Source organism: Vulpes vulpes, chromosome 9 (assembly GCF_048418805.1).
Source record: "Vulpes vulpes isolate BD-2025 chromosome 9, VulVul3, whole genome shotgun sequence".
NCBI lineage: Eukaryota > Metazoa > Chordata > Mammalia > Carnivora > Canidae > Vulpes > Vulpes vulpes.
The window spans coordinates 8,055,362-8,197,221 of NC_132788.1; the positions used below are offsets into that span (position 1 = coordinate 8,055,362).

The following is a 141,860-nucleotide window of genomic DNA, read 5'->3' on the forward strand; positions in this document are numbered from 1 at the left end:
GCTGCGCTGATGGCAGAAGCAGCTGCTGCCACACAGCAGGGAAGCACAGAGAGGCTGAAATTTATATTCTCCCAAAATATGTGTTGAAGCCTTAACCCTAATGTGACCAACCATACTTGGGGATAGGATTTAAAGAGGCAATTAAGGTTAAATGAAGTCATGAAAGTGGGGTCCTAATCCAGTATGACTGGAATCCTTATGAGACAGACACCAGGCATGCATAGGCACAGAGGAAAGGCCATGTGAGGCCCCAGGGAGAAGGTGGCCATATGCCAGCACAGAAGAGAGGCCTCGGAGACACCAAGTTTGCCAACGTCTTGATCTTGGACTTCCAGCCTCCAAACCGTGAGGAAAGAAATTTAAGTCCCTAGTCTCTGGTATTTTGTTACGCCAGCCCTACAAAAAAGTATACTTGGCAATTGGTGGACGCCATTTACTGACTATCTGCATAGAGCTGGAAAGCAGCACGTAGAGTTGCCACTCAGCTGCTGACTACACATGATGGCAGAATGAGTAGAGACAGAGATTTGGGTGTTATGAATAGAAGTGGATCCATAGCGGGACACCTGGGTGGCTTGGCAGTTGAGCGGCTGCCTTTGGCTTGGGTCGTGATCACGAGATCCTGGAGTTGAGTCCCACGTCAGGCTTTCTGCGGGGGGCCTGCTTCTCCCTCTGCCTGTGTCTCTGCCTCTCTCTGTGTCTCTCATGGATAGATAAAATCTTTAAAAAAAAAAAAAAAAAGGTGGAACCATAGGAATGAATCACAGAACCTATGAAGAATGTTTTAGAAATAAAAGAGGTCACCATGGAACCCTAGCAAATGCCTACAACTAAGACTCTAAAGGAAGAGATGCCCCTGAAGAAATTTTAGAAGCAGGGGAACACAAGGCAAATCTAGAGATTGGTGCCATGAAAACTTAAAGAACATTTAAGTGGGAGCAATAGTGCCAACTGTAACATAGAGATGAAAGCAGACAGGGGAGCCTGGGTGACACAGGTTAAGCATCGGACTCTTGATCTCTGCTCAGGTCACGATCTCAGGGTCATGAGATTGAGCCCCACATTGAACTCTATGCTCAATGCAAAGTCGGCTTGAGATTCTCTCTCCCTCCCTAAAATAAATAAATCTTTAAAAAAAGAAAAAGATAGACACGATTAGGGAGTTGGTGCCTTCTCCTTGACAGGAAAATCAGCAGGTGGTTATCAGGAGTCATGTAGCAAACAATTTAGGTGTGAGGAAGTAGAAACAGAAAGGGTAGACAACTCTAGAGACTGCTAAAAAAAAAAAAAAGTGGTGGCTCAGAACATCAGGTTCAGGGAAAGTCTCTTAAAGTATACAATTTCTAGTCACATGCAGCTTCAGAGGAGAGGCGACAGAGGCAGAACTCTGGGGACAGAAGAGGCAGATCGACATGGCACAGGTGACAAATTACTCACCTGGAAGGAGGGATGTCTTTTCCACTGTAACAGGAACAAAGCCGTTAAGGCTGGAAGCGGATTCCATAGGTGGAGAGAACCTAATGCTCTTTTCACTATGAAGCAGGAAAATTAAGTCATGCACTGAGTGAAGGATGATGGAGTAAACTACTTTGAAAGAATGGTGAAACTAGACTGGCTACAGGCAGTGAGCGGGCACTGCCTCATGACAGACGATGGGATGGCCCAACAGCTCTGAAGACCCAGTTATGTATAGAGACAACAGACATGTTGTAGTGGCACCACCCTGCAGTCATGGGACTTCTCCAGCAGCAATATGAAGTGCTATAGGAGTTCCTTTTCTCTTTAGATTTTCCTTGTGTTTCTCTGCCCATTCTAAAATGTCTTTAGGGGCAAGGGTCACCAGACTGGCTCAGTCAGTAGAGCACAGAACTCTTGATCTCAGAGTGAGGGGTTCAAGATCCACATTGGGCACAGAGCCTACTTGATAATTTTTTTTAAAAAGTAGAATCGGGATCCCTGGGTGGCGCCGCGGTTTGGCGCCTGCCTTTGGCCCAGGGCGCGATCCTGGAGACTCGGGGTCGAATCCCACATCGGGCTCCCGGTGCATGGAGCCTGCTTCTCCCTCTGCCTGTGTCTCTGCCTCTCTCTCTCTCTCTATCATACATAAATAAATTTAAAAAAAAAATTTTAAAAAAAATAATAATAAAAAATAAAAAGTAGAATCATGGAGTGCCTGACTGGCTCAGTCAGTTGAGTGTCTAACTCTTGATGTCATGATCTCATTGTAGTGGGATCGAGCCCCATATTGATTCCAAGCTCAGCGGGGAGTCTGCTTAGGATCCTCTCCTCTCCCACCCCCCGCCCATCCTGCTGTTGTTCACACACACTCTCTCTAAATAAACAGATCATTAAATATAAATATAAATAAAATTTCTTCAGGAGCATCTCTCTTCTTAGCATCCAGCTGGGAGGTGTTTGCCAGGGTTCTACTGTGACCTTCCTATTTTACTTATACATGTTCTCCATACATTCTATGATTCCACTCCCATGGTTCCACCCACTTCCTGCAACTTGAAAATGTAGAAAGGTAAGTAACTAGATGAATCCATACTGGGGTCTGGCTCAGGAAAAGCAATGTAAGAACAGGCATAAATGACCCCAAGAAGAGCTAAGACTGTACCCTTATCTTTCCTTTCTCCATCACTTACTTCCTTGTGGGTTTTAACTTTAAGAACAACAGTTCTCATCCCAAAAAGACCAAACATTCCCTCTTTATAATGAACACTTAGTTACCACGCACCTTTACTGTCCTGAGGTCAAGTCACAGATAACCTGCCTAACAGACATAAGTTTTAAAAGGTCCATTTAATGTCCTCAAGGTAATGTTATGGAGACACAAAGTGAAATTTATAATAAAAATTAGATTTCAATTTGTAAATCTTAAGCCTAACTACAAGAAAAGACAATGAAGCAATCAGATGCTCATGGCTATATACAAATCCTCAAGAAGACACAGGTATAATCACAGAATGGTCAAATTATGCTATACTTGAAACTCAAATATGTATATGAAAGCCTTCGGGTCCAGTAAAAATCAATTGCTGCATTTCAAAAAGTGTTTGAAGTCTCAGGCTGTTAGAATAATGACTCTAATTATAAAAACTAGAACGTGATTTGGTTTCCAGCAACCCATCAGACAGAGAAAATGCAAATATGTAGTATGTCACAAGCTATTAATCATTTTAGGAGTCTTTGGTCACCACTCCATTTTCTATAACTCAAAAGTATGGGGTAAGGGGGAAATCCTACCATTAGCAATGGTCATCTCAGATTTGGAACACAAGAACAGCCTATACTGGAGGTTTTGACTACCTCCCTAATACTACCCATGTAGGAACCAGAATGCCTCTCATTTGGACAGACATAAAGACCAGAGGACTTCAGAAAGCAAACGGCTTAAAGAAGGTGGCTAGAGGCACTGCTACCGAGCTAATTCTGTTTAATGCTGCTGTGTGTCCATACTAAGATGTTGCCCTATTAATGACACCTCTTCTGAACACTAAATAAAACACCTATGCATATTTCAGACCTAAGCCCAGCCATCAGAGCATGGCAGATGGGAAACCCAACAGAGCAATGAATATCCCAGCTATTCCCACAATTCCTGGAGCCCCATCCCCATCCTCCCTGCTTCATCACAAAGTGGTTAAGTGGATTTGAGAAGCAGAGGCTGTGGTGTGTTGGGTGTCAGCTAAAAGCAAGATGAGTCCTCAGAGGAAGGAGCAGGTAAAAGGATGCCAAAGGTCTATCTGGGGAGCAGACTAATTGTAGTATGTACTGCTTAAGCAAGCACTTAGGGAGCCGACTCTGTAACACAAGGAAGATGACAGGATATATGAGCTGGGAGATCTAGGAGTCTGTGTGCCACTTACCATCAGGGTACTCTGAGTCTCTAAGTCCCCTTTCCTCACATGTAAAGTGAGGAGGACTGTAGTAATACTTACCCTTACCAGCCTGAGGAGATTGTTTGAGTGGATGGGATTCAATGGCTTATTATACATGAAGACACTTTACACAGCACTTCACAAAGGTGTTCTTAGCACTCCCATTACTATTCTAAGGAAGCAAGCAACAGAGCTGTAAAGAAAATGAACCTAGAGGCCCTTAGGGCCCTGGGACAGTCAGACAAGTGGTCACACACTTCACACAAGTCAAGCTACACTCCCTAGTCTGCTCCCCAGTGAGAAAGATAAGGATAAAAGACCACTTGTCAAGAATGAGAGTGCCTGTTTGGGGTCTAAAAAAGAATAGCTGTAAAAACTGACAAAGCTGGGAGGTGTTCTTGAGAAATAGTGTTTCCAAAAATTTCCTCAAAGTGTGTTCCACTAGATAGCATCAAGAAGAATTTGGTGGTGAAATCAGTGTGGGAATAGGCTTCCTTAGGCCTTTCCTGAGATCTTAAAAATAAATTTTCAATGAGGATGTGGGATGTAGGATGTGTGAAATTTATTTAACAACAGAACCCCTTTCCCACAGAGCATCTATCAAGGGGTTTCATGAAACATACTTTGGGAATTAAACTCTCCAGTTGGACAAAAGGTTATACAGGCACACGGATCAGGTAAAAAGGGAAACAATACTTTGTTGACATTCAATCAACAGTCAACACCTGCTGGACAGTTTGGAAAAAGGAGAAACCCATTTTTTAACCATGGTACTGAAACACCTGAACCACCCTGAACCACCCTAATCCCCGACCCTCAAGATCCACCAGTTGTGCAACCCCGCACTCCACAGTCACATACATTAAATCTACACTTTTATTTTTTGTTCTAAAATGTGCTTTTGTCTCTCATCGAACTTTAATATCAGTCCAGGACCTCCACCTCCCCTTTAAAAAAAAAAACAACACACGCACACAAGCACACACGCCACCCTCCAACCAGGTGAAAATTCCCCGGCGATTAGTCTATAACAAATATTGACACAAAGGGGAAAAAAAGCATGTTGAAATGTATTAGAATCAGAACCTGTACAAAAAAAAAAAAAATTAAAATATAACCTGAAACTGTTCAAGTTCAGAAAGGCTAGTCAAGTCCTTTTCTCTTGCCAGGAGAATGCCATCATTGGTGGGCTCTGGGTCATCAGCCAAGGAGGGGTGGAAAGAGAGACAGAAGCAGCAGCAGGTCCTTCACCAGACAGAGTGCCCTCGGCACTACCATCCCCAGCTCAGCCATCGCCGGGAGGGATAAAAGATCTTGGGAGAGCAGGTGTCAGCAGACAGTCCTGGGCAGCAGCTGGGGCCTTCACAATGAAAACCAGTCTGCATAGTCAGGGGGCAGCAGGAAGCATGGCCAGCAAAGAACACCAAACAGGAAGAAACTTCTGCCACCTAGCAGACCCACAGCAACCTCCACTGGTGCTCAGGTACCAGAGGTTAGTCAACCCAGTGCTCCCAACTAATGAGAGATTAGAGCTGGGCTTAAGAGGCTGAAAACCCGCAGGTTTAGTAAACATAACCCAGCATCACATCCCTCCATGGCCTGATCGGAGCTTCCAACAAGGGATAAGGTAGGAGAGGGGAAAAAAAGCATTTGATACCTGGCTAGAGATCACCTGCACCAGTGTGGGTACTGTGGTACACGGGGCTGGAGAAGACATACCCTCCTCCTCACTCAGAGAGGAGCCTCCTCTGTAGTCATCCCTGTGGGCTGGCTAAAGCTGCCTCCGGCTTATGACCAGCCTGACAAAATGACACGGAGCAAAAGAAAAACTGGGAGGGAGACAAGCCCTTAAACAAAGACAAGAACCTCCTGGAAGGAAGCTGGGCAGTGTCTGACCCTGTTGGGATGGCATCAGTGGAGCCCCTGAGTCTGAAGGAACAACTGGGGGGAAGAGGGAGCAGGTGAGGAAAAGATGAACGGTTCTTCTGGAACAGTACCAACAGGGTGGGAGGCGCTGGTGAGGGGATGGGCAGGTCTGGAACTCACTGAAGGTAGAGAAGGGAGGAAATAGGCCCTCGGTGTCCCCTCCCCACCTGACCCAGGCCTGGTGAGTGCCAGCTGCCCCAGCCGGCCCTAGTGGCGGCTGGAGACCAGACCTTTCACTTTGGACATCTTCTTGGTGGGCTGCCTCTGCTCGGCATGAGGGGGACACTCCCGTTCAGCCAACTGTTGCTCCATCTCCTGAGCCGAGGAGGAGGCGGTGGCTTTGAGTGTCTTCTTAATGTTGGTAACCTGAAGGGAGACACAGAATTAGTGTGCTCAGCCTGTAAGTGCCAGAAACTCATTGACTCTTGTTCTCACTGTATTGGGGGCCACCCAGGGAAGAAACCAGAATCCTCTACAAGAAAATCTGAGATTATCTTCAGAAACCCAGATGAAGAGAAGCAAGAAGGGGGTACTCGTAGAAGACACATGGAAATGAGTCAAGCAAAAAATGGAACACTTGCTTGGTTGAAAAGAGGGAATAAGGCAATGGAAGTGGGACCACCTGGCAGAGAGGTACAACACAGCAGGTGAAAGAAAGCACTGGTTCAAATGGCCTTAGAAACAAAAAGGGAGGGATCCCTGGGTGGCGCAGCGGTTTAGCGCCTGCCTTTGGCCCAGGGCGCGATCCTGGAGACCCGGGATCGAATCCCACATCGGGCTCCCGGTGCCTGGAGCCTGCTTCTCCCTCTGCCTGTGTCTCTGCCTCTCTCTCTCTCTCTCTCTCTGTGTGTGACTATCATAAATTAAAAAAAAAAAAAAAAAAAAGAAAGAAACAAAAAGGGAGCCCTAAGAATGCTATAGTCAGTTAACTACATTCATGTATTGAAACTAAAAATATTTTCACAGGAACTCTGGCAATACAGCTCCATGAGCCTTCTTGAATAAACAGCTAGCGGATGAATTTCAGCCAACCAAGTAACAAGTGACGAAAACATAGTAAAAGGACTGGCAAAACACAATTACACCAATTTTCAACATATGCTTCTTTACTTAACAAAGGAGGGCTCAAAACGACTGAAGCAACTTCTGAACATTTTCCACATCAGAACATGTATCCTTGGTATCCTCTGTGTACCGTTATCATGAATACTCTACAATTTTTAAATTAGTCCATTTGCTTTTCACTTATGTACAGTGCTGCTATGAACAGTCTTCTATGTTCACCTGTTCGTACTTTTATGAACAGCTCTGGAAGACATATTACTAGAAGTGAGCTTTCCAGATCAAAGGGTTGGCACATTTTACATTTTAACAACTATTGCTATCTTGCTTTTGAAAAGAGATGACACCACCTTCTACTTCTACCAACCGTGCCCTCCTGTGCTTGTTTACATACACATTCCCCAGCACCAGTTCTAAAAGATCTTTTATGCTTTTGCCCCTCAGCCAGCTGAAAGGAAGTAAAAGGGGAGGAAAAGCATTCAAAGGAATAGGAGGTAAAGATGCTTCCCCAGTTCGATGATCCCTGTGTTCTCTGGGAAGCACGCTTGGTTTTCTATAAAGAAAGGAGGGAGTTGTCAGGGTCAAAAGTTCTTAGCAGTCAGAAAACCAGGAGCCTGAGTAAGAGGCAGTCCCAACACAAAGAAGAAATAATGCTATGACTGAGGCCAATGCCAGGCTCCTGAAAGAGATTTATAATCTGCAGAATGAGCCTTGACTAGATTAAAACTCATCTTTTATTTTGTTTTTTGTTGTTGTTTTGCAACATAGGAACAACCATGCCCTAAACTGCTGTCACCTCAATTAACACCACAACCTTTCTGAAAGGAGTGTCAATAGAGGATTGTGAACTGGACAGTAAATACAGAGGGCATCCTAAGTCAAGTGTGGCTTCATCCAGTGTCTTGCCTGTTCAAGACATGCCATCTCCAGACACCAGGATGGCTCAGTCGGTTGAACATCTGCCTCCTGGAATCCAGCCCTGAGTCACTGGGCTCCCTGCTCAGCGGGTAATCTGCTTCTCCCTCTCTCTGCCCCTCTCCCTGCTCATGCTTATGCTCATGTCCACTTTCTCTCTCCCAAATAATTTTTTTAAAAGATCTTAAAAAAAAAAAAAAAGATATGCCATCTCAAATCCCAGGCACCCCATCTCTAGGGACTCACTGCTGCTTTCGTATCTCTTATTCAAGAGTTACTTGGGGATACAGTGAGAGAAGAATCTGAAGCAAATGGATGGCTTGCTGCCTTCTCATAAAAAAGAGGTATATTTGGGGACGCTTGGGTGGCTCAGTGGTTGAGTGTCTGCCTTTGGCTTGGGGCATAATCCTGGAGTCCCGAGATCAAGTCCCACATCAGGCTCCCTGCATGGAGCCTGCTTCTCCCTCTGCCTGTGTCTCTGCCTCTCTCTCTCTCTCTCTCTCTCTCTCACTCTGTGTCTCTCTTAAATTAAATTAAATTAAATATAAAATAAAAAATAAAATAAAATAAGGTATTTGGTTTATTTCAAGGCGTATTTTGGCCACCCAGGCAGGTCCACCAAATACACCTGTTTTGGCCACATAGAACAATTGTGACAAGTCTACTTCTTTCACAGAGCCACTCTTCAAATGGTGACATATATCCCCACAGACTTGTCTTCCTTGGCCTAAATGTCCCTGGCCTCCTCTAATTTTCTTGAGTTGCTAGCTTGCAGGTCATCCATATCTCATTACCCCAGATGACCCAGAGTTTGTCAAGTCCTTCAAACCATTGGCCTCAGTAACTTTCAAATGGGACTGTACCTGCTAACAAGACTGCAGCCTAACTCCATTAGAGACCTTAAATATTCAGACAAAAGGAGTGTGAAGAGCCTCCAGGGGAAGACCATTTTTGGATATGCAGCAAAGGTGGACAAGAGGAAGGAGAGTCACAGCTAGAAAGGTCAAAGATGAATGAGGAGAGGTGAGAGGTGGGGAGAATGACCCTTTAGGATGAAGCAGATGCCAGACCACAAGATCTGTCACTAACTTAACTCCTGGAATTCTCTACAGAATGGAAAAAAACTTCTTTTGCCCAATTATGGTTTGTTATCTACATGCCTGGAACATGGCCTATTTTGTGAATATATATATGGCAAGAGCCATATACCGACATTCTGCAGAACCTGACATAAGCACATTCAAATATAAAGAAAATACACTCCAAAATCAAATATAAGTGAGAAGGTATTTTGTGATGCTTCGACTAATCATGACCTCCTCTCCAGAGTGCTTGCTCAGAAACAATGAAATAACTCATAATGTTATTGTTCCTATACTGGAATTGTAACTAATATGCGTTATTTCTGTGAGAAGCTAAAAGGAGAGAGAATATTCTCAAGCAGTTTATGATAGGACTGACTTTATTAAGGGGAAGGCCCTGGAAGCTAATATTCACCAAAAGAATGCTGTTATAAGATTTTGGGGTTAAAAAAAAAACAAAACCAAACAAACAAAAACATCTTTTCCCTCCTAGGACAAGCAATCTAATTTCAGGACAAATAAAAGATCAACTTAGTTGAGAAAATGGCTAAAAAAGTTGGGTTAAGAGTAACAGAAGCATAAATACAAGCAGAACAGGACAGAATTACACCTTTGTTCTTGGTAGATTTGTTTTCTTTTTAAGTCAACCAACAGCCTTCCATGCGCCAGATGCTGGGGAACAATCAGCATCCTACACTTAGTATCCAGATTACAGGTTTACTGAATGGGAAAGGGATAAGGCTCTGGATTTTGACCATGCTGTCTCTTATTATTACCCCAAATGTCTCAAATTATTACCGCCACCTGGTGGCAGCATCAGACTCTGCCAGCAGAGTAACCACAGCTGTAGTTTTCCAACAGTTGGCCTCTGATAACAAATCCATGTGCACTGGCTCTCTCTTTTTCAATAACCATAATTTAAAGAGCCCATACTGTTCTCTAAGTATTGGTCATTCCTCAACATCAGTCAGCATCTTCTTTTATCAGATGCAAGTAAACTTGAGCCGTTCAAAATTCTGAAATTAGTATCATTCATTTTTTGCTAGTGAGCAATTCAAACCCACCACCTACCACACAATTAGCAACAGTCTGGGCACAGTGGTGCCACCAGCAGTGATCAGGCTCCTCTTGGGCTACCAACCATGTTAAACTGTTACACTGGCTACCCCAGGTCAGTGGGCGCATTTCACCTCCAAACTTCAACTGTATCCAGGGTTTAATTTATAAGTAAGAATCAATGATAGGAGAGAGTGGTTAGACACTTCCTACTTTGCTTAGACATCAATCCCAGACAAAGAGGCCACCATACTCAACAGGGAGGATTACAGAGCTTATTAGAGAAAGCAGCAGGCTTACCATCCTAATTGAACTTGTTGGCTAATGCTAATGTAGTTCAGACTTCTTTGGCTAGAAGTAGGGTTAAAAATTAAACAATGCACGGAACATTCACAGACTCCATATATACATATACTATGTAGGGGCGTGTGTGTGTATCCAAAATAAATATGTTCTAGTTCATGAAAAGTAGAGTTCAGCAATCCACAGACACACAGAGCATACCAGAAATATTCAGGACAACAAATAATTTGAGCACCTACTGTGGGTTAGGCATGTGACAAGGAGCTAGTCTTATAAAGAAAGATAAAGAAGACAGATTTTATTATCAAGGAGTACATATAACAGAGTAAGGGAAACTTTCAAATTCTACAAATTCCCCTTTATTTTTTTAAATTTATTTTTTATTGGTGTTCAATTTGCCAACATATAGAATAAGACCCAGTGCTCATCAAGTGCCCCCCTCAGTGCCCGTCACCCAGTCACCCCCAACCCCCACCCACCTCCCTTTCTACCACCCCTTGTTCGTTTCCAGAGTGAGGAGTCCCTCATGTTGTCTCCCTTTCTGATATTTCCCACTCATTTTTTCTCCTTTCCCCTTTATTCCCTTTCACTATTTTTTATATTCCCCAAATGAATGAGACAATATAATGTTTGTCCTTCTCCGAATGACTTATTCAAATTCTCCTTTAAAAGGCACATCTACTTATTTCTTATGTTTCTGGGTCCCCTTCTGCCATACTCTTGGACACATGACTTACAAAACTCATCAAATACCATGTACACTTCAAGTTCCATCACACTAGAAAAGGACTTTCGATGCTAAACTTTTTATCTTATGGGCTCCAAATTCTGAAGTCGCTTCACAAGTGTCCAGGTCACAGGCACACAAGCTCCCATTAACTGAAGGCTAGAGCCTGTGTTCCGGAGAGGCTAAAAGTGTCCAAACAACCAGGTGTCACTACAACCACAATCACACACATCTTCACTTGCATTTCATCTGCCAAATGTTTCCCCTTCCTTTTTCAACACGAAATCTATCATGCATGTTCAAAGGTTGCAACATACATATATAGCTTAGAGAATAAAATGCAGACTGTGCACCCACCACACAGCTTCAGATACAGAGCAGAACTAGGGCTTTGAAGCCCCAAGTGCCCTCGCTCTGCTCCTGCCCCCCCCTCACCCCCTCCACCCCAATGCTAACCACCACCCTTTCATTTTCTTTAAGACCCACTCCCTTCTGCTCTACAGCTGCAAAGTACACAAGTACTATAGAATGACAACATTTTCCACTCTCAAGCCTGCTCACCCTCCAGTGACCAGGAACCAGAAAGAAGACAGCATCAAAAGCAGGGACCATCCTCATCTGTAGCTCATTAGCCCACTGCCTATTTGCTGGTGACTGTTGCACCTACACCAAGAACCACAAGAGGAAGGAGCAAACATGGATACCCTGGAGCAGGTAACAGACATTCTCTTCCTTACCTCTGCCTCTACCTGCTGCTGAGTTCGGCTGTGGTTCTCCTTGTACTGGTTGGCTCGCAGAACTTGCTGCTCGATGCCTAGCAGAACCGCTTCGCAGCCATCGCACCTACAAAGGAGGTAACCAGCCCTGAGCCACAGAAAGGCCTGAGGCTCTCCTCCAGCCTCCCAAACCTCCATCCCCAACTCCTGATAGGGACTTCCTTTAACACCGTGTCTGCCAAGGAAGGCTCTTGCCCTATACTCCTTCCAAGACCAGTGTTTCTGGATATATAACACAGAGCACCTGGAGATAAACATGAGGATGTGGGATGGTTTCCTAGAACACAGCTTGAACGTCAACCTTTGTATCCCATGGGAAAGGTTTACAGAATGTGCCACTAAGGAATTTGGACAGTCCTTACAGGTAGCACAGATTCACCACTTTTCTCAACAGAAAAAAATGATTTTCTAAAGACTGCCCCTTTTCTCAGAACCCTGTTACTTTTGGGGCACTTGGGTGGCTCAGTCGGTCAGTTAATTGATTTTGATGGCTCTTGATTTAGGCTCAGGTCATTATCTGAGGTCATGGGATTGAGCCCCACATCAAGCTCCACATTCAGTGTAGAGTCTGTCCCTATCTCTCTTCTCCTCCCCCTGCTCCTCTCATTGCTCATACTCTCTAAAATAAATGAATAAAATGTTAAAAAAAAAAAAAGTTTGTTACTCCCTAATTTCCATCCCCCTCATTATTTCATTTCTCCACTTAATTTCAAAACGTTAAAACCTAAAAAAAAGTTGAAATAGTACTACGAATACACATTTACCCTCTATCTTAAAGTCAGTAACTGCAAACATTCTGCTGTATTTGGAGTACTGCTCTACCTAACAATTCTATTTCAAATCTAACTCCAGTGACTCCACAAAAGCTTTAAGAATCTGTACTAGTAAACATTCTGGGATGGGGTTAGGATGGCACCTCTGGGTGGAAACACGGCGAAGCCACACTCTGGGCATGAAAACAGCATCAGTCATCTCAAAGATGGAGTAAGGCGGCTGATGAAGTAGGACTCGAAACCTAGATTTGTGTGCCAGGGAACTTTCACGGGAGGGGGTGTTTTCTAAGTTTATTTCCTATTTATTCTGACTGAACACTTTTACAATCTTTTGAAAGTTCCTGCCTGTGTCAGATGTTATAAAGGGAAGGTGTCTTGGGCCAAACTTTGAGACAGAACCTGGGGTAAGGAGTGGACAGCACATGCCCTGGGAATAGTAGCTGAAGTGAAGGAAGCTCCGAGGGGTTTGGACAGGGGGTCAGGGAATCAAAGCTGGGCCATTCATTCCTGGAATGTTTCAGTCTGTTTTAAAGAAGACAATTTCTCTACTCCTCTGGACAAAGCTTGCTCACCCTGCTTCAATGATTTCCAACACCACCACGTGCCTGCCTGGGGACATGCTCTCTTCACCTCCAACTATACCTGCTCTAACCTTGCCCTCCTTCAAAACTCAGCAAAACCCTCTTCAACTAGGCCTATCTGGCTTTATAAGCTCCCAATCATTTTCATAACTCCATAACAAATCCTTGTAGAATGTCCAAAGCTCTTGCAATCATCAAATCACCATTAAAACAGAGAACATGCAAATATCCCACTTCTTTTTATATTCCAGAATATGGTTATCAAATAGTCTGTGACTGTGCTTCAAATTAGAATAACCCATTCCTTGTCTTTACTATCCCTCACAATGTTTCACCAACACTAGCCCAATGTTACTGACTCAACTGTATGTGGGTTCTCAAATCCACAGAATCTGATCAACACTAACTTCCTGAGCTTAGTCAAACTTGGAAGCTGACTTTGCAAAGCACTGGATCCGTGTCACACTGCTAGGCTTCAGCTTTAGAGGCTGTAGCTGCTGCTATTAAATAGTCCCCTCCCCACCACCAGGAAGAGAATAATTTTACAACCAAGGCCCTGGGAGACCTGCAGGGATTCCTGCTGCCATACAGCTCTGGTCACAAATGCAGCCCCACTCCCTAGCATACTGTCCTAAGGCTCCAGCTCCCAAGCAGCCCCAGCTGATACCAGGAAACAACATTTCCCCAAGCGGAGGCACAAAGGGCATATGTCCCCCTACCTAACAAGAGGGGACCCCTCCTTTTTTCAGCCTCACCATTCATGCAAGGTCTTGACAATATTATTGATATCCTTCTTTCGGATGTCACGGCCAATGCAGAAATCCACTTCCAGCAGCTGGTTTCGCTGGTCTAGCTTCCCCTGGATGATATCAGTATAGACAGCCTCAATGATGAGGTCTTCCAGTTCCCGGAGATTCCGCATCTCCAGGTCCTTCAGCAGCACAGAGTAGGGTATACACTGCAGATAAAACCATGTGATATTTACAAAAAACACTGATGAGCACTAAAGAAAATGCAGGTGTACACCTGTCTCAGGGGTTTGGGAAATGCAATCTGGTGAGCTGTGAGACCTATGGGATCCAAACAAGACCCACAGCACCCAGGAATGCATTCTCCTAGATTCTCTACCTCCTGGACTTCATCCAGCCTTTAGCTTTCATGTCATGAAGCACTCTTAGGAAGCGTCCCAGAGGAGAAAGGGAAATATTCGGGGTCTGCCACTCTGCCACCTTCTGGAAGCTTGCAGACTCGACATAAAATGCCAGATCATCACAAAACTCCAATTTCACACACTGGAGAGAACTGGCTGCCGCCCAGAAGAGTACAAGCAAAAAAGTTTGCAGGTTAACATATCTACCCATAGGTGGCCAGTGGGTACTGCCAGCTTAGAGGTCATCCTGAAGTTTTTATCTGTTTTCTCAGACTCTTGCAATCAATATCAATTCCCCAACAATAGTCCCTTGTTGAGCTATATACCAACACTTTGCATTTATTCAAGAAAACTGTATATCTAAATATCCAGTTTTCTAGACATATCACTACTAGTTTGGAAGCTAACAAAGCAATCTAATCTCAAAAACAGACAAGAGGAAGAGGTATACAAATAAAAGAGTAACAGCAAACATACCTAGAGGGGTTTTCTATGACTGAAGGTCTGAAACCCAGGGATGTAGATGGGCTTATAATGACAGGTTGCAAAAATTTTTTAAAAGTTACTCCTACTTTTTGCTACACTTGGGGAAGTCCATGATCAGGCCAAAATAAGGGGTGGGAGGCCATTTCCTAAGAAAATAGGCCTCCCACCCAAATTGCCAGGCTGAGAATCACAAATTTGTTATTAGACCAAGGAAAATGATCTGAGCAACTGAAATGGCAATGCAATAACAAATCTACATCTCTCAAGCTCAATTACAAAGGGGAAATGCAAAGAGCAAACCCCTTCCAGTGACAAAGCCCCACAAAAACTTAGACAGTTATGCCAGGATTAGGTGGAGAGCCAAAATCAACTGTAAATTAACCAAATCTGGATCTTCTTTGTTAATGGCTATGAGAAGCTGGCTGCAAGGCCTCTTGTAAACTGAGTAGGGCAGAGAACTCAGAGATATGATGGAGTGGTTATCTTACAGAAAGTTAGGATCTAAAGATAGCATATAAGGCAAAAATTCTGATTAGGATAATTAAGCTTGATAATTTCCAGAAAAAACCAGCATATTAAAAATCTAGCTCAGTAAGTCCAACATAGCAAAAGTCTTTCCCCCAGCACTGGTACAGTTCACTGTGCAATGAGCAACAGATGAAGTGGTTAACTTGCCTTAAGATGTCCCCCTGTTTGAAAAACTATGAATCTTCAAACAGCAGCCTCCCTTTGGTATGGCAAAATGCTCAAACCAAGTGAGTCACTGTAGCACGCCAGAGCTGAGACCTGCTGATTCACGAGGCATACTTTTCCTGAATGAAATACAAATACTTGTCTACACTATTTTAATTGTTACCTTCATCTCTTTTGTCCTTTGCCAAGAAAATTTTATGCATTCATGATATGACTACCGTGCATAAATGGGAGCTCCTGCACTGATGCCAGTGTGACACCTGCCTAAGGGTGAGGAGCAAGACAGGAAAAAGTTCGGCACTGTACCTTCATTCTTGACGCCAAGCTCACAATGGTAAGGTGTTTCAGCTTGTTCTGCTGAGCTGTGCTCAGTTCTGGCAGGCTCTCCTTGTTGGCTGCTCAGTCCCACCCACCAAAAAAAATCAAGACACAAATAAAATTAGAATTTCTTTATGGAATAAGCTCACCATCTCCCCACACCAAATCTACCATTGATTCACTGTCATGACTCTGCACTTATATTCATGAAATGAATGTTCTATGAGCACCCCCTGTCTTCTCTGGAAGACTATGTACTCCTGAAAAGACAGGCATGAACGCACAAAATGATAGGACAATCATCTTAATGGAATACTATGTGTGCCCTATGTGACATTCAAACTTAGTCAGCATGTCTTCACTAGGAATCTGTTATGTGCAATGCCCCGTCTTAAGTGATTCAGAAGAGGCAAGGAGGGATAAGATGGCCTTGCTGGGGCTGCTACGCTATACAACCCCAGGGATAACAGCCACCAGGACTTGTGCAACCCCAGGGCCTTGGACTGGTTCTCGGTCTTACAATCAGTTATTTCAACAGCTATAGGTATAAGACAAGAACCACCAGAAAAAAAGGCACAAACTACCAGAAGAGAGTAAGAGGCTGAGGAGGAGGGGGGAGGTAGGAGGGAAAAGGAAAGAAACAGAGAAAGAGAGAGAGCAAGTGAGCACAATCACCTTGCGAGGGACAGGAAAGAAAAAGAAAGGTGGAGTTTGAGATGAGCCTTGAAGAACAGGCAAATTCTAATAACAGTAATGATAACAACAGCAATGGCTGAAGCTGCAGGGCCCATGTACACACACATCCAGTCAGTCCTCACAACATTCACAAGATAGATTCCAAATGTCTTCAATTCCTTATCCATAATCCTGGATTCCAAAAAGGTGAATCTAAACTGATTTTCTTGAGCATGCTGCCGAAATTCATCTGGTGGCAATTCCTGACCTCAGCTGAAGCAGGCTTTTAATCCCACTTGTTGTAAATCTTCATTTGTTTAGCTGCAAGACTATGGATGTGTTTTTACTACAGGTGCTGCCCACATCTTGGAGGTGTTACATAAAAAGGTATATGCATCATATCACCTCTTTAGAGTCCCCAAAATTCTAATTTCTGAAACATCTAGCCCAAGGAGTGCAGGTAAAGGACTGTAGACCTCTATTATTACTCCCATTTTACAGATTAGGAAACTGAGGTACAGAAGATTATTTAATTTGCCAGAGGACACATAATTAGTGAAGTGGAACTAGAATATAATTCAGGCAGTCTGGTTCCAGGGTCTGTACAATGTTGTCCCTTTAGTGAGGATGGAAACAGAAGACACACTGGAACAAAGTGAAAGTCAGAAAAAACTGGCACATGGCAAATCATCCAGAATGACACAGCACAGGGTAAGTAGAAGTGACCAGGAGTAAAGAAAGGGAAAAAGAAGTCTGGGATATAGTAGGGAAGGCCCTGAGTCATACCATTAAAATAAACTACCAGGCTCTGTCATACAAAAACTAGGGAAGCCAAACAAAAATGGCTTGAGTGGAAGGTAAGTTAGTGTTTAGTAACCTCATCCCAGACACTTAGGATCCTAATATAAAATGACTCAAATGATCGGAGTCCCTGGCTGGCTTAGTCAGTGGAGCATGCAATGCTTGATCTCGGGGTTATGAGTTTGAGCTCCATGCTTGGTGTGGAGAAGGAAGGAAGGTGGGAAGGAAGGAGGGAGGGAAAGAAGGAAGGTAGGTTCAAATGACTTACAAAAGAGAATGGGCTAAATATGTCGTATTAGAGTACAGAAAGTTAAAAATGACTACAAAGATGTAAAATATGAGGACGCCTGGGTGGCTCAATGGTTGAGCGTCTGCCTTCAACTCAGCGCATATTCCTGGAGTCCCAGGATCGAGTCCCGCATCGGGCTCCCCACAGTAAGCCTGCTTCTCCCTCTGCCTATGCCTTAGCCTCTCTGTTCTCTCATAAAAAAATAAAATCTTTAGGGATCCCTGGGTGGCGCAGTGGTTTGGCGCCTGCCTTTGGCCCAGGGCGCGATCCTGGAGACCCAGGATCAAGTCCCACATCGGGCTCCCGGTGCATGGAGCCTGCTTCTCCCTCTGCCTGTGTCTCTGCCTCTCTCTCTCTCTCTCTATCATAAATAAATAAAAAAAATAAAATAAAATAAAGAATAAAATCTTTAAAAATAAAAACATGTAGAGCATGGATGTCTATGAAATAAGTGAAAACAGATACAATATTGTGTACATAACTGAATGACACCTACATAATAGAAAGTACAAGGGAGAAAAGTCCAGCACCATAATGCTAACTGCAGTTTAAGGCTGATATAAAACTATGAATGACTTTGTGTCCGATTTTCCAAATTGTCTTCAATATAATGATATTATTCTAATAATATTTAGGACACTTAAGTACTTTACAAGTGGGTATTCTGACACTTCACAACATTTCAAGTGTTCTACAAACACTAGTCCTCAAGAATCTCATCTGGAAAATAAATAAGGAGTATATTTACACATGAGCATAAACACAGTCCTCCTTTTACCATGCGAGGTCACCTACAGTACACAGTAAAGTGCAAAACAGCCAGGTCAGAAAGCTCCCATCCCATGCTTTATATGCCAGACCTCAGTGATCCTCATGGAGGCAACATGTCCAAATAGAATGACATAATTAAGAAAAGTCTTTGGAATATCTTAACCGACTCACCTATGTAATCTGGATATGTCCCATAGGCGAACAGGTTCAGCAACTGCAAATATGCAGCATTAGCTCCTTCTGCAAGCTGAAGGGAGGGAAAAAACAGTTCACAGATCAAGCTGTCTACTAATCACTGCAGTGTTTAAGCAAAGGGTGATAATCATGTGCTACAGTTGACTGTTTTTACTAGATGGTCCCCGAGGTCCCCTCCAATTCTGATTCTCTGGGAAAAAAATAAATAAGATTTATTTAATTTTAAATTTAATTTATCTCTCTCAGGAATACCTGTTTTACACTCCACATAGTGTAAAATAGCATGCCTAAGCAACTGCTTTTGTCACACACACCCACAAAGCAGTAAGTATTGGGAGCAGTTCAGGTTTTCTTAGGAGTTCCTTGCCACTAAGACAAAGACTAGAGGGGCACCTGGGTGGCTAGGCCAGTTAAGCATCTGACTCTTGATTTTTGCTCAGGTCATGATCTCAGAGCATCTTGAGATTAAGCCCCATATTGGACTCCATGGTCAGTGAGGAGTCTGCTTAAGGATTCTCTCTCCCTCTGTCCGCCCCCACACACAAAATAAATAAATCTTTAAAAAAAAAACAAACCAAACCAAAACAAAGACTAGAACAGCCTTTAAAAAAATTTTTTTTTCATTTGTTTGAGACAGAGAGAGAACACAAGCGGGGAGGAGAGTCAGAAGGAAAGGGAGAAGCAAACTCTCCACTGAGCAGGGAACCGATGTGCTCCATTCTAGGACCCTGAGATCATGACCTGAGCCAAAGGCAGACGCTTAACCAACTGAGCCACCCAGGCGCCCCAAAAGATTTATTTATTTCTTTGAGAGAGATAGTGAGCAAATTAGAGAGAGAGAGAGAGAATGAGAGAGAGGTAGTCAGTCCTCGAGCAGGGGGAGAGAGAGAGGCAGACTCCCCACTGAGCAGGAAGCCAGATGCAGGGCTCAATCCATGACCCTGGAATCATGACTTCAGGCAAACGCAGACGTTTAACCAACTGAGGCACCCCTAGAGCAACCCTGTCAACACATCAGGTTGGAGTGTACAACATGAGCGACTATCAATCCAAACTGAATAAAGTGTAGGGTAGATTCCAGGTTTCAGGACTACATGAATAGTATGAATGCTGAGAGAGATTAGAATAGCATAAAGTGTAACAGAAGAGCCCAGGTGGGAGAGGAAAGCACAATATCAGGCAGTTCCAAATAAAAATGTTCATTAAAATTACTTATTCTTTTAAAAAAATGTACTTGGGATGCCTGGGTGGCTCAATGATTGGTCATCTCCCTTTGGCTCAGGGCGTGATCTCACGGTCCCGGGACTGAGTCCCACATCGAGGTCCCCACATGGTTCCCGCTTCTCCTTCTGCCTACATCTCTGCCTGTCTCTCTGTATCTCTCATGAATAAATAGATAAGATCTTTAAAAAATGTATTTATTCCCCACTAATGTGGATGGCAAAGAGACATCTGTAGAAGCAAAACAAAAAGAGATATTGCTCTGCCTGGAATTGCTCTGCTCTACTGTCAATTAACTGGGTGTTTCTTTTACTCACAAATATATATTGGACACAAACAGTAATACTACTTAATTTAAACTGTCTTTTTAAAAAAGTTTCCAAGGAGCACCTGGGTGGCTTAGTCGGTTATGCATCTGACTCCTGATTTCAGCTCAGATTGTGAGATCGAGCCCCACACCAAGTTCCACATTGGACATGGAGCCTGCTTAAGATTCTTTCCCTCTCCCTCTGCCCACCCCCCACTTGCTCTCTAAAATAAATAAATGAATCTTAAAAAAAAAAATTTTTTTCCAAAAACTACATCTATCATTTCAGACCACTGAAAAGCAACTAAGATTCCCAGCTCACATGTGAAAAAAAAACAAACCTGGGGAGATAGAGATAATCTGCTCAGCACCCTCACAAGAACTCTGGCTTCCTAATAACCCAGTCTACCTTCTCAGGTTATCAACAACCTCTTGAGATCTAAAACAGACAAGGAAGAGACCATCAAATCTAGCCCCTACTTTCAGACAATTATAAAACTAATCCTAAAAGACTATTTTCTCTAGAGCAGATGCTCCAAAACTTCTCCCACTAGCCTAAATCAGTGTCTTTCTCATTTTAATTTTCATTCATCTCCTCTCAGCCAATCTTCCATAGTTATGAGACAACCACTTGGCATATTCATTCAGGCTTTTCATGAACCTGAAGGAACATATTACCCCTTTGTCATCTCTTCTGTTGAAAAAAATGATGAGCTATCAAGCCATAAAAAAGACATGGAGGGAATTTAATGCATATCACTAAAAGAAGCCAATCTGAAATGGCTATATACTGTATGATTCCAACTATACTGACATTCTAAAAAAAGTCAAAACAAGGAAGAGGGTAGAAAGATCAAAGGTTGCCAGGGACTGAGAAGCGAGGGAGGGACAAATAGGTGGAACACAGAGGATTTTTAGGGCAGTGAAATTACTCTGTATGATACTGTAATGGTAGACACATGTCATTGTACATTTATCCACATCCACAGAATGTACAACACCAAGAATGAAACCTAATGTAAATTATAGTCTGGATGATAATGATGTCAGTGTAGGTTCCAAACTGGTAGGGGTTATGGGTAAAGGAAGAGGCATGCATGAGGGCAGGGATATACTGGAAATCTCTATACTTTCCTCTCAATTTTGTCGTGAACCTAAAACAGCTCTAAAAAAATAAAGTCTAGCACCTGGGTGACTCAGCGGTTGAGCGTCTGCCTCCTGCATAGGGGGTGATCCCGAGGTTCATGGATAGAGTCCTGAGTCCCACATCAGGCTCCTTATGGGGAGCCTGCTTCTCCCTCTGTCTATGTCTCTGCCTCTCTCTCTCATGAATAAATAAATACAATCTTTTTAAAAAATAAATAAATAAAGCCTAGGGGTGCCTGGGTGGCTCAGGTCATGATCCCAGAGTCCTGAGACTGAGCCCCATGTTGGGCTCCCTGCTCAGCAAGGAGCCTGCTTCTCTCTCTCTCTCTCTCTCTCTCTCTCTCTCTCTGCCTGCTATTCTCCCTGCTTGTGTTCTCTTGCTCTCTCACTCTCTGTCAAATAAAATCTCAAAAAAAAAATTTTTTTTAATAATGTCTATTAAAAAAATAAACCTACTTTAAAAAAATTTTCCTTATAGGATTTCTTTTAGATCTCTGATAAATTATATTTTTACTAAAAGCCTACTGTGTATCAGACTACATATTAAGCGCTGAGGAAACAATGGGGAGCACAACAGACCTACCCTTCGGAGCTTACAGTCCAACAAGCTAGGCTGACATTAAATAAAAATTCATGGAGTGCCTGGATGGCTCAGTTGGTTAAGAGTCAGACTCTTAATTTCAGCTCAAGTCATGATCTCAGGGTTGTGAGACTGAGCCCCACATCAGGCTCCATACTGCGTGTGAAGCCTGCTTAAGATTCTCTCTCTCTCCCCAACCTCTTAAAAAAAAACTTCACAATTAAAACATAAAAGTGGCTTTTTCTGTCTCCATCTATAACAGGAAGACAAGATGATGCCAGGTTCATACATCAGCAATGGAGGGTCATGGAGAACTGCTCCAGGTTCCTCATCAAGAGAAATAAGATGTGCAGGAGCGAAGTCCCATAATCCAGAGGTTCACATCTCTGCCATGAGGGGTTAATTCACCACAAGACTGTGGACATAGAGCCAGTAACTGATGGCAAAGGTGTCCTAACAGTCATGAAGTACAGAACCAGGCAGCAAAAGCCAGCCACTTCCTATATGTGGACCACCATCGACATGAATGCCCAGGCCACCTTCTGCCACATGGCATACACAATCCACGAGAACAAGCACCACAGTGATCTGTGCATGGAGTCCACCCCCAGAGCTAGTGCCATCCTGGGCAGCCAAAGAGAAGTTGTGATGGTAAAGAGGAAGCTGACCCACCCTCCAAGAGCTTCTGAGCACAACCCCCAATGTAATAAAGCTGTTCCTAGATTTTTCAATCAATCAATATAAAAGTATCAATAGATAAATGTAAAAGTATCCAAAGTGAGAAGCAGAAATTGAGAAGTAGAGGTTGCTTTACAACTCTGTTTTACCTAATCATTCTTCACCAATCTTCTCACGTTTAAGGCACAACAATCACAACTAAATACCCAGTTTCAATAACAATAAAAAACAGAAGCAAAGTAAAAAAGGACTACTTCCCAGCTTTTCCTCGTATTTTTTTACACATCCACTTAGCATAACATTGCCATTTTCAACAAGACAATATATTCCTTCTTCATGCCCACCTCATGTTCAATAGCAACCATTTTCTGCTTCATATATACCTGACCAATCTTTTTGTCTCTATGTGCATTGGAGGTTTTTTGGTCCTTGCAAATGCCTGAAACTACTCCTGTTAAGTATCAGCAATGCTTATACTCTACTTCTTATTTATCAAGTTCAAGTGGATTTGTCCCCTACCTTTCAAATTATTGGCAACCCAATCCAATTTACCCCAAGTTGAGATGAAAATATTGACAAGAAAGAGCCCAAAACATCATCCTTACTCTCTTTCCCTCTTCTCCCACATTCCCATCCCTCCCTCAACAGTGCCCCCCACAGGTCCACAATGCTTCAGTACTGAAATTCCCTAGGAACCTGGATAATCACAGGAAAGTTTAGAACAAAGACAGAGAAATTGGAAACTGCTCTTACCTCCTGCACATTGGCCAGCTCCAGCAGTTCTCCAAAGACATATACTCCAGGAGCTTCCAAGACTTGGCTTATGAGAGCAGTGAGGGCTGAGCCACTGGTACCTTTGGCTAGTAAAATAAACTGTTCCAGGAGGTTACTTGAGGGTTTCTGTTCACCTGCCATTCTCTGGCCTTGAGATCTGTCCAAAAAAATAAGTGTTTCAGCCATTCTTCCTTCTCCTTTGCAAACTCTATGCTTAGTTAATGCCATATCAGACATCAGAATACTTTAATCTTAATAGTATTCAAAAAAGCAAAACAGTCCAGATGCTACAGCCTCTTTGTGAGATGGGTAGGGTTCCACCTGGTGTTAAAGGGATTGTGTCCTTGCTCAGAGGTTTGAAACACACTTAGGAAAAACCATTTCATTCATCCTCATGTGGCTGTCTCCCAACCACAGCACCCTCTAAGCCCTTAAATCTGACAAGACCCAAAGAAACACAGAGGAGTTTCTCAGTAACTGTTTTAGATCTACTTCACTTATAGATTCTATTTAAGAAGAAAAGAATTTTGCCCATACACAGAGGCGGCAGATGTAAGCAAAAGCGATCAGTCACAGCTTATGGTGTGTTATTAAAACCCCACCTATAGCCAGATATAGAGAAGGAAAACCACAAAAAGCATACAGGAAAGATGTCTCATTGGATCAAAGATGTCATATGAGCCTAGGAAAAGGGGGAAAACCATACTGAATGATAAGCAACATAATCAAACTAAGAAAATACATGCTGTGTAAGTCCATGAGGAAAATCCCTCTATTTGACCTCCTGCTGCTTATGTGATTTTTACCAAACATGACTTTAGAATTTGTACAAAATCTCAAAAAAATAACAAAAAGATTTGAGAAAATGAAGATGTTGTATTGCCATCCTGAAGACATTAGGGGAGGGTGGTCCCTCAATTTTATAATCCAATTACATGCTGAGTGTACCCCAACACACACACTGCATACCTACTCTGCAGGACTCCCGTATGAGAAAAGACTACTCTACCAAGAACGACACATTTTGGGACAGTGCGACAAAAAGAAGAGGTAAAATAAAGTGAGGAAGAGAACAATTCAAAGTATAGTTTGGTGTAAGAGAATCCGAGTTTTCCTGTGGAGGCAGACAGAGCAGCAGTCCTTTCACAGTGGGAGAAAAACAAGCACGGAGCCTCACTTAGGGTTACATAAGAATGTCTTGTCGTAAACAGAAAAGTGAAGCGCTAGGGAATAAAGTTGCTGAGGAGGGAAAGGGAAAGAGGAGAGAGACGGGGGTAGGGTGGGAAAAGGCGGGAGAGAGGTGATGGAACGAAAAGTTCCCTTCCCAGCGGACACGTGTGGAGACTGAATGGAAGGGCGTGGGGTGGAGAGGGAGCAGAGAAATGGACAGAAACTTCGGTCCCTCAAAAAAAATCTCGGCCTGAGGCGCAAAGCCTGCAGGGGCAAAAGGGTAAGGAGGCGTTGAAATTCGCTTTTTTCTGAAGTGGGAGGGCCGGAGGAGGCGGCTAGGGACACAGGGGAGGTGAATTCGCGTCGTGCGGGGGCGCTATTCTGAGGCACAGCAGAGGGGCAGAGAGGCAGCTTGTGGGGGTGGGGAAGCGAGAACCGCCTCGGTAGAGGGACCGAGGGTTGCAGGCTTGGGTGGACTTCAGGGCGGGCGGCGTGCTCCAGGGAGGGCCGCGGGTGCGGAGTGAGGGGCCGCGGGGCGCGCTCCCCGGGGCGGGGCCGGAGCCGTGTGGCCGCGGGTTTTCCAGGGGGCCTGGCGCCAAGCCAGACGGCTGGGACGAGCCTGGCGCGCCGGGCCCCGCCCTTTCACCGACCCCTACCTGGCCTCACCTCCTCTCCGTCCTCTCGGTCGCTGGCTCGGCCTCCCGGCGCCTGTCCGCAGGTTGTCAAGCGTCCATGATCGGCCCGGCGTCCGACGCTTTTCTGCCTCCGCCGACCCGTTGCCCTTGCGGCTCCCCCGGAAGCCTCCCGCCGCTGCACTCGAGTTCCGCCCACACTAGGTTCCCCCCACGGCGTTGGCAGCCTCAGACCTCCGGTGGGGCCTGGGCCTGGGAGAGACCTCCGAGGTGGGTCGAAGCCCGGGAACCGGGTGGAGAGGAGCCTGAGGAGGCGAATGCAATCCAGGCAGTGCTGGGGCCTGGCCAACAACATCACCCTGCGGCGCCCGAAATTCACCCCTTCGGCCAAGCTTTACCCCTCAGGAGCTGCCTACGGCGGCTGCGGCTCCCCCGGATGCAAAGACATAATAAGTGTAATAACGACCGCTTATTGAGCGTTTTCCCATGTGCCAGATGTGTACATTGTCTCGCTGAATAAACTCTAAGCTTGAAAATCCAAAAACCAGTAAGTGGCAAAGTCGGCTTGGGACCCCGGGCTCTGGGAAGCCAAAGACCATATTCGTGATCTCTGTTCAGAAAAACGTTTTAAAATAAGATGGAAAAAAATAAAAATAATTAAAATAATAAAATAAAATAAGCAAGATGAGCAGCCCGGGTGGCTCAGCGGTTTACGGCCTGATCCTGGAGACCCAGGATCGAGTCTCATGTCAGGCTCCCTGCATGGAACCTGCTTCTCCCTCTGCCTGTGTCTCTGCCTGTGTGTGTGTGTGTGTGTGTGTGTGTGTGTGTGTGTGTGTGTGTCTCATGAATAAATAAATAAAATCTTTTTTAAAAATAAAAAATAAAATAAGCAAGAGATGGGCTGAGCCAACAATGGCTCTGTGAGCAAAATGACATATGTGAGGTTGCATCTAGTACTTAGCAACTCTCCTGGAAGATGGCTAAGAAATGCTACACAGCTGAACCCTTAAGCTGGTTTCTTTAAAGTATACATCACAGACTTCCTGGTCTTAAAGACAAGGAAAAAAGCCCTATTTGCCTTTGGTGAATTAGAGTGCAGAAATCAGACAGATGCAAAGGAGCCTAGCACCAACCCACTGATTTATGCAAAAATGTCTTGTTCTAATTTCTATGTTCTGGCAGATTATATAAAGAGAAGACAAGATTCTTGCCCTCAAAAAGCTTCAGTGTGGGGGCGCCTGGCTGGGTCAGTTGGTAGAGCATGCAACTCTCAATCACCAGTCCTGAGTTCAAACCCCATGTTGCGCAAGAAGCTTACTTTAAAAAAAAGAAGAAAAGAAGAAGAAAAGAAAAGCTTCAATATGTTAAGTGCTATGAGAAAGATATGACAATACTTTAGAAGCATAGAAGAGAGTATGTTGGGGAAGAGAAAACAGGCATCTTCCAGACAAAAAGGGAAGAAGAAGAAAAGGTGGCCGACCATAGTCACAGAGGCTTGCCCTGTGCAAAAAAGAAACCCAGAGTGTCTGGAATACAAGGCTCAGGTTTGAGAAATGAGGGCTACAGACCTGGAGTCAGGTCATCAACGGTGTTATAAACCACACGCACAGCACTATACCCAGTAAATATCGTAATACTGCAAAGTCCCTACCTGGGATAGCCCACAGCCCTGGAGAGAGACAAACCTGTCTGGCTATAACAGCCAGTTGCCATAGGCACCCTAGAACTACAGATTAAGGCTCTTCTCCTGCCTGTGCTCTGGAAAAAGGTGATTTAAAGCAGGGTTCTGGAGATGAGGCTTGAGTTGAACATGGAAGAATGAGCAAGCAAATCACAAAAAGTATAAGCCATGTAAAGGAGTTATTATTTTATCTTGAGGGTGCTGGGGGGGGGGGCAGAACTTAGGGCTTTTAACCTGTGGAGAAGTGTGAATAATTGCCACTTTAGAATGCTCACACTAGCTGCTATAAGAATGGATTGGGGGATCCCTGGGTGGCACAGCGGTTTAGCGCCTGCCTTTGGCCCAGGGCACGATCCTGGAGACCCGGGATCGAATCCCACGTCGGGCTCCCGGTGCATGGAGCCTGCTTTTCCCTCAGCCTATGTCACTGCCTCTCTCTCTCTCTCTCTCTCTCTCTCTCTGTGACTATCATAAATAAATTTTAAAAAAATTTTAAAAAAAAAGAATGGATCGGATATGGAGAGAGCGGGAAGCAGGGAAACTCTTGAGGTGATTGATATAGTACAGAAAAGAGTTTGTGAGATCCTGAACAAAGACAGTGGCAGTTGGGCATGAAACAGAAGGAACGTGGCAGGAGGCATTTAGACTATGGAATGTGTCCGATGTGCTGACCAGCTGAATGCAGGGATAGGGAAGAAGGGTATCACCCAAGACTCTGGCTATTCACTCAGAGGTGATGTTAAGTAAATGGGGCTGCAGAGGAAAAAAAGCAAATTTGCGGTAGTAGGAAGATAATTAAGTTCTGTTTGAGTTCATAAATATTCTAGCAGTACTTCCACTTCTTCCAGAATAATGTTCAGACTCCAGGGCTGCAGAGAAATCCCTTCTCAGTATGCTTCCCTCCAACCTTTCCAGCTTTGGCTCGTCCCACCCTCTTACAGCCAAAACCCCAGGCCTTCCTATGCCCAACACAACTTCCACCTTCCCTCTCTGACACCAGGGCCTATGCTCAAGCTTGCTCTCCATCCTTTTTTGCAATGCTCTTCCCATTTTTGCCTGTTAAAATCCTACCAACCCTGTAGGCAGAGATTTCCTAAACTCAATGCAAAAAAGCACTAATCATAAAAGAAAACACTGAACTACTATACTACATTATAATTTAGAATTTCTGATTATCAAATGACACCAATGCAAGACTGAAGAGGCAAGCCACAGAGCTAGAAAAGATATTCATGAAGCCTGTATCAAAGAACTCCATATCCAAACTTCATAAAGAACTACAAATCAGTAAGAATAAGTAGACAAAAAGCCCAATTTAAAAAGTAGGGAAAAGACTTGAACAAGCACTTCACAAAAGAAAACATTGAAATAATTAAAAAGCATATGAAAAGGTGCTCAACATCAGAGACAATGTAAGAAAAGACTGTAAGAAGGTACCACATTTATAGCCAAAAGAGCTAAAGTTAGAAAGACCTCTAAGACCCTGGTTGTTTTTGGTTTTTTTTTAAGATTTTATTTATTTATTCATGAGAGACAGAGAGAAAGAGAGGCAGAGACAGGCAGAGGGAGAAGCAGGCTTTACGCAGGGAGCCTGACTGGGACTCAATCCTAGGTCTCCAGGATCATGCCCTGGGCTGAAGGCGGTGCTAAACCGCTGAGCCACCCGGGCTGCCCAAAGAACCTGTTTTGACAAGGATAAGAGTCAACTAGAATTTTCTTACATTGCAGGTGAAAGGGAAAATGATACAAACACTTTGGAAAACTGACATACTGTTGCTGATCATATGCATACTGTACAAGCCAGCCATTCCTCTCCTAGAAATAAGTGCAGTCTACAAAAAGAAACCTATAAGAATGCGCATTGCAGCTTTAACAAAAGCCAAAAACTGTTAACTGATTTACGAATTAAAAGAAAAAAAAGCTACTGCTACATACAACATGGATGAATCTCACACACACACACAAAAAACACACAACTGATGAAGAAAAAAAGCCAGGCTCCTACTGTACATACTGTATGATTACATTTAAGTGAAATTCACAACAAAACTGATTTATGGTAATAGAAGTCAGAATAGTTCTCGGGATGGGAGGATGCAGTGCTGATTGGGAAGGGGCACAAGGCTGCCAGAAATGTTCTATATTTTGATTTGGGGGGTGGTGACATAGATGTATACATATGTAAAAACTGTGCCCTTCCTGCATGTCATACCTCATGAACAAAAAAATTTTAAGATAAAGTTTAACAGGAAAAAAAAAAATCCACCCATCGTTCAAATTCAAATGCCACCTCCTCCATCAAGTTTTGCCAGCTGGATCTGATCTTTCCATCAGAACATCTGTAGCATTCTGATGACCTTTCCTTTATGACATTTATTGCAGTTCATCTTGAATCTCAGCAGAGTCTCCTTTTTTTCCTAACTAGATGGTTATCTTCCTGGAGGCAGTGACAATGCCTTTTCACCCTTTACCGGAAACCTGAAAAGGCTCTTTGTTGAATTACATGGAAGGAAAAATTGGGTGGGTGCCCAGATGGGTGAAAGGGGGACGGGAAGAGGAAGGAAGGCCTCGGAAAAGAGACAGGAGATGTCCAAGGAAACCTTAGCTTACGCTACAATTTTACCTAGTTCCTGAAATCACATTAAATGTCACCTTGAGCAACAAATAACAAATCAAAACACTAAGTCCTTCCTAGACTGAAGATAAACAAACATCACACTCCTTCACTTACAGGAAATCCACCAAAATGAATGCTTACCTAACCTCTGGGTGTTTCAACCTGGATGGGGATACTTCACTAAGGAAAATAATAATCACACAGCCATGTTGCTAAAAATATCGCCACCTCAGTGCGGTGTAAACAGCCCAAACTGAGGGTCAGGGGACTTAGAGCCGAATTCTATAACTCTGTCCCAAGTTGCTGTAACCAGTGGACGATCGCTTCGCCTCTCTGGGGCCTCAGTTTCCTCGTATGTAAAACAACAGAGGGTGGTTTGGCAAATTCTCTTAATATCCCTTCCGGTAGGGAGAGTCTGAGTATACGATCCATATCTCTCCCAGCCCAACGCAGGAGCACACCAGAAACCCCTGCAAAACAAGTAAAAGGCGCCCCAGACCAACAAACAAGCACGATTTAAAGGAGTCATTTTATCTTCCGTGGTTTAAACAAGTGTTTTTGTTTGTTGTTTGCAGCCTTACCATGATTTGCAGGAGATTTCTGAGTTCCATGTAAACAGATGTTACCTCTCTGTGGGCTGTCATCCTCTTCTGAGCGTTAAGGGGGTCTTCCCGCCCAGGTTCAAGTCTCCGAATTCAGAAACCCCCAAAGCTGAGGGAAGGTTTACGAATTTGCGCACACTGCGCGGCACACTGGAGTCTAAGTTACAGAGGAACAGGGTGCAGGGAATGCTGGGATTTGTAGTCCCCGGCCCCCTTTGTTGCGTGATGGGATCTGTGGTCTCCCGGGCACTCCTCTGGAATGCTGGGAAATGTAGTCTCTCTCACATCGCACAGTGCAACCCGCCGTCATTTCAGCGCCCTAGTGTGCCCCGCGGAGGGAGCGGGCCCCTCGAGCCTCTGCAGATCTGAAGCCAACCCTCCGCTGGGGCAAACTCTAGGCAACAAGACCTAAAGAAAAATTTGTCCTACGGGACTTCCCGGGGAGGGCCCTTCCCACTGACGCTCGTCGTCCCCCGGCGAAGCCGCTGAATGTTTCTATTGGCTGCTCGGGATGCCAATCGGCGAGGAGGGCTTTCCATTGGCTTTGGGGCGGGCGCTCCGAGGCTAGGGGGAAGGAGAAGGGATCAGGAGCGGGAGCTGAGGGGAGGGAGAGGCCGGTCCGGGTCTGGCCGCTGCCGCTGCTCGCCCGAGGTCTCCAGGCCGCGCTGCGGCTCCGTCCTCGGTTCCTGGGCACCGTCTGCGAGGCTCCGCCGGGCCAGCGTGGAAGAGCCGCGGGCGGCAGCCGCCGCATCATGTCAGCCAAGGACGAGAGGGCCAGGGAGATCCTGAAGGGCTTCAAACTGTATCCGCCCGGGAGTGGGGCGGGGCGGGGCCGGGAGGACTCGGGGGGCGGCCGCTCGCGGAGGAGACGGGCCGGGGGCGGGGGCCGCGCCTGCTGGGCTCGGGACGGGAGCGCGGCGGGAGGGGACGGAGGGGACCGAGGGGACGGCGTCCCGGTCCCCCCGGCGGGACCGGGTGCTGGAGGCGGGGCAGGGGGCGTCCTGAGGGAGGAAGGAGACGTTGCCGGGAGCCGGGGGCTGGAGTGGAGGAGCCCCTCACCGAGTTGGGCTGGGAGACGCGGCGGGCGTCGGGAACGCGTGGCGGTGAGGCCGGCGTGGGTCCGAGCCTCGGCCCGCGCCCAGAGGCCGGAAGGGGGGCTGCGGCCCGCAGGGAGGGCCGAGGGGCGCGGGGGGCTGGCCTCGCAGCCCTGCAGCCCGTTTGGCGGGAAGGCCCCGGGGGAGCAGGGAAAAGTGACTCGGAGCGAGTGACCTTGGGTGGGACAAATGCAAATGCTTGTGCTGAACTCTCCCGGGTTCCCCCGTCCCCCCCCTCCACGCCACCCCCTCCTTGTTTCCACAACTTCTCTGCCTCACTTGTGGCTCCTTCCAGGGCTGGAGCAGAGAGGAAGGTGGGCCAAGAGAAGCCCGGGATCCACCTCATCTTAACACTCTCTTGGCCTTGTGAGGCACTGGATGGTGGCAGCTTCTCTCTCAGCCTTTCACTTTTCTGTCCAGCGAAGTGAGGACCCTGCACTCGAGCGTGAGATGCCTTGAGGTGTTTTGGTTTTGCACCGGGACTCCTGGCAAAGGTATCTGCGCGCTCGCGTTTGTGAGGTTCACGCGGAGACCAGGTGGAGCTGTCCAGCAATTATTTGATTACTTTGGGGACACGGTAGGATTTAGCAGGATCTAGAAATCATTGCCCCAGGCCTGGCCTGTTGTGGTGCCGCTTGTGCAGCCTTCTTTCTCTCTCTAACGTATTAGGAAGCCTCGTGTTTAAATGGAGTGACGGTCTGTGACCATAGGATGCGGATGAAAAATAGGCAAACCTGGACATTCCAATTTCACATTTTTCCTGCTGAGCTTAAATCTCTTTTTACATCCCGTGCGTACAAAATGGAACGTTCTCAAATTCTTCTCTCGGTGAAGTTGTGGTCATCACTTTAGGTCTCCCCAACCCAAAGGAGATTTAGTGAAGCACTGTTCTCTGAGCTGCCTGTGTGTTTTCACGATGCCCATTTCACCGCTGGAAATTTTAATTGCTTTTCACAGTCAGAAAGCAAGTTGGTAGTAAATTTTAGAACCCAAAATGCAACAACAACAACAACAACAACAACAAAGTTACAGGACATTTTAGATATACAAATGAAAAGTTTCAAATGGAAGCTGATCTGCTATGCTTCTTTTGATAAAAACGGAAGGCATTATACACTAGGCATAAGGTCATTCGTGGTAAAGTTTAGTAACAGCCTCTTTTTATAGCTTCGTGTACCTTTCGGTGTCTGTTTTCATAATGGCACCTATAAGTAAATAGGGATGGCTGAAGTCTTAGAAAAGCTGTGACATGGATTTTATTTTTCCCCTAAGTAATTTGTATTGTTAGTTACATGTATACTGTAGATAGTAAAATCGGAGACTGGGGAATTGAGAGATTTCAGAAGCAACGTTTTTGGTCCAATTGGAATTAACATACTGCTGAAAACAAGAAAGAATCTTTTTAATGGTTTTCAGACAAAGAAACTTCTTACCTCAGTCTGGGCTCTTGAAGCTGTTGAGAAAGAGGCTAAGGGACACATGTGGAAAAGAGTAGAAATCATCATCAGGTGAATTAACCAGTTCAATGATGACGTTAGTGTATTAAGAAACAGGCTTTCAGAGAAGGTTTGACCTGAGCTGATTAAATCTCAAGGGAAGCAGCCGCATAAAAAAGTTAGCATGGAGCAAGAGGATGCTCATCCTCTGGTAGCTTTTATTGACATCTGAGGATTAAGAGAGAAAGGAAAGGAGTTCTAGAATTTGCTACTACCTTCAGGAAAACACAATCTTTTAGTAAAACAAACTGCTTATTGTCCACCTTTTTTATTGGGTAAATTGTTTTTCTGAACTTTCATTGAATCTGTTTCTGTAAGAGTTTTTTTCTACCAAAAGAAAGCACCATTATAGTCTCCTACCAGCGATGTTGACAGTGCTCAGTTACACATTGACTCTGTCTTTTATATTTTTGCCAATTTAGACAAGTGATACCTTATTTTAATTTGTATTTCCCTGGATATCTAGATCACTGGACAGGTAATAGAGCATAGTGGTTAAGAAGAATTCTGGACTGTAGAGCTGTTCTGTGTTGGAATCCCAGCCCTACACTCTTGGTTGTCCCTGAGCAACTCATTTAACCTCAGCCTCAATTTCCTCATCTGTAAATGGGGTTAAAAATAGTACTTATCTCATAGGGTTGTTATGAAGATTGAATGAGTTGATAACTGAAGCATTCAGAAAAGCACCTGATGCCTAGTAAACATTATGTATTAGCTCTTATTATTGTTAGAGAAGTTGCAAAATCTTCTGTTTGGCAGTTCCTTTTCTGTGAATCGCTTGTTGATTTTGTTTTTTGCCCATTTTACTATTGAATTTTTCACTTACTGGTTTGTGTGTGTGTTTTAATATCATTTGCCTGTTCTGTATGTTGCACAGATTTTCCATCAATATATTGTTCATCTCCTTTTTAGTTGAACAAATTTTATTTATTTATTTATCAATTTGTGTGTTTGTTTATTTATTTATTTATTTATTTTTAAGGATGTTATTTTGAGAGAGAGCATGAGCATGAGGGAAGGCCAGAGGGAGAGGGGCTTCATCCCAGGACTCTGAAGACAGATGCTTAACTGACTGAGTCACCCAGGCCCCCCTGTTGAACAAATTTTAAATTATCATTTCAAATTCATCAGCATTTTCCATATGGCTTCTGCATTTTGTGTCTTAAAGATTTCTTTTTTTGAGAGAGAGAGAATGAGAGAGAGCACATGGGCATGCACATTCTCCACACACACGGAATCAGGTGGAGAGGCAGAGAGAGAGAGAGGGAGAGGGAGAGAATCTCAAGCAGACTGGCTGATGCGAAGCACAAGATGGAGCTCAGTACCACCTTGAGATCATGACCTTAGCCAAAATCAAGAGTCCCCGATGCTAAAGCAACTGAGCCACCCAGGTACTCCTATATTTTGTGTCTTAAGAAGACCTTCCTGACCTTGGGCAAGTCCCTCAACTCTCTTTCCATCCATTTCTTTAATATTCAAATGGATAAAAATCATAGTATCTACTACATAGGTTTGCAATACAGATTAAATGAATTGTTATAACTAAATAAAACTAGACCTTCCTTATCCTAAAATTAAATATTCTATGTTTTCATTTCCACCTGAAATGTTTTTACACAAATGATATGTGGTAGAATCTAACTTCTTGTGCTGTTTTAAAATGGTATTTGGGGCAGCCCTGGTGGCTTAGCGGTTTAGCGCTGCCTTCAGCCCAGGGCGTGATCCTGGAGACTGGAGATCGAGTCCCACATCAGGCTCCTTGCATGGGCCCTGCTTCTCTCTCTCTCTCTCTCTCCCCCCATCTCTAATAAATAAATAAAATCTTTTTAAAAATAAAATAAAATGGTATTTATTTTTTTCTGTTACATACGCTAGCCACCCAGAAATGACCTTTAAAAATCTTATTTATTCATGAGAGACACAGAGAGAGAGGCAGAGACACAGACAGAGGGAGAAGCAGGCTCCATGCAGGGAGCCCAATATGGGACTCGATCCCGAAACTCCGGGATCACGCACTGAGCCGAAGGCAGATGCTTAACCACCGAGCCACCCAGGCGTCCCACCTTTTTGATATTTTTTAATGTAATCTTCCAGTGTAGCTAATGTAATGTATTTGCTTTTATAAAAATTGAATCATAAGCATTATTTCTTATTTTTTCCCTTAATAAGTTTACCATATTCATAATTTCCAAAGATAATTACTTTTCATTGCTTTCCATGACATAGATTTGTCACAGTCCTCTTACACAGTATTCTAGCGTAGTCTGTATAATGCACTGTTTTGCCTATTCTAGTGTAGTCTGTATAATGCACTGTTTTGCCTATTTGCTCTTCCTCACCACAAATACAGTTGACGCTTGAACAAAACTGGTTTACATACCGGTCCACTGACAAGAATTTTTTCAGTAACTACAGTATAGAGTATTGTTTTACAGTATTGTAAATATGTTTTCTCTCATGATTTTCTTAATAACATTTTTCCTCCAACTTATTTTATTGTAAAAATATGGTACATAGGGCAGCCCGGTGGCTCAGCAGTTTAGCGCAGCCTTCAGCCCAGGGCGTGATCTTGGAGACCCCGGATGGAGTCCCACGTCGGGCTCCTTACTTGGGGCCTGCTTCTCCCTTTGCCTGTGTCTCTGTCTCTGTCTCTCTCTCTCTCTCTCTCTCTCTCTGTCTCTCATGAATAAATAGATAAAAATCTTTAAAAAAAAAAAAAGAATATGGTACATATATAAAATACAGGTTAATTGACTTTATATTAGTAAGTCTAGTCATCAGTGGGTTATTAGTAAATAAGTTTTGGAGAAGTAAAAAATTAGACACTGATTTTCAACTATGAGAATAGTTTTATTAATATATACATATTTACAGCTATATACAGCTTTATTAATATCAAGAAACTGCAGGCTACCATAAGAAAAACTATGCTTTTATAATTTTATTATTTTTACTCCATCTGGGATTCTTGAGTCTAAGGTATGAAGTAGTGATTTAACTTTTTCTCTGATGATTAGCTAATTGCCCCTATTTACTTATACTGCAGAAGTTAATATAATATCTAGAAAATAAAGGACTGCCTACAGGGGCCCCTGTAGAACTCAGTTGGTAGAACATGTGGCTCTTAATCTCAGGGTTGTGAGTTCGAGCCCCATGTTGAATGTAGAGATTTCTTTAAATCTTTAAGGAGTGCCTGGGTGACTTAGTTAAGCATCAACTCTTGATTTTGGCTCAGGTCTTGATCTCAGAGTCATGAGATGAAGCTCCATGTCTGACTTAAGATTCTGCCTCTCTCTCTCTCTCTCTCTCAAATAAGTAAAATCTTTTAAAAATAAAAATAAATGACTGCCTACAAATCCATAAAATAAACATTTGACTCAAAATGGACAAAGGATGTGAACAAAGAGTTCAGAGAAGAAAACTACAAATAGCCAATGAATAAACTTAAGAGATATTCAACCTTAATAAATAGACTCTTTTTTTTCCCAATTAATTGACAAAAATTTTAAAGGTTGATAATAGGTGTCCCTGGTTGGCTAAGTCAGTAGAACATGTGACTCTTGATTTGAGGTTGTGAATTCCAGCCCCAAATGGGGCTTGAGCCTACTATAAATAAATCAATCAATAAAAATCGATTGATAATATTCAGTATTGGCAGCTGTTTGGGGGAAAAGGACACTTCACTTGCTGTGTGTGAATAGGTTTTATGGAGAAAGTTTATGTATAACTGCAGCAGAGCATAGAGCAGTAGTTAAGAGTGCAGTGGTTAAGAGTATGGACTCTGGGTTCGAACTTAGCGCCTCTACCATTGTTATCCTAGACAGAACATTCAAACTCTAAACCTCAGTGGCCATATAATTTCCTCAGAGTAATTATGAGAATTACATGAGACTGCATGTAAAACCTGGCCCATAGTAAATAATAAATGTTAGCTATGTTATTATTTGTTTTATTAGTAATTTATAACATTATAACAATAACAGTGGTGGTAATATTGCTGCAAAGCCAGTTTTTTTCTGAGGTAAACCAGGGCCTTCGTACTGTTGTATTGTCTTACTGAGAAACTATAATACTTCTGTTTTGCCTCTTTGAGGAAATGATTTAATTAATAAGCACTGATGTATGCCTAGTGTTTATCTTGTTTCTTAGGAACTAATTACATTTCAACTTATGACAACTTATCAGAAAAGAAACTAGTTTGGCTCAGAATGTTTCTAAAAGTACCTTTTATGTGTTCTTGCATTCCCTTTCCATAGTTTGGTCCTGGATCCCCCATATGCTCTTTCTCATAGCACCTTGATCTTTAACTTTACTTCCAGTCCAAAATAGTTGGCTTTAAATCTTCTGTTCACTTAGATTTCCTTATTAAAAATAGTAGACTGTTGAACTTTTCTTGAATGTCAGTATTCTTTAATAGATGCTTTGGCCAAGTATTAAAAATGAGTTTGAGGTTTATGATTTTCTAAAATACAGTTTTTGTTTATCAACTCAAACTCTAGCAAAGCAGTCAAAACACAACACTCATAAAGCCAATGAACACTGTTGATCACAGATTGTACAGTAATAAACTTCGTGTAGATTGTGTTTGGTAGTGTGTTTTCCAGGATGAGAAGTTATTATTGTTATCCTGAATGTATTAAATGAAGGGATGTCCTATTTATCATGTTATTTAGGATTTTTTTTAAATTTAAGATCTTTATTTTTATTTTTCCTTATTTTTTTAAAGATTTTATTTATTTATTCATGAGAGACACACAGAGCGAGAGACAGGCAGAGACACAGGCAGAGGGAGAAGCAGGCTCCATGCAGGGAGCCCAACGTGGGACTCGATCCAGGGTCTCCAGTATCACACCCTAGGCCAAAGGTGGCGCTAAACCACTGAGCCACCCAGGCTGCCCGTTAATTTAAGATCTTTAAATGGGCATTCCTGCTTTCACGTTTTGGGGACGAGTTTGGAATATAATTAGATACAGTCTTCTTCAGATCTTCTAAATTTCTTTCAGGATTCTGTATATGGTTTATAGTGAAACATTATAGTAACTTCTGGAGAAATGGAACAGAACATGGTAAGACTCCCATGAAAAATTCTGCCTATATCGTCACCGTATTTGATAAAGGACTAGCAGTGGTGCTGAGGTTTGGCAGTTCTAGATTCTTTTTTTTTTTTTTTTTAAGATTTTATTTATTCATGAGAGACACACAGAGAGAGGCAGAGACACAGGCAGATGGGAGAAGCAGGCTCCATGCAGGGAGCCTGACTTGGGACTCGATCCTGGGTTTCCAGGATCACACCCTGGGCTGAAGGTGGTGCAGAACTGCTGAGCCACCCGGCTGCCCCAGTTCTAGGTTCTTACTAAGCTTGACCTCCCTTTAGATTCACAGGCCTCCCTTGTCAGAACTCTGCATCCTCAAATCCCTATGACAGAGGACTTGACTTCTAAATGTATAGACCTATCTCTATTCCTGAGCTTTAACATCGTTGAAAGGTAGTTTTGTGGGGTTTTTAAAATTTTGTTTATTTGTGAGAGAAACAGAGAGAGAGGCAGAGACACAGGAAGGAGGAGAAGCAGGCTTCGTGCAGAGAGCTTGATGTGGGACTCGATCCCAGACCTCTGGGATCACACCCTGAGCCAAAGGCAGACACTCAACTGCTGAGCCACCCAGGCTTCCCTGAAAGGTAGTATAAAGGCCATCTAGAATAATCTCGTGGTTCCAACCATTACTTGAATACTAAAAACTCAAATTTTCAAGATTTTAAGAGTACCATTCTTTTTTTTCTTTTTTTTTTCTTTTTTTTTTTCTTTTTTTTTTTTTGCTTTTAACTTGATAATTTTGAGACCGAGAGGAAAAGCAAGTGTATTTTCTTACAGTCTAATATCCATAAAGATCTCAGTGATTGGCAAAGAAGTTAACAGTCCCACACATAAGGAACTTGTTTGATCTTCAATGAGGAGGTCATGGCTAAGTGCAGCTAGTCCAAAGGAGAGGCACTGGAAACTCAGGCATACAATAGTCCGAAAATGGTTAATGTTTGACCTGAAGAGGAAGAATTAAGCAAGGGTTGTCATGTGAGTGTTCTCTGCTAAAGTTTAAAAAACTGTTCTAAAGAGAAAGAATTAAATACATTCTATGTGGCTCTCAGAGAAGTACGAAACTCAAGGGTAGACGTTCTAGGGGACAAAGTTTATTTAGCCCATTTTCTAAGAATTAGAGTTACCTGAAGAAAAAAAAAATCTTCCAGAAAGTATTTTAAGCAGCAAGTGGATGCACCTGTCCATCAAGAGTATTTCAGAGGGAAATTAGGTGTGCAGCAGATAAGGTGTTAGAGTAGATAATCTCCAGAAGGACTCAAATCCTTTTCCAACACAATTCTTTGATTCAGTGACAATCATTCTTAATTGACAAGAATTCTTTTAGCAAGTGTTTTATTCAGATATGTACTACACCTAAAATAGGCAAAACATTTTTTGTAATTTGATGTAATTAAAAGCAAGACATCAATTCCATTTTTTTAGACAACTGTTTAAGATTCTTAGATACTCACTATTGATGAAGCATTCTGTTTCATGCATTGTAGATCCACTGCTTCAGAGTCATGAGAGCAATTATTGTCTCTGAATTTAGATAAAGCCTAAAAAACTAAACTGATAACTCTAATAACACTTTAAATATAGCCACAAGAAGAAAAGAGATGGCCTAATAATATGACATCCCTATAGTCTTTTTCAGTTTTTCTCCTTTTTTTTAATTTTTATTTATTTATGATAGTCACAGAGAGAGAGGCAGAGACTCAGGCAGAGGGAGAAGCAGACTCCACGCAGGGAGCCCATTGTGGGACTTGATCCCGGGTCTCCAGGATCACCCCCTGGGCCGAAGGCGGGGCTAAACCGCTGAGCCACCCAGGCTGCCCAGAGAGCAAGGTTTAGCTTAGAATTAGAGTTACTTGAAAAAGCCATTTCCCAAAATTTTTAGCAGCATGTATTAGTATGTTGGAGCTCCTATACCAAAATACCACAGACTAGGTAACTTAGTAGACATTTATTTTTCAATAGTTCAAAGGCTGGAAAGTCCAATAACAAGATGCTGGTCTGATTTGGTTCCTGGAGGTGACTCTGTTCCTGTCTTGCAGATGGCCACCTCCCCATGTCCTCACATGACAATTAGAAAATAGATGGGCAAATTGTAGGAGAGTCATAACTGTGCCATGTGTGGCACTGCTACTCCAGTGACAGTTCTGCTTGGAAAGGATGGTTTGTGGACAGGTTGTGGCTAAATTTAAGATTTTTTTTTTAAAGAAACAATCTGAGAATCTAACCTGGTCACTTTCATCAAATAGAGGTGAGAAATTTAACTGTAAGCCTTTGCTTTTGAGGCATCTGTACAGAGTAAAGGCAAAGGAGCTCTGGCCTTTTGCTGCCACTTACTAGCTATTCATTCAGATACTTGTTAGCAGGATGTGCAAGTGCCAGGTAAACTGAAAACCCAATACAGGGATGCCTGGGTGGCTCAGTGGTTGAGCATCTGCCTTTGGCTGAGGGCGTGATCCCAGGATCCGGGATCGGGTTCCTTGCTTGGAGCCGGCTTCTCCCTCTACCTATGTCTCTGCCTAACTCTCTCTCTTTCTCTCCCTGTCTCTCTTTCTCTCTCATGAATAAATAAATAAGATCTTTAAAAAAAATACAAAATGATAAACCAGTTTTCATATCGAAAAGACTGTTATTGTATAAGGGAGAGAGAAAGAGACCATAACAATCAGAACACACTGTGATAAGTGCCTAAGTAGCATAACGTGCTTTGGAACCTCAGAGGAAGAATGACTACTGCTGGAGGTGTTATGGAAGATTTCAGAATTGTCATTGGAAAAGGATCTTGAGAGGTGATGAGTAGGTGTTGAGTAGTTTAATTTTCAAGACACTGGAGAGTCAAAGAGGAAGGAAAATGACATGAAACATGTAGGAAGAAAGTATTTTGAGGGGATTTGGGATCAAGAATGAGGAGGATGGAGGGTCAAAAGCAAGTCCGTGGAGTTGTTGGAAATTCTGTTCATTCACTGAATTTTTGTATTGAGAGTCCCTACCTTATAGATCGTTGATCTTTTTGAGAGTAGCCAACACTTGAGGAAACAAGTATAATATGCCAGGATTAGAAAATGAGTAATAGATGAGGAAATAAAGTCACCAAGAATCGCTTACTTTTTCAAGAAATCTGGTGATCTAGGAAAGCAGGGATCAGTGAAATAGCTTGAGTAGGTAGAGAGATCTTTATTAAAGAATGAAAATCACTGGGGTGTCTGGCTGGCTCACTCAGTGGGTTGTATGACTCTTAATGTTGGGATCATGAGTTTGAGCCCCATGTTGGGCATAGAGATTGCTTAATTTAAAAGAAAGAATGAAAATCACATATTTAAGCTATTGACTTTGTGCAAGTTGCTTAACATCTGTAAAACAAGGAAAATGCTTGCATTGTCTCCTTTACAGAGAGATTCTGAAATTTGAGTGAAATAGTATATGCCAACTCACTTTAAAAACCATAACTCTGGGATCCCTGGGTGGCGCAGCTGTTTGGCGCCTGCCTTTGGCCCAGGGCGTGATCCTGGAGACCCGGGATCGAATCCCATGTCGGGCTCCCGGTGCATGGAGCCTGCTTCTCTCTCAGCCTGTGTCTCTGCCTCTCACTCTCTCTCTCTGTGTGACTATCATAAATAAATAAAAATTTAAAAAAAAAAAAAGATTTAAAAAAAAAAACATAACTCTACAAATGTATTGTGCTTACTAGCATTATTTCAATTATTTATCTTTATTTTAAAGTTCAGGGTTGCTTTCTATTTTGCAAATTTATAGGCTTCATGTTCCAGGGTATTGATAAAGCCAGAGTTTTAGTGGTTTTTTACTCCAGCTTACACATCTGAAGCCTTTTTTCACAATGCTGGGAAGTAGTAGCTGTTGGAGTGATAGCAAAGGAAGCCTTCTACATGAAAACACATGTCCCATTTGAAAACCAAAATCATCTCCAGGTTTGCTTTTTTTTTTTAAGAGGATTCTAACTTGAAGAAGTTGATTTCCATCTCAGTGCTGTAGCATTTTTTAAAACTAGGTAAAATGCACAGATATCTGAATGTGGCATTTGATAGGATTCCAAACAATATCCCGATGCCTCCAAATAACATAAGAAATAGTGACTGAAAAAAAAAAAAAAGAAATAGTGACTGATGCATTTAGGAACACATCCTTGGGGAAGGGCCTTGTATTATCTCTATGGCTATGATTGTTCTGGCTTGTTTCTGACCAGTTTCAGGCACATAATTATACACGTCAGTAGAGTAACAGACCTATGAGAAGAAAAAAGATTTCATTTGACTTTGCTGGTGAGAAGACCGTGTAAAGTTTCAAACAGTGATCTTTTTCTCATTACTAAATTACTTGCCTTCACTGTTTCCCAGGCCAGTTTGAATTTTGATTGTATGCTTTCCAGGCACAGTGCCTTTGCCAGGGCCAGAGTATTATTTCACAGGGGTATCACCACTGATTACAGTGCTGCATCTAATGTTTCAAAGATACTAAACCCTGGTTTCTCAGGGATCCATTTGTATTTTCTCACCTCATCCCCCATAAATAGGAAAAATACCACAGAGAAAATCACTAGGCGATTATTGGGCAGAGAAAGATGTGTTAGCTTCCATGAATTAGAATTGGTTCTCAAGAATGAGGATTCACACAGGATGCTCTGTATAACCAGTGCTAGTACAGGAAAAGCCTAGAAGGAGGGCTTTGAAAGAAATGATATTTCAGAATTAAAGAAGGTTTTGAGGTGCCTTGGTTGGCTCAGCCAGTAGAGCACACGACTCTGAACCTCAGTGTTGCGAGTTCAAGCCCCATGTTGGGTGTAGAGAGTACTTAAAAATTAGGGACAGCTGGGTGGCTCAGCGGTTGGGCGCTTGCCTTTGGCTCAGGTTGTGATCCCCGGATCTGGGATCGAGTCCCGCATCGGGCTCCCTGCATGGAGCCTGCTTCTCCCTCTGCCTATGTCTCTGCCTCTCCTCTCAATCTGTGTCTCTCATGAATAAATAAATAAATCTTTATTTTAAAAAGTTAAAAAAATTTTTTTAAATGAAGGCAGGAGTAAGAAAAGGAAATGAGTTCAGAAAGTGAGAAAGGAGGAGAGAGTTTGAGAGGGGAGAGATCATAAAAGCAGTGTGTTAAAAGAGAGCCAGAAGAAGAAAAAGAAAAGGCCACAACCCAAAACTAGGAAAGCAGAGCAAAGAAAGGCATTCCTTAAAAAAAAAAAAAAGAAAAGAAAAGGCATTCCTGTGATGAAAATGCGTAGGATACCACCAAATAGAGACTCCCTTTGTTTATTGCTAGTCATTACAGCTGCTTCCAGGGGAGGAATGAGAAGAGAGGTTTTTCTTCATGCCTGTGACCTTGACGTTAATGCTTTGCCTCCTATTGCTCTGGTCTGCCTCGATAGACATTAGCATATATCAGTATGTGCTGAGTCAGCCACTTTGCCTGGAAATTCTACTTACCTTGAAATTCCTCAAACTATAGGTAATGAACCACATGCCCATATATAATTTACAGATACTCTGCCAAGTCATGAATTCAACTTAATGTAGAATGGGCTTTTAAATTCTAATGTGTTTTTACCGGCAATTTGGCTGACTGACTTAGCTGTTCTCCTTAGGGAGAATGGGGGTGGGTGGGTTGGTTGGTTGGTTGGTTGGTTGGTTGGTTGAGTTTGCCAAGCTCCAGTTCTAAGTTGCCCTTTCCACAGCCGTCTGAATCCTGAATGAGCAGTTCTCCATGTTTGGCTCCTGGACACTCTTCAATGAGCTTTCCTTTCTGGTTGCTCAGCCTGAGATGGAGAATTCTAGTCAAACCCCCTGACTTCTCTCTGATACTCATTGTGGTTCAACACACATTTGAGTGTCAGTTATGTGCAGAGCACTGAGAAGGGATAAAAATAATGTGCCAATGGTATTTGACTTGCAAATTTGTCTTCTGTTCTTATAAGTACTTCGAATGCAGGGGTACACAAATCTATAAGTACACTGAGGAGGGATCAGATAGCTTTGCCTCACGGTGTATCAGGGACCACAATTAGATAGGAGGTTGAGGGCAGCCCCAGTGGCCCAGCAGTTTAGTGCCACCTTCAGCCCGGGGTGTGATCCTGGAGACCCGGGATCGAGTCCACATCAGGCTCCCTACATGGAGCCTGCTTCTCCCTCTGCCTGTGTCTCTGCCTCTGTGTGTGTGTGTGTGTGTGTGTGTGTGTGTGTGTGTCTGTCTGTCTGTCTGTCATGAATAAATAAATAAAATCTTTAAAAAAGAAAAAAGAAAAGAAAAGAAAGGAGGTTGACATGGCTTTTAGGGAGCATCCTGGGAGTGGGATACATGTTCTAGGCAGAGTAGAGCAGTGTGTTCTAACCACTGAAGCACAAGAATATACCATCTTTGGGAAATGCAGTAACTAGGCATGGTTGGAGGATAGGTACCTCTAGGGACTGGAGTAGAACGTGATTTTTAAGAATGCAATGGATGGCAGAGACTAGACTCAGTGTCTTTCTTCCTCCCACAAGCCTTAATTTACCCTCTTGACTTCATTACCCCAGGCATATAGCACACATAGCACTCCTGGTTGCCTGTTGAGTTGCTGTTCTTTATCAAACTGTCCTTTCTACTTGCTTGATACTACCTTCATATCTCACCCTTTTCTGTTCTTTTTTTCACCTATTATTAACTCAGAACCACCCCCCTTTTTAAAAAAAAAAAAAAATCAACATTCCTCAAACCTGTTTACAAAGCCTGAACTTTAATATGTCCCTCAGAAATATGTAGGTCTGAAAATGGAAGGACTTTTTTTTTTTTGGACATTCATATAGGATTATACTGAGACCTATCAAGATTATACTGAGACCGTATCAAGACCAGAGGTCTTATCTTTCAATCTAGAACAATGCACTTGAACTATCACTGGTAAAGATCCAGGTTTTTACTTCTAGTCCTTCACAGACCAATATTTTCATAAAATAAAATGACATACAAAATAAAAACCAAAAAGTTTTATGAAAATCCACAAATTACTCTGCTTAATTGCTATTAAGGTTTTTAAATACCTGTCACAAACTGGTAACACAATTCACAAACCAGCACAACTCGTCTGTGGATCACATTTTTGGCAACACTACTATAAAATCCTCAATACAGCTTGTGCCTGATACACAGTAGAACTTCAATGAATGAGATGGTTAACGTGACTATACCAGAAAACGGGGGAAATGAATGACAGTAGTACCTCTCTTTGGAGGCTTGGGGGGGGGGGGGTGGTGGCGGGGAATGATAAAGGGAAAAGGAGTACTATAATAACATTACTCCCCCATGACACAGACTTTTCCTCATCACTGTCTCTAAACATCACTCCTTTGGCTCTTTAGTGAGCCAGATATATATTAGTAAATCATTCATGTAGATTTCTGAGAAATGATAGTTTTGATCTTGCTGATTATGCAAAACTTAATGTCTGCAGAAAGATCAACTCGTGTCTCAGAACTAGGTTTCATGAGCAAATCTAGTTTGGCTAGGATTGATTTCAAATACTAACCCCTGTGATGCCTGGGTGGCTTAGCAATTGAGTGCCTGCCTTTGGCCCAGGGCATGATCCTGGAGTCCTGGAATCAAGTCCCATGTCGTGCTCCCTCATGGAGCCTGCTTCTCTCTCTGCCTGTGTCTCTCCCTCTGTGTGTGTGTGTGTGTGTGTCTCTCTCATGAATAAATAAATGAAAATCTTTATTAAAAAAAATAACTAACCCCCCCCTTCAAATCAAAGCATTTCTTCATCTCATAATATGAACCCTACTGCCAAATGCATCCCCTGCCTGAGACTTTCTCATTTCCTTCCGTATCTTCTGAATAGGGTAAGAAGCTTTATCAAAACTTTGTGACAAATTAGCCTTCTGTATCAATTAACATAATCTTAGATTGCTTGCAACACTGCAGATTTTCAGTTCTTCAAAGCAAATTGTAAGGTCTTGAATCCCCTTCAAATAAGGATTCATGGTATCATTTGGAAACTAGAAAAGCAGTTCTTTTTTTTTTTTTTTTTAAGATTTTATCTATTCATGAGAGACACACAGAGAGAGGCAGAGACACAGGCAGAGGGAGAAGCAGGCTCCATGCAGGGAGCCCGACATGGGTCGGGATCCCAGGACTCCAGGATCACGACCTGAGCCAAAGGCAGGCAGGCGTTCAACTGCTGAGCCACCCTGGCATCCCAGGTCTACCTTTAAATATGCAGATACATAGGATATCATGTGAAGGATATCATTATTTTGAAATATTTAAACTCAAATAATATTTGAATGTAATTTATAGGGAAGTTTTATTACCATAAATGAAATGTTTCCATTGTGGATCAGTACGGCATCAGTAACTCAGTACATCATCCTCATTCTCTGCTGACCATACCCTAGGAGAACATTGTTAGAAAGCCAGAAAGACCACTTCCATGGCATATTTGGGGATCTGGCTGCCTTTCTCGCTGTATTAATCAGTTCCCTTAGCTCTTCTAGCTCTGGAGATCTGTCCTCATATATCCTGGACCTTCTTCTAGCTCTGGAGATCTGTCCTCATATATCCTGGACCTTGCAGCTGCCTAAAGCCACTGCCTAAGAGTATGTAGTGTGGACAGATCTCTATCTGAATGCTAGCTATGTTACTTACTAGTTGTGGATTGCTGAGAAAGGTATTTAACTTTTGAGAGCACCACTGTTTTATGTGGGTGTCAGTATTGAATAAGATTGAAAAATTAAAAAGAACTCTTATGGCAGTGTTTGGTATAAATTTTAACCTATGTCTTTCTTTGAGGACTAGCTTTAAGCAATGAATGTGGCCAGCTGCCAGATAAGGCTGGATATACTGTTTACCTTTTTCCTAGCCTTTTGCTGTCAGCAATTACTAAATTAAACAAGACTGTTAGGAAGCTAGCTCAAAGAAATGCAAAAGAGTTACGACTTTGCATTAGTAATGAACCACTAAGAATTATTGACCTTAGGGCACCTGGCTGGCTCAGTCAGAAGAGCATGTGACTCTTAATCTCTGGGTGGTGAATTCGATCCTTCTATTGGGTGCAGAAATTACTTAAATAAAACTTAACCCCCCCCAAAAAAAAAAAATTATTGACCTTTTCAGATATCGTTAGACTGACACAGTGAGGTTTCCCTTAGCCTTTGGAGACTTTAGAGAAACTCAGAAGAGAGATCAGAACCTCAGTCTTAGACTGATCTGTTTTGCCAATCTTGACTAGACTGGATTGTCTGGCCACACCCCTTATCATTTGAATGTGGAAGAGGCCAACCCTCAGCTGGTACTAGATCTGTTACCTGGACATTGTTGTGGCTATAATCAATTTTATACAGTTTGATATGGTTCAATCATTTCTGGAAAGTTTAGCTAAGCTAGAAAATAGTGTCTCTAGTCATACGGTGTGTCCTTTTTGTAAATATATCTTTTGCCCATCAAAGATATATAAAAGATCAAGAATCCAGGACCCCAAAAGTAAATGAATTCTGACTATGGAATACACTAACAGCATAATCTGAGCTGGCATTCTATGACACCAAAGACATCCGTATACTACAGTGTTTGGAAGTATCTTTCTAGCCTCATGTCCTAAAAGGACTACCTGTCCTATGCCATGAGCTTACAGATCATGACTTATTCATCTTCTGTCCCCCTGTCTTGAGTAAGTCTATCCCTGGTACAAACGAGGCATACAGGATAGCTGACTGTGTCATATAAATTTTAAGAGCATGGACATTAAATCAGGCAGTCAAAAACCAACTTCACTGCTTACTGGCTCCATGATCTTTGAGCAAGGTACTTGTCATCCCAAAACCACAGATTTCCTCATTCACATAAAAGCTCTAATAACTGCCTATTTCATAGCATTATGAGGATTAATTTAGATATGGATAAAGCACCTAGCCCAATATCTAGCATTCAGTACCTGTTAGCCATCATCCTCGTACAGTAAGTGCTGAATGTAAAGATCAGTGGTACTGTGATGATTGCCTGTGTTTCTGCCAAAGATTTTAACACTCAAAATGTGTAACATGAATTATCTGACAAAGCATCCTTTCCATTTCTTGGTAAAATCTTCCCCTTTAGTTATGTCTGTTCATTTAAACAGCAGTTTACTTAGAATTGGCCCATTTGATAAGGAATGCATGATAAAGTATACCAGCTCATTCATATAATTGCTCCAGATAATTTTGTGTGAATGTTTTCATATTTTATTGTTTTTAGAAATTTTGGAAGAATGAGAATATGGTAGTGACTTATGAATATTTTTATTATATTTATATCAACTTTGTCATTCTAAAAAATATACTAAACATCTCCAATTTCCATGGGAAAATCCTCAGGGGGAAAATTTTTTTTAATAGCTCTAGTGAAGTTTAGAGATTTAAAGAAGGGAATTGCCAAGAAGCTGCAAGAGACCCCATGTTTGAGTTTCTCAATTCGATGTTCGTTCTACAGACAAAGAGAAACATTTGGGCACATAGTCCACTGTTTGTTTTTGGTTCCCAAAGCACTGCCAAGGGAGACCTAATACTCTTGGGGTCTTTTCTTAGCTCCCTGGGAGGGAGTTGATGGAAGATGGTTATTAATCTACACCAACCTTAGTTTATTAGCTGTAATAGTTCCCAAACATGTTTTCAGCAGAGAAATAAACTCTGCAGGTCTCCTTATAGTGTTTCTGTGTCCCTTTCCAGTACTGCTACCAAGGGTTTTATTTTTTCTATAAGAATTTTATAGACATTTATTCCTTTTTTCTCACTGCCCACCTCACTCCTTCCCCTTGTTTCCTTGCACTCCCTTGTGCACACAAAATAGAGAAGCTTCGATGAATGTTTTTCCTCTGAAAAATGTGTTTTCTAACTTTCAGTTCTCTAAAATCTTATTTTCTAAAAACATCTTTTAACAACCAGTGTCGATTCTTTGTTCATCCACTGTAGATCACCACTCCCTGTCTTGTATAGAATTTGGGCTTCAGTGGCTGTAAGTTGCTCTTTCCATTCTTTAAAAGATTTTTCTTTCTTAGAACCCTAAAGCTCAAAGTATGGTCTGGTCCCTGGGCCAGTAGTCTTGGCATCACCTGGGAGTCGGTTAAAAATGCAGAATGTCAGGTCCTACCCCAGATCTACTGAACTGGAATGTATATTTTAACAAGATCCCCAGGGGATTTATGTGCACATGAAAGTTTAAGAAAACACTACCAGCAATCATGATTTAAAGCAGGGAAAACTGTCATGTTTGATGCCAATACCTAGACTCCCCATCTCCAAAAATTTTGACTTAATTGGTCTGGGGGTAGCCCCAGCATTGGGAATTTTAAATGTTCCCCAAGTGAATTCTAACATGCATCCCAGGTTGAGAACTCCTGTTGTTCATGAATCTTACAATTTTACCTAGGTTTTAAAATAGCATGTATACGTAAATATGTGCAAGATAAATGACTAAAACCTATAGTTTTTGTAATACATTTATTGGGAGGAAGCATACATGCCTAGAAAAAAATTGGAAATACCTATACCAAAATATTAAACAGTAATCTCTGGGTTATGGAATATATAACTTTCTTAATTTTTTGTCTTCTGTTTTTCTTTTTTTTTTTTTTAATTTTTATTTATTTATTTATTTATTTATTTATGATAGTCACACACAGAGAGAGAGAGAGAGAGGCAGAGACACAGGCAGAGGGAGAAGCAGGCTCCATGCACCGGGAGCCTGACATGGGATTCGATCCCGGGTCTCTAGGATCGCGCCCTGGGCCAAAGGCAGGCGCCCAACCGCTGCGCCACCCAGGGATCCCCTGTCTTCTGTTTTTCAAACTTGCTGTAATGGCCGTGAATTCTTTTAGTAAAGAATACTCATGTGTATACATACCATTTAATAAATATCGCATTGTATATGTTTTATAAACTGCTTTTTAATTTTTAAAAAATTTTTTTTTAATTTTTAAAAAATTTTATCCTGCTTTTCACATAGCATTATATCAGTATATTACAAGTATTTTCTCATACCTTTAAATATCATTTACATAGGCTTTTATATTGTTTAAGTGAATCCTGACCTAAGATAAATGAATTTTTGCCTTAAAAATGTTTACATACTGACTGTTGTCTTGAGAGACTGTTTAGCTCTTGCAAACCTTTAGTATTTGGAAGCTTTCCTTATCCACAGAAGGGGAGGTATCTAAATGGAGGTGTCAAAACTGCAGTGAAGTCAGGTCAGATGTTCCCAGGAGCTTTTGCAACTATTGTCAGTTGAGGACCAGCATTTTTTTTTTAGTTCTTTTCTTTTTTTTTAAGATTTAATTTCTTTATTCATGAGAAAGAGAGGCAGAGACATAGGCAGAGGGAGAAGCAGGCTCCCCATGTGGGGAGCCTGATGCAGGACTCAGTCCTAGGACCCTGGGATCACAACCTGAGCCAAAGGCAGACACTGAACCACTGAGCCACCCAGACATCTGTTTTTTGAGCTCTTAAACTTAATACATAGAATTTGACTTCGCTCTTCCAGAGTATGCTGCACCCCAGGGAATTCTTTTTATTTTTTAGATAGAGTATATGAGTGGGGAGGAGCAGAGGGAGAGAGAGAATCTTAAGTAGGCTCCCCGCCAGGGGTGGAGCCAGACATGGGACTTGATCTCAGGACCCTGAGATTATGACCTGAGCTGAAATCAAGAAGGATGCTTAACCTACTGAGCCACCCAGGCATCCCCTTCCCCAGGAATTCTTAATAATGTTTGCCTCATAACTTATGTGTCCTGTGGGAGGGAACTATATTTCTAAACTACCTCCTCAAATCCTTTTTAGTTGGAATTGTGCTTCAAGACAATATCTCTTATAGTTTGAGTATTCTCTTCATTAATATATACATTGTGATAGGGAAAGCTAGAAAATTCCTAAAGTGAGTTGGGTTGAGGAGGCACCTGGGTGGCAGTGGTTGAGCCTCTGCCTTTGGCTCAGATCATGATCCCAGGGTCCTGGGATCAAGTTCCACATCAGACTTCCCACTGGGAGCCTGCTTTTCACTCTGCCTATGTCTCTGCCTCTCTCTGTGTGTCTCTCATTAATAAATGAATAAAATCTTTAAAAAAAGAAAGAAAGAAAGAAAGAAAGAAAGAAAGAAAGAAAGAAAGAAAGAAAGAGAGAGAGAGAGAGAGAGAGAGAGAGAAAGAAAGAAAGAAAGAAAGAAAGAAAGAAAGAAAGAAAGAAAGAAAGAAAGAAAATTCTTAGAGCAACATCTTGAAACCTCAGTGGTATGGAGTTGGCCAAGCTATACTGTAATCAAAGAAAGTCAAGTATATTCTCTTACCCAAACCTTGGGAATAAAAACCAGTTTTATGACTTCAGAACAGTGACCTGCCTCCAAAACTGTTCTGTCCTTACCCCAGTCAAGTTGCATCATATAAGAAGAGAATAATCTTACTAATGGTCTCTTTGCAAGAAAGAAGACACAGTCTGCAGTTGGGGAAACTTTCTTAGATGCGTAATAGCTTGCTCTGTGGAAGAAAAGCCCTTGTTGCCATCTTCTCTGCCAGAATTTCTATATAAAAGGTTCAGAAATATGCAGTTTTTAGTTTCAGAGGAACAGGCTTGATATTTTATTCACAGAATTGAAATTCTGACTAACAGAGCTTTTGAACTTAGCATTTCTTCTGAAGAGAAAGGTGCTTAAGCACTTCACAACATAAAGACTTCAGAAGCTGTACCTGTTGCCTAAGGTTATGACACAATGTGTGTTCTTTAGGTAATGTTTGGTCTGAGTTTTCCCCTTAACCTGAGATGGTAGCACACTATCAACCTTGGCTATCTTGTCTGAATATGCAAATCAGGAAGAGACAAGACACCTGGGTATAGCACAGTATTGAAAAGTGATACATGTTAGTGAGTGGGTATTCAGCTTTGGAAGCATGTTTTAGACACTGATAATTATCTTATCTCACAAGACCTGATCACAAGTAAGCTGAAGATGGTACTTTGTACAAGCCTCCATTATAGATAGTCCTTCTCACATTGCATTGTGATTATTCTTCCACCTGGTGGTTTTCCCTACCTGGAGGAGAGCTCTAGGGAACATATACAGGGATTATGTTTTATTAATCATAGTATATGCTAACCCTGAGCCTAACACTCCTAAATCTTCATTGAATATTAGACAAATGAGATGTACAATTCAGCCTTGTTATATAATCCAAAACTATTTGGTCATCTTCAACTCTGGGTTAACTTTTCTTTTTTTAAAACCAGTTATAACTTTTTTATTACTAAATGCCAGTAAGTGATTAACAACTATAAAGTAGATGACTATTCTGGATATTGTGGAGGGAAAGTAGAGGAAAAATAATTATGAAAACTTTTATCTAAAATGATACCAATATTGGGAATTTGGGGGCCGCTTGGCTGGCTCAGTCAATGGAGTGTGAGACTCCTGTCTCGGGGTTATGGGTTTAAGCCCCACATTGGGTATAGAGATTAGTTAAAAATTAAATCTTGAAGCACCTGTGTGGCTCAGTCAGTTAAGTGTTGCCTTTGGCTCAGGTCATGATCTTGGGGTCCTGTGATTGAACCTTGCCTCAGGCTCCCTGCTAAATGGGGAATCTCGTACTTCTTCTTCCCCTCTCCCCAGTTCATACTATCCTCTCAAATAAATAAATAAAATCTTTAAAAAGTTTTTTTGAGATAAATCTTTTTAAAAGACTTTTAGACTACATTTGTGTTCAGAATGATCATGGTTTGAAGGATGTATATATATTTCAGTTTCTTCAAGGTGCTTTAACTCTTTTTTTAAGAGAGGAAGAGAGTTGGGGAAGGGGCAGAGAGAGAGAGAAAATCTCACGCAGGCTCACACCCAGTGTAGAGTCCTATGTGTGCCTCTATCTCCATACCCTGAGTTCATGACCTAGGCCAAAATCAAGAGTTGGACACTTAACCAACTGAGCCACCAAGGTGCCCCATGGTCCATTAACTCTTATGTAAGATAGGGAAACACAAAGAAAATATTTCTCTGGCCCCTGATATTAATATATTAAGTAAATTGAATGGATGAGACACATTTGATTTTTGGATGCTTAGCAAAGTTATGCCTGAAACCATTATTTTGACTCATTAAGCATTAGTATCTGTGGTAGTCAGCTTGGAATTTGTTCATTCTAATTTTTTTATTTTTAAGAAATGAAATATATGATTGATATTAGTGTAGAATACGTATTATACTGTATGTTAAACTGTGTCTCGGTATATAACAAATTACCATTTAAAATTAGTTCTAGGTGACACCTGGGTGGCTCAGCAGTTGAGCGGCTGCCTTTGGCTCAGGGCGTGATCCTGGATCGAGTCCCACATTGGGCTCCCTGCATGGAGCCTGCTTCTCCCTCTGCCTGTGTCTCTGACTCTCTCTCTCTCTCTCTCTCTCTCTCTCTCTTTGTGTGTGTCTCATGAATAAATAAATAAATAAAATCTTTAAAAAACAATTAGTTCAAAATGCTATATGTAAGAGAAATTCACCAAGAAAAAAAAACCATAGTAAAATAAAGGAATATTCTGTGCAAAAGAGCAATTTACAAGTTTAGAAGGTAGCTTATTGGTAGAGCTAAGACTTGGGTTTTAATATATTTCCATCTCTTACTAGATATGAGGCTTTAAGTCTGTTAATGTCTCTGAGGCTGTTTTTTAATCTTTAAAATAGGAATGATACCTGCTTTGAGAGGGTCAGCTAGATAATATTGTAAAAATGATTTATAAACTTTAAGGTGCTATGCAAATGAATGATGAATTTCACTGATGGCCTTAGGTTTGATAGCCTAATTCTGTATCTTTTTATTATTGCATAATAAATCATAGTAAGCCTATTAAAGCAACGGCTTGGGAAACATTAGAGTGGAAGGTTTACTTGGGCATGAAAAATAACTACCATTAAGCTTTTCATATATCTATAGAGTCTATATGCAGACTAGACTCTTTTTTTAAAATTTATACAATAATCCTGCAAAAAAAACGTGGAATGGGTTATGTTGGACTCTCCGTAGTTTCTTTTAATATTTTTCCAGTTTTATCATAATATAATCAACATATAATATGCTTTTTCTTTCTTTCTTTTTTTTTCTTCAGAAGAGCTCCAGACCAAGACTATATTTCCTCTTTGTGCTAGATCCTTTCCATTCCTACAGATCTTTTTTTCACTTGCTTATCAGGTGTCTCTCTGAATCTTTTTTTTTTTTTAATTTTATTTATTTATTGTGAGGGATGCCTGGGGTCTCAGTGGTTTAACACCTGCCTTCAGCCCAGGGCGTGATCCTGGAGACCCGGGATTTGAGTCCCACATCAGGCTCCCTGCATGGAGCCTGCTTCTCCCTCTGCCTGTGTCTCTGCCTCTCTCTCTCTCTCTGCCTTTCATGAATAAATAAATAAAATATTCCAAAAAAAAAAAGAGAAGATCCCTCTAGAGCGTATAGAAGATCCCTCTAGAGTGTATAAAGTATCTCATTGTGGTTCTAATTTGAATTTCCCTGATAACTAATGATGTTGAGCATCTTTTTATGTGTTTATTGGCAACCTTTGGGAAAATGTCCAGATTCTTGCCCTTTTTTTTTTTTTTTTTTTTAAGATTTTGTTTATTTGTGAGAGAGACAGGAGGAATGGAGGGAGAGGGAGATATTCTCTAGGAGACTATCCTGATGTGGGGCTCCATTCCAGGACCCTGAGATCAAGGCCTGAGCTGAAACCAAAAGTCCAACACTCAATCAACTGAGCCACCCAAGTGCCCTTTGCCCATTTTTTAATTGAGTTATTTATCTTATGATTAAGTTGTAAGAAGTCTTTATATATTCTGGATACAGTTCCCTTATCAGATCTATGATTCACAAATATTTTCTCCCATTCTGTAGGTTGTCTATTTTCTTGATAGTATCTTTTGAAGCATAGTGTTTTTAATTTTGAGTAACTCCAATTTTTTGTTTTTGTTGTCACTTGTGCTTTTGTTATCATACCTAAGAAGACTGTGCCTAACTCCAGGTCACAGTTACGCCTATATTTTTTTCTGACTGTTTCATAATTTTATCTGGATCTGTAACCCATTTTGAGTTAATTTTTATTTATGTGAGAGCTTAGGATCCAGTTTGTTTTTGCACATAGGTGTCCGTGGTCTCAGCACCATTTGTTGAAAAGATTTTTTTTCTCCCATTGTCTTGGCACTCTTATCAAGTATCAATTGACCATACATGTGAGGTTTATGGATTATCAATTCTATTCCTTTCATCTGTATGTCTATCCTTATGCAAGTACCACAATATAGCTTTCTGAAATCAGGAAGCATGAGTTACCCAATTTTATTCTCATTCTTAGACTTGTTTGGCTACTCAAAGACTCTTGATTTCTTTATGAATTTTAGGATCAGTTTGTCAATTTCCACAAAAAAGAAGATGCAGCTGGGATTTGGTAAGGATTGAGTTTGAATCTGTAGATCAATTTGGGGAGTATTGCCATCTTTTTAATTTTTTTTTTAAGATTTTATTTATTTATTTGAGAGAGAACACAAGTAGAGGAGGGGCAGAAGGAGAGGAAGAAGCAGACTCCTCACTGGGCAGGGACCCCAACGTGGGGCTCAGTCTCAGGACCCTGAGATCATGACCTGAGCCAAAGTCAGATGCTTAACTGACCGAGCCACCCAGCCACCTTTTTTTTTTTTTTTTTTTTTTTTTAAATAGGCTCCACACCCAGCATGGAGCCCAACTTTGAGGTCAAGACCTGAGCAGAGATCAAGAATCAGACGCTATCTAAGCCACCCAAGCACCCCAGTATTGCCATCTTAACAGTATTAATTTATGCCATCAATGGAATTTTATTTTGTTTTTTTTTTTGTTTTTTTTTTGTTTTTGTTTTTTTTTTTTTTGGAATTTTATTTTGATCTGTAGGAGAGAAAAAAAAGCATTGTAATGAAAGAAGTTTTTGCTTTCCCTCCACAAGTGAAAAGCCTCTGGGGGAAAATCCCACAAGTGAGTAGACAAAAAACCTCAGAACCATGGATCCCAGTCTCCCAACTCAGGAAGTTACATACACTGAGCCTTGGAGAATCCATACTGAGTTTCCATAGACTGACATTGGCCTGTCCCCTATTGATGGGGATATAGATTTTGTTCCTTCTGACCTCTAAAGTATCCTAAGTGGTCAGAGACAGCAGGGGAGGCATGTTTGTTTCCTAAATAGATGAACCTGTTGTTTTTGTATCCTTTAAGTCTTTAACTTTCCTGGGCATAAGAAAATTGCTTTTCGTTGTTGCCATTTTGTTTTATGCTGGTTAGTTTCTTTCGCTTGTCTGTTTTGGGGGAGTTCTTTAAACTTTATCAGCTAGAACAGTTTGAAAGTTAGCAAGATAAAATTTGCAGGTTAGCTTTGAGGCTTCTTCAGAGTCTGGAGACCATGGGCTTCTAAAGAGACCTAATATGTAATAATTCCATTGGAAATCAGTTTATAAACGGAATTACAGCATCAGTTAATTAATGGCTCATTTTTTATGTTCCTTCAGTGTTTACCCCCCAGAGTCTACTCCTATATAGTTGCACCAGCATGTAATAGATCAGAGTAAAGAATATATACTGGTAGGGTCTGTCCTTCCCATGCCCTTGACTGTTTTGCCTTTCTCATTCTTAAGATCACTGTCTTAAATGTTACCTTTGGGAGAAGATGGCCTCTTCTGTACTCAGGAGGCTTGATCTTTCTATTAAGAGCCTCTCTTTTTTTACTCTAAGAAAACTAAAGGAGGATGGGCAGTCTGGTGGCTCAGTGGTTTAGCGCCACCTTCAGCCCAGGGCCTGATCCTGGAGATCCGGGATCGAGTCCTACATCGGGGTCCGTGCAAGGAGCCTGCTTCTCCCTCTGCCTGTGTCTCTGCCTCTCTTTCTCTCTGTGTCTCTCATGAATGAATAAATAAATAAAATCTTTAGGGGATTCCTGGGTGGCTCAGGGGTTAAGCGCCTGCCTTTGGCCCAGGGCGCGATCCTGGAGTCCCGGGATCGAGTGCCGCAGCGGGCTCCCGGCATGGAGCCTGCTTCTCCCTCTGCCTGTGTCTCTGCCTCATTCTCTCTCTCTCTGTGTCTATCATAAATAGATAGATAGATAGATAGATAGATAGATAGATAGATCGATCTTTAAAAACAAATAAATAAATAAAATCTTTAAAAAAAAAAAAACTAAAGGAGGATAAATGATGCTGTTTGCTGATGAAAACCTGGTTTTTGTTCTTGATCCCTGATGGCCTGATTTCTGTCTCTGGAAATGATCTTCCTCTCATAGCAAAACATGGAGCTTCTAGTATGCTCTCTCTCTCTGAAAGTCAAAGGGTAACGGCAGTCCCAGGAGGAAAGCAAAGGCTCTGACTGGGGACTGATGTTGAAGCCAGATCTAGTGACAGTGCTCACTCAGTTATCCCTGGGGAAATCTCTAGGTAAGGGAAAAACGACAGATCTGGCTCATCAGTACTGCCCAGTGATCATTTGTAGAAATGCTAGGGCAATTTTCAATCTTAAAAATGAGTCAGTCAAAAAATAATTACTTGCATCTTTATCCCACTATTAGCTATTTAATATTAGGTAAGGTTTTTAATATCTCCAAAGCTTCATTTTCCTGTCCAGAAAGTGAAGTAATAGAGGTAACGATATCTGAACCATGGGGTTTTGTGTCTGTAAAGCCCTTATTGCCAGCTTGACACACTATTAATGAGATAAAAATCTATAAAGTATGAGGAAATAAGACCACTATAGAAAGTTTAAACATAAGACAGAAAATAACAGTGCACACAAACTATTACCAGCTAGCGAAACAGACTTTACACTCAGAGAAAAAAGTGTATTTTGCCAATCATATTAATACTAATCTGGTGAATACTTACTGTGTTCCAGGCACTGTCCTACATTAATTCTCATTGAATCTTCACAAAAAATCATGTAAGTAAATACATTTTAGAGTTGAGGCAAACGAAACCTTAAGAATGGCAGAGCCAGGGTAGCCCTGGTGGCGCAGCGGTTTAGTGCCACCTGCAGCCCAGGGCGTGATCCTGGAGACCCTCGATCGAGTCCCACATCAGGCTTTCTGCATGGAGCCTGCTTCTCCCTCTGCCTGTGTCTCTGCCTCTCTCTCTCTCTCTGTCTCTATGAATAAATAAATAAAATCTTTAAAAAAAAAAGGGCAGAGCCAGGGATCCCTGGGTGGCTCAGCAGTTTAGCGCCTGCCTTTGGCCCAGGGCACAATCCTGGAGTCCCGGGATCAAGTCCCACGTCGGGCTCTCGGCATGCAGCCTGCTTCTCCCTCCTCCTGTGTCTCTGCCTCTCTCTCTCTCTCTCTCTCTCTCTCTCTCTATATATATATATATATATATATATATATATATATATATATATCATAAATAAATAAATCTTCACTGGGTGTTATTCTGTATGTTGGCAAATTGAACACCAATAAAAAATAAATTTATTATTAAAAAAATAAATAAATAAATCTTTTAAAAATTAAAAAAAAAAAAAAAAGAATGGCAGAGCCATGGTTTTAACCTGGGCTGTGAGACTCCACACCTGTGCCTTAACCACATGTACACTGATGGGAAGAGAAGGAATGCCAGAGAAGTAAAAGGGAAAGAAAAGGGAGTTTCAGATGGGCTTCTATGCCTTAGGAAAGCATAGAAGGTTTCAGGGGATCGTGTCACATATAGGGATAGGTCAGTGATGGAACCAGTGGCTGAAGCAGATTCTTTTTAAGTAAACTGAAGACATCTTAGAATTCAGGGTGTTGGATAAGGGTGTGTGTCTACACTTGATCCAGTGACAGTAGAAAGCACTGAAAAGTTTGGAGCAGGGAGGGGACAAGATCCAAGTGATATTTTAGAAACAATAGTCTGGCAGTAGTGTGCAGATTAGGTTGGAAAAACATGCAAATGCATTTCAGTGGAAAAAATAGCAGGGTTTGGTGACTGGAAAGGAAGAAGAGGGGGTCATGAAGGTCAATGCCCAAAGAGACAGCCTTCAGGCAATTTTGATACCAAAATAGTTTTCTCAAATTTGGAAACCTTAAGAATAGGCTGTAAATGACTCCCTGCCCCTCATTCCTGTAAACTTCCTGTATTCCCAAAATGCAGGCTTTTCCAGGATTCAGTCCCTTCTGGTTGTCTCATCCCTTTGCTTATACTCCACCGGTTTCTCCCCAACAGCGCCCTGCCCTGTCAGAAAGTCCTTTTACTTTCTAAACAAAATTCTTGGGCAGTCCGGGGTGGCTCAGTGGTTTTAGTGCCGCCTTCAGCCCAGAGCCTGATCCTGGAGACCCAGGATCGAGTCCCACATCGGGCTCCCTGCATGGAGCCTGCTTCTCCCTCTGCCTGTGTCTCTGCGTCTCTCGTGAATGAATGAATAGATAGATAGATAGATAGATAGATAGATAGATAGATAGATAGATAGATAGATAGATAAAAAGAAAGAAAGAACCAAATTCTCCCATCCTGGAGCTTTTCATGGAGTCCTCCCTCCCATTTGCCTGCCTCCCAAAACCTGCCTGACCCTTTCCCACAGAGGTGGCGGCTTCCTTGGGAGCCCTGGGGAGGATAGCTCTTCCCCACCCACACCAAGGGCCAGGCTCAGTGGGCCAATTTGACAGGTGAAGATGTGCCTTCCCCCATGTTTTGCCTAGTGTTCCTTTGAAACATTTTATCTTTTTCTTTTTTTAAAAAACATTTTATTTATTCATGAAAGAGAAAAAAAGGCAGAGACATAGGCAGAGGGAGAAGTAGGCTCCATGCAGGGAGCCCAATGTGGGACTCTATCCCAGGACCCCGGGATCACACCCTGAGCCAAAGGCATACACACTCAACCACTGAGCCACCCAGGCATCCCCATTTTATCTTCTTCTTATATAAATGCTCCTTGTATAGTAAAGACCCTGTCCCTTTGCTTGTCATATTATAAATATTTTTCTAGGTTCTCATTTGACCTTATTTATGATGGTTTTGAGGTATGGAAAGTGTTCTGGTTTTACTTTCAGAAATACTTTAAGAATTAAATTTAACTCGGAAAATACAAATACATTTTTCTTGTAAAAATTTTTTTTTTCCTTGTAAAAACTTAAAATAATTTGAATAAACCAGTCCCTTTTTCTCTCTGTACCTAATCCTAGTCCTATTTCCCTCCTACTGAAACACTTGGGTTCTAAATTTTTTCTATGGAATTATATATACTTAGTTTTTTGTATGATTTCTTCTTTTGTTTTTCTACTCAGGCCTTCCTTATCCTTAGGTCATATAAATATTCACCTATATTTTCTTTATATCTAACTCTTGAGGCCAGTTGGGTACAGGTATCCTCTGCTTTTCCAAAGTTTGTGTTAGGCCACTTCACATTTACTAAAGACCTGCATTAGTACTTGTTTTCACTAACAAAAATCCAAAGAGGATTTTCACTTCTACAGAAAAAGGGGAAAACAACAATAGCGTTGAACATTTATCTTGGAGTGAGCCATTATGGAGGCTGTGTGCACCCCCAGCAGTGAGCGTGGCACTGCCCAGCTCCCATCCTGGAAACTACACTGAGTGTCTCAACATCAAGCCACCATAGCTTTGAATTGTGCCTATGAGCATCTGTGCTCTTTCTTGATTTATTATCTGTTAGCAAGATGTGTCTGGAGGTACCAGAAAAAACTGAGAGATGATTTTATAGGTGTAGAAACACTCAAAACTTTTTCCACATACATTAATAGTAATTACTTCTTGGCTTCATGCCATTTCGGCTTACAAAAGTTTTCACAGGAACGCTGTACTTTTAGATAGTGGGTAAAACCTATATATTGTAATAAACAATGTGAGATAATTTTTTTTAAGATTTTACTTATTTATTCATTAGAGACACAGAGAGACAGAGACACAGGCAGAGGGAGAAGCAAACAACATGCAGGAAGCCCGATGTGGGACTCCATCCGGGTCCCCAGGATAATGAGCTGGGCCAAAGGCAGGCGCTAAACTGCTGAGCCACCCAGGCATCCCAGTGTGAGATAATTAACCGTTTTTTTTCCCCACTGGTTTGGAATTTAGTGTATATAAAGTCAGTATATGCTGGGGTCATAGCTAAGTTTTTTGGTATATCAGTCTACCTATTTTTATGCTAGTACCACAGTAATTGTAGCTTGTCATATACTTTAGTGTACTTCCCACCACAACCACCCACATGTTCTACATCACTTAGATTAAAACCATGGCCCTTAAAAACGCCGTTCTAATAGCATCCTCCTTTACCAACCCTTTTCCCCTTCTCTCTAAAGTAAAAAATCAGTTTTCTCTCTTGAATTCCTTGATTTTTACAAAGTTCCATTATTTTTTTTAAGCTACCTGGTTCAAAACCATTAGCAGGGATCCCTGGGTGGCGCAGCGGTTTGGCGCCTGCCTTTGGCCCAGGGTGCGATCCTGGAGACCCAGGATCGAATCCCACATCAGGCTCCCTGTGCATGGAGCCTGCTTCTCCCTCTGCCTATGTCTCTGCCTCTCTCTCTCTCTCTCTCTCTCTCTCTCTGTGACTATCATAAAAAAAAAAAAAAATTAAAAAAAAAGACCATTAGCAGCTGTTTATAAGGCAGCAGCTCTCTCCACAATGATTAACTTTTCTGTATCTTTCTCCTATCCCGAAACTTAAAATTCTCAGGCTGAGAAATATACCCCCAGTCAAAGGAGGACAAGAAACCTCCTGGAATGCCTGGGTGGCTTGACGGTTGAGCATCTGCCTTTGGCTTAGGGTGTGATCCTGGAGTCCTGAGATCAAGTCCCACATCGGTCTCCCCATGGGGAGCCTGCTTCTCCCTCTGCCTATGTCTCTGCCTCTCTCTGTGTGTCTCTCATGAGTAAATAAATCCTTAAAAAAAAAAAAAACTCCTCCTCCTGGCCTTTACTGTAATTTCTCTCTAATTTCACTTGAACTATACTCCTGGCCTCTCTGCCTTTTTTCCCCTATTAAAATTTTTGTTCTATTACTGGAGTATCATTTACTCTGATATTACTAAGGGGAAAAAAAACCAAATGATATGTTTAAACATAAGTAAAATACAACAGTGGGATATTGAAGTCCATAAAGAAGAGCCATAAAGTCTTAAATGTTGTCTTAGAAACAAGTAATATGGATGTACATGTGGGTGTCTTCATCTTTTTTTATTTTTAAACTCATTTTGAAATAATTTTAGCTTACAAGAACTTATAAAAATAGTGTAGTGAGTTCCCATGTACCCTTCAAGTACAGTGAGTTCCCATATACTCAATGATAACATCTTAATAGCATCTTACATAGCCTTGGTACATTATCAAAACCAGGAAACAGACACTGGTACAATACCATTAACTGCTGTTTTACCTTGGATAACATACATTCTAGAATTACCATGAGAGTTCTCTTGGCAAATAACCATGCATGGAGTAGTCATGGAACCAGCAGCTTTTCAGCTATCTTATTTCCATCCGGGCTCAGTGACATATATTAATAGAAATGAGAGGTTGAGCAGAGAAACAAAGGGTAACAAGAATCCTAGTGGACTTTGTCAAAGCTAATTCTAGAATGTCCTTTTGTTCTTCCTCTGACATTTCCATGTTCCCCAAGTAGCCAACCAGAAGTTTCATGGAATAGCAAATTACTCATCCTGTTTGGTATGTTCTTGTCTCCTGTTTTATCCTGTTTCCAGGGGAGGAGCCAGAAGTCAAGTTAGGCAGGGGAGGGAATCCATAGCCTCTGCTGTTGTTACAAGTCAAAAGCAAACGGTAGCCCTCCCCTGTGGCTTCGGACTGAGACAAAGGAAAGTAATGAATAATGTGACAGGAACAAATTGACAGTGGCCACATCTGCCAGCAGTTACTAATATAGCCTAGAATGTCAGGTTCTGATGGTCAAAGTTGGTGCTGCCCTGAAAGTTGTTTCCCATAAAGTTGTTTGGTCTTGACCCTTGTTTAAGGCATTATTGGAAGTGTATGCTTATCATAGAGTGTCACTGATGTAGAGGACAGTGCTGTTTTCAGGTTCTCTAGCCAAAAAAAGGAACAAATGTAAGTTTATGAATGCATCAAGGGAATTTTTTTAAAATGTTTTTAGCAGTCTTGTGTGGCAGGGAAAGGTATATTACAGTGGTGTGACAAAGTAAGGTCTAGCTTTTTTTTAGGAGACTCAGTATCTGAAATACGATTATATCAAAGTGGAGTATAATCTTTAGAGGTTGTTACCATCTGATGATGACTGAAATCCTTCCCTGTCACAGCAAAGACTTCCCACAGATGGACCTCCCTTAAGAAATCACTGTAAACAAATCAAACTCTCAAACTGGGGCAGGCACCTGGGTGGCTCAGTCACTTAAAATTTCAACTCTTGTTTTAGGTTCAGGTCATGATCTCGGCTTGTGGGATCCAGCACCCCCTCCCCTTGCAGGCTCTACACTCAGGAAGTTTGCTTGAGATTCCCTCTGCCCGGGATCCCTGGGTGGCGCAGTGGTTTGGCGCCTGCCTTTGGCCCAGGGCGAGATCCTGGAGACCCGGGATCGAGTCCCACGTCGGGCTCCCGGTGCATGGAGCCTGCTTCTCCCTCTGCCTGTGTCTCTGCCTCTCTCTCTCTCTCACTGTGTGCCTATCATAAATAAATAAATAAATAAATAAATAAATAAATAAATAAATAAATAAATAAATAAATAAATAAATTTCCCTCTGCCGCCCACATGTGCATGCACGTGCACTCTCTCAAATAATCTTAAGAAAAACAAATTGGGGCTTTAAACATTAATATTATAGAGAATTTATTTCATTTATAAGATAACTCATTTGGCACTATTGAAACAGTAAGTTCCTACAGAGGTTTTTTAAATTGTTTGATTTACAAAAACCAAAAAACCTTCATTTTCACCATTTTTTTCTTTGTTTTTTTACCAACTTTTTTTTTTTTAAGATTTTATTTATTTATTCATGAGAGACACAGAGAAGGGGAGGAGGGGGCAGAGACACAGGCAGAGGGAGAAGCAGGCCCCATGCAGGGAGTCCAATGTGGGACTCGGTCTCAGGTCTCCAGGGTCACGCCCTGGGCCAAAGGCGGCGCTAAACCGCTGAGCCACCCAGGTTGCCCTCACCAACTATTTTAAATTGCTAAAATTCACCGTATAAAAAAGTATTCGCCATGTTTTTATTAAAGCATCTCACTGGCTCTTAGATATGGTACATGGTTCCTTTTTCTGGTTAAAAGTATATATTCACATGACCAGCAAACAGATATGCTCATGTATTTTTAAAAGCTAACAAATCTCCAAAATACTATGAAAACATACTGTTATTTATTTAGGATAATACCCATTTTAAAAAGATTCCTGGGATGCCTGGGCGGCCCAGCGGTTGAGCGTCTGCCTTCAACCCAGAGCATGATCCTGGAGTACTGGGATCTAGTCCCACATTGGGCTCCCTACATGGAGCCTGCTTCTCTCTCTGCCTGTGTGTCTCTGCTTCTCTCTGTGTGTGTTTCTCATGAATAAATAAAAATATTTTTAAAAAATAAAATAAATAGATTCTTTCATATGTCAACTGTACTTCAATAATATTTTTTTTTATTTGAGAGAAAGTGCATGCCAGTGGACACAGGGACAGGGAGAGGGGGAGAGAGAGAGAGAGAGAGAAAGATCTCAAGTAGACTCTGCACTGAGCAGGGAGCCCAGTCTGAGGCAATCTCACAACCCCAGGATCATGACTAGAGCCGAAACTTAGAGTCAGACGCTCAATTAACTGAGCCACCCAGACACCCCTCAATAATAAAAACTTTTAAGTAAATAAAAATACAAAACATATTTAAGCTTAAAATCCTTTAGAATACTATGTCAGGGGATCCCTGGATGGCTCAGCGGTTTGGCACCTGCCTTTGGCCCAGGGCCTGATCCTGGAGACCTAGGATCGAGTCCCGCGTCAAGCTCCCTGCATGAAGCCTGCTTCTCTCTCTGCCTGTGTCTCTGCCTCTCTCTCTCTTTCTCTCTCATGAATAAATAAAATCTTAAAAAAAAAAAAGAATACTTATGTCAGCAAAGTTTAAGGACTTCCAAATGGATGTCCTTAATATTTGAAGGTGAATTGAAGACATTTATAAGTTAAAGATTGTGTATATATGATTTCTACACTTAATGGGAAAAATCATTCCAAATGAGATTCATTCATTTTAAGAAATTAAGACCAAAAAAATTTATTTGTGCTGGGCAGATTTCATGCTAATAGAGCTAATAATGATCTTTGTTTTTCTGGCATAGCTTTAGGAATGTACCTCTGATCACTTCTCAGACTTTTGGCTAAGTTAAGTGTAAGAATATACCTCTGTTTTGACTTTGGTAGCATCTTTAAGAAATTTCATTCTGCGGGACACCTAGGTAGGTCAGATGGTTAAGCCTCTGCTTCAGCTCAAGTCATGATCCCGGGGTCCTGGGATTCGAGCCCCACATTGGGTTCCCTGCTCAGAGGGGAGTCTCCCTTTCCCTCTCCTTCTCCCTCTGCCTTTCCTCCCCCCGCCCCACTAGTGTGTTCTCTTTCTCAAATGAATTTTTTAAATCTTAAAAAAAAAAATTTCATTCTGCAAAGTTTGTAATTCTCAACTGTCCTTAAAATGCAGGAAAGGGTGGCTCAGCGGTTTAGCGCCTGCCTTTGGCCCGGGGCGCGATCCTGGAGTCCCGGGATCGAGTCCCACGGTAGGCTCCTGGCATAGAGACTGCCTCTCCCTCCTCCTGTGTTTCTGCCCCCCTTTCTCTGTGTCTATGATAAATAAATAAATAAATAAATAAATAAATAAATAAATAAATAAATAAATAAATCTTTTTTTAAAAATGCAGGAAAGGATTATTCCCAGAATCTGAATTTTTTTAAAGATTTTATGTATGTATGTATGTATTTATTTAAGAGAGAGAGAGAATGCACACAAGCCGGCAGGGAGGGGTAGAGGGAGAAGTGGGCTCCCCACTGAGTGGGAGCCCCATGTGGGACTTGATATCAGGACCCTGAGATCATGACCTGAGCCGAAGGCACATGAAGACAGATAATCAACAGACTGAGCCACAGGCACCTGTGATTTTTTTTTTTTTAATTTTATTTATCCATGAGATAATGGATAAATAAAGGCTCCCTCCAGGGAGCCTGATGTGGACTTGATCCCAGGATCCTAGGATCATGACCTGAGCAGAAGGCAGATGGACGGTCAACCACTGAGCCACCCAGGTGCCCCCCATGATTATTTTTTAAGTAGACTGAAAATAAGAACCAAGTCCTAGACAAATAAGAACTTCTCAACTACAGTACCTGTTAATAAGTGCTATGAGGAGATAACTTGAGCTCTACAAAGTAGAATAAAAATAAAATACTGATTGAGAAATTAGTCCTGTTTTTGCCTTAATTCAAAATTCTAAAATGAAAAACTTGTGCAGCCCTGATGGCCCAGCAGTTTGGCGCCGCCTTCGGCCCCGGGGTGTGATCCTGGAGACCCGTATTGAGTCCCACGTCAGGCTCCCTGCATGGAGCCTCCTTCTCCCTCTGCCTGTGTCTCTGCCTTTCTCTCTCTCTCTCTCTCTCTCTGTGTGTGTCTGTCATGAATAAATAAGTAAAATCTTATAAATAAACAAACAAACAAATAAATAAAATGAAAAACTTCTCTATAAGGGCACCTGGGTGGCTCAGCAGTTGGGTGCCTGCCTTCAGCTCGGGGAGTGATCCTGGAGTCCTGGGATCGAGTCCCACGTCGGGCTCCCTGCATGGAGCCTGCTTGTCTCTCTGCCTTTGTCTCTGCCTCTCTCTCTCTCTCTCTCTCTCTCTCTGTCTCTTGTAAATGGATAGATAAAATCTTTAAAAAAAAAAAAGTACCCTATAAAAAACTGATATTGACTATATCCTAGAGTGCCCCAAACCCAGTAACCCATAAACAGTTTCTTTTTTTTTCCTTTTTTTTTTTAAGATTTTATTTATTTATTCATGAGAGGCAGAGAGAGAGAGAGAGAGAGAGGCAGAGACACAGGCAGAGGGAGAAGCAGGCTCCATGCAGGGAGCCGGACATGGGACTTGATCCCGGGACTCCAGGATCACAGGATCACGCCCTGGGCCAAACCAAGGCAGGCACTAAACCATTGAGCCACCCAGGGATCCCTGTAAACAGTTTCTCTGTCATTTGTCCTTCCTAGTTGTATTACCTAAAGGAAAAATAAAATCTTTTCTAAGTACTTTTCATATGCTAGAAAGTTACTGAATGATGTGGCTAACATCCAGGAACTCCTAGCCAAAGATTTCTATGCTTTTGCTGTCAGCTGAATGAGAAGAAACACCTCTGCCCTCAAGAAGTTCATAATCAGGGTGCCTGCTGACTCAGTTGGTTTATATTTGATCCTTTAAGGTTTTCTAGATATACAATCATATATCACTTACAAATAATGATACTTTTGCTTCCTGTTGTCCAATTTTTTAAGATTTTTATTTACTCATGAGAGACAAAAAGGGAGAGGCAGAGACATAGGCAGAGAGAGAGAGAAGCAGGGTCCATGGAGGGAGCCCGATATGGGACTGGATCCCCGGACTCTGGGATCAGGCCCTAGGCTGAAGGCAGGCGCTCAACTGCTGAGCCACCCAGGCATCCCACCTCTAGAATAATGTTAAATAATTCTGAAAGGTTCTGACACGAAAGAGAATGCTTGTAGTGCATCCCCGGTAAGCATAAATCATGGCTTACTTTATATGTAACATCTTTAGTTCTCCTTATTCAGTATTTCTTGACTCATTCTTCCCTGAATTCAAAATATGTCTTTTAATCCATTGTTAAAAATGTATATTCCTCTCCCATCACCTAACATTTACTTTTACCTCAAGATCATCCAAAGACTGCTAAACCCAGGATATACAAGAATGAGCAAACTAACAGAGACCCAAACAGGTAATGTTTAAGAAAGGATTAAAAGCTGTATTTTACTTGTGAATTACTTTCACAAGCAGTCAGCTTCACCTAGAGTGGGGAGCCTGTGACTGAAATCAGAATTGCCATTGGTTTGAGCAGTTTGGTATTGAGAGAAGTGGTGAAGACTTAGCTTTTTTCTGGATCTTTTTACAAACAAGTTGTTTTTATTTCATTAAGAGAAAAAAAGACATTGTAATTTAAAGGATAAGAAAGATGATTGCAGAGCACGAGGAATAAGATGGTGATTTTATGGTTGCTTTATTCCTTATTGTGGGGAGGCAGCAGGCGACAGTGGAAGAAGCTTGATCTTTAGTCTGACCATCATCCCAAGTTCTGAGCTTCTACTTTTCAGCTGTGTAACTTTGGTTAATGGGGCTGCAACGTATTTTCTAGGAATTATGGCAGCTCTGCTTTTTTGCCTTTCTCTTCATCTCATCATACACAGAGAAATTCTGCTAATCTTTGTAAAAAAGTTTGCTGCATGATATTTGTGGCATTATATAAAATGATCAAGAGTGTTTTCTTCTCTGAGCAATGGAAGTGAAGACTAGTCAGACTTGATGTATTTTATTTTAGAGATTTGCTTAGATGGCTTTGCTGTGCAGTTGGTACATCTGGGGCAATTGTAGCCAGCCTCTGCCAATGATCTCTGTCTTTGTTACTCCCATTTCCTTCTATCATGGTTGACTCCTTAAGGGTCCTTTAAGCTAAAGAAAGGTTTCTTCCCACCTCCTTTTATTAGCATGTCTGGTGTGCTATGTGGTGATCATAACACCTGATTGGGTCCCCAAAAAGTGATTCAGCTCTTTTGATTTTGCTGGCTGTTCTTGGGAAAGACTTCAAATGAGTGTCCAGTGTCCATGCTGATCAGAGAGCCTAGGGATGCACGAGGGCAGAGTATCCCCCCTGTGCCTAGATGAGAATAGGGAATAGGGAGGAGTGCGCAGCAGAAAGGGTGGCAAGAGAGATATTGGGGGGGCCACAAGGTAAAGAATTTAAAATGCAAAGCTAAAAAGTTAAGACTTTTCTCAGTGAAAATCTTTTGAAAGTTTTTAAAGGGGAAGTAATGATATGATCCAGTTTGTGTTTTAGGAGTATTACTCTAGTCACTGTGTATTAGATTATAAAGGCTAATTGAGTGGTATCTTAACTGTATTGTACATGAGAATTGCTTTTTATTTTTTTATTTTTTTAAATTAAGATTTACTTATTTATTCATGAGAGACACAGAGAGGCAGAGACACAGGCAGAGGGAGAAGCAGGCTCCATGCAGGGACGTGCATGTGGGATGTGGGACTCGATCCCGGGTCTCCAGGATCAGGCCCTGAGCTGAAGGCAGCGCTAAACCGCTGAGCCACCCTGGCTGCCCGAGAATTGCTTTTTAAAATGAGCATTCAGGGCAGCCCGGGTGGCTCAGCGGTTTAGCACCACCTTCAGCCCAGCGCGTGACCCTGGGGACCCGGGATCAAGTCCCACATCAGGCTCCCTGCATGGGGCCTGCTTCTCCCTCTGCCTGTGTCTCTGTCTCTCTCTCTTTCTGTGTCTCTCATGAATAAATAAATAAAATATTTAAAATAAATGAATGAATGAATAAATAAATAAATAAATAAATAAATAAAATGAGCATTCAAAAAAATTAAAATAAAATAAAATGAGCATTCCCAGAGTACCTGCCTGTCTTATTCAGAAGAGCATGTGGCTCTTTTTTTTTTTTTTTTTTTTTTTTTTGGTGTTCAATTTGCCAGCATAGAGCATGTGGCTGTTAATCCCATAACCCAAATTAATCCCTGAGACTTGCAGGTGAGCATCTTAACTAAATTTTTTTTTTTTTAAGATTTTATTTACACATGAGAGACACAGAGAGAGGCAGAGACATAGGCAGAGGGAAAAGCAGACTCCCTGCAGGGAGCCTGATGCAGGACTTGATCCCAGGACCCCAGGATCATGCTCTGAACTAAAGGCAGACGCTCAACCACTGAACCACCCAGGAGCCTCTTAACTAAATATTTTTAAGCAGGTTGTTTACTGTTAAAATATTTTCTTTTTTATTTTCTTTTTTTTATCAGGTTTTTTTTTTTAAGATTTTATTTATTTGTTCATGAAAGACACACAGAGAGAGAGGCAAAGACACAGGCAGAGGGAGAAGCAGGCTCCATGCAGGGAGCCCGATGCGGGACTCGATCCCAGGACTCCAGGATCACGCCCTGGGCCAAAGGCAGGCACCAAACCGCTGAGCCCCCCAGGGATTCCCTGTTAAAATATTTTCATGTTCATGTTAGAGATAAAAAGTTAGGTATCAGAGCACAGTCATTTGATAATAAAAGCAACTGACCTGATATAAATAAATAGTTGAATTTTAAAAATCAGTGGGAGAGGGATGCCTGGGGGGCTCAGCGTTTGGGCCCCTGCCTTCAGCTCGGGGCGTGATCCTGGAGTCCCAGGATCGAGTCCCACCTCGGGCTCCCTGCATGGAGCCTGCTTCTCCCTCTGCCTGTGTCTCTGCCTCTCTCTGTGTCTCTCATGAATAAATAAAATCTTAAAAAAAAAAAATCAGTGGGAAAAGAGACAAATCTCCACTGCAGAATTCCAAATAATTCGCATAGGAGATAGAGCATAACTCCCCACCCCTTTATTTTGGGCTGCATACAGTGAATTCCTTCCAAGAGTACAATATGGAAAGGAGGGAAAAAGCATATTTACAGTGGAGAAACCTGACAAGCACCACCTCAGATCAAGATCAACATCACCACTGATAAATCATGTTGATAGTACATAATAACCTTGACATGATGGGATGAAAATGGCACTTCATCTCAATGGTCTTCCTCCTAAAAACTCACAACCGCAGCCTAATTATGAGAAAAACATCAGACAAACCCTGACTGGCAGGCACCCAGAAAATACTTGACCCAGTACTACTCAACACTGTCAAGGTCATTAAAAAAAAAAAAAAAGGAAAATCTGAGAAATTCTCAGAAGCCCAGAGGAGCTTCAGGAGACATGATAACTATATGTAATGTGGGATCCTGGGACAGAAAAAGGGGATATTAAATTAAAACTAAGGAAATCTGAACAAACTGTAGGCTTTAGTTAGTGCCAATGTATCAGTAATGGCTCATTAGTTGTGGCAAATGTAAGATGTCTATCATAGGGGGAAACTAGTCTGGGGTGTATGAGAACTCTACTATTTTATAACTTTTCTATAAATCTAAAGTTTACTTTTCAGGAAGGGCTAGAACAGAATAACACTTGATAAACCAATTCTCTTCCTGGTAAATTGTTAGGAATTGAAATAATACAATATAGATCTTCTATCCCTAGATTAGTAATCAGGAACTGAGTTAATATCATTAGATAATTATCTCAGTATCACTGAGAATTATCTAGCTTGAGTATGAATTGTTTTGAAGGATGTAAATGAAGAAGTTATTTGGTTTTGTAGAGGAAATCCACAAAATTATCAGAATACCCAAATACGAGGAAACCCTGAATATAAGACAATCTCTTAATATTCCAATGAAAATATTTTTTAAAAGGGATATATGTAGAATAGACAAATGTATATTTTACCTACATAGTTAAGACCATAAGTTTATAAAATAATATATAAATTTAGAAATATTGTCCCCCTCCACGTTTGTCACTTCCTATGAAATAATATTGCCCAGATTTTTTACATGCATTTTGATGTTAATACCTGACACATAGTAGGTTTTCAATAACCAGTTACTGAATGAATGATAGTTTGAGATCAGGTATATGGAGAGACCTGAATCAATCTGGGAGGATCCTTTGACATCTTTGACGATAGCAAAGGTGAAGCAGTGTTTAGCCTCTTCTCAGGGTAGTTGGAGATGGTACAAACTGTCTGCTTTGGGGAGGCCAGGATGTAGCCAGGGTTGGCATGGGTGCACAGAAAGAGCCCCAATTTAGGAGTCAGGCAGATCTGGATTCAGAGACCATACGGTAGACTGGCCCCAAGAGTTTCCAGGAGGTGCCACTAAAGCCAGGATCTGGGGATGTGAAAAATAAGGGTAAGAGCAGTCAGGCGGCTTCATGGATAGAAGAAACACTAGTGTGCTGAAGAAAGAGAAAGGAGCCCATTATGGTGGGAGCATAGAGACTGGGGACCTTGCAAACCATACAAAGGACTTGAGTTTTGTTTTTAAGTGCAAAGGAAAACTGGGGCTTAACATCTAATTCACAGATTTTATAAAACTATCTTCTTCTGTGAGAATGGATTCAAAGAGGAAGCTAGGAGGGGCACCTGGGTGGCTCAGTTGGTTAAGCATCTGACTTGATTTCAGCTCAGGTCGTGATCTCAGTGTCGTGAGATCAAGCCCTGCATCGGCTCCTTGCTGAGTGTGGAGCCTGCTTGGGATTCTCTCCCTCTCCCTCTGCGCCTACTGCCCTGGCTCGCTGGCTCGGTCTCTCTCTCTCTCACCAAAAAAAAAAAAAAAAAAAAAAGACTGGAAGCGAGGAAAGCCATCAGGATCCTAGATAGGAGAGGATGATGGATTCATAACAACACTCTGCTCACTAGATGCCCAGGCACTGTTCTAAGCACCTTATATGAACCAATTCATTTAAGTGTGCTGTCCAGTTAGCACCTTTTCATTCTCAAAAGTACTAGTTTGATAAATTACAAGAAACTATGAATCAGCCAATTAACATTTTCAGGGGGGACAGTCTTCCTACCCATCAATTTCAAACCATTCTATGAAAGCCACTAACCAGGACAGCTCTATAATACAAGATTCAAGCAGGTAAAACTAGAATCTCGTCTCTGAATTTCCTGAGCCTCTTCCTTTTTGTTCTCTTTTATCCTGGCCTCTCGGTTACATGTGGGCATTTTTATTTGTCTCTTTCTCAGTATCTTTTTTTCTTTCTTTCCCTCCTTCCCTTGTGTATGTCTCTCTCTCCGTTTGTGTGTTCCATGTTTCTTTCCTCTTTCCCTCTTTAGCTTCCCCATTCCTCCTCTCTACGCTCTCTCTTCCTCTCCCCTAATCTCCCTCCTGTCTCTCCTCTCAACTGGCCAGTGACGTACTGCCATGTATAGTGGATCTGTTCTGTTTAATATATAAAAATCAAGGTTGTATGCATGCCAAAATGCTTCTAGATGACTGTTACTAAGTATTTTAAATTCTTCTATCCCAGTGCCTGCATTCACATCTCAAGGAAATTTACCTCATCCCTTGTTCATCTGACTGGTTTCTTCCAGTCCCCAAGCCTTCACTTCCCACTCCACAACCACCCCCCTGACGGCCTTCTTTACCTCAGGTCTGCCCCCAACCCCCGCACTGGACCAAAATCATACCAGGTCGCAGCTATTTAAAACATAAGAAGACTTATGTAACCTTCTGTGTAGAACCAAGTGACTCTCATTCTTCCATGTGTATCTTAGTTTACTCCTTTTTTCACCTTTCCTAAGGCTCCACACTCTACAAACTATTGATTTTTTTTTTTCTGGAACTTATTGTTTCCAAACTGAAGCTTATTTTTAACATGCTCTTACTTTTACATATGAGAGTGTGCTGCTTTTGTCTGCCTGGTTCCAATAAGAAGCTACTGAGAACAGCTCTCTGAACAGAGGCTTCCCATAGTAAAGGAATGTTCCTTTGTGCTCACCCTGGGTATAAATCACCTGGGAGCTTCTAAATGAGAAAAGACCTGGCTGACCCAGAAGGTGGTATTTATAAATAGTCCTCCAGCCCCCCTCCTTAAAGCTTGTCCACCTAATCCTCTCCTCTCTCAAGATTGAAGTGACTTGACCTTTGAGTCTTAAAACTCAGGCTCTTTTTCTCTGAAAAATCTAGTTAACAAAAAGCTGCTAAAACAAAAATGTTTTCAGCCAGATGATGATCAGCCATTAAAGCTTACTTTTCATTTCCAACATTTTTAGCAAAATATGCTTCCTCTTTTGAGGACCATCTTTCCTTGTGGTTATTATTTTAAGATATCTACCTTAATAATTTTTATTTATTTTTGCTACTGGGCTGTCATGGATTTGTATTTTTATGACTTATAAAGCTGTTCCCAAATGGCTGCATCTCTGCCATGAATTAAGAGTGTTCCTTTTCACCCCTAACTCACAGAAATTAGAGAGCCTCTAAGCCTCCATTCCAACATCATTGGATGGAACTCTGTTTATATTTCTTCAATCTTGTATTTATTGAGAGTAAAATCTTATAGGTTTTGTTAGGATTATACAATGAAGCACACAATACAGACACTGGTAGGTTTCCAGATTAAGGTACTTGCAGGAAATACCTAATTGTTGAACTAGCCAAAATATTTTTTTAAGTGTATATATCCAAGAAAGATAATTAAATCCTGAAACTGATTATTTATAAAAAGAAGAGGTGCTTATGTTAAGGAGATGAGCTATGTATTTTTAGCATCCTCTCCCTTGCTATAAAATGGAGGAATCTTAAATTCACTATCCACTAATTATCAGAGAGAACACTCTCATTTGAGACTTTTTCTTTCTATCCTTTGATAGGCTGAAGAGTAAATTCTGGTGCCAGGCTTTTCTTTGCTGACCTGGGCCAGCAGCAGTAATGCTTTTTTTGGAAACTGCTAGATCCGATCTAGCTGTTGCTTTATGAAGGGAGCCCCTTTTCCGAGCTTTTCTTGCAGTAGTTTTGCTAGAATGCCCCACTTGTATGAGAGCCTGAAACTTTAAGACTAATTTTAGTTTCGTTGTTTAAGAAAATCTGCTGTCCGGTGTGGCTATATTGGTACCTGGGAGACTATCTGTAGAAAAGAATGAAAAGCATGTACAGAACAGGTTAAATGAGTGCTGTATCTTCTGAAAAATCTAAGAGTTCTGTTTAGATCTGAGCTCAGAGTGGACTTGCTAGAGTAGTGGTATATACTGTTTCATTTCTCCAGTTGGGGAAGCTTTCTCTTCATAAATGAAGACCCCTGAATAGATAAGTATATTTGTAGTCATTAGAATTTTAATATGTGATCTGGGGATGCCTGGCTGTCTCAGCTGGTAGAGCATGCGACTCTTGATCTTGGGGTGGTGAGTTCAAGTCCCACAGTGGGCATAGAGCTTACTTTTTTTTTCTTTTTTGTAGAGCTTACTTTAAAAAGAAGATAGGGGGCACCTGGGTAGCTCAGTGGTTGAGCATCTGCCTTTGGCTCAGGTCATGATGGCAGGGTCCTGGGGTGGAGTCCCACATCAGGCTCCCCACGGGGAGCCTGCTTCTCCCTCTGCCTATGTCTCTGCCTCTATCTGTGTCTCTCATGAAAAAATAAATAAAATCTTTAAAAATAAAAATAATTAAATTTTTTAAAAAGTGATTTTAGGGATCCCTGGGTGGCGCAACAGTTTGGCGCCTGCCTTTGGCCCAGGGCGCGATCCCAGAGACCCGGGATCGAATCCCACGTCGGGCTCCCAGTGCATGGAGCCTGCTTCTCCCTCTGCCTGTGTCTCTGCCTCTCTCTCTCTCTGTGACTATCGTAAATAAATAAAAAATTAAAAAAAAATTGAAAAAAAAAAGTGATTTTAAAAAATGTGATCTAAATAAGTATGTATACCTGGAACTTGCTTTTGAATTTAGATGTTTAAAAAAAAAAGTGGAATTTCAAAATATGAAACAGAGAAAAAACCACATAGGTGTATAAGAGCAGCAGTATCTGGTGATATAATGAGCATGCAAGGAGACTTTGTTAGGATTGCACACACCAAGAGGAGAATAGCACAACCAACACAACCTCAAAGCAAAAATAGGTCCATGCCAGGAGGGAGCAGTGTACAAACAGGTTGAGGGCACAGGAAACTAGGGTACCTCTCATTCAAGGCATTCTACTGGATAACCTTTGGCTATTTTTCATGACTTTTCTCTAGTAGCAGCAAAACCTACTAGAATCTCTCCAGAGGGTTAACTGTACCATGACACGCATAGTGATACTAATCAACCACGTTGCTCTGGGTTCAGCACTGCTGGCTACCCAAACAATGGGAAAGATGGAAGGCTCCCTGGGGTTTCAGAACCACTGACAGTCAGAAGACAAGAGCCTGCAGCAGTGGCCACACAGCAGGAAAGTTTGGGTTAGCATGACCTGCTGGGCTATCCTGAAGAACTACTATGGACTTTTCTTCAAGTCCTGTGTGACCAGGCCCCAGAGCTGGTACCCAGGCATCCACGCTTAGGTCATGTGCTTGCCCCTCGCTGCACCAGGCTATGGAGGGAAGGATTTAGATCTTCTAGTTACAGTAATGCATAGCAGTCGCTGTCTCCCATGGCGGCATGGAGGCTGCAGGGTACTGTTGGGAAGAGGGTTTGGTTGCTAGACAGCAAAAAGAAAAGGGAAAAAGAAAGACTTGGAAACTCTATCAACTGGATTTATCTGAAGCTCAGTCTCTACAAATATTAACCATTTTTCTCAGACAGCCTCCATGTATAGATAATATTGATTTTTCTTTTTATCTGTCCATTGTTTTATTTTTTTTTTAATTTTTATTTATTTATTTATGATAGTCAGAGAGAGAGAGAGAGAGAGAGGCAGAGACACAGGCAGAGGGAGAAGCAGGCTCCATGCACCGGGAGCCCGATGTGGGATTCGATCCCGGATCTCCAGGATGGCGCCCTGGGCCAAAGGCAGGTGCTAAACCACTGCTCCACCCAGGGATCCCTGTCCATTGTTTTAAAAAAAAACTCAGGAGTATCTTTTTAAATTTAGTGTTTTTATCTATCAGAGTTGTGTGTGTATTATTCAGAGTCAAATCTACCTGGTTTTGAATGATGAGCTGAGTTCTGTATCCTCACATTCCTATTTTCTACTCCCCAGAAAAAGCTATTTTCAATTTCTAGCTGATTTATTTGGTATTTATCTTCATATTTCTGAATTGCACACTGTGGCTATGTCTTAATGTCTCCGTTTTAGGCATTGTTTATTGACTTCCCACTATGGAAGATGAGTTTTGTTCTTTCCCAGCACTTTCTGCCTGACCACACATATATGCTCTTCTCCTTCCCCCATCCTCCCAGGATGATGATATTGGATCCATAGTCCATGTTTTTATTATTATGACTTATGGCAATACTGTTTGCAATGATGCCATTAGTATACTATAACTACTTTTTCTTCCAATACTGCCTTTGATTTTTTCCTGATGTTAATTATTGTCTTGGTTTTTTCATTCATTTGCTTAGATTTTCTGTGCTTCTCACTAATTAACCCTGAAATGTTCCTAACTGTATAAACCTTTCCATATAAATACATTAAATACTCAATGAATTTCATTCTGATTTCCTTTTGTCTGGGCCCTTGACCAGTCACCTTCCAGGCTTGCTGTAAAGCTATTATTCTGAAGTCTCCATCACAGTCATTCAGAGGACCTCTTTCACCTGTCTCTTGTTTAGATCCCTTACTTCCTGGATCCAGTATCATCTCTTCCTTTGTCTTCCTTGTCATTTTGAAGTAGCATATTTTTATTAGTTTCTTTTTTTTTTAAGATTTTATTTACTTATTCATGAGAGACACAGAGTAAGAGAGGCAGAGACACAGGCAGAGGGAGAAGCAGGTTCCATGCGTGGGACTCGATCCTGAGTCTCCAGGATCACACCCTGGGCTAAAGGTGGCACTAAACCGCTGAGCCACCCAGGCTGCCCATTATCATTAGTTTCTTGAGAAAGTAAATCTTTTTTTAGTTTCAGGAATTTCCCTGAGAATTTTATTTTATTTTTTAAGATTTTATTTATTAATTCATGAGAGGCAGAGAGAGAGGCAGAGACACAGGCAGAGGGAGAAGCAGGCTCCATGCAGGGAGTCTGACCTGGGACTCAGTCCCGGGTTTCCAGGATCAGGCCCTGGGCTGAAGGCGGCACTAAACCGCTGAGCCACCCAGGCTGCCCTCCCTGAGAATTTTAAGGGGAAAATCCTTTTTCTATCCTCCAGAGTCCCTGTTGAAAAGTGTGATTCACTCTGATTTTTTCCCCCACTCTGATTCTGACCCTTTATGTGACAACTTGTTTTCCCTCTGGAAGCTTCACTTTAACCTTGATGTTCTGCAAGTTCCCATGATGTGACTTGGGCACTTGCTAGAACCTTTCAATCTGGGACATTTTCTTGGTTTAATTAATTGATAACTTCCTCTCCTTGCTTTCTTGTTCTGTCTTGAACTCCTGTTAGATTTTGGACTTCTTAGACTTATATCCAGTTTTTGTATCCTTATTCTCTTGTTTTCTCTCTTTGTGGCTTTTTATTTTTCTTTCTGAAAGAGTTCAGAAAAACTTTGTCCTCAAACCCTTGCATTGAGTTGTTTGGTTCTGCTTACCAAAATGTGTATTTTTCTAGCATTCTTTTTTGTTCTCTGCTCTTTTTTTTTCATTGTTATTAGTCCCTTATTTATTGTATGATGAACAGTACAGAAACCAGAAAATAGAACTACTTAAGTTAGAAGGCATTTTATAACAAAAAGAGATTATCAATGGACTAGCCTCAAAATTTGTGACCTCGAGCCAGAGAAAATCATCTAAAATATGCAAAATTCAATTGTATATAATTTTTAGTGTCTATAAGGGTTATGTTAGCTCTGGCTGTTTTGTTTTGTTTTTTTGTTTTTTTTTTTAAGATTTTATTTATTTAATCATGAAAGGCACAATGAGAGAGAGAGGCAAAGGCAGAGGAAGAAGCAGGCCCCATGCAGGGAGCCCGACATGGGACCTCCAGGATCATGCCCTGGGCCAAAGGCAGCACTAAAACCGCTGAGCAACCGGGGCTGCCCCTGGCTCTTTTGTTTTGTTTTTTTTTTTTTTGTTTTTTTTGTTTTTTTTTTTTTTTTTGCTCTTTTGTTTTTAATGCTTCTTTTTAAAAGTTTGTGTCTTCCTCTGTAGTCTCTTTCCTCTGAGTTCCTTTTTTCTCTTTGTTTTTGTCTGTCTTTCATAGTAAATGCTTTCCTCAGTTTCTCGTGATCCTTGGCTAGTCTCTGATATTTAAGAGCAGGGCATTAAACAGGTACTTCAGAACTCTGGACTTGTGAGTAAAACTTGGGGCTATGATCCTCACTGTGGGGGTGGTCTGCATGAGTCATTTTTTGGGATACTTCTCTTACCTGTTTCTTTAGGTCTTTTATCTTCACTAGTCTGATTCTGTTGGAAAGTTTTTAATTTTGCACTATTCATTTTCTCTCTTTTGCAATTTCTAGATGTATAGAGTTGTTGATTTTCCTGTTGTACATAAAAATATCTCTACTGGGTCTCTGCTTAAGATCTTCCTTTAGATGTCCTTTGGACCCTCCTACACATTCTTATTTGCTTTCATGGCACTTAGCAGATAGGCCGACTTTGCTAAAAAGTAAACAGGAGTTGGTAGGAGCAAATCTGAGAGCTAGAATACACCTAAAATACAAAGTAAAAGTCACTTCCAGTGCATTATTCTTCCTTAATATATTTGATCAGAAATTGGATGAACCTCCGGGATGCTGAGACAGGAAAGATACTGTGGCAAGGAACAGAAGACTTGTCTGTCCCTGGAGTGGAGCATGAAGGTATTCTCCAACCCTTTGTTTGCACAGGGCTCTAATTCGTTAGCACGGTCTAAGCATCAGGGAGCTAAATTAATGTGGACCCTAATGGGGGGCAAACCCCTGTGGGCACAGCATGTGTTGTTGAAATTCCTAGTTCTTTTCCTGCCTTTTCTTCTCTCACTTCCCAAAACCCACTTTGTGCTGAAATTTTAGCATTATAATATACCCAGAAATATAAACCAAGCTCTCAACTATTTTTTCCTAAAGAAAATTTGCATTTTTATCTCTCTGAAATAAAAGAAAATCTAAGAGGTTAAAACCAACAGAACATAGTAAAGAAGGTGCCCATTCAGCCCTTCCCTTGATGAGAGCAGCTAGGGAAAGCCCATGAATGCACTACATCTGGTGTTTCTTAAAGATCTTTCAGGCAGATGCACTTGACCAACTGGGGACCTCTGCCTTTAATTAAAAAGTATAATTCTGGGGCACCTGAGTGCCTCAGTTGATTGTGTTCCAGGCTCCTGGGATCAAGCCTGGCATGGGGTTGCCTTCTTCTTCCTCTACTCCCTGCTGGTGTCTCTCTCTCTCTCACTATCTCTGTAGCTATCTCTGTGACTTTCATTTAGAATGGCTTCAATATTTCTTTTTCTTTACCAGCCCGTGTTCCCAAGAAAATCCTCAAGTGCAAGGCAGTGTCTCGAGAATTGAACTTCTCTTCAGCAGAGCAAATGGAAAAATTCCGCCTGGAACAAAAAGTTTACTTCAAAGGGCAATGCCTAGAAGGTATTCTGTGGCCTAGTGCCTGGAAGCCACACTTAGGGTGACAGGGGAAAAAGGCAAGACCCAGTAAACTAAAAGCACTGCTTTGGTAACACTCATTTTGCAACTCGGTTTGTGATGTGATTCCTACACCCTGCAAGACTGGGGGCCCCAGCAAAAATAAAACAAAACTGGCAATGACAAGGGGCTTTGAGCCCAACAAAAGGGTTTCTGACACTGGTGGGCCTGGGGTTGGTGCCTGCTTTATACCTGGCGAATTATAACATGGTCACGAGGAAGCTGCTGCTGAGGGCCTGGCACAGTGCTCTCCATACAGCCTCCTATGGCTCTGACTGGCAAGTCCACTGCAGTGAGTTTCCACTGTGAACTATAAGAGTGCACATATGTGTCTTAGAGCTGAAACTCCAAGTAAGAGGCCTATTCTGTTCTTCTGTTTATCACATACATATAGCCTGCTTCTAAGAAAGCGTTGCTTATACTATATCCACCCAGTGGCCTAGTTCTTTAGACCCTAGAGCATAGGGAACAAGTCTCTGGTGTGGTCCAGAGGACATCCTGAGGGGCCTTTCATGATCTTTCTTATGCCTCTGACCAGGGAGGTTTATGATGGCTTCATTTGTGGGGGGTGGACAAGGAGCCCTGAGACTGTCTCACCAGCTTTACCTTCTTCCTTCAGAATGGTTCTTCGAGTTTGGCTTTGTGATCCCTAACTCCACAAACACCTGGCAATCCCTGATAGAGGCAGCGCCTGAGTCCCAGATGATGCCCGCCAGTGTGCTAACGTGAGTGAGCAGACCACAGGGATTGTGGAGTATGTCTAGAAGCAGGAGTCCCTGGCAGGGCTGTTCAGCAGGCAATCCAGGTTGAAAATAAGAGTAAAGAGTATCCAAGGGTATTCGAGCTTACAGGTTACTGACTTCTGTCATGTGAAAAGGATAGTGTGATCAAGTGGAAAAAATAAACTTTAGGTTAGACCTTTAGACTAAATTCCTGATTAACCCTGACTAGATGTGCAATCTTGAACAATGTTTACCTCTCTGGCCTCATTTTTCTCCTCTCTAAACATAGAATTAATAATTCTATCTCACAGAGGTATAGTGAGGATAAACCGAGATGATGTGGAAGGAAATGGGCATGTACTCTCTATGAAATCTAGGCTTATTTGCAGACTTTCCTAATTACCAAACTTCTAATACTCTGTACTTTTCTTGAATGCCTTTAATGGCATCTGGCAAAGTTCTAATTTTGTTTTAGAGGATAATGTTTGGTTATAGTTTTTCAGAAACTACCTTACTGTTTTAATATTTATGCTTCCTGCTCAAAAAATAGTTTGTCCTTTATACAAAAACACTATCAGTAATGGCCCACCTTCCATTTTCTCTAGGGAAAAGGTATTAGACTTTCAAAGGTTTTAGTACTAGTGTGTAATAATGAGTTATTCACACAGGTAATTGTGTAAAATTGGGTTGTCCCTTTAAACAGATCCTTGGTGAAAGCCATGCTGAACATAAAAAGAATTTATTTACTTTATAAGTCTTTAATATATTTTTAATTACAACAGTAAGTATTTTTATATTCTGTTAGCCAATTAAATCTTGAGTTTCTTATGTACCTATTTTATAATTAATTACCAGCAAAATTGTCTCTGCTGGCTATTAATTACCTTGGGAAAGTACAGGGGAGTATATAGAAGGCATTTTTTATATTTTATTAGCCATCATTTGACTCTCCCTTGGCCAGGTCCAATTTCTTTCAGGTACTAAAACCAGTAAGTCTATGATAACATAGTTAGGCTATTTAAGTCATATATCATATTTTACTTTTTGGAACCCAGAAATAGTATCTCTGTTGCCTTTAACTTGGTTCAAGAGTTGTGGTTTGAAAACACTGAGATACCCACCAAGAAAAGTGAAATTCCATTCTATGCAATACAAGTGAGTCATTTGGGGTTCTTTGGCTGTAAGTCATAGATATGACTCCAGCGGATACAACAGAGCTAAAGCAGGGAGAGGGGGGCAGGAGGGATGGTGCTGAGACCCGGGCAGCTCCAGAGATACAGATGGCAGGGGTCCATGGATGATTTCCTTCAGGAGCAGCCATAGGAAGGATCCTGCTCTGAGGAGAGGGTCTGATTGGCCCAAATTATATCCTGTGCCCACCCTTTTGCCAGATGAAGGAGAGGTTACTTGACTGAGACATGGACTGGAGATGGGGTGGGTCCCCAAAAGAAGAGCAGAGTGCTATTACCCAAAGTGATGAGAATAAATGCGGAAAGGCCAACCCACAGCTGACTACCAGAATAGGTATTGTAGGGAAAGATACCACCCCTGAGGACTGCAGGTTTCCGTGTATATCAAAAGTCAGTCATATTAAAAATAATTTTTTAAGTCCTATCTATAAGCACCCCTGTGTGCAGAGCATTCTGCTGAGGGTTTTACATATATCAAGGATTAAGACATACTCTTGCTTCTGTTTTCTGAACTTGAGGAGAAAACAATCACAAAGTTAAATGTCACATTAGACTTCTAACCCCATTTAGACATAGATTTAGTGTCCGTCCCCAAGCCAGGGTTCTAAGTGGGTGCATGTCCCTGGGCCCAGCAAAGCCAAATTGAAACCACTTTGTGCAAATGAAATCTGTTGCCTAACACACTCACTCTTTTGCCCTTTCTTCTTACTTATAGTGGGAATGTTATCATAGAGACAAAATTTTTTGACGACGATCTTCTCGTAAGCACATCCAGAGTGAGACTTTTCTACGTTTGAGAGAAGAATGTGTGTGCATTTCAAGAATTTGGGTTTTTTGGGGGAAAGGAGGAAACTGTTTACTTTTTTCCTCCACACATTTGATTATTGACACTTCCACCCCTAATTCCCTGTACAAAACCCACTTGCGGCCACCAGGGGACCAGTTCTGTATAGATAACCAGATGGCTGTTTCCTCCCAAGCCGCCATCTTCCACTGACCAGACTAAACTCCCAACCCCAGACCAGGCCAGAGGGTGAGCTTTGACTCCTTCCCAGGGTGACACAGGGACAAACGCTTACCACAAGAGCCAATGCTGTTCCTGCCCCCTCCATGCCTCCTCCTTGGGCCCTACAGGCAACACATCTTCCTTTGGCCCCTGGTTTTGGAAAAAATCATATTCCTGACTTCTGTTTAGTTTTTTTCCTGCAATTTCTATTTCATACATTCTCATACATTTACCTTGTAAAATAGACTGTGATATTATTATTACATAATGAATTAAAACATATGAATTAAAATATTCCTACAGTCTTTAGCATGGCACTGCTTTCATCTCTACTTTTTCTGGAATATGAACCCGGTCCCGTGATGTGAAGAAAGACATTTATCAGACCGTAGGATCACAACTATATTTTACTCCAGAGATCAACTGATAGATCTTGTGGTTCCTGATGCTTCAGTTGCTGCTTTTCAAGAATGTACAACGTACCCAAACAAGACCCATGATGCTGAGATGTAATATGTAGTGGTTTTCGTCCACAACGTAGATGCACCCTTTGTTTTTTTGTTTGTTGCTTTTAGCTTTTTTCATACCTTTATGATGTACCTTTGTCCAAGAGGTTTCCAGAGAGGGTAGAAGTTCTAAACTAGCAGAGTAGAAACTCTTCTATTCTACATGAGAGAATAGAAGTCAGAATGGAGAAAAGATCTCCCCAAAGTCATGTGGAGAAGGATGGGGACGCATCTGGGATGGGGTAGGGTCCTGGGAGGGCTTAAAACCTAGGCAGAGGAAGCCAGTGTGGGAGAGAGGATGGTAACTGGATGCCTGCAAGTCTGACCTAAGAGAGAAGGGTTCTTTTGGGGGAACTTACCCACTTTTGGGGGAAAACCAGCAGCCTTCACTGTCTTTATAAAATACCAGCGATTAAAGGTTTTCCAATTCACACTGTAGTAAGGTCTGAAGCCAGAGGGGAAAATATACCCAGAGATGCGCCCTCTTTGGCACAAGAGTCTGTCTGTTACCAAATGTCTGCTTGAATCTGTGGGTGGGGAGAAGTACATTTTTAGTGGATTATCGCCATCTTTCCTTGATAATTCCATTCCTCACCTGAGGGCTGTCATCTTCAGAAGCTAATTTTTAAATACCAAGATTGGATGACAAAACAGTTAAAATGAATCCAGATTTCCTTTTGCTTTCTGGAAATGCCATCTCTTTTCTATGTCTGCTCCCCACAATTCCAGCAGGGAAGGCTCTCCAGGAACTGGACACCTCCCAACGGAGAAAGGCTGCCCCCAGCGCAGCCTTTCCACCGGCTCGTGCCTCCTTCACTGCCCTCCCCCACTCACTCACCCAACTACAACTGTCAGGGACACACTTCTTTGCCAGCTGGTCTGAGAAAAAAAAAAATTATAGCCCAGTCATTCTTAGACACTTACCATCTCTTCAGGCAACAATGCATCTGCTCAGGCAGTGTTGATCATTTGGCTAAAGCTATGGTGGGAGGAGGAGGAGGGGAGAGGTACCAACTGGGGTGAACACAGCAAAAGGAGAGGACACAAGAACTGTGAGGACGAAGGCCCTTGTAGGGCAGCATCCTCTCTGGTAGAATGGGTGCAGGTCTAAATGCCTGAAGAGCTGGGGGGTTTGTAGCTACATCAAAGGCCACAGAATGTTCCAAAAGATAGGGAGACAGCCCAGGCCTGCCACGGTGTACAGCCACTGGTTCACAAACATTTACAGGTACCTGCCCCACCCCCAGAGATTCGGATTCAGTAGGTGGGGGGCCCAGAACTCTAGCAGGTGATCCTGACACAGGCATTCTGTGGACCATACTTTGAGAAATACTGATAGAGGCTGTAAGTAAATGTTAGAGACGTATACATGTACACAGGTGGCTGTATGATAAACTGAAGTCGTCATGTACCAGTATTTTGGACTTTTGTGATGGGTATGTGTTGAGCATTGAATCTGACCCTAGTTAGGCAGGAGGAGGTTGGGGGAAGACACGTCTGCCAAAGGGGATCAATCTATCTAGCCACATTCAGGCCACACTTAAACATTCTTCCTAGGGGACACCTGGGTGGCTCAGTGTTTGAACGTCTGCCTTTGGCTCAGATCATGATCCCGGAGTCCTGGCATCGAGTCCCGCATTGAACTCCCCACGGGGAACCTGCTTCTCCCTCTGCCTATGTCCCTGCCTCTCTCTCTCTCTGTGTGTGTCTCTCATGAATAGATAAATGAAATCTTTAAAAAAAAAAATTCTTCCTATATGCATACGTGTGAAGAAACCGCCTGCCTGAGATTTGTCTCTAATAGAGGGAATTATAAATGCCCTGGCATAAGGGAAGCACACAGTGAATTTACAAGAAGGAAGAAATAAAATGAAAATGGAGAAAAATTACACTTCAGAAAAACCAGGAAAGCCCTCTCTTCTCTGAATCCTTTGACTTTTAGCCTACAAAATATGTTCAAGTTACTCTAAGAAATATATATATTTTTTAAGATTTTATTCATGAGAGACACAGGAGAGAGAGAGAGAGGCAGAGACACAGGCAGAGGGAGAAGCAGGCTCCATGCAGGGAGCCCAACGCGGTACTCAATCCCAGGTCTCCAGGATCAGGCCCTGGACCAAAGGCAGCGCTAAACCGGTGAGCCACCAGGGCTGCCCAAGAAATAAATTTTTAAATATAAGGTTTGTGGGGCACTTGGGTGACTCAGTCGATTAAACATTGGACTTCAGCTCAGGTCATGATCTCAGGGCTGTCGAACTCCTCACACAGGGAGTCTGCTGCTCTCTGTCCCTCTCCCTCCACCCCTTCCCTGGCTCACACACACTCTCAAATAAATAAAGCTCTTAAAAAGTAAAAAAGAAAAAGGCTTTCCCTCAAACCTGCAGCATCTATGGCTCCTGTTCCATCCTCCTCTGCAGAACCAAACTCCTTGGGGGACACCTGGGTAGCTCAGTGTTTGATATCTGCCTTTGGCTCAGGTCCTGATTCCGGGATCGAGTCCCACATCGGGCTCCCTAAGGGGAGCCTGCTTCTCCCTCTGCCTGTGTCTTTCTGCCTCTCTCTGTGTCTCTCATGAATAAATAAAATATTAAAAAAAAAAAAGAACCAAACTCCTGGGGATTTTCTCCACTCTTTCCACTCCCTGCCTCTCATTTACTCCTCAGCCACTGATGTCTGGCTCTGGCCAGTGGCCTTTTTTCCTCCAAAGCATCCATGAACTCCGCTGATCCACCGCCCCCTTCTGGTCCTTTCTGCTTTGTTAGCTGCATTTGATCCTTCTGACTTCTGGAAATTCTGCACTTAGGGAGCCCCTTTCCTAATCCTGGGAGTTCTGCTCCTTGTAGGCTCTTCATTCGCTTCTAACCACCTTGTCCCTAAAATGTTTGTTAGCGGATTTTCTTTTTTTTCTTTTTTCTTTTTTCTTTTTTCTTTTTTTTTTTTTAGCTATTGTATATTGAGAACATTCTATGTGCAAAAATTATTTAAGATTTTATTTCTTTATTCATGAGAGACACAGAGGCAGAGACACAGGCAGAGAGGAAAGCAGGCTCCTCCCAGGGAGCCCGATGCAGGACTCAATCCCAGGACCCCGGGATCATGCCCTGAGCGGAAGGCAAACTCCCAACCACTGAGCCACCCCAGGTGTCCCTATGTGCAAATTCTTTAAGCATTATGCACATCATGCATTCACTCCACGTGTATTTCTTGAGCACTTTTTATGTACCAGACACTGTTTTAAATGCATTACTTACTGGACAAGACCAAGGAAGTCCCTATCCTTACATTCTAATGAGAAGAGACAGGAAGCAAATAATTTCAGATGGCAATCAATGCTCTGAAGAAATAGGATTGTGCAATGGCAGCATCTGCCCGGTGCGAGAAGGAATGGAAGGAAGTCAGCATCCAGCTTTTGACCACCAAAACAGGATGGACGAGCCCCCAGCAAGCCAACACCCATGGAAAGCCAGACTTGAAAAGATTTTTTAAGTCCTCTGACCTATCAACAAAGCAAGAACCAGGTGTGGCACACACGATGGTCTACTCACAACAAAGAACTCCTTGTGCCAGGAGTCAACCTGCCTCTTTGAAACCTGGCGTAGGATGGAAGAGAAGAAATAAGAAAGTAGACCACAGAGGTCAGATGCAGACGTCCCCGCTTGCCTTCACCACACTTCCTCCCAGGCCAGGGTGAGACGGGCGGGTACAGACACCAGGTTCAGGGGCAGGAAGAGAATGTCAAGGCTGACGACCACTTCCTGGAGGTTAGCGGGGAGAGTGGGCTGCCCTGCAATCCAGACCATGGCCCGGTGACGAGCTTTATAGGAACTCATGCTGCAGTTCCTATAGCCACCTGGGGCCTGTTTGACCAACAGCATTGCCTTCCCTTCCAATGTATCCTTCGCATCTGAGCCAAAAAAAGCTTGGAAATGCGAAATGTACATCTGGCCGCCAATCCCTCTGTATCGAACAGTTCACTTTTAGAACTTGCTAGTGATTTGGTCATTGTTTTGCAGCTCTCAAAATACACTGTTAAAATAGTCCTCAAAGTGAAGACCTAACTGGCTTAACAGTTTTTTTGGTGCTTTTACTTGCTTTGAAACTGGCAGCTTTAGGGATCCCTGAGTGGTGCAGCAGTTTAGCCCCTGCCTTTGGCCCAGGGCGTGATCCTGGAGACCCGGGATCGAATCCCACGTCAGGCTCCCAGTGCATGGAGCCTGCATCTCCCTCTGCCTGTGTCTCTGCCTCTCTCTCTCTCTCTCTCTCTCTCTCTCTCTCAATGTGTGACTATCATAAATAAATAAAAATTAAAAAAAAAAAGAAACTAGCAGCTTTGACCATAGTTTTGAATAAACCGAGGGGTGAAGTGGAATGAGGTGAGAAACAGAGATTTGATGAAGACATTTGGTTCCCAAACTGTGCACCAAGGTACCCCCAGGCACTGCAGCAAATCCACAAGGGTGACAAAGCATATTTTAATTTTCAGAGGAAATGCAGCAATTCGGGAAGTCTTTTGTACACTGCTCACTATTAGCTCAAGAAAGTTTAGTTTCGACATTACATTGTACTGCACTACATTCTTTTTTATGAGATATATTTGGGAAACTGAATTCTTGGATGTTTTGGTGGTAAGTACCCCTGAAAAATCCACATGAACGGGGGTGCTCGGATGATTAGTCAGTTAACTATACAACGCTTGTTTTCAGCTCAGGTCGTGATCTCAGTCATGGGATCAAGTTCCGCATCTGGTTCCAACTGAGCATGGAGTCTGCTTGGGATTCTCTCCCTCTCCCTCGGCCTCTCCCAGCTGTACTTGCTCGCTCACACTCTCTCTAAAATAAGTAAATAAATCTTAAAAAAAAAAAAAAGTCAATGTGAACAGGAAATGAGGGTGGTTGTGTCCAATCTGATTCTAAGGTTTGAGAAGCTGTGCAGTGCTCAGCAGGCACACAATGACAGAAAGTCATTGTGATTATAAATAAAATGAAAATATTTTTCCTCTCAATTTATGTGGCTTTTCTTTTTCCAAAATAATAAGACAGCCACTAGGTAAGGATATAAATACTTAACAAGTTGTTTGGACCTAACTACATAATTTTTTAATTGGTTTTTATTTTGGTTTAGTTGCACTGTGAAAAAATTACCGAGACCCCAAGTGTGCTGTGAACAGAGAACGTTCAGGAACCTCTAGTAGGTAGGCACTTAGTTTTTTGGGCTTTTTTAAAATTTTATTTTTAAGGAATCTCTACCCCCAGCATGGGGCTCAAACTCACAACCCTGAGGCTCTGAAGTGCAATAGCCCTCAGTTTAAAACTATGCCTTCCAGGAGCACCTGGCTGGCTCAGTCAGTAGAATATGCAGCTCTCAATCTTGGGGTCATGAGTTTGAGCACCATGTTGGGCATAGAATTTACTTAAAGTACACCTTTCAGAGGGTTAGAAACACATGCACATACTACCATCTCTGACAGCAACAAGTGGGTATTGACTGCCCCCTCTCTGAGCCCTGAGACAGTTCTTGGTTCCATGGAATGCTTTTGAATTCTTGTATGTATTAAAGAAAATATTTTCAAAGGAAAAGAAGGCATTTATTCAAATTTCTTAGAGTGGCTTTTTTAAGTGACTTGATTTATTCAAATCACCCCCCAAATAGCTCTCAATTATAAGAAGATAAGCAAGATTATTATCACTTGAATATTTTATATATAATTATTAATTCATTTGGGGCTAAAGTATGTGCCTTAGACCCATACATTATGATATTTTAATGTGGTGCACAGGGCACCCCTGTGTAATTAAGGTGTGTACAAGCTATACTACCTCTTTATAGAACTCAAAATTTCATTTCACTTTTTTATATGATAATGGTCGTTTCTTTCCTTTCCTGCTATGTTGTTGGCCATACACACTGTTTACTCAGAGCCCAGCCCTTGGTCAGGATTGGAATCCAAATCCTGTCCTCTGGCAGATTGTCTAGTTGTTACTGTCTTTTAATTGGCTTGTATTCAGCAACAATCTGCAATACGTCTGGTACAATTAGGCTAAGGCTTTTCTTGGAGGGTTCACATTTACTTAAAAGAAGATACTTTTGATATTCAAGAGGTTTTACGATCTTAATAATCCTCAAATATTTCTGGCACAGAATTCTGAGACCTCGGGTGTGGATTTGATGGTGTTTTGAAGGAGGTACACAATCGTTTGCTGAAAAAAATCTTGCCTCTGCCCACAGGCCCCTCCTTAGCCTCAGTGGCAAGTGGCCTTAGTGGCAAATGGCCACTGCAAGTGCTACATCTAAAAAGTGTCATTGCATCTAAAAAATCCCAACAAGAGATTTTGTGATTTTGGCAGGCCCTTGAGCAGAGCAGGAAAATAATAGACATCCTGCCTACCTAATAATGGGACTCATTTGAGGCTAGGGTCTTTAAAATGGATTCAGACCACACTATCTCCAAGGAAAGAAATGAACATCCCCTGGTGAGGGGTGCTAACTGAGAGGTTGACTAATAGAATGATCACCTGGTCCTCAAAGCTGGCTAAGGACAGTGTTGACGAAAGGGTCAGAATTGTAGAATCCACTGTCACCTCCCCCCATGGGGCTGGAACCCATCCAGCCGCAGTATCTTCCCAAGACTCAATGTCTGCCCAACATCATTATCCAGCGGGTCACAACCTCAGGCTCTAGTGGAAACCACAGGAGTCACACTTGGGACATTGTGGGCAGATTGATGAGAAAGACCCAGAAAACACCTCTGAGAAGGGGTAGAAGTTTTCCTAGGATACAGCAGGAGTTGCAGATGAATTTCTAAGACAAAAGAACTTGACATATAGGGTCAAATGCTTTCCAGAAAGGTTTGTACCCATTTCTACCCTTTGCTACACCCAAACCTCCTGACACCAACCACCTCTTAGGCTGTGTTGACAAGGATCATAGGGCCCCACCTGAGGCTGAGGAAGCCTACATGAGGCCCATACAGGATTCTATGGGCCAGATTATGGAACTGGTTCCCAAGGGAATCCTTTCCTATCATCTATTGACTTCAGCAAACATTCCCTGAGCCCTAGGGTGGGGAGGGGTCCTTGTTGTACAGATCAGCTGTTTCTGAACTAATGTCCTTCAGTATGTTAATACGCTTTCTGTAAAGAAATAAATAAATTCAATGAAATATTACTCAGGCATCAAAAATTAAATCTTTCCATTTGCAATGATGTGGATGGAACTAGAGGGTATTAGGCTAAGAGAAATAAGTCAGAAAAAGACAATTATCATATGATTTAACTCATATGTGGAATTTAAGAAACAAAACAGGATCATAGGGGAAAGGAGGGAAAAACAAAATAAGATGAAACCAGAGAGGGAGACAAATCATAACTGACTCTTAACTATAAGAAACTATAAGGCTGGGCAGCCTGGGTGGCTCAGCGGTATAAGCTCCTGCCTTCCGCCCAGGGTGTGATCCTGGGGTCCCGGGATTGAGTCCCATGTCAGGCTCCTGCATGGAGCCTGCTTCTCCCTCTGCCTGTGTCTCTGCCTCTCTCTCTCTCTCTCATGAATAAATAAATAAAATCTAAAAAAAAAAAAAAGAAACTATAAGGCTGAGGGGTGCTGCGGGGGGGGGGGCAGGGGAGTAACTATATAATAGTCATTAAAGGAGGGGACGTGATGTAATGAGCACTGGGTGTTATATAAGACTGATGAATCGCTAAACTCTATCTCTGAAACTGATAATACACTATAGGTTACTTAATCGAATTTAAATTTTAAAATTCCAGGGATCCCTGGGTGGCGCAGCAGTTTGGCGCCTGCCTTTGGCCCAGGGCGCGATCCTGGAGACCTGGGATCGAATCCCACGTCGGGCTCCCGGTGCATGGAGCCTGCTTCTCCCTCTGCCTGTGTCTCTGCCCATCTCTCTCTCTCTCTGTGACTATCATAAGTAGAGATTTTTTTAAAAAATGTTTTTTTTAATTCCAGGTCAAATTTGGAATGAGCTGCATGCTAAACTTTCCTCTTAGAGATTCCTTCATATGTAAAGACCTAGGGAGGGCAGCCCGGGTGGCTCAGCGGTTTAGCGTCTGCCCTGAGCCCAGAGCGTGATCCTGGAGACCCGGGATCGAGTCCCATGTCGGGCTCCCTGAATGAAGCCTGCTTCTCCCTCTGCCTGTGTCTCTGCCTCTCTGTGTGTGTGTCTCCCATGAATAAATAAATAAAATCTTAAAAAAAAAAAAAAGACCCAGGGAGTCTGCTTTCCTTCTATTCTGTTCTGCAGAAGGAAAGCCCTTCCCGTTGCTTACCCCAGCACTTTGTCAAATGAGATGGATCTAACCTCTCAGGCACACCTTGGGAGGTGCCAGGCTGCATGAAGATGGGGGTTCCCCACCCCGAGTCCAATGAGACTGTGTTTGGTTATGAAGCATAGGTGGGAACACTGTAAGTTCAGTGAGTTCCTGGGAGGTCAGAGGACTAGAGAGCACTGCAGGCTGGAGAGAGGGAAAGGGGGACTCCAGGCAGTGGATGCAAGGTGGGCAGTTCAGATGACTGGGCCACGCCACGCCCCACATACCTGGCTGCAAATGAGTCCAGCAGTACTCTGCGATCCTATTGAAAATGAACCATGATCATCACAGCATCTGGGTCTGATTTCCCTCTCTTCTCCCTCAACCTGGAAACTACACCAAGAATACAATGCCCACACCTCTGCACTCCTCCCTCCTCAAGCTATCTTTGTTGTTCATGGAGGTCTGGTTAGCTTTAGAGATTAGAGGCTGGAGCCCACTATTCTCTGGTCTACTAGTATGACTCAGTTACAGACAACAGAAAACCCAACCTGAACCAGCCTAAATCAGGAAAAAAGGCACTGACTTGCTAATAGAAAAGTCCAAAGATTGGTGCAGTGTTAGGCAAAGGTCAACCCAGAGACTCAAGCAATGGCACAGAACTTAGGACCCCTCTGCCTCTCAGCTCAGCTCTCCAATCTGTGTGAGCTGCAGTCTCCACCTTTTACATTGCCCTAAGTTCAATGCTCCCTACCCAAGCCCAAACTTCTCCCCTTCCCAGCAACTCAATCAAAAAATGCTAGGAGGTTGCACCTGGCTGGTTCAGTGGTGGAGCTTGTGACTCTTGATTTCAGAGTCCCGAGTTGTAACACCATGTTGGGCTAGATTTTACTCATTTATTCATGAGAGACAGAGAGAGACAGAGATAGGCAGAGGGAGAAGCAGGCTCTATGCAGGGAACCCAATGTGGGACTTAATCCCAAGTCCCGGGGATCATGACCTGAGCAAAGGCAGAGGTTCAACCACTGAGTCACCCAGGTGCCCATAGAGCTTCCTTTAAAAAAGAAAAAAAAGAATCCCAGGACTCACTCTGATTGGATCAACTAGGGTCATGTGCCAACCCCAAGCCAATCAGTATAACCAGGGGTTCCTGGGAACTGACTGGTGGACACCAAATGGCATATTCAGCCCCTGGATTGGATTGAGAATATGGGAGGGAATGTTCTTTAGGAGGCAAACTGGACACCATTTCAGGAGATTATTACCAAGAGAAGGGTGATGGGACGGCTGCTGGCGACAAAACAGCAAATGTACCCTGGAACCTTATGGAAGCCTCACCAGCAGCTCCTTCCTGCGAGAGATCTGCTCCCTGCCAAGAGCCTCACAGCTGGCCCCGGCTCAGATGCATGTGAAATGAGGTTGTCTCAAGTGACCACCTGGCACCTCTTGTTGCTACGGGCAGCAGCACTAACGGAGAGCTCATGACGACAGACACCCTCCAAGCCGGGTCCCTTGGCTATGCCTAGGAGCTCACAGAATCCACGCCAGTCGCAGGCTGCTAGGCCTTCTCCGTAAATAATGTGTGTATCATTCCCCTAGTATATGCGGTCAGCGGCGCAGGCAGCCTTAGGACGTCTCAGCTGTGTTTCCTAATTTGAGCTTTCATCACCTCTCTGAACTCAGAGTGGACCCCGTGAGTGGAGGCTGAGGTCTCGAGAGAGCAAGGCCTGGGGAGAGACCTGGCCCCTTCCCTGGCTGGCTTACCCTACCTTCAAGGGCTTGGAGCAAGGGGTTGACAAGCAGCGGCCCTACAAAATTGGGCTACCCCAAGTAAAGCTGGGACCAGGGTTTCTGTCCCCAGGAAGCAGGGACCAGGAAGTAGCCAGAGCCTGACGCAGGCAGGGTTGGCCTGTATCCAGGACAGAGGAGGCTACACAGGAGGCAGGGCTGAAGAAGGCTGGGCATTGGGGATCTAGGTCTTGGGACCCCTAGGCCAGCAAGAGCTGCCGGGGAGGGGTGGCACCAGACCCTGGCACTCGGGCCCAGGGCAGCCTGATGGGCAGCTCAGAGAGTGCCAGGAAGAGCAGCCAGGGGCCTCCGAACTCCCACCCCCCCATTCCATGCCCCTGAAGCCCCTGGCCCAGTGACTTGGGTCAGCAGTCACTGTGAGTAGCCCACAGAGGACCAAGAGCTGGGCCTGCCCTAGGAAGGTGCCGTGCACACCAAGCATTTGAACGGGTTAAGCAAGAGGGAGCCCAGGGGGCCAAACCCAAGATAGACCTGAGCCTCAGGAGGAAAGACCCTGGCCTCAGCTCCCGCTCTGGAGAGGACCCCAGGCCTTGAGGAAAAGAAGGACCAGATCAGCAGCCCAGAGGGAAGGCTTGGACGATGGCCCCTGACCCTCATGTCTGACTGGGGCCCCAGAAACAGTGGGCGGGGGAAGGACTTTTTGTTGGGGTAGGGGTGGCCGAGGTTGAGGTTGCGTCCCCTGGGGCTGGGCCCCCCGCGGGGCTCTTTCCTGGACTGACCAAGCCCCGCAGAGCCCCTGCAGTTCCTCTACGCCCACCAGGGGGCGCCCGTCCCTCGCAAATCTCCCAATGTGGGCTGTAGGGGCCGCCCTGCCCTTGCCTGGAGAGACTCAGGGCGGCGGAGGATGTGCCCGGGCCGGAGAACAGGTCCCAGGCGGTGGTAGGCGGCGTGCTGGGCTCGGGGCTGGAGGAAAGCGGGCTCTTCCGAAGGCAGCGAGGCTGTTGAGGTGGGGCGAGGCTGAGTGGCGAGGCTAGGCGGCTGGGACGGAGGATGCAGGGGGCGGGGGGCAGACGGGGGCATTAAGGCAGCCCTGGGCCTAACTCTTGACCCACATCCTTTTCTTTTCTTTTTTAAATATTTTATTTATTTATTTGACACAGAGAGAGAGAGAGAGAGAGCACAGGCAGGGGGAGCAGCAGAGGGAGAGGGAGAAGCAGGCTCCGCGCTGAGCAGGGGGCCCGATGTGGAACTCGACCCCAGGACCCTGGGGTCATGACCTGAGCTGAAGGCAGACGCTTGGCCGCCTCAGCCACCCAGGCGCCCCATGCCTCGCACTCTTGTTCCCATTGCGCACAGGAGGAGATTGAGGCCCAGCAAAGTTCAGTTACTTGCTCCCAAATGACATGGCTGTCATGTCTGTCTGGATGACACCTCTTTTCTAGAAGTTTAGAGGGTAGTAGTTCCTACTGAGCAGGGCCGCAGCCTGAGGGAGCCTGGGAGCCTGATGCCAGCTCCCTGTGTTGCCTGCTGTGTGGTCTTCTTGCTCCCTGGGTTCGAGACCGCCTGCCCTGGGCTCCGGGCCTTGGGAGCGTGAGCAGTACTGAGCTGCCCTGGGACCCAGAGCAGAGAGCCGCTGGCTAGTCTTGCCTCAAGAGGCCAACAGCCCAGCCACGCGAGTCACATGGGGTGGGCCCACAGGGCCCTAAGTTCGCTCCAGCCAAAGCCTTGATCTGACCCTGACCCTGGCACCAGTTTGGGTACAGCTCAGTGGGTGACAGGCAGCCTGGCACTTGAGCGCCCAGTGAGGACCCTCCACACTGTCCTCACTCCACAGGCTCCCACTCCTGTGAAGGGCAAGCTCCCTCCCCCCCCCCAAAAAAATGCAGAACCCTGTGGAAACCACAAATGTGGGTGGGGGAGACAAGGGTGTGGAATGCCGTGCACCACCAAGAGGTGTCCTGTGGTGTCCAGAGGAAGGAGCTTCTCTCTCGTGCTCCTTTCTGTATCTCTGGAGCCTAGAACGGAGTCTGGCACAGTGAAAGCTTTCAGCACATATGCGGATGAATGAATGAATGAATGAACGAATGAACAGAATGGATAGAATACTGTGAGCAGGGAAACGTGGTGGATAAGACGTGGGGGAGGGCAGCCCGGGTGGCTCAGCGGTTTAGCGCCGCCTTCAGCCCAAGGCGTGATCCTGGAGACCCAGGATCGAGTCCCACATCGGGCTCCCTGCATGGAGCCTGCTTCTCCCTCTGCCTGTGTCTTCTCTGCCTCTCTCTGTGTGTGTCTCTCGTGAATAACTAAGTAAAATCTTAAAAAAAAAAAAAAAAAAAAAAAGACGTGGGGGACAGCCAAAAAGCACACAAACCAGTAAATGTCGAAGCTCACTTTGTGAGAACTGCTGTGTGGCCGAGGGGCAGTAGCGGGGAGGGCTGCCTTCAGGTTGGGGTCAGGGGGGGCCTCTCTGGGGAGATAACCCCTGGCGCCGAGATGGTGCTAAATGGATCAAGTTAGGAGAAGTTTGGGAATTAGATAATCCTGGGGCAGGAACAGCAAGTGCAAAGGTCCTGGGGAAGGACCGAGCTTGCAAGGAGGCTAACGCGGCTGGGCACAGGATGAAGGGAGAGGTGGCCGTGGGCTCGGAGCCTCCACTCCCTGGTGTGACCTCAGCCTTGTCTCTTCTTGCTAGGCCCTTGTCCTGGCCTAGCTTGTTCATAGCTCAGCCTCCGTTTTTCTGGCCCAACCCAGGCTTCTCTCCTGCCTTCCGGACCTGCGCACCCACCAGCCTCCGACAGTCGCCCTCCACCACGGTAAGATCCCCACGCGCTTTAAGCCTTGTCTCCAGCCCCTTGCACGTGGTAAAGGGCTCCTCCCTGCGCCAGGCCTCAGGCCAGAGCCGGAGAGCCTGGCCTCCAACACCCCTTCTATCTCTGAGTCTTGACACTTTACCCCATGTGATGTCTTTTTTTTTTTTTTAACTTTATTTGGGAGAGAGAGTGAGCATGAGCAGGGGGAGGAGAGAGGGAGAAGCAGGCTCCCTGCTAAGTGGGGCTCCATCCCAGGACCCTGAGACCATGACCCGAACTGAAGGCAGACACTTAACCGACTCAGCCCATGTGATATCTTCAGGGCATCTACTTCTCTTCCACCTGGCCCTTCTGCTTAATCCAGGTCCCCTTCCTCTGCAGATGTCCCTTCAATGCTTTCCCTGGGCGGGGGGGTGGGGTTCCTGCCTGAAAACCATTCCACGGCTTCCCCAAATCCTACCTCAGTACCTGGTCCACAGACTGCCTGCCCTCTTTGCCCGTGCACCCTTAGCACTCTCCTGCACCAGGGCCTGCCCATGCACAGTGCTCTGGCCCCCCAACCTGTCCCCCATCTCCTCTTTCATCCTCCTGGCCCTTCCAGTCTTAGCTTCCATGCCACCTCCCCAGGGAAGCCTTCCCTGCTATCAGGTCCCCCTGTCTTTGTGCTCAGGGTCCCCTTATCCATAGATTGTCCTTAAGGAGTTGTGGATGGTACCTCAGCAGCACCATCCTCCCACCCCCTGCTGCCCGTAGGTGTCTTGAAGGCTCCCTAATGAAGAAAGTGGGGGCCTGGGAGGGGGGGAGGGTAGAGGAAGACAGGAGGACAATGGGGGGCAGATGTCAGCAGGTCCTGGGGTCCCAGGGTTCTTCTATTGTATAAAACAGTGAGTCAACTCAAATGTGAGGCAAGAAGTGCCACATGGCCAGAGTGCTGGGGGGCAGGAGGGCATAGGGAGGGTGCCTGGCTTCTGTGCCCACCTGGTCTTCTGCCCACAGCCACTCCTGCCTTGGGCACTCCAGCCTGAGAGGTGTCCTTCCGGAGGAGGGTTCTGTGCCCCCCAGTTCAGACCAACCCCCCTTTCCCTTGCAGCCCTAAATGTCTCACTTGGACTCTTAAAAGAAAGGTATCTTTAAGACTGCACTCAGGGGGCACCCGGATGGCTCAGTCGGTTCAGCGTCTGACTCTTGGTGGCTCGGGTCATCATCTCAGGGACACAGGATGGATTGAGCCCCCTGCACAGCAGGGAGTCTGCTGGAGATTCTCTCTCCCTCTTCCCAAAACAAACAGGGGGGCCTGGATGGCTTAGTCGGTGAAGCATCTGCTTTCGGCTCAGGTAATGGTCTCAGGGTCCTGGGACCGAGCCCCCCAGTGGGGTCCCTGTTCAGCCAGGAGCCTGCTTCTCCCTCTCCCTCTGCCTGCTGCTCCCCCCACTTGTGCTCTCAAGTAAGTCTTTAAAAAATAATTTTTTTTTTTTAAGACTGCAATCAGGGGCGCCTGAGTAGCTCAGTTGGTTGAGCATCTGCCTTTGGCTCAGGTCATGATCCCGGGGCCCTGGGATCCAGCCCCATGTCTGGCTCCCTGCTCAGCAGTCTGCTTCTCCCTCTTCCTCCACTTCTCCCCATGCTTGTGCTCTCTCTCAATAAATAAAATATTAAAAAAAAAAAAAAAAGATTGCAATCAGGAGGGACAAAGGCAGCCTAGGATCGCCCAGCTGGTGGCAGAGGTGGGAGCAGGACCCATACTGTTCTGTGCTCAGTGAACATATTGCCCCTGGAAGTGGGCCCTGCAGCCTGTTAGCCAGGGGCCCTCCCCAGTACCAACAGCTAGGTCATCCCTCGCTGACCTCCTAGAGAATGGGTACCACCTGACTCGGGGGCACACTGGACACTTGCAGGGGGCTTCTGCTTGTGAAGTGCATCTGCAGGCCCCAGGCCAGCTGACAAACCACAGGCTTAGTGGGCTGATAGCTTGCTTTCCCGAGGGCTTGAGCTTCTGCTCACCCTCACTTGTGAGGTTTTGACTCGCTGCTTACTGCTCCCAACTCCGCCTGAAAATCCGAAGAGCCCACCTACCATCTCCAACTGTGCTCGTGGAAGGCTGGCCGCGTGCCTAACCAAGGTCCTACCTCCTTTCTCCAGGGCAGAGCTTGGAGGATTAGGGTAAATCTGCAGTTACTGCCACTAGAAGTCCGAAGGGACAAGGTGGCACCTGCCACCACCAGGGGGAGCCACAGTCACCAAGCTAACTGGGTGAGGCCTCAATTGAGAAGGCCAAGTTACTGGTTGTCCCACTGCGGGGTGCTTGTCTGAGGTCTTGGCCCATGCTACCACCCATCCACCCCAACCCCAGGGCCTCCAAGACTGCAGTGCCACATGTAGCCTGTCCATCTGGAGGGCCCGAGGACATGGACTTTGCCTTCCAGGGCACCCTGGCCCACATGGTATCCATTGGTGTGGTCCTGGGAAAAGGCTCTTGGTACATTCAGCAGACCAACCCAGACAAGCAGCATCCCCTTCACAAGCCCTAAGGCCAGTGCCCTCCTGCCAGGTCTTGGTGACCAGCTGCAGCTCAGCCCTTGACCACCATGGCCACCCACCTAGCTGCCCAAATGGCATAACCCATCCTCCTTGCCAACTTGGGTCTTCAGCCCACTATCCCCAGGAAATACAGCTGTGTTCCAGCTCAAGATCCTCCCAATCCTCCCCCTCCCATCCTTGCCTCTCCCCAGAAAAGTCCAAACTGAAACACCGAAAAACCAGGCTTGAGACAGCTTTGTTAGAACAACTCAGCAAAATAAAATTCCGGTTTATTGTTGGACAACATTGTTTCACACATACATCAAACAGGCCAAAAAAAATAAACAGCAACTTCATAGACAAAAAAGGAAAAAAAGAAACCTTTTATCTTTGGCCTTTTTAACCATCTCATACAAACCAACTACTTATAGTACAGCTAAGTACATACACAAAAAAAGTTACTGGAATGCTCGGAATAAGATTGTTTTTTTGTTGTTGTTTTTGCTTTTTTTACAAGGTTTTTTTTCTCCTTTGAGATTATAATGAACATGGTCACACCACAAGTAAAGTCAGAAGTAGGACAGAGAACGCTCCAAAGGCTGGTTTGGTCATCCGAGATCATTAAAAATGGCTGACCCCTAACAATATGTACAAAAATATAAAATGTAAATAAAAAATACAAACAAATTTTCCTTTTTAAAGTACTTTTAAGAAAAAAAGCAGGGCCTTGGAAGTTTTGGTTCTTTTTTCCTCCCCTGTTGCAAATTCACGTTGTGGTTTTGGTTGGGTGGCGGAGAGCGTGTGTCATCTGCGGGTGGCGCTGCCCGCGTTGGGCAGGCGGGCGGGACTCTCTACTCGAAGGTGACCACGTTTAGATTCTGAGACGGGAAGTGGAGGGTGAATAGGTCACGGTGGCCTTTTTTTTTTGTTAAGTTTAACTTTTCCTTTTTTTTTGCTGTCTAGTCATCCTCATCAGTCTTCTGCTTCTTGGTGTCGACGTCGTCATCCTGCACAGAAAAAGGAGGTCAAGGCCCCTGCAGCCCATTGGACCCGCCCCAACTCCAGAGGCCAGGACCAAGCACTCGCCACTCCAGAGGCTTCCAGAGCTCTGGAAAAGCCAGGCCTAGAGTTCTTTCCTGTTCCTGCTCAAGATAACGGAGCCTTCTGGGACCACACCACCCAAGTCCGAATCAGCCCCTCTGGCTATATATAGTGCCTCAGATCCTGACCCCACCCAAGTCAGAACCCACCTCATCGTCTTCAGCTGCCCGTTTGCCCGTAGCTGCCTCTGCCTCCTCATCTTCATCTCCATCCTCTTCCTCTCCTGTAGAACCAAACCCCAGAGTAAACCACACTTCCTTTCTCAACCAACCAGAAGAATCCGTGTACCCTACCCGCCCAGTGACAGCCCAAACTTGGGTGGGGTGGGGACATGACAACACTGCAGCTCCTCAGGAGACCTCCCAGTGACAGATTCGCCAAGGAAGAAGAGTATTCCTTATCTCTGCTGCCTGACAAACCAGGCATTCAGGGTACCGCGCCACCCATGTAGGCATTGGTCTCTAGGAGGAAAGAGGACCCAAGCAGCTGCACCCAAAGAGGACAGAATAACAAATCAGCACGTGGGTCACCTGGTGGGAGTGTGGGTATGTGGGCACAGCTTCACTAGCCTAAAACCAGAGAGTCCAACTGCACTGTACAAACCCAGCTGCAGGTGGTCCAACCCGTCTGCACCCCAGGAATTCTCAATTCCTGCCCCTTTGCTAGACAAGTCCAGGGAAGAAAAGCACCCCCTAAAAAGGGAGACAAACAAGGCTACTCACCATCACCTTCCTCCTCCTCCTCCTCTTCCTCCCCTCCTTCCTCCTCTTCTTCATCTACCTCATTGTCAGCCTCCTGCTCCCCATTTTCCTCATTCTCCTCGACAGAAAAACATACCAGGTTGTTAATAACAGATCACCACCCCTTCCCCCAGACCCACCCAATGCACCCGCGGCCCCAGACCAGGCACAAGACCTTAACTCCTCTTCCTAATGTTCCAGCAGAAGACCGTGATACAGGAACTACCCAAGGACAGCCTCCTCGCTCACCCCAGACTAAGCCCAAGCTGGAGAGCACTTCCACCCAGGAGCAGCTAGGGCAGCACGGGCAAGACACTCACAGCGTTCCCATTAGCAGGCGCGTCTCTTCCATTCTCTGCCTCCTCCACAACTTCCTTCTTCTCCTTTAAGTCCTTCAAAAAGTAAGAGGGAACCAGTAAGTCTTTTGAGAACCCCTGAGCTGGTAAAGAGGCCCAGGACTCAAAAGGGCGCACTGATCTGATGTCCTAACAGCCCCGTGTTACGCTTGGAAATACAGGAAGGGGGAGCCACAGGATACCCAGTTTGTGGTCAGAGTTTCCAATTTCTCAACTCTGAAGAAACACCAAAAAAACAAACAAAAAAAAGAACCCTCTGCAGTTGCTCCCACTGCTCCTACTCCTGCATCTGCACACAGGGAAGAGCCATGTGGCACCGCAGCCATAAACCCGTCTGGCCGGGCAGACGAGCCCGGGAACACTCCACTCCACTCCCTTCGCAGACTGGTTTCCAACCAGAGAGCTCCGCCTCACAAGTCCTTCTTGGAAGACAGCAGGTATGTGCCATAAATAAATAAGGTAATGGAGGGAGGGCCGGGGCGCTGCGGGAGAAGCCCGTGGGCGGGCCGGCCCGGGAAGGGGCGGGGGAGTCCTCACCGCCGGGCCGTCAGCTCCCCGGCCAGGCCTTCGGGCGCAGGTCTCTGCAAACCCCGAGCCCACCAACGCCCTGGCTGGCTGCACAGCGGCCCCCGGAGCTCTTGGTCACCGCGCACCTCGAGGGGCGGACGCCGCCGGCTTCCCAGAGGCCGGCGCGCCGCTGGCGCCCGAAGCCCAGTAAGTTTTTCCACCTGGCCCTGCCGATCCAGCCGCCAACGCAAACAGGCGCCGGGCCGGGCGCAGCTCGGCCTCCGTCCAGCGAGCGGCCCCGGGGCACCTGTCGACCCCATTACCACCGGCCGGCGGGCCGCGAACCCCGGCGCCGCCCGCTCCCGCCCCCTGGCGGCCGAAGCCCCGGGGAGCGGGTGGGGGCGGGGAGAACGCGGCGCGCAGGCGCGCAGCCCCCGCCCGGCGGGCTTTGCGCGCGGGCCTCGGCACGCACCGCGCGCGCGGAGCACGTGGCCCGGGGCCGCCGAGTGCGCCCCTGACCCTGGAGACCCGGAGCCTGCGGGCTGCGCGGGCCCGGCCGCCGCGCGACCTGCGCGCCAGCCTTTCCGGGCCTCTCGACGCTTCCACCGCAGGCCTCCACGCGCGGGCCCCTCTCTCTGCATTTGGCGGGCAAAGTCCCGCGGGAGGCCGCCCCGAAGTCCGCGGGGCTTTTGCAGTCCCGCAGCCCGAGGCCGTCGGGGACGCGCGGTCCACGGGGCTATTTATTGCTCCCGGCGGGAAAGCACCTTGCAGGGAAGCGAACGTCCGCGCCGGGGAGGGCCGACCCTCCCCCCACCCAACTAGTTCTCGGGCTGGGCCCGGAGGGGGCCGGCTGGAGCCCTTGCGGAGATCCCGGGCGCAAGCTCCGCTCCGCCGGGGGAGTCACCCCTGGGAGAAAGCCAGAGGTGACGCCACGGGCATAGAGGTTAAGGAGACGCCAAGGTGACTCCCGCCCGGACCCACAGGGGCACGGACCAGAACCTTGGGTGAAAAAAACCGATCTGCCTCCGGGTGCCGCGCTCCCGCCGAGGGCGGAGACGGAGACGCTCCCCGCGCGGGCCGCCGGAACGACCCGGCGCGCAGAACCGGCGCTGCGCCAAACGCGCAGGACCCCAAAACCGAGGGCAGTGAGCTCGGAAGCGTCAGGCCCCGACAAGCCCCGGCGCTCGGCGCGACCCCGCCGCCGGCCAGCCCCGGCCACAGCTTTTGTTCGTCCGCGTCGGCTCCGGGGCGGCCGCGCACACGGTGCTCCCGGGCAGCCGCGGGGGGCGCCCATCGTCGCCCCGGCGCGCCGTTCCTTCACTTTCCGTTTCCTCCCCAAAGGCGCGTGGGCTCGCCTCCTCCACAGCCAAGCCCGGCACCGCTGGTGAATTATTGGAGCTGGGCGGCTGCTCCCGGGCGCACTCCTCCCGGAGGAGCCTACCCCCGCCCTCCCTGCGGGCACCCAGGGCGGAGGAGACCTTCACACCTCCGCGCAGACAATCGACGTCGCGGTCGGCCGACCCGCTGCCCCACGCCGCCTTGGCGGACCGCGGTCCACATAAACCACCTCGGACCGACCGCAAGGCGCGAAACGAGGCGGCCGGGCTCCGAACAAAGAGCAGCGCCGCCGGCGGGCGCTCGTTGCGGAGCCGCCACTTCCCGCAGCCGGCCCGCGCCCGCACGCGCCCCCCCCCCCCCCCGCCACCGGCACTTCCGATCCCAAACGCGCTCGAGTTTCAAAGTTATTTCCGTGCGCCCTGCGGGCTGACGACCCCCCAGCCCGGCCCCTCGTCTCCCGCCACCTTCCAGACGAGTCACAAACAAGTTTCAGGAACCGTGGAGCACCCGCCACCCGAGTCGCTGAACCCCCGCGCCCGCCTCCCGGAGCCCCGAGGGCGCCCGGCCCACTCCCCGACGGGCATCGCGTCTGCCGCGGTGCTTCCCGCCCCCTCCCCCGCACACAAAAGAGTGGGCTGCCTGGGGGCCTAGGCCGGGGGCGAGAGGTCCCTCCGCCGGAGAAAGCGAAACCGGGTTCGGGGCAGCCCGGCGGCCGCGCGCGCCAAACACCGCTCCGGCGGCAGCAGCGCGCGGAGCCCGAAGGGGCGGGCGGCGTCCAGCCTCACCTTGGTGGTGATCTCGGAGCTGGTGTCCACGGCCGCGTCTGACATGATGGGGCACGCCGGTGATCCGATGCGGCGGATTAAAAAGAGAGCAAGAGTTCGAGGACTCTGGCGAGGGAGCTGCCGGAGTCCGCGGTGGCGGAGGAGGCGCGCGGCGGAGGTGGTTGCGGCGAACGGGGAGCCGGACACAGGAACAATGCAAAGATGGCTTTTCAGAGCAGCCAGTGGGGAACTCACGCGGCGCCAGAACCTTTAATATAGATTAGTGGGCGGCCCTCGGCCTCCTCTGCCCGAATGCTATTGGCTGAGCGCAGGGAGCGGGCGCTCTCTCATTGGCTCGATTCCGAACAATGGGCAAGCGTGCTTAAAGCGGCAGTGCCTTGGTGCGTCCCGCGCTGCGCAGTCGCCGGCCGCACTGTCATTCAGGGCCTTAGTTTGCCGGGTCTCGGCGGCGCCGGCGCCGCGGGGGAAGGGCGCACGAGCGCGCTCGGGGCGCGCGCTCCCGCCGCTGTTTTGCTGGGGCTGCTGACGCAGAAAGCCAAAGCGCGGCAAAGCCGCCCGCCCAGCCCCCCTCCTCCCCTCCCCACGGCTGCTCGGAAGGAGGGGGAGGGAAGAGGAGGCGGCGGCCGGCGCGCACGACGGCTGCCAGCGAGGGGGAGGGGAAGGCCGGGTGCTGGGCCGCGCTCGCCCGGGGCGGCGCCCTGTGCAGTGCCCGGGGAGGTGCCCGCCCCCCGCGCCGGGGCACCTTCGACCAAGAATGATCGTCCCAGGGCGAGGGGGTGGGAGCCCTGCGACGAGCAGCGAGGGCTCGAGGCCGAGAGCCGCGCTCCTGGGCCGCCCCGTCTCTACCTCCTCCACGCCCCCTGCCCGGCCCCAGGCGCCCCGGGTCTTCGAAGAGGTGGCCCCGCTGCCCGCCCCCAGCATTGGCCGCCTGAGCCAGCCGCCGAGTGGGCTCCGTGCCAGGCACACGCACACACACGCCCTGGGTGGAATTCATGCTTCGAGGGCACTCGCGGGCCGGTGCGGGCTCCTGCCTTCGAGCAGGGCAGCCCACGGGCGTCGCACCACACAGCCGGCCCCGCACTCCAGCGCCCTGGACTGCGCCTGCCCCGAGCGGTCACTGCCGTCGCGCCAGCCTCGGGGAGCCTCCTAACAGGCCCGGCCATCGAGCCGGCCCGCTCTCCGCACTTCAGGCGCTGCGAGGGGCGTATGAACTTACACCCTGAGAGTTTGCCGGGGCAAACAATCGCCCCTTAGACCGGTTGCTCTAGTCCTTGGGGACTCCTTGAAGTTTGGGGCGCCATTTAGGGAACCACGCGGAGCCCTGAGAAGGGAACCATCAAGGCGCCACACTCAAGATGGCGCTGGGCTCGGCAAGCGTGGCGTGACGTGGCGCCCCGATCGCGCAAACGAGCCGGAAACCGCAGATCACACCCTCCTCACCGCCACCGCAATTGACTGTCGGGCTGCGAGACCAGTTGTGTGGGAAGATAGACTAGAACAGGTGGGAAAGTGTTCCAGAAAAAAAATAACTGCCGCACTCAACATGGCGACAGATAAGGTTCATCCCTGTGTTGCCAGAAGGGGGCGCCCGACACGGAAGGCGGGACTCCGGAGGAACGGGCGCACACTGGCTGAGAGTGGCGGGCGAACACAAAGTTGACGCTTTGCGCCCCGCCATTGGCGGGTTCCGCTGTCTGTCTCTTGGGGCCGCGGATCTGGGAATGGAGAAAACCCGGAGTCTGAAGTTGCGGAGGAGGGACGGATGCCAAGTCCCGTAGAGCTTCAAGCGAGGAACGGCCGGAGAGCCTGAGGCGCCCCTCTCGGTTCTCCTAGGCCAGGGGCTCGCTGACCCCGTTCCCACCGCGAGACCCCTGCGCTGGGCCGCCCGCCGCCTCGGGCCCACCGGGGCGCCACCCGGGTCTGGGCCCCCCGCCCCACGTCCCCGGTGCCGCACGCGTCAGGCCCGCATCCTGGTTCACACCTGGCGGCCTGGCCGTGGGGGCTTTCTCCAGCGACCTGTGCCCGGGGAAGAGAGAAGCCCGGGCTCCCTGTCCTTTGGCCGGGAGGAACGCAGGACAGGTGCTGGACAGGGCGGGACAGCCGCGCCGCCTCCTGTTGCTTGGCGGTCGCCATCCCGTCCCGGGTACGCGGCAGCGGAGGGGGCGCCCGCGGGCCTCAGTCCTGCCCCCACCCCCCACCCCGGGCACCCCAATGGCTGGAAGGGGGATTGTCCCCGCAGGTGGGCGCGCTCCAACCCAAGGGGCTCACGAGGGTGTCCCCGAGGACCACGCGTCCCAACTCTTTGTTCGCCGCCCCCCCCCCCCCCGCCCCCGGCCAGTTGCATTTAGTGCGCTCAGACCTGGGTCCGCCCTTCGCCCCAGAGGAGGAAAGGGCTCTTTGGCCGCTGTCGCTGCGACCCCCTCCTTTGTGCCACAGCCTCGGAGAAGAGGAGGGCTTGTGCGGCGACGCAGATGAGGCGGGACAGCGCCTTCTACCTGCGGTGCATCCATTAAGCTCTGGTTACCCTAGAAGGGACTGTTCGGTCCACAAAAGCCGGATGCTTGGAGAACTTAGTCTATGCCACATCTAAGCGATTGAGGCTTCTTCTCTCCCTGGATGGTGGCTTTGGGCAGTTGTCTCTGTGTCCAAGCTGAAAACTGGACATGACTTCTGGATTCTGGGCGGGGGAGGGGAGGGAATGGAATGCACTGGCGCAAACATCCGGAAAGAGCCGAATGTGCGTGAATTTCCCTCGAAGAACTGCTTTGCCTGACCCTGTCCCCAGGCAGTTGGTTTTGCTAGAAGCGGTAAGGAGGGTTCATGCCCACCTGGTTCTGGAACCGGTATTTACATTCACCAAGCACTCACTGGGTGCCTGCTGTGTACATAGCAGTGAATCTTCGGCTCATGCTTCAAACATTTTCATTTATCCTCTGCACCTTGCAAGGTAGACAGGACAATTATAGGGTTGAATCCTATGAAACTGATGTTTTTGTAGGTCAAAACCAATTGAAAATCTGCAAATTTGTACCTTCAACCTCTAATATGCTATCACTTTACTTGTAACAAATCAAAAAAGCAGACCAAGGGGTTATAGCAAGTGACCAAATGAATCAGTGACCAGACCGGGGTGAAAATCCTTTTTTTTTTTTTTTTAAAGATTTTTTATTTATTCATGAGAAACAGAGAGGCAGAGACACAGGCAGAGGGAGAAGCAGGTTCCCTGCAGGGAGCCTGACATGGAACTCGATCCCGGGTCTCCAGGATCACACCCTGGGCCAAAGGTGACACCAAACCGCTGAGCCACCCTGGCTACCCTCGGGTAAAAATCCTAAAATGAAGGAGTCTGTCTTGTTAGATGAGTCCTGGAGCAGAAGTGGCCTCCTTGGAGCTCCCTGGACTCATAAGTGATAGAGTTCTTTGGGCGATCAAGGGCTTCCTTCCTCCAGGGACAGGTAACTCACATCTTTGCTGTTCTTCCTGCCCTCTGTCACTTCCACTCACTGAAGTATCTCTGTCCTTTCCTGCTTCTGTGTCCTTTCAAACTCCCCCAGACAAGCTAGCATGCCCTGTTAGGTCACATTTCCTGGTGCCTGTCGGAGGCAGTAGGCTTATGTTAGGAGGCAGTAGGCTTATGTCAGAGCTGCTCTAAGCCATGGGGTGGGGTGGGAGGAGTGGGGGTGGGGGAGTGGGAAATGGCCTCCAGGCAAGTTTTGTTCTAAGGAATTTGTATAAGGACTTCTCTAGGTTGCCTACACATTCTCCAGTTGGGACCACAGGCCTCTCCCCACCAGGTGTGAGTCACACATTTATATATTTCACCTGCCTGGCCCTCTAGGCACTTAGATTTGCAACCCGTGCTCCTAAGCCATTTCCAGCATATTCCTAATTAGTTGTCTCACAATTCTGCTTGATTCCCCAAAGGCCAAAAAGGCTATAAATGGTGGTAAAGCTGCTTGGGTGCATATCCTGTGTGGTCATACCACACACTAGCTGTGGCAACCTGGGCAAGTTACTCCCCACCTCTAAAGAATGGAGACGACAATGACAGGGCCCACCTTCTGGGGTTATGGTGGGAATTGAACCGGTTAATATTCAGAAAGTGCTTGAAATCACGTCTGGCACATCCAGGTACACCATCAGTGTTCTCAGGACCTCATTTTCCAGCGGCTCTCTGTACCCAAGGGGATTGGTTTCACTGTTTGCAGGTCTCTGTGCAAAGGAAGACTGTCTTTAGCAAATTCTTCCCATATTCAGTGGGAAATGAGGGCACCAGTCTAGCTGAGTTTCTGGAAGCCTCTGATTCGGTGCCCGACATGCTTGGCAGCCCCTCTGGCCTCAGAGGAATGACAGAGTCTGGGAGGAAGCCTGAGTGGAGCAGGCCTCAAAAAAATCCCGCCTTCCCGCCCTTCAGAAAGCCAGGCATTTCAGGCTGTGGTTTCCTTGCCTGGGCATAAGGGCCTGGGGAGCTGCCAGCGGCCTTTCAACTCTCCCGCCTTGCAGAGCCCGGATGGGATTGTGTAAGAGCCACCCCCCACACGCCTGCTCCCTTGTGCAGCACGTCCGGGCCTGCCCGTTCTCCCGGGGAGCTATGCCAGAGGGCCCTGGTACCTACACAGGTCTGGCAGCCCCAAGAGGCTCCTGCCTGGCAGGAAGAAAGTGGGGGACATCTCTTGGCGTTCAGGGCCTGCCCCCAAAATGATGCCAAACTGGAGCTCTGGTTGGAGACTAGCTAAGGAGGCTGGGGGAGGGGTATGTACTGTGTCCACGGCCACCGCCACCTCCTGAGCAAGCTCGCGCCCTGGTGGCAGTTCTGGATTCCCCAGGCACATGGCCCCTGTGACGTCTCTCGGAATCCTCTGCCTGTCCCTGCCCTTCCCTGTGCAGCTCCCCTGCATCCCCACATCCATCTGTGTGTGTGCTCCCCTCTCTGCACAACTCAGGCTCCGTGGGTGTTTTGCTTAAGCTCTGGTTACCGTTTGTGAGTGCGTGGGCCCAGCATCAGGCTGGCAGGTGAAGGTGCTGGCTGGGGGAGCACGTGTGCTGGTGGCACACATCAGTGGCCCTGCTCGTCAGTGCCTGTGAGGGCAGAGCAGCCAAGGAAAGGTCAGACGCCTCTATGTGACAGGAGGAGACATTGAACTGGGCATCTCCACACCTGTCCCTTCTTGCCACCTGGCCCCACGTGGGAATCTAGTGAGACGGGAACCTAGTAAGACAGGAGGAGGGTCTGTATGCCCCCTGCCAGGCAGAAGTCCCAGTCCAGGTAAGCCTGAAGTTGGGGAGAGGCAGGCTTTTCGACATCTTGAAGTGTCTGCTTTCCTCTCCTCTGTTAAGCTCCAATAGGTCTTCCTTCACGCCGACAGAGAAGCCACCTCCAGGCTTAATTAGGGGGTGTAAGAGATGGAGGACTCACCACCAGCTGGAATTTGCTCACTCTCTCACACCAAAGGGGAGCACGGACAGGGTGACCAACTGTCCCCATTGCTCCAGGACATGGAACTCTCAGTGCTTCAACCAGGAAACTCCCAGGCACACCGGGACACGTGTGTCACACTGGTGCAGTCCTTCTTCACAACCTGGTAAGAATGGCATTTCTGAAGAAATCTCTAACCACCGCTGAGAAGGGTCCTGAAAAACAGCCTCCCACTTGGATTCTGCTCGTCTTTGCCATGGAGAACCCAGGGTGACGCTGGGAGCATTTGGTTTGCACATGGCAGAGCAGAAGGATTGAGGGGCTTAGCAGAGATCACAGAGCAAGCTGGCGGCACTGGGATCAGGACCTCCCGCACCTCTGGGGAGGGCTCTCGACTGCCACGTGCAGTGAAGGCTGCTATGCGCAGTGACAGTCGTGAGCATGGGAATCTGTTTCTAGATCCAGGTGGGAGCTGGGGTCTCTAGAACAGGGGGAGATTTCTCAGGCTCCTTTCAAAAATACTCTCTCCCCCAAGAGGTTTTCTGAGACTCTCCCGGGAGAAAAATCAAGGAACTCACTTGGACAATTCTGTAGGAAAATCTCAAACCAGGATGAAGCATTATTACCTTAAAACCCAAACCTTCCCAGAGAAGGGAAAGTGGTGGCTCCTTTTCCAGGGAAATGTGAGCTCCTCATGCATTTAAAGCCTGAGAGGAGGGGCGCCTGGGTGGCTCAGCCAGTTAAGCAACTGGCTCTTGATTTGTCTTGATTTCAGCTCGAGTCATGATCTCAGGGTCCTGAGATCAAGCCCTGTATTAGGCTCCATGCTTGGCCAAGCATGGAGCCTGCTTAAGATTCTTTCCCTCTGGCTCTGCCCCACCCCCACTCTCACACACTCTCGAATGAATGAATGAATGAATGAATGCCTAAGAGGAAAGCGTTCACACACCTGAACCAAGAGCCACTCCAGCCAGAACTTTCCCCAGCTGCAGCATGTTCTCAATTGCTGTGTTGGGGCCAGGCCTTGCACTGCGACTGTTCACTGGCTCTCAGCGGCTTTCGCCAGGTCGTGCCATCTCTTGCCACTGAAGCACTTTAAGAGTGTTACCTCAAAAGCATCAGCCAGATAGCTACCAGTCCACTTGGCTCCTGGCAAGATCTCAGTCTTCCCACTTGCTAGAGAGAGAGAAGATGGCCTAGCTCCCAGGGTGAAAACAGCATGGCTGCTTGTCCCTGCTCCTCGGCTGTTCACAGGGCCACAGCACCCTGAGTTGCAAAGTCCTTGGCCAGGATGTGGTTTTGAGACCCCCCAAAGTATTTCTCACCTTGGTAGTAATCAGTCTTGGGCCATATGTGATCTGTTGGAGGTTCACCTCAATTGAGATTTTTCAGGATGATAAAATGTATTCCAGAATGTTTTTCAGAAGTCACCACTACTATAAAGGCTGAATTTGGATTCAAGGACATTCCTGATAGAAAGTAAAATGTGTTCTGAATACCTGCAGAAACATAAAAAGGGAAATTAGAAATTAACGATTTATGTTTAAAAGTGAGCCTACGTGAAATGAAGCAGCCCTCAAAGCAGGGAGGGCCAAACATCCTGACGGAGAACCCCAGCTTCTGGTTACTCAGAGCTCTCAGCTTCATGGAAGGCTGTGGCCTAGCAGCAGTGGGGGTTCTCCATGCTTGCTTTCTGCAGCCCCAGCCTCTCTTCTTCTCGGGGCCTCCAGTAGGAGTCAGGTGCACGAGGATCTACTCCTAGCCGTGCCTGACACTGGTTCTAAGCAAGTCCTTTTTTCCATTCCCACCTTGTTCCCATTATCTGGGCTAAAATGAGAGGGGAATCACTGGACCTGGACAATCACATAAGCACCCACCTCCCTGTGTGTGCTGTGAACTGGTGGTGGCAGGGCAGTCTGGTCATGCCCCCACTCGGTGTGGCCCTCTGCCTCTATCTGGCTATACTTCATCAAGAAATGACCGTTCAATTGCTCTGAATCAAATGGAATCGGGCCCAACATTCCACTGAGCCCCCATCCCAGGATGCTGACACCTGCTCTGTGCCAGAGGAGAAGAAAAAAATTGAACACACTTCAAGCAGTTATGGCAGGCACCCCCCTGCAGATGGAGAGGATGGAAAAGAGCCTCATTCTACAGATGGAGGCACTGGGACCCAGAATGGGAGGCTGATTTGCCAACACAGTGGCCCCTGGCCAGGAATAGAGCCCCCTTGGCCCTGGCTCCTAGGGCTCCATGCCACCCACCCTCCCTCTCACTGAATGCCTGGGGCCCTGGCTGTACCCGACTCCAAATCTCAAGAGACCAGGGCAGACCAGAGCAGTCAGGGGGTACATTCTGGAGCAAGCAGGGCTCGGCAAGAGCCTGAAGTCAGGGTAAGATGTGAGGGCGAGAGCAGGAGTGAGAGTCTTGGCAGCTCCAGTGTGAAACCAAGCCAGGCTGAGCGCATGAAGGAGAAAATGCGGCAGGAGGGTCACTGGGAAGGGGGCTCTTCTGAAACCTGGCTTGCCCCAGTTGAACAGAGACGTTCCAAGTGTGCCCTTCCACTCTGTTGCACGGCTGAAACCCCACAGACCTGTCCCATCATGAGCACAGCAAGTGACCAGTCACAACCCCAGCATATTGTAGGTGCAAGAGTAGAGCGGCCACAGGAAACCAGTGGCAGCTCCTGCTTTCCTGAACAAACTCTGGGCCAGACATGGTGCTGAGTTCTAGGCATATTAACTTGTTCAATCCCGTGAGGCTTGTTGCCATCCCCACCTCCTGAAAGGGGAAACTGAGGCACAGAGCAGGCAGGTGTGTGGCCCAAAGTAAGTGTCAGAGCTGGGATTTGGAACTGGGTACCCAGCTCCAGAGCTCCACTTGCAGGAACAAGTCACTGGTCCTAAGTGACCCCACCGCCATCAGCCTCTGCCCACCCCACCTCCTTAAACATTAGGGATAGGATCTTGGGGTCCCTTCTGTCAATCCGTAAGTTTATTTTCACTGACTGAGACCCTTGTCCCCCCAGCTGGCACTTCTCAGACTCTAGGAATTGCAGAGGAGTCTTCCCCAGATTGGTGATTTCTGGTCGTGGGGCAAGATTTTTTCCAGAGCGACCTGGAGACCTGAGGGGAAGGACGTTTTGCAACTGTTTGCCACCAGGGGCCCACCAGAAAATCAGCCTACCAGAAACTACGTGTTCCACTATGTGTTCCTAGGATGTTCCACTGAGCTTTTTCATGGCATCAGTAGACAACTGGTAACATCTGTCTTGAACATTTCTCCACGCTGCTGTTCACCATGGCCTGACTGAGCCCTGGAGGTAAATACTGCACAATGTTCCCTTTATAGTGATGCACAGGACAAATTTCTCTCTGGCCTCCGCACCAGCAGGACAGTGTGGCCTGATGATTAGGACTGTAAACTCCAGGTCTCCCCTTCCTGTCCCCCTGGGGGTGGATAAGAGCCCATTGGATCAGGGCTCGCCCCCCCACCTGTGCCGTTTAGTGCAGGTCAGCAATTCTCGGTTTTTTCACCTGTAAAATGGGAACCAGTAACAACCTCCTAAGATTTCTCTTGAATAGTGTGCTTCATTTTGTCATTATTTTATTTTGTTTTATTTATTTGACATACAGAGACAGCACAAGCAGGGGGAGCAGGCCTCTCGCTGAGCAGGGAGCGGGACAACAGGCTCGATCCCAGGACCCTGGGATCATGACCTGAGCTGAAGGCAGATGCTTAAGTGACTGAGCCACCCAGGCACTCCTCATTTTGTTGTGGGGACTCTCCTTGTCTTGTACCAAATCACATTTTCCTCTCTGGGCTGCAGGAAGCTCAGCACCCACCTTGAGGTCACTTCAGAGTTCCAGGACATCCCGCGAGGTTGATGGACATAACCCCAGCCCTGGCTTCCTCATATTTTCCCTTAGCCGCACTTCTTCAGCGATTCTATTTCTGTTGGCCTTTAGGTACGTCAATTAACTTTAGAACTGAGGCTGAAAATAATTAATTAAAGTGATAATTTATTAAACAGCTGGAGCCCTTTGATACCTAAAGCACTTTCTCACAGGTTGTGCCATGTGGGCCTCACCCCCATCCAGGTAGGTGCCCCATTTTACAGAAAAAGAAATGGAGGCTGTCAAAGGGCGCTGATGGGGTAGAGACGGGCTGTCAGGCTCTGGCCCAGCGGCCCAGCCCGCCTCCCTTCGCCAGCTCTGGCTCCTTCCCAGCACTTCCCAGCATCCCTGCCCCAATGTGGCTGGTGGTTCTGCGCCTCCCTGACACCTCACTTCCACCCCACCTTCCGTTTCCTGTCTCCATCTCTTGTCTTTTGGGGGACTTTCCATGAGACGGTAAAGTTCAGCAAATTATTTAAAGATGAATGAAAACCAGCCCCTCCACGACCCCCTTTATGGCATTTACACCAAGTCATTGAGATTGGGCTCTCTCCTCAAGTGACGGGAATGTGTCCCCCAAGGGCTGCTCCGCTTCTCAGCCTTAAGGAAGTGTGGCCCAATACGCCCAGAAACGAGCTGCAGGAGCTCAACGCAGCCTCCCTGTCTCCTGGGACCGTCAACCTGGACGTTCCACGGTTGGGCCTGGGCCCGTCCTTCAGAGAACCCGAAGGCAGGCAGGGAAGAGCCACTACCTAGCCCAGCACCCCCTCGCTCCCTGAACGGGCTCCCTGGGGAAAGCCCAAGACCCCGAGGGGCTGACAAATCCCCTATAAAATTCGAGAGGACCCTCTTACCACCCCAGCTGCCCTCTGGGGCTTAGAGCCTCTCTGAGTCCAGCGGAGGACCTGAAGCTCCCGACGTGCCAGCAGGGGCTGGGAGCTGAGTTGGGGTCAAGGTGGAGAGAGCTGACTCACTCTGCAGAGTGTAGGGGCATGGGAGCTCTTCCAGGACACCGGGCCGCAGTCATTCTGCTCACATCTCAATGACAGAGCAACCCTCGACTTAGAACATATTGATAACTTGTATTGTTCTTACTTGATGGTGATTCCCCTTCCCAGTGTACAAAGCTCACGATTGTCGCCTTTCCAGAAACTGTGGCAGTGTGGGTAGTGGTATTAGTCTCAGGTGTCCCAGCTGTGCCCTGAAGGTACTGATCCCTGCTCCCTTGTCCCCACCTGGGGGGCGGGGGCGGCCACCCCGTGTGTAAGCCATCCAGGAGACAGGACTGCCTGCTGCGTCCTCGCCGCTGGAGGTCAGGGGCCGGGCCTGGCAGAGGGCTCAGCAGGAAAGGCTGGGAAACAGCCAAGCGTTGCAGCCTGAAACCCCGGAAACAGGGTCAGGAAGCCCCAGCCCTGCTGGCTCACGTGTGGGCTCTGGGGAGCTGAGGGAGCCTGTGTTCAGTCAAAAGCACAGAGGGAGCGGCAGCTGGCCTGGGGACCTCAGCGCCGGGCACATGTGGGCACATGGTGGGCACGCAGCGGCCACGCCCGGCCTTGGGCCCGCTTCGCTCTTCGCTGGAACAGGCCCCTTTCCAGACTCTGGGTGTGCACGTGTGTTGTAAATACGACCATGACCACATATCCCACATCCATGTCAGGCGACATGTCTCATGAATGCGGGCCACGCGTGTGTGTTCATGAGTGTGCAGACGCCGGCGTGCGCCTGGGATGACAGCAGTCACCGAAGCCGCCTTCCCACCGAGGGGCCGAGGCACCAGGGCACCCAGCCAGTCCCTGCAGATGCATGGGCGCTTGCTTTATTCTCATTTGTATTTTTCTTTTTTTAAAAAAGATTTTATTTATTTATTCATGAGAGACAGAGAGAGAGAGAAGCAGAGAAACAGGCAGAGGGAGAAGCAGGCTCCATGCAGGGAGCCCGATATGGGACTGGATCCCAGATCCTGGGATCACGCCCAGAGCCACTCAGGCGTCCCCTTTCTTTTTCTTTTTCTTTCTTTCTTTCTTTCTTTCTTTCTTTCTTTTTTTTTTTTTTTTTTGAGATTTTGTTTATTCACAAGAGACACAGAGAGGCAGCGACACAGGCAGAGGGAGAAGCAGGCGCCCTGCAGGGAACCTGATGCAGGACTCGATCCCGGGACCCCAGGATCACACCCTGAGCTCAACCACTGAGCCACCCAGGCGTCCCTCATTTGTATTTTTCTGTATGTTTCTAACCTTCCCAAGTGGAAGCAGCCACACGCACGAACCTACACACACACAGAGGCTCCCTGCCCTACTCACCACCCAGTAGGGGAGCCAGGCACAGTCAGAAAGGCTCGAGGGCCAGAGCCAGAGGACCCAGAGGAGAGAGCCGATGAGCTCTGCCTAAGCAGTTATGGACGGCTTCCCGGAGGAAGCGTCCTCGGAGCTGGGATTTCAAAGATGATGAGCAGTGCTGCTCCAGATGGATCCGGACTTTCCGGGCTGATGGCTCCCCTGGCCCCATCTATTTCGTGGGGCAGAGCCGCAGAGCCCACCCTCTGTGGCTCCTTGCTGCGCTGTCCCCATCGCCCATCCTCACCTCCCTGCACCTTTGAGACAGCATATGTCCTCCCCATGTCTCAGTGTTCTGACCAAACCAAATAAGCAAATCAAACAAACAGCTAATAATGCAGCTTATCTGTGGGATAACGGAACTTCAGTTCCAATGGAGGTGTTTCATTTGGACTAGCCTTTTTCTGGAAGCTTCTGAGTCACCTAAGCCTAAACACAGAAGGGGAGGGGCACCAGCCTGGCCCAGTAGACCATGCTTCTCTTAATCTTGGGGTCGTGAGTTCAAGCCCCCCGTTGGGCATGGAGCCTACTTATAAATTAGTAAATAAAATAAATAAATTGGGACGCCTGTGTGGCTCAGTGGTTGAACATCTGCCTTTGGCTCAGGGAGCAATCCTGGAGTCTTCATCGGGCTCCCTGCATGGAGCCTGCTTCTCTCTCTCCCTATGTCTCTCTCTCTCTCTCTCATGAATAATAAAATAAAACAAAAATAAAATAAAATAAAATAAAACCAGAAAGCGATTATGGAAATAACCCAGGCCCACATCCCACCCTGGGAGCCAGGATCCCTCCCAAGTCCCCTTTGGGGATCACCTTGTGTCAGCCTGAACACCTGCGTGCACAGATGAGCACACAATCCTGCACGGACACCCACGCACCCAGCCTGACTTAGGAGTGCCCACGCCCCCATCAGCCATCAGACCCCAGGTAACCTCCCTACCTCCTGCCAAGTTCCTACCCTATGCCTCCCTCCCCTGCCTGGAACTAGGGACACAGTGGGCTAGGGACCACCCGGCTCCATAGGCTGGGGAGACAGTGAGCTCTGCTTCCTCCTTCCTGTGTGGTCTTAGAGAGATCAACTGACGTCTCTGAGCCTCTAAGCTTCTTTTTGTAAAGGTAGGGACAGGATGAGGAAAAAGATACAGTTTGTAAACTGTGAACTGCTCTGCAGATGCTGTTTATTATGATGAGACCATGTGAGAGTAATTACAGAGCAACCATCAAGGATTATAGAACAATAAGGGGCAAATGGCACACATATGTGCCAGGGAGGCCCCCCAGGAAGAGCACTTTGAGTGGAGTCCTCTCGTGGCTGCCATTTGGGTGGTATCTCTATGCCCTGTTTTCCTTGCACAAGATAAAATGTCTCTAATGCTCAAAGCCAGCCTGGGGAGGGGGGTCAGCCCAACGTGAGACCATGAATGAGGACCTGTTGGTTCAGAGACTTGATCACACAGCTCAGAGACAATAGGCCAGGACTGGAATTCGTGTCTTCTGGCCACGAAACGTAGGTGCTTTCCATTCTGTAAGGGCAATAGGACAGTTTTCACGCCAGAGATCTGAGAAGATGTGAGTCACATAAGTTGATGAAGAGAAGTCACTATTTGCTATGGGGAAGGGCATTCATTCATTCATTCATTCATCAACACCTGTTTCTGAACATCCATCACCTGTTGAGTAAATGAAGCTAAGGGGTGGAGTGGCATTGAAGGGATGTACGTGGGCTCCTGAAGGCTTTTGTGGCGGAGATCAAGGTGGTGCCTTCCTCATCCAAGTTAGTCCTAAAGCTAAGACCCAGCCGGAGGCTGGCAGGGCTCAGCCCCAGGCAGTTACTGGGAGCTTCTTATGCATGGACAGAGCCTGTTTTTCATCAAGACCGGTTAAGTGAATCCCAGGGCTTCAGTTGAGGGGGGCAGGAAGGCAAAGGGAGAGAGGGAAGGAGGATGAGGGGGGCCTCCCCTGGGTCACTCAAGGGGCCCAGGGGATGAAGGGAACGGGAGACAGAGCCTGGCAGGGCAGCCAGGTTGGCGGAAGCAGGGCTGGGCCCAGGTCCAGGGCCACCAGCCCTGTATGAGGGAGGGGTGGGCGGATGGAGGCGAGCTGGACCCGAGGGAGCAGGGAACAGCCTGATTAATAGGATGATACGGGCAGATGGACGGGCAGCCAGGGCTGCTCTGGACACCAGCCTCCCGCTCCCCGGCCGCCAGCCAGGCCAGTGGTCTGGGGGCAGGGACACCGCTGGCCTCTGGTGGGGGTGAGGCTGTGGTGAATGAATCACTGGCCAGTGCCAGGAGCCTGCAGGCCTCAGCACTCGCTCCCGGAGGACTAGCTAATTCACTTGGAGTGAGGCCGGGCCGCTAATGACAAGAGCAGCCTGCCTGGGCCCTGCTCAGCCCCATGCACGCTGACCACTAAACAAGGAGCTGGGCCACAGGGGACAGGAGGACCCACCCCTGGCACAGACTTGGCCGGGGCTCCCCACCTGCCTTCAGGAGAGGCACCAATGCCCCTAAGGCTGGGGAGCCCCCCACCCCAGACCAGATGAAGAGGAGGCACAGACTCCCCCTCCTGAGCTCCAAAGAACCTGATTACAGTGGGACAAGTAAGAATCAGGTTGGAGGGGAGTGGACAGGGCGGGCCAGCCTAGCCCTCCTGTCCTGGGAGAAGGCGGAAGAGGAACCTCGTTCAGCTAAGGCACAAAGCCAGGTTGTGAGCTCGGCCCCACCAGGAATAGACATTCAAGTCCCCGAGAAACAAACCACTTGGAAAACAAGGCCTGGCACCCTGCCAGGCCGTCCCTGACGCATGCTGTTTGCTGATGGCGTAGGTGTGGCATTCCCAGGCTGACCCCTATGGTGTTCATGCCCCAGGGTTTAGTGAGCACATACTGCAGGGCTCTCTGCTGGAGTCCAGATGCTGTCTCAAAGGCTCAGCCAGGAAAGGGCTCAGCACACAGGAATCGAGACAGGGATAACACCCAACTTCCACGCACCGAGTGCCCAGCCCCACACCGGGACTCTGCATGTGCTACCTTGCTGTCCTTGCATATACCTGCAAGGCAGTGACCGTTAGCCATGCCCATTTTATGGAGGATGCCCATTTTATGGATGAGAAAACTGAGGCTCAGAAGACTGGCTTGATGGCCCAAGGCCTTTAACCTGTAGGCAGCAGAGGCAGGTCTTCAGTGACTCCCAGGTGTAACCTCTGTCTTGTAGCTCCAGGACGCTGGGTTCCAGGGTTGGGGGATGGGAAGACTTCAGGCTTCTGTCCTTACAGAATCAGAGGCCTCACCAGTGGCCCAATGGGGCCAGAAGAGCTGGGCACTTGTGAAAGGGAGGATTAAAGGGCTTGCCCTTGGGGTCTACTAGGACCTCATTTCAGTATTCTGAGTCCCCCTCCCAGGAGACAACATGTCAACAGACTCTTGGACAGACAGTGGGGAGAAAGGAAGGGATGCAGGCCTGTGAGGTCCCTGGGGGCTGTATGGTCCCGCCGGCCTGGCCCTGAACACGCCCTGAACACCGGGCTGGCTCTCCCCTCCTTGTGGTGGCTGCCATCCCTGCGCTGTGCCCCAAGGCTCCCCAGCTCATCTCTAGGGCCGAGATGAGCGAGACCAAGCAGGGCCTCAAGGACTCTGTGGCCAAGCGGTCGCCAGGCACAGTGGCCTCCTCCAGGGCTGGGGAACAAAGGGGACCCGGCTTGGGAGGGAGGGTGGTGACCACATGCTCCCCCTCCCGCAGCAGCTGGGCCTGGAGGGAAGGGGCCTCGGGCGCCCTCTGCTGGCCTGGTAGCTCCAGGAGGAAGGGGGTGGCAGTTGCCTCGGGTGGGCAGCTCCTCCTCCTGAGCTTGAGGCCTGAGTGTGCTACCTGCGTGTGCGAGTGTCCGTACAGGCCTCTGAGTGTGTCTCTGGGTGCCTGTGTGCAGCATGCCTGCGTGTGAGCGTGTGTCTGCGCGTGCATATCTGTGTCTGTGGGAGCACCTATTGAGGTGTGTGTTGGTGTGTGTGCACATCTGTGTTTGTGTGTGTGTGTGTGTGTTCGAGTCTGTGCCTGTCTGAATGTGCTCTTGTCTGTGTGCGTATGAGTGTGTGTGTAAATGCACAGTCCACCTGTGCCCCGGGTGTGTGGAGTGTGAATGGATCTGGGCTTTGGCCTGCAACAGTTGCAAGGCCTGCAGCTGTTCAGCTGAAAACACCCTGGTCAGGTGGTCCCCGGAGTGGACAGCTCACGTGGGCACCGGCGGGAGGCTGCGAGGGGCAGAGCTGGCCACTGGCCACTCTAAGGTTCACTCTGTGCCTATGAGGAGAGAGAGAGGAGGAGGAGGAGCCCCTTCCATCCCTAAGGAACTCTGCATGTGAGCAGTTAGAAATGAGATGAGAAATAAGATGACAACCACACTCATAGGTTTAGGCCTATGAGGGTCTAACTCGGCCTGGAGCAATCCCAGAATGCTCCATAGAGGGAGCAAGCCCGAGCAGAGGCTTCAGGGCACAGAGAGGGAAGTGAGGGCACACCAGACAAGCAAAAGGTTCACTGGGAGCCCAGTGGTGAAAAGCTGGGCCAGAGAGGGCACCAGGCACAGGTGCCCCGATTATGCCTGGTGTGGGGGGTGTCACTGGAGCAGTCTGGCCAGGGCAGAGATACTGCGGGGCCAGAGGGTGGATGGGGAGCCCTCTGCCTCCTGCCAACAGTTGGGAAGGAAGGTCCATGGTTTTTCCTTTTGGGGGGTGTGCAGGTACTGAGTCGGTTCTGCTTGCCGCAAGGAACTACCTCAGGATGAGGATGCCCAGGGCACCCACACTGACCACAGATGCTCAGATGCTGGGCCCTGGAGCCCAGTGGAGGCCTGGGTGCTGCAGAGATCATCCCACTCCCCCTCCAAGGCCCAGTGAGGTCCATGCTGCGCCAGCTGCAGTGGCCTCAGGGCGCCTCTTTTGCCATCAATGCCTCCTCTGTGGCCTGGGCCTGAGAGGGTAGGCTGGGTAAGGCCTTGGGCCCCAGCCAGCCTGGTGCCCTCTCAGGGTGGCACCAGGCCGGCCTCCTCGGCACTGGCCTCAGGGTCTTCAGTGGACACTCTCCATCCTTAGGGCCTGGTGTTCCTGAAGCCCCCGGCCGAGGCTGGTCCTACCCTGGTGAAATCAAGCCGAGGGAAAAGTTCCCGGGACACATACTCATTTGGGCTCAACAAAATGGGCACATGGAGGGCACCTGGGTGGCTCAGTGGTTGGTCTGCCTCCAGCTCAGGGTTATGATCCCGGGGTCCTGGGATCAAGTCCCACATTGGGCTCTCCCTCTGCCTGTGTCTCTGCCTCTCTCTCTGTCTCTCATGAATAAATGAATGAAATTAAAAAAAAAAATAGGCACATGGGCACAGACGCCTGCCTATGGGAGAAGTGCAGCTTTACTGTTCTGAACTCTCGTGGCCTTTTTAAGTCAAGCCCCATTTACCAGCTACAACCCTGCGGGTGCTGGCTTCTTAGCTCCACGCTGCCTTTTCCTATGGGATACCCAGGCCTTGTATGAGAGCCGTGGTTGGTCTCTGCAGGCCACTGCTGCAACAGCCCTCGTTCCTGCCTACCCACACACCCGCTCCAGCTGAGCTTGGGCTCGGGGACATGTCCTGTGCTCCTGGTCTGCAGCTACGCAGCCATTGCCATACGGGGGGCAGGATTCTCCAGAGCCGCCAAACTTCTCACTGTATACACCACCGCTCCCCCTACACTCACCAAGAAGGGAGGTGAGCAACCATGCACCCCTCTGACCACGTGGAGGCCACGCTGTGACTCAGGAGCCTGGGCCCCCTTTCAAACCACTCTTTCCCTACTAGTGACAAGAGTACACTTTCAGGAGAGTTCTGCACGCATCGCATCACCTAGCCCTCCCAACAGACCCACAGGGAGGTCTCGTGTTGCTTCCAAATTACAGCTGGGGAAGCTGAGGCCCAGAGAGGCCCAAGGTTCAGACTGGAACCCAGACCTGTCTGACCCCAGGCCCACACCTACAGCAGGCCACTGCCACCCTGCATCCAAACACACCTCGCCACTTCTCACTGGTTTGTGGCCATGGGCTCTCTGCCGCCCTGTCCATCTTGTTCCTTGCTCATCATCTTCTGTGGCTCCTACAGATTCCAGATAAAGCTCCTGTCACCTTGGCATTCAAGGCACCTCTGTCACCCGGCCCCACGGCTCCTCCTCCTTGTGAATCTGTGCTCCCGTGTCTATCATTCTAGTCTCCAAGCCGTTGCCCAGCTCTCCGGCCTCCGTGCCTGCCCTCTCTTCCTGCCCATTCTGGCCTTGAGAGAGGGAGAGGTGAACCACTGAGAAGGAAAGTGAAGGGACAGTCCTCCCCACCACCATGCTGTGGCCCGGTCTCCTCCCTGCCGCCCCCTGCAAAGCTCAGCCCCAGGCTCCCGAGGCATGGGCCCACAGAAGCCCCAGGCCCAAGACGTGCAGCTTGCCACGGTCCCGCCTCTGTCCTTGGAGCCTGGTGGAAGGCTGACCCTCTTCTGGAGCAGGTGTTGGCAGGGAGCTGGCGCATCGAGGGAAAAGAGGCAGCAGGCGGAGGGGAGCGCACCGCACGAGAGCTGCATCCCCTCCTGGCACTGCCTCTCCCTGCCCCTGGGAGCGGTTGCTAGGCTGGCACGCAGCAGCAGCAGGAGCACACACTCCTGTGCGGGCACAGCCTGTCAGCTGCACCCACAGCCCACAGGCAGGAGTGGCCGCGGGCACGGGTGACACTGCGCAGGGAAGATGCCGACGGGCCAGCCAGACCCTGGGCGGCACGGGGGAGTGGGCCTAGACAGAACAGGGCCCTAGGGCCACAGTGGAGGAAACTTCCACAGCTGTCTAGGTGGGGGTGACCAAATGGTGGTGGGGGTTCCCACTCCCGACACCCAGGGTCCTGGCTGCTCATCCTTGTTTATCTGCATCTGCCACCTTCCTGGCATTACGGGGGGCCAAGGGGCTGATGGGCCCATCCGCAGCCCGGGTCTGCTGCTCTGTCCCTGTAGGCGTAGGCCCCAGGGCCAGAGGACTCTTCCAGGCCTCAGGTCTGGGAGCCTCCTCTCTTCTCCAGAATTCCAGGTACTCAGAGCTTCTCCGGGGGCCTTCATTTCAACCAGGCATTCAAGAGGCTGGGAGTCTGGGTCCGCTCCAAGTCCTCGGACGCCCTTGGGCTCCATTAGGCTCTGGCCTTTCCTGTAGGCTTCCCTGAGGCTGCTCTCAGGATGTGTGTGGCCTGAGGGGGGAGGATTTGAGCCTTGGGCTGAAGGGGCCAGATCACCAAGCCTGGGTCCCTCCTGCCCTCCCCTCTGCAGTCCTAGGAGCAGATGTACAGCTGGGTGTGAGTGGTGAAGGCCCAGAGTGGGGGGTGTGGAGGGAGGGGCACAGTGATTCTGGGCAGACTCTTCAGCTGGCAGAGGCTCCTGCCAAGACATTTCCCTGCCCCGCCCCCCTCCCCTCCACTCATTATCAACTTGGGGTTTGTGTGCAAACAGCAGCTGGTCTCTTTTGTCGGCCTCCCCTCCCCCCTGCCCCTTCCCTCCTCCCCAATGCCTCCCAAATGGCTTTTTCATCTCAGGCCCTGCCTTTCCTTCCAGGTAATTTAGATCCTTAGGCTCTGGGGAGCACCTGAGAGGGGAGGCAGCCCCTGGCCAGTCTTGGCTCTGGGTCCTAAGTTCTCCTCTAGGCCTTCAAAGACACAATATTAAACTCATCTGGGACATGACATGAGAGCCAGAGAGGATGAGTAACAGAGCAAAGTCAGACTGGGCAAGTGCAGAGCCAAGCCCCAGACTCAGGTATGCCTGTTTGCAGAGCCTGTTTGTAGAGTCTGTTTGCAGAGCCTGTTTGCTGATCCAGTTCACACACACATACCCAAGCCTTAGCTATTCTTCTGATCATCCTACGGCCTGGCACTGCTTCTATTAGGGGTCCCTGGGAATATGGTTCCACTCCCAACCTTCTAAGCCGTGTCAAAGACTCCAACTGAAGTAATTCTGTGTGCCTGGGGCTAAGATGGGAAGGCAGACAGGGCCAGGTGGCAGGGCCCTGTCAGTTAGAATCAGGAGTTGGGATTAGATGCTGAGGACAATGGGAAAAGGAACTTTGCAAACAGCAAACCCTGTAGACTGTGGAGGCAGAGAGCAAGGAGACTGATCAGGACAGGAAAAAGTAGAAGAGTATGGGCCAAGGCGCTGGTCCTAGGGCAGCGGGGCAGCCAATCTGGAAGCACAGACTCGGTGACAGTCTGTGGGCAAGAGGGTTGAGGATGACACCCAAGTCTCTGGCCTGGGCAATACAGAGGAGTAGGTGCGGCAGGATTAGAATCTTGTGTTTGAGACAAATTGGCTTTGAGATGCTTGAGGGATATCCAGGTGGAGGTTTCTGGAAAGATCCAGGAGACTGGTTATAGCAGGGCAGGTGGAGGTCTGGGGGTGGATGAGCTCGCAGAAGATATGGAATAAGGGGAGAAGGGAATGGAGGATGGAGTCCTGAACAGAAGGCTCAGAGGTCAGGTCAAGGGAGGGCATTGTGGCAGGCACGGGGTGGGGGGGGTGAGGCGGGGTGAGGGGGTGGGGAGGTGGTAGGTAACTACTGGATTTGCCAACTTGTAAGTGGCAAGGGGCTCCCACAGGGCAAGACCATGGTATGGCAGGGGCCGTGGCCTGCTGAGTGGGTGTAGTGGCTCCTTACCAGGCGGTCACTCTGTTCTTCAAAGATTTTAGCTATTTTAATCCTTGTAACAGGCCTAAAAGGACAAGCCTCAATCTCAAATGGAACCAAGATTAGGCCTGAAGGTGGCGGAGGGGGACTCTGGACGTACTTGGGATGGTGGCTTGCTGCCGTCCCGAGTGGACACGACACGCAGGGAGCACCGCACTCTGCCAGGCGGTCGGGTTACTGAGTCTGGGTCCCTCGGATCCTGCCTGCTGCACTCGCCACACACCCAGACCAGGGGCCCACGTGCTGGGTGAGTGGGCGACACCAGAGGCACCTGCGCCTCCCAAGACCCCCAAGACAAGTCTGGAAAGAGGCCGCGCGGCTCATCAGAGGGAAGCAGCCTGCGCAAGAGCGGGGAAGCGCGAGGGTGAGGAGGCTCTGGCCCAGCGAGAGAGGAGCAGCCCGGGCGCCGGTGCTCCCGGTGGCCCCTGCCCGTGGCCAAAGGTCAGCCTCTCGCCAGAGCTCCCGGGGCGGCCGCCCGCAGGCCTGCGCCGCTGCCCCGGGCCGGCCCTGCACACGCGCGCACCGGGCACCCGGGCGGAAGTCGCGGGCTGCAGCCCGGCGCGGGGCGGCGGGGCCCGGGCGGGGGCCGGGAGCGGGAACAAAGGACGCGGCGGGGCGGGGGCGGCGCGGCCGGGCCGGGATTGGCGGCCGGGGGCGCGGGGAGGCGCCCGCCGCGCGGGGATTGGCCGCGGCCTCCGCGGGGCCCCGCGCCCGCCCCGCCCCTCGCGGCAGAACCCGGAGCCCGGCCCGCCGCCCCGGAGCCGCCCGCGCCCCGCCCGCCGCGCAGATGGCCCGAGCCGGGTTCCCGCCCGCCCCCCCCCCCAGCGGCTGCGCACCTAGCGGCCCCCATCCCCGCCCCGCCCGGCTGCGCGCGGGTCCCCAGGGCCCGGGGCGGGGGGGGGGGGGGGGGAGCCTCCCTGCGCCCCGCGGGGCGGGGGTCCGGGCACGGGAGGGCCGGGTCGCCCGCGTGGAAGCGGGGTCGGCTGGACCGGCTGGACCGGGAGTGGGTCCGAGAACAGGAGGCGCCCGAGGGGACCGCCCGGGGGGCTGGGGGGCCCGAGGCCCGGCTCCTGGGGAGTGGCTGGGGCTGAGGGCGGCGCCGACCTGCCAGAGGGCCCCGGCTGGGCTTGGGGTAGGAGAGGCAGCGCTCGGAGAGCCCCGCGGCCGCCCGCTCCGTGCCGGGGGAGTCCTGCCGCGGGGCCTGCCCAACCCCGTCCCGCTCTCAACTGCCTGGGAGGTGAGGGAGAGGGGAGGGGCGGGGGACGCGGGCCACCAATCACAGCCTCAGCCCCACTTTGAATCTGGGCTGGCGGCTCACCTGGCTGCCTCTTTGTCCCCACTTGCCTGCCTAGACACGTCCCACTCCACCCCCACCCTTTGGGAAGCTCTCCCCCACCTACCTAGTTCTCTCCTGGTTTTCCTGGCTGGGACTGACGCTGGACCTTGGTCTTCCCCGGGAGCTCTGGTGACTCCCAAACATGCCTCTCTCTCTCTGCCCCATCCTGGGCCCTGCATTGAGACCTAAACTGCGGGATGTAGGCCCCCCCCCCATCTCCCCATGATAGCCACCAAGAGCCAGTGGTGCTGGGAGCCGAGCAGGCAGGAGCGGAAAATATGCAGCGAAGGTCCCGGCAGAGGGCTGGTCCAGGCACCAGCTCTGTGACCCAGGGCAAGCCCCTTACCTCCGAGGTGGCTCCTGCAGTTGTGAAGCTAAGGTAATAAGGATCTACTCCCAGGTTGTTGTGAGGATTAGATGAGATCCCGTAGGAGACTGAAGCCTCGAAGCGTGTGTGGGAGAGCAGGGGATGTTTCCCGCCTGTCCCATGCTGGGGGACAGGCAGCCAGAGAGGGTGAGTGAGACTCCCTGGTCCTGCCCTGTGGGCAAGGGTCAGTGTGTCAAGTTGGATGACAGAGAACAGCACAGTGCCATCCCCGTGGAGCCCAGAGCCCCCAGACCCCGAACGGAAGGGAGCCAGAGTTTAGGGTTCCTGGCCTCACACATCCCCCAGGCTCTCCAGGGAAGGTGGGGCAGGGGAATCTGGGGGTGGCTCTTTTATATGTTCTGGTTTGAGGATATGGAGCCAGGGGCCTACAGGTTTCTCCCTTCGGATGCCCCACAAGCTCCTACCCTCTCCCAAATCTGCTTCTCCATTCACTGCTTTCTGCCCTGCCCCCGCCCCACCCCCCAGCTCTAGCATGAAACTGGTCCCTCCAGGCTGCTTCCTTAATGTTTCTCAAATCTGTCTTATCTGTCTTCTTTCTATTCCTCCACTGCCATCTTAGTCACAGCTGAGACCATGATGATGACCTCTACCTGACCAGTGTCACCCTGCCACCAGGCTGCCCTGCCCACCACCCCCACCAGCACCCCGCAGCCTCCCCTACAGCCAGCATGAACAACTAACTGTTGTTCCTTTCCTACTAAAATTCTCTAGTGGCTCCCCGCTGCCCCCGGAGCTCCCTGACTGGGCCTACCAGCGGGCCTAATAACTGGGTAAGCCCACACTCTCGAAGCAGCCTGCCGATGATTGAATCCTGAGGCCATTCCTTGTGTTGTTTTGTTCTGAATTAAGTAGGCTCCACACTGGGACTTGAACTCACAACCCTGAGATCAAGACCTGAGCTGAGATCAAGAGTCATGCTCAACTGACAGTTACCCAGCTGCCCCTGAGGCCATTCCTTGTTAACTGTGTCTTGGTTTCCCCATCTGTAAAATGGGGATGTGTTCCCACAACTGGCGGTAACAAGTGGGCAGGGTTCCTAGTGCTTGGCACAAAATCATACTGACCCATCTAATCCTTACAGCAGCTCTGTGTATGAAGTGATTATCATACCTGCCATACTGCACCCACAATACCCCCAGTGAAAGTAGAATAATGGGATAACCGAGTTCATACAGTTATGGATTAGAGGAGCTAATGCATATCAAAATCCAGAAGAGCTTGGAGCCCAGTACATTCTAGCTCTTATTTTTTGACTCTGCCTCTCCTGCCAAACCTTCGCCCTCTAACCTCCAGTCCCACTGAAGCAAAGGTAAGTGCCTCTTCCCTTGCGCTAACCACCTTTCCCCTCCCCTACCCCCTCTCTGGGTCCTCTCACCTGGCAGAGAACTGGAGCTTATCACATAGTTAGGAATCCGTGGAGGAGGGTTGGGGAGGAGCCTGGGCTGAAGGGATTAGTCAGTGCTCATGCGCCCCCTTGTGGCTATCCTGGGCCTTCCAGGCCTTGGCCCAACCTTTAAAATGGGAGGGCGGAAGACCATCTCAAGGCCTGGGAAGGTAGGCGAGGCAGCCTGAGGCCCGACTCTGTCACCCACGTTACTCCCAGGGTTTAGGCCCTGGGGGCGGCAGGGATTTGCAGCCCCCTGGCCAGCTCGACCTTTCTTTCCTCTTCTCTCCGAGAGTTCTATTTGTGTGTATTTGTCAGTGTGAGCTGGACTGTGCGCCCCAGAGGCCAAGAGTTCAACTGTGTCTCCACATGGCAGCAACAGTTTCTGTTTTTCAGGACATGTCTGGTGGGGGGGTGGGGGGGTAACAGTCAAGCTCACCTTCATGTTCATGTCCCTTGCTTGTCTGTGGCTACCACCCGACCCCATCTGGGCTGAGAACACTGAGCCTCTCAGCCTGCCAGTGAGCCAACGGTGAGCTGCAGCCTGTCACTGGAACTTTCTGGATCTTAGTGAACTCCATGGTGTCCAGGTCTCTGTGTTCTGGAAAGACAAATCCCCAAACTCTGTCTTCTTGCACACATCGACAGCTATTGGGCCGCTCTGGGCCTGTGTGTGCACCTCGAAGGGGAGCTGGTTTGCTTCTCCCCGTGCTTCTGTGGTCCCACTTGCTTCTGCGTGGTCCTGAGTCGTAGGTCCACATTCACGAGCGTCTCGGGGGTATGATACCTGTGTCTCCCCTAGTTATTTTGCCAGATTATCTACCTGTGCACAGGCAGGCTTGCATAAGAGCGAGGAATTGGAGTCAGACACGGCTGAGTTCAGATTCAGCTGTGACCTAGCTGTGTAATTGTAGACAAGGGATTTAACCCCACTGGGCCCCAGATTCCTCCTCTGCTCAGCGGTGATAATAATGCCTATTTCCTAGGTTGTCGTGAGAAGTAAATGAAATGAATGGAAAGCCGGGGTGTGGTGGTGACGGGCACACAGGAGGCAGGTGATAAATGGTGGTGATTACTGGTGCTGGAATGTTTTTGGCTTCCAGCAGGGCCTCTGTGCTCTGCTTCTGTCCTCATGTCTCTGCGTCCTGTGAGCCACGCCACAAGGCAGATACCCCTCTACCAGTGTTCAGAACGGCTGCAAGCAATTGCCACAGGCTGGCCAAGAGGCCCTTACGGCACCCAGACCGCACGCACCGCTTGTTTCATACACACAGGAACACGCATGCAGGTGACCTCGTTTTCCTGCCCTCGAATTGGAACGCCTGGGCTGACCAGGCAGATGTATTTATGGGGCTAAAGGGGCAAAATGTCTGAAGCCAGTCCTTGCAGACTCCCCGGCCTTGGCACATGTGGCCACCTGGGGGAGCCCTCTGTCACTCTGGGAAAAGAGGGAGTGGAGGGGGATGTGTGGAAAGGGGAGGGGTGCTGGCAGCTTTGGGGACCAGGGGAAGGCTGGGACGGTGGAGGGGGCTGTCCCAGGCCCTGCGAAGCATCTCTTCCAGGAGCCAGGCCAGGAGTTAACCCATCTGCTGCCCCCCTCCTACCCCTATGCCGCAGGGGGGTTCTGAGCAGAGATGTCCAGGGCTGGGGGCGCAGGGAGCAGTGGCAGCAGCGGTGAGAACCTGGAATTCTGGGCCCTCAAATGACTGAGCCCCTCCAAACGTTCCCACCCTGCCCTCAGGAAGAGTAATGCCCGGGCGTGTGTGCATTTGGCTTCTCAAAATCGCCAGGATCCCCAAATCGGCCAAACTGCCTGAAGCCCTGAGAAGCAGGACAGGAAGGGCCGGAGAGGTGAACACTGATGAGAGCAGAGAAGGGAGGACAGTGACCCCGACGTGGCGCTGCAGAGACCAGCCTGAGTCTCAGGATGGCTGTGGGCTAGGGAATGAGGGAGGGAGGAGGAAGTGGGGCCGGGCGTGGGCCTCCCTCTCAAGAGGCTGGCTCTGGGCGCCTGGGGGGCTCAGTGGTTGAGCGGTTGCCTTCCGCTCAGGGCGGGATCCTGGGGTCCTGGGATCGGTCCCAGCGTCGGGCTCCCTGCATGGAGCCTGCTTCTCCCTCTGCCTGTGTCTCTGCCTCTCCCTGCCTGTCTCTCATGAATAAATAAATCAAATCTTAAAATAAAAAAGAGGGTGGCTGTGAGGAAAGGGAGCCCAGAGGGCAGTGGGCTCAGGGCACTCCAGCTGACATGTAGGGACTTGGTAGCTTCAGGGTTGAGGGGAAGGATCCAACACTGTGAATACATGTGGAGTCCGGTGCCCAGAACCGCAGGTGGGGGCGGGTGGGACCGCCTCTGCTTCCTCATTGGGGACCAGAATGTGAGCTGTTAGCAGGTGACAGAGGCAGGAAGCAGGATGCCCTGCTGGAGGGGCTCTCTCTTCTTTGGGACTTGGATGGTGGGGGAGGGAGCCGAGAGGAGGGAGGAGGAGCTGGAAGGGAGTGGGGCTTTCCAGCTGGCTCAGGGCTGGGGTGGCGGATCCGATGATGTGAGAGCCCTGGGGGGACAGTGCCCAGAGACGGTCTCCCAGGTCTGAAGCCCCTCTCCGATGCCTCTTTCCTGAGGCTCCCATCCAGCTCTTCAGGGGTACTCCAAGGACCCTCAAAAACCGAGACTCATTGATTTTGGTGAAAAACAAGAGTTTCAGTAAAATAGGGACCCTCTGTCCTTGTCCAGGGCCAGGAGGGGGTTTGAAATTGCCTGGTTGGTGGTCTAGGTGTGAGGTCTTTTTGGTGCCCCCTAGCAGGCAGGCAGGCAGGCAGGCAGGCAGAGAGAGGGACCTGGGGGACGGACCCTCCCATCTTCCCTTGGGGACTGACCCTCTTTTCCGGGGGCCTCGTGTCCCCCTCCCCACTGTAATCCCACCTCTTCCTCTATCTACTCAGCCCCACACACCCCAGGATCCCTGGAGCCGGCTTCTGGAGGAGTGAGCCTGGGGGGTGGCCCTGGACGCCCGTGCTGGGAAGCTCCTCCCAGTGGCCCATTCTGCTCCCTGAAGCCTGCAACCTGGGGGAACAGATGGCCCCCCCTTCCCTGACTGCTCCTTAGTAAACCCTGGGGGCCCCCTCGGCTCCTCCCCAGTGTCCCCCTCCTACTTTGGGAAGCAGTGAGCTGAAAAGACAACATCTGGGTCTCCCTAGGGCCCCAGTGGCCCAGCTGCCTGCCTGGCCAGCAGCCTCAAGAAACAGCCACCCCTCCCCCCAGTGCTGGTGTCACCCTGATAAGCATCATTTGAGTACCTGCCACCCTTTGCTGCAGGGTCCCAAGCTCAACACCCCAAGCTTGACATCCTAAGGTGCTTCCTGCAAGAAAGGCTTCAGGGGCCTGACCCACAAAGACCCCTGCCTGGCCAAAGCCACAACTGTCCCTATTATAATGGGTGCCAGTCAGCTTCTCAGTCATATCAGCCACCAGACCCACTGGGCCAACTTAGCCCTGGACTGAAAGACATTTCCCCCCTGAGCCTGGGTAGATGCCACCAATAGTCTATGGGACAAGTGATGGCAGAGGGGCAGAGTGCTGTGCCTTCGTCAGGGGCCCAGGGCCCAGGGCCCAGGGCTCAGGCAGAGGAAGGCTGGCTTCCAGCCAGGGCCCTGTCCCCAGCACGTGAATGTCACTGTGCCCCCCAGGTGCCCGGCCTGCTCCTCTCTGTGGGGACACCCAGGGGCCAGGCCACAGGCACTCTTGGGAGCATCTGGGTCTCACTGGGCCTTGTCTGAAGAGAAGGAACAAACACTGACTGATTTACATATTGAGTTCTCCTTTGCATTTCACGCCCAAGCTCTGGCCTTGACCTCCTCCCCCGCTGTTCCTTCCCACCTAGGAAAGGCTCCTGTGGTCTACTCTCTGAGAATCAGAGCAATCACCTGTGGGCCCCCAAAGCTGGGATCTGAGGACCAAGGGCCAATGGGCACAGTGAGCTGCCCGAGGTCATCCAGCCAGCTAGGTTCAGAGTGGGACCTCACCCCTGCCCCCTGGAAACCCAGCCCGGGCTCTTTCCCTACACATGCAGCCTGCCTCAGACCCATAGACAGACCACAAGGGGGTTCAGGAGGCTGTCTCAGGCTCTCCAAGGCTTGGGGCAGGACCCGAGACTCTGAGCCTGAGCATGTGGGTGGGGATAGAGTGAAGGTGTGTGCCACAGCTGGGTGGAGGGCAGGGAATGTGAGGGTGAGGGTGGGGTCTGGGTGTGGGTCCTGCTCTCCTTGGCACAGCTGGGCCACCCCGGTGAGCTCTGGGGTATGGGGGCCAAGCTGGTATCCTCCTGGAGCGAGACAGAGCCAGTGCCCCGAAGCCCTCGGCCAGGACAGAGCTGAGAGCCTGCAGCACTCCGTGACCAGGAAAGTCACCATCACACAGGGCTTTCCTGCACTTTCCTTCTCAGACTTGGGGGAATTATCCTTTCTATGGTCTTGCACTGATCCTGTTGATTTCTGGGGTTTCCTCTCTGTCACAATGATCCTGCGGTGGTGGGGTACAGCAGGATCCCCCATGGCCTGCCCCTCCTCCACTGGCCTGGCCCTGCCTGAGCTCCCACCACTGCACCACTGGCTCTGACCATCTGGAATGAGGCCTGCAGGTCATCTTGGAGGGTGGGCACTCTGTGTCCCTCCAGAGGAGGAAAACCTCTCTGGGCAGCAGCCCTTGGTCCTTCCCCAGGGGGATCTTGGTGGACTTCACCTCCTACCTGCATTTGGTCTGGAAGTTGAGGCCAGGCCTGATTCCAGCTAGATTCCCGGCACACCCGAGTCAGCCTCAGGGCCCCAGCCTCCTCTCACCACCCGTCATCAGATCCATGAACTGATGGCAAGAGGTGTGAGTTTGCTCTGGCCCCAAACTGCAGAGGGGAAGTTGGGGGGTGACAGGTGTCCAAAGTGAGTCCAAGGTGTCCAAAGTGACACTGCCTGGGATGGCTCCCTGCCTCCCAAGCCATCCAGGAGTCAGCCAACCAACACATGGTAACCCACACTATTCACAGCTACTCTGCACCCATGCAGCTTTGTGGGAGGGCAAAGCTGACCCACAGAATCCAGGAGCCCTAGGGCCTTATGGGGCTCCAACAGCCATGGTCAGGGACCTGCCAATTACTAGTCTTAGCTTGGGGACTTGGTGAGAGCTCCAAAGCCAGGTTTTGCTTGCTGAGCAAAGGGCGTATTCCAGCATCTTCTTTGCCCACGATCAGGGTCTCGACCCCATAAGCAGGTATAGCCCAGGAGGACTCAGGCTACCCGTTGCCCAGCCCAGCCTCCTAAGATGCCAGCTGGCACCAAAGGTCCATCCCAGGACAGGACATTATTGTCTTATGTAGCAAAGAGTCCTCCCCTTTGCTAAAATTGTGAAAGTTAAAGTTCCAGCTGTGGGGGCACCTGGGTGGTGCAGTAGGTTAAGTGCCAGACTCTTGGTTTCAGCACAGGTCGTGATCTCAGAGTCCTGGGATCGAGCCCTGTGTTGGGCTCCATGCTCAGCGTGGAGTCAGCTTGAGATTCTTTCCCTCTCCCTCTGCCCTTCCTGCCCATGCTCACACACACTCTATTAAAATAAATTAAACTGGGGATCCCTAGGTGGCTCAGCAGTTTGGCGCCTGCCTTTGGCCCAGGGCGCGATCCTGGAGTCCTGGGATCGAGTCCCACGTCGGGCTCCCAGCATGGAGCCTGCTTCTCCCTCCTCCTGTGTCTCTGCCTCTCTCTCTGTCTATGTTTATCATAAATAAATTAATTAATCTTTAAAAAATAAATTAATCTTTAAAAAAAAGTGCCAGTTGTGCTACACAAAGAACCAACTTCTGAGAGAGATGCAGCCCCAGGGTCAGTCCACACCAGGGTAGTTGCACAGAACACACTATTGCTTAGAAGAAACATGGTGACTACAGAGCCAGGTGGGAAGGATGAAGACTGTTCTGGAAACAGTGTCATATATGGAATGGTGGGAGAAGTTGGTGTAGCTTAGCCCAGAATAGATGATACTCTGGCAAACCTTCAGTGTTATTTCATCATTCATTCCGACAACATAGTCACTGAACACCACTGCGCTCCTGGAGCCTGGGACCCTGCCTTCACAGAACACGTGAACAGACGAGGACCATGAGATGGACATGAAAGAAGACAGATTTCAAGGGTGCCTGGGTGGCTCGTGGGTTAAGCATCTGCCTTCAGCTCAGGTCATGATCTCAGGGTCCTGGGGTCGAGCTTCGCATCCAGCTCCCTGCTCAGCGGGAAGTGTGCTTCTCCCTCTCCCTCTGCCCTCCCCTCAGCCTACTTGTGCTCTCTCTCAGTGTCAAATCAATAAATAAAATCTTAAAGAAGAAGAATTTCAAATCTATGTAAGACAGAACACATTGAAGAAGTGCCTTCCCTGCCCCTGGAAGTAATCCAGAAATGCAGTCAGGGAGATGTCTGCTTTAGGTAGTTGAGGTGACAGAGACGACCACCAAGAGCCCTTCATACTCAAAGATTTGGCCATTTTACCAGCATATGGGTTACAGTGTCTCCTGCTTTTAAGTGTCTCCTGCTTTTCCCCATCTCCCTTCTCCAGATTCCTTGAGGTCTCTCCACCTGGCAAGGATGGCCATTGTCCTCTTACTCACAGGATTCTTTTTTTTAATATTTTATTTTATTTTTAAAAGATTTTATTTATTTATTCATGAGAGACACAGAGACAGAGAGAGAGGCAGAGAGACAGGCAGAGGGAGGAGCAGGCTCCTTGTGGGCAGCCTGATGCAGAACTTGATCCCAGGACTCTGGGATCACGCCCTGAGCCGAAGGCAGATGCTCAACTGCTGAGCCACCCAGGTGTCCCTTAAGATTTTAAGTAATCTCTACACCCAATGTGGGACTCAAACTCATAACCCTGAGATCAAGAGTTGCATGCTCCACTGACCAAGCCAGCCAGGTGTCCCTCCCTGACAGGATTCTTTACTTCAGGTTCTGGAACCTTATATCCTATAGAAGAGTGGTTCTCTAACTGGGGGACTGTCCCACTGAACAAGGATGGGTGAGTGGGCTGGGGCTGAGGGGGACTCTGAGGCTGGAAATTATTTTTTTAAAGATTTTGTTTATGAGAGAGAGTGAGTGAGATAGCCCGAGCGGGGGGCGGGGGGGGGGAGCAGACTCCCTTCCACTCCCCCCAGGAAACCCAGTGAAGGTGGGCTTGATCTCAGGACCCTGAGATCATGACCTGAGCCAAAGGCAGACAACTGACTGAGCCACCCAGGCGCCCCTAGAAATGATTTTCTGGTGTTGGGTAGAAAGGGCAGGGAGGGCCAGGGAAGGCAGCTTGGGCATGAGTACCCCGTGACTCAGGGACAGACCCCAGGGAGCCAAGAATCTTGGGGCTGCAGGAGGAGGGATGGGAGTCACGGGGAAGCCGGCAGGGAGGGCCGAGAGCCAAGCAGTTTCTTCTCCTTCAGCCCGGTAAGGGGGGTGGGGTGGGGTGCTGCATGCAAAGGCCTCCCAGACCAGGATTATCTCTCAGATGCAGCCTCGAATTATACTCTCTGAAATTAGACCAATTAGAGATTCACTAGGGTGGCAAACTTCTTGCTAAAAGCCCCACTTAATAAATATCCCATAGGGAACCTGCCCTATCAGCTATGAAAGTTTGCTCAAAGGCTGTAATTGTAATTGGCAAGGAGACCGGCCTGAGGCCCCAGGACAGTTTGGGGGGTCGGAACAGACACCTGCGAAGCTGGGGCGGGGGCGGGGGTGTCGGAGCCGGGGCGCACTCGTCAGGCTCGGGACGCCCTGGCCGCGGGAAGGCAGCCGCGGGCTCCAAGTTTTGAGGCCGAGCTCTCTCGGGAGGGCTGCAGCCTGGAGCCTGGAGCCTGGAGCCTGCAGCCTGGAGCCCGGAGCCCGGAGCCCGCCTGGCGGGACAGGGAGCCGAGAGCCGCGACATTTCCATGAGGCACTGGCCGCTCCAGCCCTGGGCCATCCCTCCGCCGTCGCCCCGCTATCCCTCCACCCCCAAATGCAGCTCCCAAGGCCGAGGAGGCTGCGGCGCTGGGCGGCTGCGCCGGGGAGGGGCAGGGAGGTGGCGGGTCCGGACCCGGGGCCCCCACAAGCGCGGGCCAAGTCGGGGCGCCACAGGGTCTGTTCCTCCTTCAGGGGAACGAGGGACGCGCTGCGGGGGACACGCGGGGCGGGGGCCTCCCCTCTTGGTCTCGTCCCGCAGGCGCGGCGCGGCGGCCCAGCCGAGGGCCAGGGTGGCCGCGAGGCCCCGGGCGTGGCCGCCGTCCCCGCAGCCCCCGGCGCCGCCCCGGCCCCGCGGAGCCACCACATAAGGAAATGTTTGCGCCGGGGCGGCGCGGCCTCCGGGCAGCGGCCCGCTCGCTCCCGCCTCCCCCCTGCCTCCCGCCCGCCTCCCCCCTGCTCCCCCCGCCCGCCCCTCCCCTCTGCCTCCCCCCCCGCCCGCCCCTCCTCTGCCTCCCCCCTGCCTCTCCCCCGCCTCTCCCCCGCCTCCCCCCTGCCTCCAGCCCGCCTCCCCCGCCCCCCCTCGCCTCCGGACCCGGGACCAGGCTGGGCTGGGGAGGCCGGCGGGGGGCGGGGGAGCGGGGGGGGGGCGGGGGGTGGGTGGGTCCCCGCCCCGGCCGGTCGGCTGGGTGGGACCGGCCGGAAACCTTCTGCCGCCCCCGCGCCCCGGCCCACGTTGGGGACCCGGGCTGCCCTGCGGGGGAGGGGGCGGACGGGACCCCGCCTTGGCCATCTCAGACCCTGGGGGCCGCCTGGACGGATGGTCTCCCTGATGAAGTCCCTCCCGCCCTTTGGAAGCTGGCACACCCAGGCCGGCTGTCCCTCTCCGGGCGTCCAGAGCGAGGTGTTCCTTTTCTGCATTGTGCCCGAGGCATCCCGACTCCTCACCCCGGAGGGAAGACACAGTGTATAACCTGCCTGCTGGGCGGGCAAGGTCAGGCTCAGGCGGACTGCCTCCCTTCCGGACTTTTCCATTAATTTATTTACACAGGCCCAGAACAAGCCCACAGACCTCTCCAGAAGTTGGCAGGCACAAGGTGGCATTTATTCTTCTGCAAACGGTCTCATTTCTCCAGGGACCCCTCCTCTTTTAAATGTGACCCAGGGAGGTAAGAAGCCGCCCAAGGGTGGTGCCTTCTAGGTCTCTGTGGTTTACTCTTGGGCGCTAGACAAATTCCCCACCAGGTGTTTCCTGGGCAAGGACTCGTGCCTTCGGAGGGGGCAGTTCTGGACCTCAGCTCAGGGGCTGGGGTCTCGGGAGCTGGGCTCTGAAGGGCTGTGAGATCATGACCTGAGCCAAGAATGGGCCGTGGAGGGAGAATAGTATCACCCAGATCCTTGGCCTGTGGGAAAAGTGTGAAATGCAAAGCAGTGATCCAGTACAACCTGCTCAGAGCAGGAGAGGGGGTGGGAGCACCTCACCTACTTCCAGGTTACAGATTTGATTGAGATCAGATCTCAGGCTTGGTTTCCTAGGACGGAAGTGCCAGCCTGTGGCCCTGCTAGTGGATTAAAGTGGTGGTGTCACCCTTGCCTGAGTGACACTGGTACAACAGCCATTTATCCCCAAGACCCCACCTCCTAGGCAGGCAGAGCTGCCTAGAAGTGGCTGCCAGGAGGACCCAGCAGGATCACCCCCACCCCTAAAGGCAACCCAGAGCATCCTCCATGCCCAAAGCCCCCTTCAGAGGAACTGCATGAAGTGCCTCCTGCTCCAAATCATGTGCTCAGTTCTCCCCACCCCCAGTAGCAAGGACTATGGACCATGCCCAGGACTGGGACAACTGTGTATGGCATGTAGCAGAGGGAGGCTGGGTTTGACAAGGTCACTCCTCTCTGTTTGGGGGTGGGTGGTTGTGCACCCATCCAGTCCACACCTCCCTAGAGTTTTTTTCCCCAAAGATTTTATTTTTAAGTAATCTTTACACCCAACATGGGGCTCGAACCTACAGCCCGCAGATCAAGAGTCTCTGGCTGTACGGACTGAGCCAGCCAGGCGCCCCCTCCCTAGAGGTTTAATTCAGGATGCACAGGGACAGCCCAGGGGGCTGTAATCCACACTGCGTAGACTTTCAGCATCATATCAAGTGTGAAGAAGCTATTTGCTCTTTAGACCTGGCATCCTGTGATTTGGATTGATAAGGTCCTAGAGGCAGAAACTTTGGCTGCTGCAGGGGTGGTAAAGTTTTCCCTTCTTCCCTTCTAGGTTCTTTGGCTGGCCTAATAATTAAATTGATATAAGACAGAATAACAAGAGAAAAAAAAATGAACAAAAGTATACATGAATGGGCAGCCGGGGTGGCTCAGCAGTTTAGCGCCGCCTTCAGCCCAGGGCATAATCCTGGAGACTCAGGATGGAGTCCATGCTTCCCTGCATGGAGCCTGCTCCTCCCTCTGCCTCTCTCTTTCTGTGTGTCTCATGAATAAATAAATATTTTTTAAAAAGTCCTTTTTTGGGGGGGGGGGAGTATACATGAGTAACTAAGTCCCCCAAATGGCCAAAGCCGTCGCCTATCACTTTCAGTTAAAGACAAAAAAGATGCTGGGGTAGGGAGCCAATTAGGGGAGGTTACCAGCAAAGCACAGTAAACAAGTGTTAAGGTTGTTGTACAGATTTAAATTGTTGTCCTCTCCTTTGATAAGAGTTTCCACAGATTTAGAGTCATCCTCCTCTTCCTGGTACAGTGAGGGAGATACCCTTACAAATGGAGATTTCCTTTATAAATGTAAATGTCTCTTACAAAAGGGTAACTTCTACTCGGTTTAGCTTCACCTGTGTCTGCTGTTTCCGAAAAATAACCAGCCTAAAATAATCAGTATGCTAAAGAGGCATAAATTGGGGTAGTATATTTTGCTCCCCTTCACTGTTGTAAGCCTAGCTTTAACACAGGCCTAACACGGCATGTGCACAGAAAGTATCTTTTGGGTGGCCTAATAAAAAGCCTTCACTTCATATCACTAATATCTGGACCTCATAAAGGTAAATTTTACATGCTTCACCGAAAAGTCCGTCCTCTGATGTGGCCCATTCTCTATCATGAGACGCAGATGGGGGTACAATGATCACATTTGGGAGTTGTAGAGGGTTTCTCAACCAGAATGCGGAGGTATGTTAGAGGTGACGTATTTTCTTTTCTTTATTTATTCATGAGAGACACAGAGAGAGAAGCAGGCTCCATACAGGGAGCCCGATGTGGGACTCCAGGATCACATCCTTAGCTGAAAGCACCCCAGGCGTCCCGAGGTGATGTATTTTCATGCCCTTAGGGTGTACCTAGGAATAGTGAGCGGAACAAGAAAACATTCATAACAATATGAAAGGTCCACCAAGAGATGGTACTTTGATTATCTGGACAAGGACGGCAGACTAGGGAACTTTACAAGTCACTCCAGCGTAAATGCTCACATCCATGTTTAAGGACTACTTCCCCTGTGCCTCCAGTATTCTGCAAGCAGTATCTTCCTCCATCTCTGACTTAGGTGCCTGCCAGGCACCCAGCCAGTAAAGGTCAGTGCTGAGGCCTGAGTGTTTGTCTCTCCGAGGAGTGTGCTCAACACAGAAGAGCTGGAAACAGCAGGAAGTGTACATAGGAGGGGAGACCATAGTCCCCCATCCTGCTTTTCTACCCCATTCCCTCCCTGGAGAGGCCACTTCTCTGCTCAGCCTGTCCCCGCTCTATTACCCCCTAGGCCCCACAAACAGGCCTCTTGTGCTTCAACCCCATCCTCTCAGACATGAATTTGGTGTCATCTCCTGTTTGAATGTCCCGTCGAACAAAGTTCTCAGGCCTGAGCAGAAACTAGGGCTTGACCCCCAATTCCATCTGTAGCCAGGCCCTGGCCTTGGCGCTTGGCTTCCTCCAAGAGGCTTTTCTTACTGTAGCCGGCCAGGGGCCTCCTTCCCAGCTTCCTCGTGTTGCCCTTTACTGCTCGTTTCTTTGTTTCTCTCATCGCCTGCCCCTCACTGTCATTGCGTGACCCCATTGCAAAGTGGGGGCCTCAGCAGGAGTCCAATGAGCTGGGAGAAAAGAATAGAGGAGAGGTTAAGAATAGCATAGAGTAGCAGGCAGGTGGTTATGCTTTGCATGTAAACTCAGCAAAGGCAAAATTCCAAAACAGGCCAGAAACGTGGTAACTTTTCGCGGGTGCTCCAGGCTGCGGGAGGCTGAACTTGCACTCGTGGGTCTGCAACACCGGTGGGTGTGCACACCCCCCAGGGCACACACAGGTTGGTGCATTCGCCAGGTTCATGAATCCACGCTCCTCTGCACATTTAGGGTTCGTGCGAACACGTGTCCGTACACACGGGCCTGTGTAGACGGCCAGTCGGCGCCAACACAGCTGTGCGCACACTCGGGTGGAAGCATACTCGGGACCATGCGCACTGGACGTGGAAACCCACCGGTCCGTGCGGCTGGATGGAGCACACACAAGTCTGGGGATACTGGGGCGTGTGCACTACCCCGAGGCTGTGCACACACGGTGAGGTGAACACCCCAGCGCTGTGCGCACACGAGGCCATGCGTGCCCCTTCCGCCCCGGGGCGGCAGCCGGGCCCGCTCGCAGGTAGACGCGCCCATGTCTCCCCACACTCGGGCACAGCTTCCGCGCCTAGGCGCCATCTTCGCCCTGCGAGCAGCGTCAAGATCCGCAGGCCGCGCGGCCCTAGCGCGCGGGCCTTTGTTGTCGCGGCTTCCGGGCGTCCATCACGCGGAGGCCCCGCGCGCCGGAGCACGAAATGGCGGTTGGGGGCGGGGCGGGACGGGTCGGCGCGGAGCAGCGCCCACTCCCGGCTCCCGGCGGGGCGCGCCGTCCCGCCCCCTCGCGCAGGCGCACAGCACGGCGCGCGTTCCCGCGTTCCCCCCGACGCGCGCCGGGACACAAAGGGCTGGAGGGAAAGCACGGAGCGCGGCCGGCGCCTCCGGAGCGGGTAGTGGTCCGGAGCGGCCTGGAGCGGACTCCCGGGGCTGGAGCCGGGCTCGCCGGAACCGCGCGCTCGGGCCGGGTGGGGCGCTGTGCGGCGCTCCTTCCCCTGCCCTCCCTCCCCTCCCCTCTCTCCCCTCCCTCAACGGTCGTAACGGCCTCGCCGGCCGCGGTGGGGCGGAGCGGGCGCGCAGCGCGCAGGCGCCGAGCTGGTGGCCGCCGCGGGGAGGGCCGAGCGCCCCCGCTTCCCCTCGCGCGCCCTGATGGCGGAGCTCGGAGCTGCTTCTCTCCCCGTGCGCGGGGGGCGGGAGCTGGCCCGTGCGGCTCTGTAGTAGTTGCAGAAGGCGACGGGGAAAGACCCGTCCGCAAACCGGTGCAACAGTTTGCAACTTGCTGTTCGGATCGGGAATGTGGGTTTGGGAAAGGGGGGAGAACGCGGATGCAGGAAAGGTGCATTTTTTTGTGTTTTTCCTGTTCAGGGATGTTTGTTAAACACGGTAATCAATACAGCCTTAGGAAAGTATTTCTCCAGCAGCTCGGGTGGCTCAGTGGCTTAGGGCCGCCTTCAGCCCAGGGCGCGATCCTGGGGACCCGGAATCGAATCCTGCGTCGGGCTCCCTGCAAGGAGCCTGCTTCTCCCTCTGCCTGTGTCTCTGCCCCTCTGTGTGTGTGTGTTTCTCTCTCATGAATAAAATAAATCTTAAAAAAAATATTTCTTATAATACAAAGGATACACATTCTTGGTAGAAATTTTCAGGAGAAAAAAAAATTTTTTTTCAGGAGAGGTCACGATGGCTGGCATTCACTAAAGACGATGCCAGACCTGGTTTTAAGTGCTCTAATTATTCCTAACCAGGTACAGATGGAGAAATGAATACGGAGAGGTTAAGTACACAAAAGGACTTAAAGGAAAGTAGGAAAAGCAGTAAATCCACCTTCCAACATTACCGCTATGTGATAAACTGGCCTTGTCGCTGCCAGCTTTTTGCTTTTCTTTTTTAAGATTTTTTTTTTTTTTTTTTTTTTATTCACGAGAGAGAGGCAGAGACACAGGCAGAGGGAGAAGCAGGCCCCATGCAGGGAGCCTGACGTGGGACTGGATCCCTGGACTCCAGGATCACACCCTGGGCTGAAGGCAGAAGCTCAAGCGCTGAGCCACCCAGGCGTCCCTTGCCACCAGCTTTTTTCTATGCGTTAAGAAGTTTGGCTCAGGGGTGGGTGCTGTGTGGCTCCGTGGGTTAAGCATCTGCATTCCATTCAGGTCATAACCCTGGTGTTCAGGGATCCAGCCCCAGGGGGGCTCCCTGCTCAGCAGGGAGTCTGTTCCCTTTGCCCTTCTCCCTTACCACCCCATTCTACCAACAGACTCCCCTCCCCTCGTGCTCTCCCCCTCTCTAGTAAAATCTTAAAGTTTGGTTCAAGTTACAGCCTATGGCATCTTGATTAACGAGAGTTAGTTGTGGTTTGGCAAACAGAAAAGGCTCAGAGGGGCCCAGAAGTGCCAGTTCCTGTCTGTCCTTGGGGCAGCTTGGTCCTGCGAGGGCCACGAGACTGTACTAGGTGATGCCTGAGGAGCACCCCAATTCTACAGTATTGGCCTCTAGGGATCCTGGAGGATTCACATGACTAGTGAACCTTTCTCAGAGTCAGGAGGAAAAGCCTGCTTATTCTTCCTCTCTTTTTTCTCCTGCTGTAGCAATTTCTCCAGTCCTAATTGCCTTAACTTTAATTTCCCAAGGCTATTTGAACCTATGAGGAAGGTGATTTTTTTGCTGATGAGAGTAGGCTCAGTTTAAGAGAGGGCAGGCCAGGGGATCCCTGGGTGGCGCAGCGGTTTAGCGCCTGCCTTTGGCCCAGGGCGCGATCCTGGAGACCCGGGATCAAATCCCACATCAAATCCCACATCGGGCTCCCGGTGCATGGAGCCTGCTTCTCCCTCTGCCTGTGTCTCTGCCTCTCTCTCTCACTGTGTGCCTATCATAAATAAATAAAAATTTAAAAAAAAAATTTAAAAGAGAGGGCAGGCCAGCATAACTCTTCAGTTACAAATGAAGCAGCTGCG

At 47.7% G+C, this 141,860-nt stretch overlaps 3 protein-coding genes and 1 long non-coding RNA gene across 12 annotated transcripts; 1 reads left to right on the forward strand and 3 right to left on the reverse strand.

Annotated features, from left to right (window-relative positions):
• Nucleotides 1–4,742: 4,742 nt before the first annotated feature.
• COPS7B (COP9 signalosome subunit 7B) lies at nt 4,743–30,081 on the reverse strand. Of its 6 annotated transcripts, XM_026006260.2 has the most exons (8): nt 23,149–23,529; nt 18,440–18,515; nt 15,721–15,809; nt 13,841–14,043; nt 11,675–11,798; nt 9,978–10,002; nt 9,285–9,294; nt 4,743–6,176 (listed from the first exon to the last, which is right to left on the reverse strand). In XM_026006260.2, the coding sequence occupies exons 1-8, from the start codon at nt 23,404–23,406 to the stop codon at nt 6,044–6,046; spliced, it is 918 nt and encodes a 305-aa protein (XP_025862045.1). In that variant the 5' UTR covers nt 23,407–23,529; the 3' UTR covers nt 4,743–6,043. The 6 variants fall into 6 exon arrangements, with proteins under 6 accessions (XP_025862045.1, XP_025862040.1, XP_025862044.1 ...); XM_026006255.2 differs by lacking the exons at nt 9,285–9,294; nt 9,978–10,002 and adding an exon at nt 29,854–30,081 and having other exon boundaries at nt 11,693–11,798; nt 23,149–23,326; XM_026006259.2 differs by lacking the exons at nt 9,285–9,294; nt 9,978–10,002 and adding an exon at nt 29,899–30,065 and having other exon boundaries at nt 11,693–11,798; nt 23,149–23,326.
• A 102-nt stretch (nt 30,082–30,183) lies between these two features.
• Nucleotides 30,184–83,019, forward strand: PDE6D (phosphodiesterase 6D). Its single transcript, XM_026006185.2, has 5 exons — nt 30,184–30,676; nt 78,883–78,971; nt 79,608–79,733; nt 80,407–80,512; nt 82,415–83,019. Exons 1-5 carry the CDS (start codon nt 30,627–30,629, stop codon nt 82,494–82,496), a joined length of 453 nt encoding a protein of 150 aa, XP_025861970.2. The 5' UTR covers nt 30,184–30,626; the 3' UTR covers nt 82,497–83,019.
• Nucleotides 83,020–98,809: 15,790 nt separating this feature from the next.
• PTMA (prothymosin alpha) lies at nt 98,810–103,883 on the reverse strand. Of its 4 annotated transcripts, none has more exons than XM_026006262.2 (5): nt 103,382–103,883; nt 100,716–100,787; nt 100,378–100,471; nt 99,805–99,878; nt 98,810–99,561 (listed from the first exon to the last, which is right to left on the reverse strand). In XM_026006262.2, the coding sequence occupies exons 1-5, from the start codon at nt 103,424–103,426 to the stop codon at nt 99,514–99,516; spliced, it is 333 nt and encodes a 110-aa protein (XP_025862047.1). In that variant the 5' UTR covers nt 103,427–103,883; the 3' UTR covers nt 98,810–99,513. The 4 variants fall into 4 exon arrangements, with proteins under 4 accessions (XP_025862047.1, XP_025862046.1, XP_072575275.1 ...); XM_026006261.2 differs by having other exon boundaries at nt 100,378–100,474; nt 103,382–103,848; XM_072719174.1 differs by lacking the exon at nt 103,382–103,883 and adding an exon at nt 101,405–102,688.
• Nucleotides 103,884–116,195: 12,312 nt separating this feature from the next.
• LOC140593822 (uncharacterized) lies at nt 116,196–126,905 on the reverse strand. Its single transcript, XR_011994122.1, has 3 exons — nt 126,848–126,905; nt 125,431–125,623; nt 116,196–116,549 (listed from the first exon to the last, which is right to left on the reverse strand). It is a non-coding gene; the product is annotated as an uncharacterized lncRNA (long non-coding RNA).
• Nucleotides 126,906–141,860: the final 14,955 nt, after the last annotated feature.

Bases quoted from the DNA above. Each gene is read 5' to 3' on its own strand.
- COPS7B (XM_026006260.2), bottom strand. From the start codon at position 23,406: ATGTCTGATATGGCATTAACTAAGCATAGAGTTTGCAAAGGAGAAGGA. The intron at 14,044-15,720 runs GTACAGTGCCGA...TTTTATCTGCAG, and splicing joins GCTTGGCGTCAAGAATGAAG to TGTATACCCTACTCTGTGCT. The intron at 11,799-13,840 runs GTGAGGCTGAAA...CCTCCTTTGTAG, and splicing joins GTCAAGACCTTGCATGAATG to GTGCGATGGCTGCGAAGCGG.
- PDE6D (XM_026006185.2), top strand. From the start codon at position 30,627: ATGTCAGCCAAGGACGAGAGGGCCAGGGAGATCCTGAAGGGCTTCAAA. The intron at 30,677-78,882 runs GTATCCGCCCGG...ATATTTGATCAG, and splicing joins ATCCTGAAGGGCTTCAAACT to AAATTGGATGAACCTCCGGG. The intron at 78,972-79,607 runs GTATTCTCCAAC...TTTCTTTACCAG, and splicing joins CCCTGGAGTGGAGCATGAAG to CCCGTGTTCCCAAGAAAATC.
- PTMA (XM_072719173.1), bottom strand. From the start codon at position 101,899: ATGCAGAGAGAGGGGCCCGCGCGTGGAGGCCTGCGGTGGAAGCGTCGA. The intron at 100,475-100,715 runs GTGAGTGTCTTG...TTTTCTGTCGAG, and splicing joins CGCCTGCTAATGGGAACGCT to GAGAATGAGGAAAATGGGGA. The intron at 99,879-100,377 runs GTGAGTAGCCTT...TTGGTTCTACAG, and splicing joins GGAGGAGGAGGAAGGTGATG to GAGAGGAAGAGGATGGAGAT.